Source organism: Phyllobates terribilis, unplaced genomic scaffold (genome assembly GCF_046119375.1).
Source record: "Phyllobates terribilis strain yellow unplaced genomic scaffold, ASM4611937v1 Scaffold_4__5_contigs__length_816908805, whole genome shotgun sequence".
NCBI lineage: Eukaryota > Metazoa > Chordata > Amphibia > Anura > Dendrobatidae > Phyllobates > Phyllobates terribilis.
The window spans coordinates 478,110,033-478,234,923 of NW_027362764.1; the positions used below are offsets into that span (position 1 = coordinate 478,110,033).

General features: G+C 45.9%; 1 protein-coding gene across 5 annotated transcripts; it reads right to left on the bottom strand.

Moving 5' to 3' along the window:
* Positions 1 to 5,500: 5,500 nt before the first annotated feature.
* LOC141264377 (mas-related G-protein coupled receptor member D-like) lies at positions 5,501 to 57,017 on the bottom strand. Of its 5 annotated transcripts, none has more exons than XM_073676665.1 (3): positions 56,886 to 56,995; positions 24,800 to 24,871; positions 5,501 to 6,782 (listed from the first exon to the last, which is right to left on the bottom strand). In XM_073676665.1, the coding sequence occupies exon 3, from the start codon at positions 6,742 to 6,744 to the stop codon at positions 5,770 to 5,772; it is 975 nt and encodes a 324-aa protein (XP_073532766.1). In that variant the 5' UTR covers positions 6,745 to 6,782; positions 24,800 to 24,871; positions 56,886 to 56,995; the 3' UTR covers positions 5,501 to 5,769. The 5 variants fall into 5 exon arrangements, with proteins under 5 accessions (XP_073532766.1, XP_073532769.1, XP_073532768.1 ...); XM_073676668.1 differs by lacking the exon at positions 24,800 to 24,871 and adding an exon at positions 8,745 to 8,810 and having other exon boundaries at positions 56,886 to 56,980; XM_073676667.1 differs by lacking the exons at positions 24,800 to 24,871; positions 56,886 to 56,995 and adding exons at positions 8,745 to 8,810; positions 22,693 to 22,750.
* Positions 57,018 to 124,891: the final 67,874 nt, after the last annotated feature.

Here is a 124,891-nt window from a genome sequence, read left to right on the forward strand (position 1 = left end):
GTAGATTTGGGCCTCTTACCCGGCCAGCTTCAAGCGAGTCAAGAGGAGAACGAGTGTAGTGTTGCCCATATATTGGAGCAGCCACGGTCACACGAAGGCAATGGTGGGAAAGTGCAATTACTGTCGCAAGATGGGGATGATGATGATGAGACACAATTGCCAGAAAGTCAGGAGGAGGACCAGGGTGCGGAAGTAGAAGACAAGGTGGTGGATGATATAGTAACTGACCCAACCTGGCAGGGGGACATACAGAGCGAGGACATCAGCACACAGGGGGAGGGAGGCGTAACACCACAACAGGCAGGAAGAAACAGTGTTGTGGCAGCAGACACAAGGTGGGAAAGCGTTTTTCGTAATGCCAACATGACAGAAGTTGCCAGTACAATTGTTAGGTCTTCCCGAGTCTGGTTGTTTTTTAAAGACTCTGCAGTTAACCCCAAAAAGGTCATTTGCACCACCTTCCAGGCTAGCATCAGCAGGGGTAGCAAAACTAGCAGCTTGACCACCATCAGCATGATCAGGCACATGGCAGCAAAGCACCCGACTAAGTGGGCCGAACCCCAGGGTCCAGAAACAGTGTCTGCGGGTGACACCAATTCTTCTTCCGCTGTTGTGTGTGAAGCCAATCCCCTGTCCATGGCGCATGCCAAGATGCCTCCCGCCCTGCAAGTGTCATTGTACACTCTCAACGAGCAACATCAGCAAGCATGTCCACGTCCTTGTCCCAGCGCAGCATTCAGTTGTCCCTACCCCAGTCCTTGGAATACAAGTGCAAATACGCTGCCAATGCCCCACAGGCCACACTAGTAAATTCACACATTTCATGAATTTTTGCGCTCGAAATGTTGCCTTTTAGTCTCGGAGAGACGGAAGCTTTCCGCAACCTGATGGCGGCGGCTGTCCCTCAGTCCTCGGTCCCCAGCCGCCACTATTTTTCCCGGTGTGCCGTCCCTGCATTACACGAGCACTTGTCCCACTACATTAGCCATGCCCTCATCAGCGCAGTTACTGGGAAAGTCCACCTAACCACGGACGTGTGGACAAGTGCTTGTGGGCAGGGACGGTACATCTCGCTGATGCACACTGGGTTAATATAGTGGAAGCCGGGACCCAGTTAGACCTTGGGACGGAACACGTCCTCCCAACACGGAGGATTGCGGGCCCTGGGTCAATCAGGGTTGCCCCCTCATTCTACAGCTCTTGCACCTCCTCCTCCTCTTCAGCCTCCATCTCCGAAATGACCACATCAGTCGCAAGCTGGAAGCACTGCAGCCCTGCCCTGGCCAAGTGGCAACAGGCTGTGCTGAGAGTAATATGCTTAGGTGACAAACTGCACAATGCTGAAGAGTTGTGGACAGCTCTGAAACAGCAGGCAGATCTGTGCCTGACACCGCTGACCCTGCACCCAGGCATGGTCGTATGTGACAATGAACGGAACCTGGTGGCGGCTCTGAGGCGAGGTGAGCTCACACACATACCATGCCTGGCCCATGTGCTTAACCTTGTGGTTCAGCGGTTTCTCAAAACCTACTCGGATCTAACGGATCTGCTTGTCAAAGTACGCCGCCTGTGTGCCCATTTTAGAAAGTCAGCTACAACTTCCACCACCCTTGCAGTGCTTCAGCAGCATTTGCAACTTCCAGCTCACAGACTGATCTGCGATGTCCCGATGTATTGGAACTCTACATTGTAGATGTTGGGAAGGATTTGTGAGCAGAAGAGGGCAATTGCTGACTACCAGCATCAACAAGGTCGTCGGTATTCAGTTCAGACTCCACACATAAGACCTCAGGAGTGGACATGGATGTCAGACATATGTACCGTCCACCAAAACTTTGAGGACTCCACCAAGATGGTGAGGGGCGATGACGTCATAATTAGCGTCACCATCCCGCTTCTCTATCTTCTGAAATGCTCTCTGCTCACAATTAAAGAGGATGCATTGCAGGCAGAGCATGATGAGATGGAGCAAGGAACCATACAGGGTGATTCCACACAGCCCAGCCTCATCTCATCCCAACGTGGATTGAGTGACAATGAGGAAGAGGAAGAGGAGGAGGAAGAACAGGAGCTAGTTTCTTGCGCTATATACGGTACTACCTGCACAACTGTCATACCGTCTGTTCAGCGTGGATGGCCTGAAAACAGGGAGAAGGAGGAAAAGGAGGAGGATGAGGAGGAGAACATGGTCAGTCGTCCCCTTGATGAGGACACGGAAGTCTTGCCTCTTTGCAGTCTGGTACACATGGCTGAGTTTATGTTATGCTTCCTTTCCTGTGACCCTCGCTTTGTCCAAATTTTGGGTGACAGTTATTACTGGTTGGTGACACTTCTAGACTCACACTACAAGGAGAACTTTCTGTCTCTTATTCCCGCGCAGGACAGGCCTAATAAAATGGGGCAGTACTAGAAAGCCCTTGTTGTGGAATTATTGAAAAAATTCCCATCTGAAAACACTGGCGGCAGAGGTCACAATTCGTTGGACAACCAAGCAGTACAGATGAGAGAGACACAAATGCAAACCAGCAGAGGCAGGGGAACACTGTCAAAGTTCTGGGAGAGTTTTCTCAGCACGTGGGGTACTCTCACAAGGAGGGAAAAGTTTCAGAAGATGGTGAGGGAATACCTTGCCGACCATACCAACGTCCTCTGTGATTCCTCTGTGCCTTATAATTATTGGGTATCCAAGCTGTACACCTGGCATGAACTGGCTCTCTGCGCCTTGGAGGTCCTGGCCTGCCCTGCCGCTAGCGTTTTGTCAGAGCGGGTTTTTAGTGCCGCTGATGGAATTATAACCGATAGGCACATCCGCCTGTCAACTGAAAATGCTGACAGGCTGACTCATAAAAATGAACAAGGGCTGAATTGGGCCAGACTTCTCAACACCATCGCATGATAGAAGCGTAACATAAAGTCAAATACAGTGGTATTTGTTGAGAGGTCTAACTCTATTCCCATGAACCTCTATCTTCACACCCAGACATAGGTATATGCTTCCTGATTTTCTCTATTTGCTCTTGTCCTCCTCCTTCTCCTCATCCTCTTCCTCCACATCCTCCTCCATATCACCACCATATCTACCATATTACCATATCTACGTTTCTTGCAAGGGACATTGGAGTTCTTCCAAATTTTTGGTAGCCTTTGCATTCACTCCACAGGCAAACAGTATGGGAGACCCACTTCCTAATAATGGGAATATTGTTTTCAGGAGGCCCTCCGACCGCTACGTCTCTTGCAAGGGGCATTGGAGTGCCTCCAAATTTTTGGCTGCCGTTGCATTCACTGCATAGGCAAACAGTATGAGAGACCCACTTCCTAATAATGGGAACATTGTTTTCAGGAGGCCCTCCGACCTCTACGTCTCTTGCATGGAGTTGGTAGCCATTGTATTCACTCCATAGGCAAACAGTATGGAAGACCCACTCATTTTTAATGGGAACATGTCATACTCGTTACTGTAGCCCAGCTCCATGTGTCTTTAAATTGTTAGTGGTGTTTTTACAAAATTTTGGCAGCCGTTGGACTCACTGCATACCCTATAACTGGATAGCAGACCCTCTCCTTTCTAATGGGAACATTTTGTTACTGTGACCCAGCTCTATGTGTCTTTAAATTGTTAGTGTTTTTTTTTCTAAATTTTGGCAGCCGTTGGACTCACTGCATACCCTATAACTGGATAGCAGACCCTCTCCTTTCTAATGGGAACATGTTGTTACTGTGGCCCTGCTCTATGTGTCTTTAAATTGTTAGTGGGTTTTTTTTCTAAATTTTGGCAGCCATTGGACTCACTGCATACCCTATAACTGGAGAGCAGACCCTCTCCTTTCTAATGGGAACATGTCGTACTCATTACTGTGGCCCAGCTCTATGCGTCTTTAAATTGTTAGTGGGGTTTTTCCCAAATTTTGTCAGCCCTTGTAGTCACAGCTTGGGCATTATCACTATAGGAGAACCACTCCTTTATAATGGGAACATTTTTTTACTGAGACCCTCCTCTATGGTTCTTCAAAGGGGTATTAGGGTGCGTCCAAATTTTTGGCAGCCCTTACAGTCACTGTATATGCAATAACAGTATAGGAGACCCACTTTTAAATAATGGGAGCAACAAAGCATAGCCAACTGCTGGCCCTTTAAGAATTGTAAGGCTGTAAATATTAGATTAAAGCTTCCTCCATCCCTTCGCATTCCAAACATCTTCCATAAATCCCTATTAAAGGAGGTTGTCCCTTCGGTATTGTCTCCCTCATCCCCGCCTCCTCCAGTGTCAGTCAACGGTGGTTTAGAGTATGAGGTTCAGAGGGTGGTGGATTCTAATAGGGTCCGAAATTCCCTCCAATACCTCATCCACTGGAGGGGATACGGACCAGAGGAGAGATCCTGGGTCCCTGCATGAGATGTGAAGGCCAATCGGTTAGTCAGGGCCTTCCATCTAAAGTTTCCTTACTGTGTCTGGGATGCAGTTACTGACAGCTCAGCTGTCCAATCTTGTACAGGGGCGTTCTGAAGCTGTCGGTACTTTGATTGACAGCTCGGTCATCCAATCTGGTACCGGGATGTACTGAAGCTGTTAGTGTGTTGATTGACAGCTCGGCTGTCCAATCTGAGGAGGCACTGGCTATCTTTAGGTATTCATTATCCCAGGTAACTGCCAGGCTACTTAACTGGGCTGTTTCTCCCAGATTTCTGCCAAACATACATTCAGCTAGTGTGAGGTTTGTTTCTTTGTGCCTACGGGTTCTGTGTATTGATCTACTGTTGCCTGACCTTGGACCTTGTTTTGACCATCCATCTGTTTAACCCCTTCTGCTCTGATCTGCTATCCTCCTGGTATTCTGACCAACAGAACGTTACCTGACTACGCCTTTGCCTCTTCCCTCTGTTTATGACGTACCCTCCTGGCTTTTGACTTCGGACTCCTTGACTATTCTGTCTTACGGCCTGGCAGTGAAAAGTGACTCAGCGTCACAGTGACACTATTTGTCAGGAATTTTTTTCCTGTTCTTAGAAAGAAAGTGTGTATTCAAACATTTTCTAGTTATGCTCCTAACAAGCTCTCTAAAATTGTTACAAAATTATTTTTAATTTTACAATGTACCATATAACTTTAGTCTAAAAAAATATTATTCTCCTTCCTGACCTGAAGATTACCTTTAGTAATTCACAAGCAAAGGAATGATTTAAGAGTATATAAACTTTGAAGAACTTTTTCATATTCTTCATGGGCTTTAATTGCCTGCATATAAGTGGGTCCCGAGACCTTAACCATGCGCTGAATAGACCCTGAACAATGTGCAGTCAATGAGACCCTAGTACACATCTCTGTCTGAGCAGATACACAGAGCTATAACATTAGGAGTACAACAAATGTCATAATTTACCATCCAGACAGTCAAAAGGTGGAGTATATAAATGTACATTGTGGCAATTTTGTGACAAATATAATATAAAATATCTTTTATTGCTTATCATCCTTATTTTAAGAGTGAATAAAGCACATTAATAATAAAGTTTTAGTAAATTTCACAATTTTGCCTTAAAATATAAAAAAACACATTGTATGTAATATATTAAGCCAACTGTTCACGTTAGCATCATCGCTTCTATTTATATTGGGGCCATGACATCTCTACTGGACCCATTTTCTAACAGATATTGACATATTTTGGGAAACGTTTATTTAAACAGTAAAACGTAAAGTGTGATTTGTATACAGCTGGTCTATTATTGTCTATGCAAAATAAGTTAGCCAGCACTTGGAAGGTGAATTTAGCTGGAAGTATTGGTTGTCTGGTTACTTTTTGAGTCGTTATTTTCATCATTTTCTATTCTGAAGGCTCTTTCGAGGGCATCTTGAATGGATTGATTTTTCTTCTGTTTCCATTTTTTCCCAACAAGGAAATAGATATATGGGTCAAGTGCAGAATTAAGCACAGTACTATATAAACTAGCAAAGTGAAAAGCAAGCATATGCATATCTGATGGTAGCAGTCTGAAATAGATTAAAAACCATGCAAAATTGAACGGGATGACAGATGAGATAAATATAACAATTGCAATGATAATGATGATGTAGAACTTCGTTGGATATTGCTGGTTAAAAGTCCTACTTACTTTAATGAGCAAGATAATACTTGAACAAACCATAATAGGTAAGCAGATAACAATAGATAAACCAAAAGTCATGATCTGAACGGCTGTACACTCTGTAGTATGTTCGGAAAAAGCTTTGCTTGTGCATACCAAGTTCTCCGTGAGGGCCTCTGCACATCCAAGGAGCCAAAGTGATACACAGATGATAGTGGACAAGTTCTCAGGACGATGGCACTGGTACCAGAAGGGAACTACAACAGAGAGGCACCTTTCTAAACTGACGGCTGTGAGGATAAACGTTCCTGAATATTGTGCAATGTCATAGAAGATTTCCAAAAATATGTAAAGCGAATTCTTCCCTTGAAAATTTGGTTTTGGATTCATTAGTGTATTAATGTACAACATTAGTACTAATGAACTAAATATCAAAAAGAGGAAATCAGCCACTGACAGATTGATGATGTAAATAGTATACTTGTTCCTCTTTATCTTGAAGCAAAGATACCAAAATACAGTAATATTTCCTATCAAGCCAATAAGACAAAGTACTATGCAAATGGCAGCTGCTATGGTGAAATGAATGTAAGCATAGTCAACTCTTCTCTCCTCTGTGCCATTTTGGTTGATGTTATTTGAAGTTGTATTATTCATGTTTTAGGGAGTTGTAGCAAATAAATCTTCTTTTTAAACTGTTAAGAAGAAAAGATATACTTTATTAATAATTCTCAAATATGAGCAGAATATATTCATATTTTCACTTTACTATTTTAGATACTTGTTATCCTTCTTAAATTAGAATATGAGCCACCTATATTCTATAGCAAGACTTTTTTTAATCTAACATACATAATCTGTGGTAGAACGAGGTTTAAATAATTTATGGGAAGTATTAGCTAAATTAGATGATATTGTTAATACAATGCACTTTCAGATACTGTTATTGGCTGTACTTTGAAATCTAGAAATTCCATGGACAGTCTTTGAACTGCCTGCTCTCGTTAATGGGTCCTAGGAAACTCTTTGGCTTCCACTCTTTCACCGCCGTATAGGGAGCTATCCTTCTCCATGCAGATCCCTGGACTGTGTCAAGGAGTAGCTGCTGGCCATTGGAGCAAGTTGGTCTTAGAATAGTTTTACAGCCATATTAGAATTAAAGAAAATAGGTCAAGAACAAGATCAGCTGATAGGGACTTAGGATAGCAAAACTTAGGCAAAACTAGGAGGACTGAAATAGAGGAAGAATCATCAGTCAAGTAAAGGCTGAAATATGTCCAGAGTTAGGAAGGAGGGACAGTTGGGCTATGAAGCCTAGCTGGATCAGATATCAGAGTCAGGAAACATGTATAGCCCACAAGAGTATGAAAACCAAATTGGAAGGGACTAAGTAAACATGTGAGATTGGTCAATTTGGACACTGAAATCTGTCCTTTAATTTGTTTGCCGACCGTCCCTTTTCACAGACTGGTCAGCAAACCCTTATTTTCAAATACTAAACTATATTCAAATAACTGGGAGGAGATCATGATGCCGTGTAGGAAGATAAAAAACCTACAATAAGCAAAATGAACGAAAAACTCTGCTGTTAATAAATAAAAAGCAAGTGCATTTAAATAAAATAGGGTTCTTAGTAACACCATTCTTAATCAAAAATAGTATAAAAGCTATCCCACCGCAACAAGATGAACCCGTTCGGGATAGTCCTACACTGTCTAATATTAAAAACCCTACCATGTGTCAGGTGCCACGTGTAGGAAGATGCAAAATGTTTGACTGGGTGCAATGTGAACCACTCGGCTCTACTCGCACACCATACTGCACAGAGGTGCTGGTCCGAGCTTCCTCCCTGTAATCAGTACCACTTGCCAATATATAGTGATGCTCTTGACAATGGTAGTAAACAGAGCAAGAATGGGGTTAGGTGAGTATGTCGTAGACATATTTTCAAGACATGTCTGTGAGATGAAATTGGTGGAACTGGTATGTGCACACTGAGAAGTGAAGGAGGCACTTCTCTAAGCTTCTTCTACTCCCAACAGTTTACAGGCTATTTGCCACTGTTTCCCACCACCCATCCACCACAGCGGTGTCTTCTTCCCTTGTTGCCTGTGTTGCTCTCTCTCCCTTGGGGTTAACAGAGCAGTTTCTAGTGATACAGTTCTAACTCAGAGAATTAATTTTCACTTGCTGTACAATATACTGTATATTTTCAATGACTCACAGTGACATGCTGGTTACTGGCTTATGCTCAAGCCTCATCATCTGGTCAATGAGGTGCATTATTAAATAAAGACAATTGGGTTACTTATTTGAGATGCCTGGAGGTGGTTACAAAGTACTGCCTTGTGCCTTACATTATTAACCCCTCATGTAAAGCACAAGTGATGGATAGGGGTTAGTATGGGCACTCTAACTGGTTTGTTGCCATTAAGACTCATAGGCATCAAGCAGTGATGTACTGTACATTCAATACCTTTCTATTATACCTAGGTTCAACTATTTCATCACTTAGTACTACAGTAGGGCTTCTGCAGGATTGGGACAGACAGGCTAGCCTTCACTACATACATGCAATAACATGCCTAGGGTGCTCATAGTCCTGTCTTGATTTTCCTTCCTTACCGTACTTTTGGTAAGTATTAACCACTGCATACCTGGAATAGCCTTGAAAAAAAGATGATGTGGCACAGTGGACAGTGGACTCGCCATCACAATTTTACCTTGGAAAAAGGCATCAAGAAAAGAAAATCACAATTTTTCTTGCTTGAAACACAAAAACGAACTGTTCTTTAACTGCCTAATTATATAATCAATGTTATTTTGACGACATCTATCAGTGATTTTAACCAATTCCTGACATGCAGTGTCCGACTGGGATGCCAAGGGCCCACCAGTAATGTATACTATATTATATATATACATATATATGTATATACATATATATACTGTACATATACAGTATATATATATTGTAAGGTGGCTAATGGTCGCGTAGTTGATGGGAGGTATGTGTCACAGAGATGGCAGGTCTCTGTGATGTAACCCGGAGTGTTTTCTCTAGTGTACATAAGCACTAAGAGGATCGTTTGGTGCACCTGGGACTGGTTTACGAGTAGCTGTGAAGAGTTGGGCCAGTCTAGCTACCCACATACCTCACCTCTGGGTGTGGTTAACAGCCTATTTAATGGAGGCTGTTGTTTGGCACATCGTCTGTGTGTCTGGAGGGAGAAGGCCTCCTGTGTATATTTTGTCTCCAGACCAAGCCAGGATACTGGATGCTACACCAGCCTGAATGACCACAGCGATGGCTAACCAGAGACTTTGCTAAAATGACTGTTTTCTTGGTGTTTTTGCCTGCACTAAAGGCTGTTTGTTTGCATTTTGCTTTTGACCGGTTTATGAAGCCAATAAACCGTGATGGATATTAAAAGGAACATGCATCCTGTTTGCCTGTCATCGCACCTGAGTGAATACAAACCCCACAATATACAGTGGGTCCGGAAAGTATTCAGACCCCTTTACATTTTTCCCTCTTTGTGTCATTGCAGCCATTTGGTAAATTCTAAAAAGTTCATTTTTTTTCTCATTAAAGTACACTCTGCACCCCATCTTGACTGAAAGAAAACAGAAATGTAGAAATTTTTGCAAATTTATTAAAAAAGAATACCAAATGGCTGCAATGAAACAAAGAGTGAAAAATTTAAAGGGGTCTGAATACTTTTCATACCCACTCTAAACTGACCTGCGGTACATTTTTATAAATCTGCAACATATGAATTTCTTTCACTGTGCATATGTAGCACCCTGAGGATTCGGCTGCTACAGGGGTATTGCACCTCAAGCCAGAGGTGTGATATTCCACTCCCGGGTAAGGATGGAGTGTGGAACTGAGCTCAGTAGGCTGCATGCACTACACACATCCCATTTCCGGGGGACAGACCAATGGTACTCCCACTAGAGAAATGTGCAGGTACGACAGTGTCTGTCCCTGGCTGGAGTGGGAGGGGGGTGGAACATCCCAGTAGTGTAGGGGCAGATAGGGGGAGCAGTCTGGGTAAAGCTAGGAGCTCATTGGGTGCTGGTCACCTGAGCTCACACATAGAGGGAGTATATAAGGTGGGAACCATCTTAGATCAGGGTCAGTCTGTCAGAGTTGAGTCAGAGAAGCAGAGCAGCTCAGCCAGCTCCAAGGCCAAGAGACAGAGAGAGGAGAAAGAAGGACCCAGAGGGGGAGAAGAGGGAACTCCAAGAACCCAAAATTAGACCAGAGGGTGAAGAGTTGGCACAAGGGTACCGGATCCCAAGCTGGTGGAGGGCCCTAATCCTTAGCCAGAGACCGGAGGTCATGGGCAGGATCTGCCACGACCACCCACTAAATCCACCCGGAAGGCAAACCGTGAATAGGGTCAGGGAACCCAGAGACAAGGGTTTTACCAACAGGAGGCCCGAGGGAGCCGGACTTAGGTGGATCCCTGGTGGGGAAGGCCAGAGAGAAGGACAAGTCAGAAAGGGAGCTCAGGACCACGCTCCAGAATCACCTGGGGGTTGGCCGAGTCCAGGACCTGGTGGACGCAGCACGGCTCGGGCGGTCACTCAAGGCCGGAGTGACCAGAACAACAGCAGTAAGTAAAGACCCTGAACTGCACAGCCCGACTCTGAGTCTTATTACCACCCTCACTGCACCACCACAACCACCATCCTCTGCAACTGACCCCCTGAGGCTATACCCCTCCCGTTGGGGGTTATACTACCCGAAGCTGCACACACACCACCAGCCTCAGCGGACCCTGCTGCAGCGGCGGCCGTAGTGACCGCAAATCAACGGGTCGCGTAGTCGACACGAAAGAACATCCAGTAACATCTGTAGGACTGCCACACACTGAGCTTGACACCCTGGGCACGGACCGGGTCACCGCCACTCGGAGACTACAACCCCCATCTGATCCGGCTCCGGGTATCCCCCAAACAACACTGGCCCAGGGGGCGCGTCAACTTTGGCGTAGTCGGCAGGATAACGTGCCCGCAACAACCGGGTACTGCGTGCCTGAAGAGAAGTTCACCGTTACCTTAAAAAGAAGTCTCCCGCCGGTTCCGGAGGGTCCCCGCCAACGGACCCCATCACAGGTCGTTTCCCGCCGGTTGTCCGCCATTTGCAGCTTTTTCCCGCCATCCATGGAGTTTCCCGCCACTGGGAGACGATTCCCGCCATTTCCAAAGATTTCCCGCCTTGGAAGAGCGGACGCCATTATGGGCGTGCCAGAGGGTGGCAAGAGGCCACCTCCCATCGTGGGCCAGGTCGAAGAATGGCGCCAAAAGCGGAAACCGCGCCCACCAACAGAGACTGTGATGCTGGAAGTGTCCATCAGCGTGAGAGAACTGCCCCTGGAACTGACAATCACTAAGTTGCCCCGGGACCACCCTCAATGTGGGCGGAGACAGAACAAGAGAGCAAAGATGGGTGTCGCCTGGAGCAGTCTGGAGAGAGCGCACCCGGAGACAAGAAGTCTGGAGAGGAGTCCAGAGAAAGCCTACCCGGAGATGGAGGGAGAGTCAGGCAGCACCAACCCAGTGGTCAGGAGCCTGCTACAAGCCACAACCCCACTAGGCCTAGTGGAGGTCCTGGCACAGCTCCCCCGAGACCGGGAGTGTGCACAGACTGCGCTGGAGGGCCTCGCACGGAGGATGGCCCGGGTGCAGCGAGAGACGTTGGCGGAGTGGAGCCGAGAGATGGCCCAGCGGACCGAAACCCGTCAGCGGAGCACGCCACCCGAGACGAGGAGACAGACCGCCTCTGAGGATGGTGCAGGAGGAGTGAAGGCCGGAGACGGCGCCGAGAAGGGAGCTGAACGAATGGAGGCAGGTAAAGGGGACGTCTCTACCCCGAGCCGGGAAACCGCGTGCCTGCCCCAGCTCCCCGTCGCAGAGCCCGAAATTCCCCCTGCCGTGCCCGTCGCTGCATCGTCACCGCCGCAGACTAGGCCTCAACCGGAAACCGCGGCCGCGACCCCTGTGACGTCACGCGCTTCGACCCTGAGCGCGGCAAAGCAGGAAATACCATCGGCCTGGTCGCAAGGCCTAGTACACCCGGGCGCCGCCATTCCAACAGCGCCCCCTACCTCCGCGGAGCCACCAGCCTGGTCGCAGGGCCGAGTAACCACGGGCGCCGCCGTTCTTACGGTGCCCTTTTCCTTTAGCGTGCCCCAAGCCTGGTCGCAAGGCCTGGTCAACCCGGGCGCCGATACCACCACAGCGCCCATAACACCTAAAGTACCGCACCTGGGTGAGGACCTGTTCGCCCAGCATACGTGCCCGGATGGGCAGCCCTTGGTGTGGCCGCCGGAGTTTCACCATCCCCGACTCCGGAAAGAAAGACCCCTAGATGAGCCCCTGATTCCGGTTCCGAAGCCCGTCAGGAGGACCCAGCCCCCGCTAGAGGAGGCACAGTTTGAGTGGGACCCCACCGGAGGAGACCTCATGGGGTTCACTCAGGAGACTCGGGCGGCCGCAGCGGAGCGTGCAGAGTGCTGCCGCCAGCAGCTCGAGGTCTTCGAGAAGGAGCGGAGAGAGAGGCGGGTCCGGGAACAGCAAGCACAGATAAGGAGCGCGGAGCAGAAGAGCCGGACCAGGAGAGATCCCCGTGCAGCTCATGGTCCCCGTACCACCGGGACTGTGATTAAATTCAACCTGCAGCATGGGTGGGGCTTCATAAGAGACCATCATACCCCCGGCGACGTCTTTGTCACCCGCAGAGACGTAGAAAGCCATCTGCCGGAGGGACACAGAGGTCGTGACCTGTATGTAGGGGACGAGGTCACCTTCACCCGGCACAAGTGTGCCAAAGGACCCTACGCCCTCCATGTGCATCGCCTGACGGAGGAGGAGCTGCGGTGTGAGGAGGAGCAAGAGGACCCGGACGGGTCTGAATCCAAAGAAGGAGCAGGAGGACGCCGTCGTTAAAGTACGGTAAAGAGACTGTAAATAGTTACCCATCGGGGTACAGTGAACTGTTGCTGCTTTAAATATGTCCCCGTTGGGACAAGAGTGAACTGTTAACCCGTGTGTCCCTATTCCCATTACCAGGCCGAGGACTGAGAGCGGCCATATTCCCCTTGTATATAGTTGCGCTTTCTAAGGCGCCCTCTACAGGTTTTATAGGAAAACCGTGTTTCTTTCTTAAAGAGACTGTCGCACTTTACCCGGTCACAAGTTGCACCGTGGCCGGAGGAACAAGAATGTTATTTATATGAAAAGTTTTATTGCTGATAATATATATGATGTTTTCTATGTTTATGTTTATGAAAAAAATTGTATGTTTGTGGATGTTTTTTATATCTTACAGCCCGAGGGCGTGCTGTGATTTACCAGGGGGGAATGTAGCACCCTGAGGATTCGGCTGCTACAGGGGTATTGCACCTCAAGCCAGAGGTGTGATATTCCACTCCCGGGTAAGGATGGAGTGTGGAACTGAGCTCAGTAGGCTGCATGCACTACACACATCCCATTTCCGGGGGACAGACCAATGGTACTCCCACTAGAGAAATGTGCAGGTACGACAGTGTCTGTCCCTGGCTGGAGTGGGAGGGGGGTGGAACATCCCAGTAGTGTAGGGGCAGATAGGGGGAGCAGTCTGGGTAAAGCTAGGAGCTCATTGGGTGCTGGTCACCTGAGCTCACACATAGAGGGAGTATATAAGGTGGGAACCATCTTAGATCAGGGTCAGTCTGTCAGAGTTGAGTCAGAGAAGCAGAGCAGCTCAGCCAGCTCCAAGGCCAAGAGAGAGAGAGAGGAGAAAGAAGGACCCAGAGGGGGAGAAGAGGGAACTCCAAGAACCCAAAATTAGACCAGAGGGTGAAGAGTTGGCACAAGGGTACCGGATCCCAAGCTGGTGGAGGGCCCTAATCCTTAGCCAGAGACCGGAGGTCGTGGGCAGGATCTGCCACGACCACCCACTAAATCCACCCGGAAGGCAAACCGTGAATAGGGTCAGGGAACCCAGAGACAAGGGTTTTACCAACAGGAGGCCCGAGGGAGCCGGACTTAGGTGGATCCCTGGTGGGGAAGGCCAGAGAGAAGGACAAGTCAGAAAGGGAGCTCAGGACCACGCTCCAGAATCACCTGGGGGTTGGCTGAGTCCAGGACCTGGTGGACGCAACACGGCTCGGGCGGTCACTCAAGGCCGGAGTGACCAGAACAACAGCAGTAAGTAAAGACCCTGAACTGCACAGCCCGACTCTGAGTCTTATTACCACCCTCACTGCACCACCACAACCACCATCCTCTGCAACTGACCCCCTGAGGCTATACCCCTCCCGTTGGGGGTTATACTACCCGAAGCTGCACACACACCACCAGCCTCAGCGGACCCTGCTGCAGCGGCGGCCGTAGTGACCGCAAATCAACGGGTGGCGTAGTCGACACGAAAGAACATCCAGTAAGATCTGTAGGACTGCCACACACTGAGCTTGACACCCTGGGCACGGACCGGGTCACCGCCACTCGGAGACTACAACCCCCATCTGATCCGGCTCCGGGTATCCCCCAAACAACACTGGCCCAGGGGGCGCGTCACATATGCATTTTATTTGTGGATTTTCCCCATATACTTCAATGAGATGCCGAAAAACCCCAGGAAAAAGCCATATATACATTTTTAGTGTGTAAACGCAATAATAATAATCTTTATTTTTATATAGCCCCAACTTAGTCCACAGCGCTTTAAAGACATTATCATTGCTGTCCCCATTGGGGCTCACAATCTAGATTCCCTATCAGTATGTCTTTGGAGTGTGGGAGGAAAGTGGATAACCCAGAGGAAACCCATGCAAACACGGGGAGAACATACTAACTCCTTACAGATATTGTCCTTGGTGGGATTTGAACCCAGGACCCCAGCGCTGGTAAGCAACAGTGCTAACCACTGAGTCACCATGCTGCCCTAAAACTAATGTAATTCGCACATGACTTTAACAACAGTCTTAGTAAAGCTAAGTAACTAGTATCCAAAGAAAGCAGTTCTATTTAAAACATGACATACCAAAAAGAGACAAAACCTCAGCAGAAAAAATAAATAAATAAAAACGCATTTTGAAAAAACGCAAGTAACCTAATTTATATAAGTGGTGGAAATTTGCTGCAGGAAATCTGCAATATCAAAAACTCACCAAATACTCATAGTGGAAACGTAGCCTTAAATGATCACATTATGTATCCTAAATGATCATTAAAAAATAAATAAATAAAAACAAAATCACTATTTTGGTCACAGTGCACCCCCCCACACACACACACACAAAAATTAAATAAAAAGCCCTAAATGGTACAAGTAAATTAAAGCTTACTCCGCAAATATAAGTTGTCACACACATCCATCAATGACAAAAAAAAGTTATGTTTCTCCCAATAAAATGTTACAAACCAAATATCTTTTATTTTAGTTGTTTTTTTTAAGTATAAAAAATAAATAAAATTATTTAAACTTTGTATCACCATAATCATATTATTTACCTGATGTTAACTTGGCATTTTTTACAGCACAGTAAACACTGTAAAAATGAAACCCATTCAATAATGTTAGGATTGCTGTATTGTTCTATTCAATACCACGGAATTTATTTTCCTGTTTCGTACTATATTTTATGGTAAATTAAATAGTATCACTCAATTTACAACTTATTCCATAAAATATAACCACTCATATGGCTATGTAGACAAAAAATATGGCTCTTGTAAGAGTGGAATAGGAAAAAAAAAACATAGAACTTAAAGGGAACTTGCCACTGTATTCATGCTGCACAAATCATGGACAGCATGAATCAGAGCCAGGCTGCACAATTGTAATCAGGTATTCTTTAGGCTTCATTTACACATCCGAGTTTAAACAAGTATGTGAAAAAATGGTACCGTGTCATCAGTGTTTTGGGTCAGCATGTCATCCGTGTATGGTCTGTGTGTCTTTACCATCAGTGAGTCATTATTATTTTGGATCAGTATGTTATCTGTGTATGGTCAATGTTTCTGTTTTAACCATCAGTGTCAGTGTTCTGGATCAGTGTGTCATCAGTGTGTGGGTCGTGTGTCCGTTTTTGCTATCAGTGTTTTTCACAGATGGATAAATAAGCACATTACAAAGCTTCTAGTATAGTTTACAAAGCTAAACACAGACAGCAAAGAAATGTCACACGGATGCCATTCTGCATGTATTTTTCATGGACCCATAGACTTGCATGGGTGTTATACTGTGTAGATGATGATAGGCATAGTATTAGATCTGTCTTTGATCAGCTAGTCATCCCCTGGTGTGTTGGCCAGCTGTTAATTTATCCCAAACTAGGTCCCACAATCCCCCTCATCTGATACTATAGTCTGCTCTGTAAATCTAGAAGCATCATAAGGGGTGCATGTGTGTGGGGTGCATTCATGCGTCCTCTTAAGCAAAGTGTACACGTGGCCAAGTGTCCAGCAGTTATTTCAATGGCAGTTAGTCAGTGCACGAGTCAGGTAACCCACTCTTTGTACTCTTCTTTAACTATGTACTTTACTTTTATGTCCATCTTCCTGTTTGCTTTTGTCATTCACATTCACCGCCCCATCCCCCCTTCATCACCACTCATTCACATCTGCCACTCTCTCCTTCCCTCTCCCATGTACAGCTCCCATGCTGATTTCAACTTCCTGCAAAATCTCAGCCCATCTTGTCCAAAGATACTTCACAAGAATCCATGTCACAAATCCAAAAACTATTTGCTCTTTCTCTTTTTACTGCTTCTACTTATTTCAGGGGATGTCTCTCCTAACCCTGGTCTTCCCTTCAACCCCTCTCCCAACTCACATCAAAACCTTGCTAACCTTATTGTTGTACTCCTTCATCTCCATCTTTTAATTGTGCACTTTGGAATCCACTGTTTGTATGCAACAAGCTTCCTTTCCTGCACAACTAATTTCTGACTAACTCTCTCACTCTGCTGGCCCTTACTGAAACCTGGATTCAGGATTCTGACACTGTCTCCCCTGCCACTATTTCTCATTGCAGCTTACATTTTTCCCATTCCCTGAGGCCTCGGAACAGACTTGGTGGTGGAGTAGGCTTACTCCTGTCCCCACAATGCACTTTTCAGATGATCCCCCCAGTTCCATCACTCTCATTCCCTTTTTTTGAGGTCCACACCATCAGGCTCTTCTATCTCCTCTCCATCAGAGTAGCGGTTGTATACCGTCCTATATAGTCACCCACCCAGTTACTTGAACATTTTTCTGCCTGGCTGCCGCATTTCATGTCCTCAGAATTACCAACCTTTATCCTGGAAGACTTCAACATCCCCATAAACAGCCCCACCTCCCCATTTGCATCCCAGCTTCTATCTCTAACCACTTCTCTTGGCATGTCACAGCTTTCAACCTCTGAGACACACAAAGATGGTAACACCCTTGATCTAATCTTTGTCCAGCTCTGTTCAATCTCCTACTTAGATAATCCACATCTTCCCCTCTCTGACCACAACATTCTATCCTTTGCGCTCACAAATCCTCGCCTACCCCAGCACACTCCTACCTATCACACTTTCGAAAATCTACAAGCTATTAACCCTCATACACTTACAGACTTCCTACGCTCATCAATGACAACAAGCTCCTCTTTTTCCTGTCCTGATCAGGCTGTATATTACTATAATGACACTCTCAGAGGCACCCTGGACCAAGTGGCGCCCCTCTCCATCAGAACCTCCAAACACAGAGTAAAAGAGCCCTGGCTCACACCGCAAACTCGATTTCTCCAGTGATGCTCAAGGAGAGCCGAATTCCTATGGAGGAAAACTCGCACACCAGAAAACTTTATCCACTATAAATGTATGCTAAGAACCTATAACTCTGCCCTTCACCTTGCTAAACAGACTTTCTTCACCACCCTGATCGCCTCACTATACAACAACCCAAAACAACTCTTTGACACCTTTCACTCCCTTCTCAGTCCTAAAGAGCAGGACCCTAGCACGATTGTTTGTGCTGATGATCTGGCCTCCTTCTTTACAGAGAAAATAGAAAATATCCATCAGGAAATCAGCTCCCAGCCACCAAGTGCAGTGACTCCCATCCCTTCCCACATGTCTTCTGACTCACTCTCCATATTTGACCCAGTCACAGAAGAAGCAGTCTTCAGGCTCCACTCTTCTTCCCATCCTACTACATGCACTACTGATCCCATTCCCTCACACCTACTCCAGTCTCTCTCTCCAGTCATTACTACTCTCCTAACTAAAATCTTCAATCTCTCGCTCTCTGCTGTTATCCTCCCCTCCACTTTCAAACACTCTATTATTACTCCATTATTAAAAAAAAAACCTCTATTCACCCATCCTGCACAAATAACTACAGACCAGTCTCCACTCTCCCCTTCATCTCTAAATTCTTGGAGCGCCAGGTCTACTCCCACCTTACCTGTTACCTCTCCACTCACTCTCTTTTAGATCCATCACAGTCTGGCTTTCGCCCCTTACATTCTACAGAAACTGCATTCATCAAAGCGACCAATGACCTTTTGACAGCAAAACGTAATGGTGACTACACTCTGCTCATTCTTCTTGACCTCTCTGCAGCTTTCAAGACTGTTGACCACCATCACATACTCTCTATGTGCCACTAAATCGGCATAAAGGACACTGCTCTCTCCTGATTCTCCTCCTATCTTTCTGACCTCTCCTTCAATGTATCGTTCACTGGCTCCACTTCTTAAGCTTGTCCTCTCACTATTGGGGTCCCTCAGGGTTCAGTCCTTGGCCCTCTGCTCTTCTCTATCTACACGGTACCAATTGGACAGACCAACAGCAAATTTGGCTTTCAGTACTATCTTTATACTGATGACACACAACTATACACTTCATCCCCTGACCTTACCTCCACTGTACTAGAGAACACTATTGACTGTCTGTCCACAGTTCCCAACATTATGTCTGCTCTATATCTGAAACTCAACCTTTCCAAAACTGAACTTCTTCTGCTCACACTATCCACTTACCTCTCCTCCTGACATTTCCCTCTCCATACGTGGCACCACCACGCAGGCGCACTGTCTGGGTGTTGCGTTTGACACCAATCTTTCCTTTACCTTCCATATACAATCTCTTGCCTGCTCTTGCTGCTTGCACTTGAAGAATATCTCTAGAACCGCCCCTTTCTCACCATGGAAACAACAAAAACCTTAACTGTTGCCCTGATTCACTCTCGCCTTGACTACTGTAATTCTCACTCGACTTTCCCCTCTCCAGTCCATCCATAACGCAGCAGCCAGGGTCATCTATCTGGCTAATCGTTACTCGGACGCTTCTGCTCTGTGCCAGTCATTGCACTGACTGCCCTTACATTGTAGGATCCAATTTAAGTTGCTTGTTCTCACCCACAAAGCTTTCCACAGTGGATCACCCACCTACATCTCCTCCCTCATATCTGTTTATTGGCCTACCCATTCTCTACGCTCCGCAAACGACTTTCGACTAACATCCGCACTAATCCATACCTCCCACTCCCGGCTCCAAAACTTCTCCCGAGTTGCACCTCTTCTTTGGAATGCTCTACCCCAAGAAATTAGAATGAACTACAACTTGCACAGTTTTAGGCCCTCACTAAAAACACATTTGTTTAGGGCGGCCTATCACGTTCCCTAATTGAAGTCTTCTTATATATAACCCATTCACTATATCTCTGAACATAATTCTCCATCAAACTCCACTGCACCCAAAAGCACATTTTGTGTGACCACCACCTCATTGTAGATTGTAAGCTCTTATGAGCAGGGTCATTGTAATTTTTGCTTTAATTATGGTATTATCTTTAACTATGTTACTTATGACTGTTGCATATGAACCTCTGAATTGTAAAGCGCTGCGGAATATGTTGGCGCTATATACAGTGGGTACGGAAAGTATTCAGACCCCTTTAAATTTTTCACTCTTTGTTTCATTGCAGCGATTTGGTAAATTCTAAAGTAGATTTTTTCTCATTAAAGTACACTCTGCACCCCATATTGACTGAAAAAAACAGAAATGTAGAAAGTTTTGCAAATTTATAAAAAAAACAAAACTGAAATATCATATGGTCATAAGTATTCAGACCCTTTGCTCACATACTCATATTTATGTCACATGCTGTCCATTTCCTTGTGATCCTCACTGAGATAGTTCTACTCCTTCACTGGAGTCCAGCAGTGTTTAATTAAATGGATAGGACTTGATTTGGAAAGGCACACACCTGTCTATATAAGACCTCACAGCTCACAGTGCATGTCAGACCAAATGAGAATCATGAGCTCAAAGGAACTGCCCAAGGAGCTCTGAGACAGAATTGTGGCAAGGCACAGATCTGGCCAGGGTTACAAAAGAATTTCTACATTACTCAAGGTTCCTAAGAGCACAGTGGCTTCCATAATCCTTAAATGGAAGAAGTTTGGAACCATCAGAAGTCTTCCTAGACCTGGCCGTCCAGCCAAACTGAGCAATCGTGGGAGAAAAGCCTTGGTGAGAGAGGTAAAGAAGAACCCCAAGATCATTGTGGCTGAGCGCCAGAGATGCAGTAGAGAGATGGGAGAAAGTTCCACAGTCAACTATCACTGCAGCCCTCCACCAGTCAGCCCTTTAAGGCAGAGTGGCAAGATGGAAGCCTCTCCTCAGTGCAAGACATATGAAAGCCCGCATAGAGTTTGCTCAAAAACATATGAAAGACTCCCAGACTATGAGAAATAAGATTCTCCGCTTTGATGAGACGAAAATAGAACTTTTTGGGGATAATTCTAAGCGGTATGTGTGCCGAAAACCAGGCATTCCTCATCACCTGCCCAATACAATCCCAACAGTGAAACATGGTGGTGGCAGCAGCATGCTATGGGGTGTTTTTCAGCTGCAGGGACAGTACGACTGGTTGCAATAGAAGGAAACATGAATGCGGCCAAGTACAGAGATATCCTAGATGAAAACGTCTTCCAGAGTGCTCTGGACCTCAGACTTGGTCAAAGGTTCACCTTCCAACAAGACAATGACCCTAAGCACAAGGTTAAAATAACAAAGGAGTGGCTTCAGAACAACTCTGTGACCATTCTTGACTGGCCCAGTCAGAGCCCTGACCTAAACCCAATTGAGCATCTCTAGAGAGACCTGAAAATGGCTGTCCACCAACGTTCACCATCCAACCTGACGGAACTGGAGAGGATCTGCAAGGAAGAATGGTACAAGATCCCCAAATCCAGGTGTGAAAAACTTGTTGCATCATTCCCAAGGAGACTCATGGCTGTACTAGCTCAAAAGGGTGCTTCTACTCAATACTGAGCAAAGGGTCTGAATACTTATGACCATGTGATATTTCAGTTTTTCTTTTTTAATAAATTTGCAAAAATTTCTACATTTCTGTTTTTTTCAGTCAAGAAGGGGTGCAGAGTGTACTTTAATGAGAAAAAAAAATTAACTTTTTAGAATTTACCAAATGGCTGCAATGAAACAAAGAGTGAAAAATTTAAAGGGGTACCCACTGTAAATAAAGATTATTATTATTATTGCATTGACACTTTTCATCTGTGATACCAAAAAAAATTGACATGTCCCTGAGAGTGTTGCACGGACGCACAGTCAGTGAAAAAACACACATGTGAATAGCCCCATAGATTATAATGGATACGTGTTGTAGCCATGAAAAAAATGTATACAACATGTACTGTATGAGCAACACGGACGTCTGAAAGAGGCGATAGTCTGTAATTGTCAGACATTTCAGACAAAACATGTGGGACTGTAGAGAGACCTGACTAGCCTGGTCCAATAACGGCCGGCTTCTTCCCAAACCACTCCAGTTGATTGATAAGTCTCTACCTATGTACATACGTCAATCACCTGGAGTGGTGCAGAGCGAAGCATCTGCAAATTAGTTTTTTTGGAAATGCTGCAGCGTTCAGAGTAAAATATACCTGACTATAATTTTGTAGCCAGGATCTGATTCTTGCTGCATGTGGTTTGGGCAGTATGAATAGAGTGAGAGGTTGCCTTTAAGAGGTAGATTTGACTAATAGTGCCATAGACAATGTGGCATTGTAGTGGAGGCAGGGTGATTGATAGAGCTGCATTTCAGATTGCATAACCTGGCATGAAGAAGTTGTATTCTTGCTTTTTAATGTTCTTATATTATGAGACAGAAGCACAGCTTTACCAAAACAATCTCTAGTAACATAACAATTGTATACTAACACATAAGCGAGAAATCAGTGGATACAATATTCATTGACATCTGGAGGTGGTGCATTAGACTGAGCAAATAGTGCACGTTACCAACAGAAGTCATAAAACTGAAATGTGCTTGTAAATATGCATGTAGCATCAAAATGATTGTTTTCTAGCACCATTCTCACTTTAATGTCATGATACATTAATGTATACAACATATGAGACAGCAGCATGCATGATATGATTTCTTACATTATTCTAATAAATTCTACAGCTGATTGCAGAATCATTGCACACAATGAAATGAGGCAGAATAAAGGAGGGCGCCTTAGTTACCAGTATGCAATACTGTACCAAGAAAACAGTCACCGGCTAGAACAATAATATCTGGAAGTGAGATTGGACCAACCTGTAATGTCTCTCTCCTCTTCACTGAGTGGTGGATTATCCAATAAAGTCATTTTATAATTCAGAGGTGAGAATGGCTGTCCCTGCCTTCCTGACAGCCCTAATTATCTGATGCTTTATAGGTGGAGCTACATCACATAATAAAAGCTGCAGGACATGAGCAGTTCCAGCACAGCATAGGATATGCAATAATTACATACATAAAGGAAGTAATAATACATACAGTATATACATATTAATTTCATAATACAATCCTATCAGTAAAATGAAAACAATGTAGCTTCACGTCTACTAATGACAGTCTTAAAATAGGACTGTAACAGATATGAAATGTATTACGTATATGAATGACACTCAGGGGTGGATTAAGAGTAGCAAGGGCCCCGGGCAGTTTAGAAGGCGCGGCCCCCCCCCCACCTGATTTATCATGTGACATGTCACATGATCCCCTGTGATAGATCATGTGATAGTTCATGGGAAATTAATTTGCCACAATATTAATTGTGCTGCCCCATCTGAGAGCAGCAGAATATAGGGGCAGATACCCTGATTCCAGCGATGTGTCACTTTTTCAGCTGCTTGTTGTCATTTTGAGAAAATCACCGTTTTATCTGCTGCAGATCTAGCAGCTCTCTGAATGCTGCGCTCTGTATAGCCCCACCCACACCACTGATTGGCAGATTTCTGCCCATGCTCAGTGTACACAGAAATCTACTGATCAGTGATGGGGGTGGGGTCCTACAGAACTTACTAGTCATCTAGTGATAATTACCTTCTGACAAATCAATGATTTTATCAAAACAACACTAAGCAGCCCAGTAAGTGACACATTACTGGAATCAGTGCCTCTAACCCTACATTATGCTGCTCTCAGATTAGGTGGCAAAAACCTGATGACAGATTCCCTTTAAAGGAGCTGTAAAGACAAAAAAGTTTGTATTAAAAAAATACAAGCCATTTGTGAAATTAACTTTTTTCATTGTTAATTCACATTAGACTGTATCTTCAACACTTTTGTCAGCAGGTCTTATTACAAACTCTGAATAGGGCAGCTCTCTCCCTCTCCCTCAGCAGAAAGTCACAGCATGGTTAAAAAACGGGATCTTTTATGATTTTCTCATAATAAATAAAAACGGACATGCAAGTCCTCCAAACTATTTTCCGTTTCTGTATAGGGGAGGTCCTAAATCTTTCTTGTTCTTTAGTTGATCACATGTCAAAAAGGCAAAGCATTTACTATGAACTCGCCTAAAAAAATATACACTTAGAGAGTAATATCATCATCTGCATGTAAATATTCCTTGACTCTAAGGGCTCGCTCACACTGTCATATAACACGGCCGAATGCTATGTGATGTTTTATCGGATAGGACTCGGCCCTATGTTATACTATGGGACAGTGCAGATCTGCGATTATTGGCATGAGAAAATAATCTCATTCGATATTCAGACCATGTGCACCCATACAAGTCTACGGGTGCACGTAAAACATTGGACTGCACTCGGATGTCATCCAAGTGCAGTCCGATGAACACTCACAGAGACTATGGAGAAGATGGAGAAATTAAGTTCTCCATCTTCTCCATATCTGTGCTGCGAGAGAATCGGATCACACTCAGTTGAAGCTCTGACAGAGTTTGAGCCGAGTGTCATTAGCATAATTGGCCCTATTCTCTTGCATGAGAGAATATATGGCTTAGTGAGTGGACCCTAAAACTGAATAGTAGTGACGGACAGGCACCTCACAAGCGGGATCCATGTAGCTCTCAGATGTCATGTAGGTAGGGCTTCATTCCATGGGGTAGGGCTTAATTTCAAGGTATATAAAAAAAATGGACTTCAAATAAAAATTAAATGAACACAAAAAGCACTAATTGAATTATTTTTTTTGTATTTATGTTTCCAGCCCCTTTAAAAACCCTTTGAGAACCATGGCACATATATGTCCCAGAGTTTTAAACTGGAAAAAAATTTGATTGAATAAAATTTAAGGTCCTCCAAGGTTTAAGTAGGTCATAAATTCATATGAATACTTGCTCATACAATTGCACATGCCAAAAGATGAAGAAGAACAGAATCAAAAATATGACATTAAGTGGAGCACTTACAGGTATTCAAGGTGAAAGAGACCAGCAAAGGCATCGTCTCGAATGACAGTAAATGAGTTAGAATTCAGCAAGCTGAAAATGAAGACAGCAGGTTAGAAGCGAACCAGACTTTATGGTGCTCAGAATTAGTCAAGCAGAATTTATTGACTGCTGTTGCAAAGCACTGAGACTCCCGCAGTGTATAGATGGCGCCGTGCGGCCTCCCGCTGTGTATAGATGGCGCCGTGCGGCCTCCCGCTGTGTATAGATGGCGCCGTGCGGCCTCCCACTGTGTATAGATGGCGCCGTATAGATGGCTACGTGCGGCCTCCTGCTGAGTATAGATGCCACATGGTGCTCCCCCCAGAGACAGCAGGAGGCCGCACAGCACCATCTATACTCAGCGGGAGACCGCACGTAGCCATCTATACACAGCAGGAGGCCATATGGCGACATCTATACTCAGCGGGGGGCCGCACGTAGCCATCTATACACAGCGGGGGGCGCACGTAGCCATCTATACACAGCTGGGGGCTGCACGGTGCCGTCTATACACAGCGGGGGGCCGCACGTAGCCATTTATACACAGCGGGGGGCCGCACGTAGCCATAAATACACAGCGGGAGGCCGCACGGCGCCCCCCCCAGAGACATCAGGAGGCCGCACGGCGCCAACTATACTCAGCAGGAGGCCGCATGCAGTCATACACACACACAAACATATACAGACACGCATAAACACATTTGAAACACAAAAATACATACAAACAGACATCACACAATGACATCTGCCCACACACACACACACAAACAGACAGATATTACACACACACCTGCCCACACACACACACCTGCCCACACACACACACACCTGCCCACACACACATCTGTGTGTGTGTATGTATAGTGTGTGTGTGTATGTATAGTGTGTGTGTCTGTATAGTGTGTGTGTATGTATAGTGTGTGTGCGTGTATAATGTGTGTGTATGTATAGTGTGTATGTATGTATAGTGTGTGTGTGTGTGTATAATTTGTGTGTGTGTATTTTTTTTTTAAGTTAAAAACAAGTAAAATGCATGTGGCATCAATATCAAGACTCCAGATATAAGGGCCTATTCACACTGAATTTTGCAATGCATTCATCTCCTCTTTCCGGGCTTCTATCTAAATGCCTGAAAAATGGCATTCAGATGGGCCTTGACATAGCCATTGATTTGAACAAAGGCAAACCGAGGCTAAAGTCTGAATCTTTAGGCTCCATTTGCTCTGCTTTCAGATGTCTCATTTCAGACAGCACAATCCTGAATTTCAGGGATTCAGTTGTAAGCCTTGTGTAAAGACCTGAATGCAGCGCTGAATGTAGTGTGAATAGGTCCTTACATCCTACACCACCTCAGGGGATTGTTGTTATGGAGTATTGCCCCTGGGTGACCGCAGTTATGACCACCACCAGGGCTCGCGGTCACCCACCCTAGCTTTGGTATTCTGGGGAGCTGGTATAATGAATATCTGAGAAGAGCCCTAGAGAAGCAAGAACATTGGACAACCAAGAGGTGGTGGCCTCAAGTCAGGTGTAGTGTTCAACAGGGCAAGACTTTCTAACCTGCCCACACACACACACACACACACACACACATATACACACACCTGCCCACACAGACACACACACCTGCCCACAAACACACACACACACACCTGCCCACACACACACACCCACACACCTGCCCACACACACACACACACCTGCCCACACACACACACACCTGCCCACACACACACACACACCTGCCCACACACACACACACACACACACACACACACACATATACACACACACCTGCCTACACACACACACCTGCCCACACACACACACCTGCCCACACACACACACACACACACACCTGCCCACACACACCTGCCCACACACACACACCTGCCCACAAACACACACACACCTGCCCACACACGCACACACATATACACACACACACACCTGCCCACAAACACACACACACACCTGCCCACACACACACACCTGCATACACACACACACATACCTGCCCACACAGACACCTGCCCACAAACACACACACCTGCCCACACACACACCTGCCCACACACACACATATACACACACACCTGCCCACACACACACACCTGCCCACACACACACACACACACCTGCCCACACACACACACCTGCCCACACACACCTGCCCACACACACACACCTGCCCACAAACACACACACACCTGCCCACACACGCACACACATATACACACACAGACACCTGCCCACAAACACACACACACCTGCCCACACACACACCTGCCCACACACACACACATATACACACACACACACCTGCCCACACACACCTGCCCACACACACACACACATATACACACACACACATATACACACACACACCTGCCCACACACACACACACACCTGCCCACACAGACACCTGCCCACAAACACACACACACACATATAAACACACACTCACCATCCCCCGGCTCCATTCCTCCTGCCTGCTCTGTCTCTTTTCTGGTGCAGCACTGCAGGCCGGGGCGCACTGCGTGACGTCACAGCTAGGAGACACAGCCGCGAACAGGGCCGTGTCTCCTAGCAGTGACGCGGCCGGGCCAGCACTGGGAAGTTAACTGCTGCAGTGCTGGCCCGGCCGATGAAGAAGTAGCGGCGGCCGCTGCTGGGGGAGCGGTCCGGGCCGCCCCCCCCTCCCGCCACTGCTACCGCTATGTGCCGCGGCGGCCCGCACATATAATGAGGGCAATCCGGCATTAGACACCCCGCCTGGAGCCGCGGGCCCCCTGCCGGCTCGGGGCCCCGGGCGGTCGCCCCGATTTCGCCCTCATTATAATCCGCCTATGATGACACTTTACATACTGCATTATCTTTTCAATCAATAATGAAGTTACTGACAAATACCTTTACAATGAATTATATCCACATATGATGTGTGCAGTGTTAATGTTTCTCAAAAGACTCTGCTAAAGTAAATGGGATTAAAGCAAACATGTCCTTTCTAGTGTTGAGCCACCCCCGTAGTGTTCGAGTTCGGTTCGGTTCGTCGAACACCCGTGTGTTCGCCGAACTGTTCGTCGAACTGTTCGTCGAACACCTTCGAAAACCGTTAAAACCAATGGCAGGCAAACAAAAACACATAGAAACACATAGAAAACACCTTCACAGGTGTCCAAAAGCTATCAAACTGCTCAGAAGACACAACTAACACATGGAAAAGTGACAAGTACATATAGTCATGCGAAAAGAAAAGAGGTGGAGGAGTAAAAGGAGGGGGAGACACAGATATAGGCATGTCATGCCCTTCTAAAATCCAAAAAGTGAGAAGCCGACACGTTCAGTCCGCTCCTGCCCGTGCCACCTCCGTGTCGCCGGGTTTGTGCCAGAGCCGCGGTGAACCCTGACGGCCAGCCCCCCTCTCCCAATACTGGTGCCTGTCCGCTGGTGGGTCGAGCGAGCCCCCCTGTGGTGGAGGCAGCTCTAAGCTTTTTAATTTAAATTGTCTCTCTAATTTGAATGAATACACTTTAAATCCATTTACAAGGATCTATTGGAGGGCAAGTCTCATGCCAGCAGCCGCGTAATTCCAGCTCCTGTAGCGTCCACTAAAGCTGCTGCAGTTAAAAAGCTTTTATAAGGATCGAGCTCGGCTGTCCACCGCAAGGCATCCTACTGCCAGTCCCAGCCCCTATGCCTTGGGGTGCCTCCTGATGCTCTTCACTGAGTATCCCGTGGTCCCGAAGCATTTCCTTTGAAAAAATTAAGTGTCCAAACTACAGGTGGTGTAGCTTGCTTAACAGCCGGGATAATCCGCTGACTAGCAGACACTGCTACTAGGCACAAAGTATTTCCTGGGCTAGATGCAGTTAAAAATTTGTAATTAGATACTCTCGTTGGATGCTGAGAAAGCATTCCATAGAGTCTCCTGGCACGCCATATATGATTCTCTTAAAAAGCTTGGGGTAGGGGTCTAGGGGACCCTTTTATAGCCAAAATCACGGCCCTGTATCACAATACGTCACCTAGGCTGAAGATAAATGGAACTGTAGCACCCTGAGGGCTCGGTTGCTACAGAGGTATTGCACCTCACCCAGAGGTGTGATATCTCACTCTCACGTAAGGATGGAGTGTGGATCAGGACCTGACACCTGCATGCATTACACCACATTGCCGTGGGGCAGGGCGACCAATATGCCTCTGAGATGGGCACGACAGTCCCTGTCCCTGGCTGGAGTGGGGGGGAGGGAACACTGAGGAAGGGGAACCCTGTAGTGCAGGAGCAGGGAGGAAGCAGTTCCTGGGTGCATTGAGAAGGGAGTATAAAAGGTGGGCACCATCTTAGTTCAGTGCAGAGAAGTCTGAGCAGAAGTGGCAGGGAGCAGGGGCTCTGCATGAGCTCTGCTCCGGAGGCGGGCCTAGTAACAGAGGCCCAGGCCTGGAAGAGGGAGAAGGAAGGAAGAGGAGCGGAGAAGGCTCCAGGAACGAGGAATGAAGGGATCCCAGGGGTGCGGACGGGCGAGTCGCCACCGCACGCCCGAATCCACCTGCGTGGAGGGGTCAGGCCACAGGGGGAGACCGGTCCCCGAAACTAGTGGAGGCAGGAAACGACCCTCAGCTAGAAACCGGAGGCTGTGACATTTTATGTGGCGCAGCCCCTCGCTACACCCGCTAGGAAGGCACCACATAGGGTCAGGGAAACTGGCGCCAAGTTTACCAAGAGGAGGCCCGAGGCAGCCGGACAGAAGGGTTGGTAAGAAAGGCCAGACAAAGGACACACAAAGGGGGTCCTGTGAAGCGCTCTAAAGTTATCTGAGAGTTGTCTGAGCCCCTCACCTGGTGAGCACAGTACGACGTGGGCAGCCGTTACCTGCAGACGTGGTCTGGATAATAAGAACTGTGAGTAAAGGCCCTGGACTGCATCACTGACTCCGTGTCGTTACTGCTGCTGCCCTGCACCATCACCCCCATCCTCCGCATACACTGCCCTGAGGCTATACTCCTCCCGTGGGGAGTTATGCTACGCTCTGCTGCACCCACAACACCAGCCTCAGCGGTCTGCCCTGCAACGGCGGTTCACTCTGACCACAATCCACGGGTGGCGTAGTCGGACATTTAAACATCAAAACCACATAAATAGTTCCGCCACTGGTTTGACCACCCTGAGCCACGGAACCGGGTCGCCGCCACGAAGACTACAACCACCAGCATCCACCAAAAAGGGTCCGGCTCCGGGTGTCCCAAGGCCCAGGGGGTGCATCAGAACATTTTCATCACCTTTCACAATCACCAATGGGACAAGGCAGGGATGTCCTCTGTCCCCTCTCTTATACATCCTAGTGACGGAGCACCTGCTCTCATCAATTCGCCATAACCCCAATATTAGGTGGATTGAGGTGGGAGGCACCAAGTACAAGTGCTCTCTATTTGCCGATGATGTCCTAGTATATATCACTCAATCACATATATCCATCCATGCTGTTATGGCTGAAATAGATCACTTTGTTATATGGTCAAATTTTAAAATCAATGCAGCGAAGTCTGAGGCCCTCGATGTCTCCCTCCCCAAATCCATATAGGATTCCATCCAGTCCAACTTTCCCTTTGCCTGGCCCTCACAGGGTATCAAATACTTAGGAATTCCTATTCATAGAGACCTCTCCCATCTATGTTATCTTAATTTTGGGCCCTTTATTGAACAACTCCATACAGACCACGGTTGGCAAGTTAGAACTGTAAGATTCACTACGTGAACCACTGGTGTTTTGTGGAAAAGCACATGTACACTGTGTTCCAAATTATTATGCAAAAAGTGTTTAGGAGTGATAAGGGAAGAATTTGTTTGTTTGTCAGTTAAACTCATTGATGGTGATGTGTGTCAGGGCTCTTTATATCACTGTAAGCAATTGCAGACACCTGTGCTAATTAGTTTGGCAGGTGTGTCCAATGAAAGGCAAGACTACTTAAGAAGGCTGTCTCACATTATTAAGCAGCCTACATTTTCTGCCAAAATGGGAAAGAAAAAGGATGTGTCGGCTGCTGAGAAGCAACAAATTGTGGAGTGTTTAGGTCAAGGCATGACTACAATCAACATTGTGCGATGATCAGGATGAAGTGTCTTGGCAATCAAGAAGTATGTAGCTGATTCACAGTACACACGTGTGCGTGCTGATAAGGACAAATTGAGGACTCTTTCCTACAGGCAATTACGTCAGGTTAAAAGAGCAGCGGCAAAAAAGCCTTGTCATAGCAGCAGACAAGTTTTTGAAGCTGCTGGTGCCTCCAACGTCCCCCGAACAACAAGATGCAGGGTCCTTCAGTGGTTTGCAGCTGTGCATACGCCATCCTGTCGACCTCCTCTATCCACTTCACACAAGCAGAAACGGCTCCAGTGGGCCAAACATTACATGAAGACTGATTTCAAAACTGTTTTGTTCACGGATGAGTGCCGTGCAGAGCTTGATGGTCCAGATGGATGGAGTGGAGGATGGCTGGTTGATGGACACCCCACGCAAACACGGCTACAGCGCCAACAAGGAGGAGGTGGAGTAATGTTTTGGGCTGGAATCATGGGGAGAGAGATTGTCGGCCCCTTTAGGATCCCTGAAGGCGCTAAAGATGAACTCCATAATGTATGTGGATTTTCTCAAACAGCACTTCCTGCCATGGTTCAAGAAGAAGAACCGTGTATTTCACAGCAAGATCATATTTTTGCATGATAATGCACCATCTCATGCTGCACATAAAGCATCTGCATCTCTGGCTGATATGGGCATAAAAGGGGACAAACTTATGGTGTGACCCCCATGCTCCCCTGACCTCTACCCCATTCAGAACCTCTGGAGCATCATCAAAAGGAGTGTCTATGATGGCGGGAGGCAGTTCACATCTAAGCAACAGCTCTGGGAGGGTATTCTGTCCTCATGCAAAACAATTGAAGCAGAAACCATCCAAAACCTGACAAATTCAATGGACGAGAGAGAAGCTCCTTTCGAACAAGGGGTCCTATGTGAAAATGTAACATCACCTAGAATAAAGTTTTGAGTTGAAAACTGTTTGATTTCAGTTTCTAATAACCTGCTAATGCTTATAATTTCAAAAATGACCATTTTTTTGGTCTTTATTAAAATGAAAAGGTTGATCAAAAAGTTTGGGGGATCTAAGAGTGTGGCAACCCAGTAGTCATGATTACTTCGAATTCTGACAATATGAGGGTCATGTTGCAGGTAGTGCAGCAAGAAGGCACTTATGTGTCTTGCGCATCTCGGAGCCCCAAAATTATTTTCCGGGCTAGATGCAGCTAAAAATTATTATTAATTTTAAATCTGGTGGTGCTTAGTATAGATGGCCTAATAGGATCAGTGCTGCACACTGCTACAAAGCCCAAATTATTTTCCAGTCAAGATACAGATAAACATGATTAGTAATTTGAAAGCTTAAAACAGTTGGTAGGGTGATTTTAACCAATCATCAAGCTGTTACTCTCCCCAGGATGACACAGGGGTAGAAAAGTCGTTTCGGATCCATGATTTGTTCATCTTTATGAACGTGAGTCTGTCTACATTATTAGTGGAGAGCCGCGTGCGCTTATCTGTCAGCACACCACCAGCAGCGCTGAACACACGTTCAGACAGAACGCTGGCTGCAAGGCATGACAAGATCTCCAAGGCGTAAGTGGCTAGCTCCGGCCATTTATCCAGATTGGAAGCCCAAAAAGAGCAAGGGTCCAGTGACACAGTCATGGCTTCAATGTTTACTTGGAGATACTCCTGTACCATCGTCTCTAGGCGTTGACTATGTGTCAGACTTCTTGTCTCCTGTGGCCTTGCAAAGGATGGGCTAAAAAAGTGGTGAAATGATTCCGCAAAATTGATGTTACCAGCAGATACTGTGGTTCTGTTACGGTTTGAGTGCTGAACACTTGACGGTCCCACGGTTGGCAAGTTGGAACTGTGAGATTCACTACGTGCACCACTGGTGTTTTGTGGAAAAGCACATGTAAGATTCTGCAACAGTCTCTGCTGATACTCCTGCATGCGTGCATCCCTTTCTATGGCAGGAATAATTTCTGCAAATTTACTTTTGTACCGGGGATCTAACAGTGTGGCAACCCAGTAGTCAGGATTATTTCTAATTCTCACAATTCGAGGGTCATGTTGCAGGTAGTGCAGCAAGAAGGCACTCATGTGTGTTGCGCATCCAGGAGCACCAAGTCCCTGTTGTGTTGGTGGCGAGGTAACAATCATGCTTCCTTCCTCTGTCCTCTCCCCCCAACCTTGCACAACAGAAATGTGATCAAGGTCTCCCTCATCTGATGAGTCTTCCATCAGTTCGTCCTCCACTTCTTCCTGGGCTCCTGCACCTTCCTCACTAGTTTGGCTGCTACCATGCGCCCTGGTAAAACCATCTCCCCCACCCTCACATGCCTGCCGCCTTGGTGCTGCCGACCGTCTGGACCTTGCAGATGTTAGCCCTTCCGCATACAACTCCTCCTCCTCTACTTCCTCCACCTCCTCTTGTGCCACCACCTGACTCCGAATTCTGTTTAACATGTGCTCCAGCATGTAAATCACCGGAATAGTCATGCTGATAATGGCATCGTCAGCACTAAACATCTTCGTCGCCATTTCAAAACTGTGCAGAAGGGTGCATAGGTCCCTGATCTGAGACCACTCCTCCAGCGTGATTTGCCCCACCTCTGGATCTCGTTGGCCCAGGCTATACGTCAGAACGTATTGCACCAGGGCTTGTCGGTGCTGCCACAGTCGCTGCAACATGTGCAGAGTTGAATTCCACCGGGTAGGCACATCGCATTTTAGCCAGTGAAGTGGCAGGCCCAACGACTTCTGTAGAGATGTAAGTCGCTGAGCTGCGGGATGCGAACGGCGGAAGTGAGCACACAGCGACCGTGCCCTCTGCAGAAGGCCATCTAGTCTGGGATAGTGGGCTAAAAATTGCTGGACAACCAGGTTCAACACGTGAGCCATACAAGGCACGTGTGTGACATTGCCCCGGCGAAGGGCCGCACCCAGGTTTGCAGCATTGTCGCACACGGCCTTCCCTGGTTTCAGGTCCAGTGGAGACAACCATTCATGAAATTGGTTCTCCAGAGCTGACCACAACTCCTCAGCTGTGTGACTCACATTTCCCAGACATTTCAAAGTAAAAACCGCCTGATGACGTTGAGCCCTACTGCCAGCATAGTAAGGAGGTGTGCAGGATCCCTTCTGCGCAGTTAGAAAGCTTGTGGCATGACCAGACAGGCTTTGGGTGCAGGTGGAAGACCGAGAGGAGGTTGAGGAGGCAGAAGCAGTGGAGGAAAAATGACATAAAGAGGATTGACGCACAACTCGTGGGGACGGTAAGACTTGGACAGCAGCCCCTTGTCCTGCTGTCACCATAGTTACCCAGTGCCCCGTCAGCGACATGTAACGCCCCTGTCCATGCCTACTCGTCCAAGTGTCTGTGGTGAAATGCACCCTGTCACACACAGAGTTTCTCAAAGAAGCGGTGATGTTGTGTGCGACATGCTGGTGGAGCGCAGGCACACCTTTCTTTGAGAAGTAGTGCCGACTGGGCATCTGGTACTGGGGCACTGCGACGGACATAAGGTCTCGAAAATCCTCTGTGTCCACCAGGCGGAAAGGCAGCATTTCTGTAGCCAAGAGCTTGCAGATGGTGAAATTCAACCTCTTAGCTTTCTCATGGCTAGGAGGAAATGGTCTTTTATTTGTCCACATCTGAGGGACCGAGGGCTGGCTATTGTGCTTAGACGGGGTTGATAAAAACTCACAAACTGCCGGTCTGTGAGGAAGATGCAGGCGGACATGTTAGGTTGCCTTGATCCAAAGGTGGTGCTATCGATGTCGGACAGCGCTCAACACCAGCTGGTGTTACCACCTCCAAAGAAAATGATGACCTGCCAATCACGCTGGCTGTTGCGGGTAAAGAGGTGGCAGGTCTGCGTCCCAAAACAGGTGTGACTGCTGTCCCCCCAGTCACAGAGGATGAAGAGGCCTCGGATGCACAAGATATGGCAGATGGTGGTTGGCCCGGCCGGCTAGGCCGCATTGTAGCACACTGAGCTTCCCACTGCAACTTATGCTTCATGTCCATATGCCGGTTAATGCATGAAGTACTCAAACTATGTATTTTTTGGCCTCTACTTAGCTTTTGCTGACAAATGTTACAGATAACACGAGTTGGGTCATCTTTATCGATCTGAAAAAATGCCCAGGCTATGCAAGGCTTAGCACCCATGCGACCTGAAGAGCCACCACGACTTGTGGTGAGAGGCAGAGTTGTGTTTGAGGATGCAGTTGTTGACGTGCTTCCAGTACTACGTCTCTGTCCAGGAAGGCACAACCTGACCTCGTCGTCACTAGCATCTTCCTCCACCTCCTCTGCTGACCTCATCTCTTGGCTGACTGTGGGTTGACAGTAAGTGGGATCTCCAACCTCATCATCATCACCCTGTGCGTTATCACACCCGTCGTCCTCAGAGCCAACCTGTTCCTGCCCTGACAAAAAACTAAAGTTGTCGCTCCAATCAGGTATTTGAGTCTCATCATCGTCTTCCTCATTGTCTCCACCAACAGGAGTTACAGTTTGGGAATGAGGGTCTACATTATGGTCAGAACCTTCTGCGTCTGGTCCTGGATCCGACTCATAAAGATTCTGGGCATCAGTGCAGATCATTTCCTCGTCTGGATTCACAGAAGCGCTGGAGTCGACCTCTGATTCCCAGGCTATAGTATGAGTAAACAGCTCTGCAGACTCAACCATCTGTTCTACCTCATACTCAGACGGGCAGCTGGAGATTTGGGAGCTGTGAGGAAGCGTGACACCTTTGAGGACTGGAGTATTTGTGATGTTGAAGTTGATGTGGAGGAGAGCCCACTTAAAGGAGCACTTGATATCCGTTGAAGCACCTGCTGTTTTTGTGCCTCATCTGGAATTTGTAGCGATTGGCGTGGCCGTAAGAAAGGGATCTTATCACATTGTCCGCTAAAAGAAGTAGACATTTTAGTTTGGCTGGAAGATGGTTTTTCTTCTGCAGATGTTACTGTTGCTTTAACACCTACCCCACGGACACAACCTTTTTTCCCCTTCCCAACACGCCTATTCCCCTTTCCACCAGGAGCAGGCCTTTTTCCACTCATTTTGGTGGTTAACTAATTCACAACTCTGGAGTTGTTTGCACAAAAAAACAATGGATGGGAACCGAGCAGAGCTGAGTGGCCAAACTGTGGTATTAGGCCAAAACTATTGGCTGGGTTAGATGCAGAAAAAAATTATATTCAATTTGCAACCTGATGGAGGTCAGTATAGATGGACTAATAGAACAAGTCCCACACACAGCTAGAAGCCCAAATATTTTTTCAGAGGTAGATGCAGAAAAAAATTGTATTCAGTTTGCAACCTGATGGAGGTCAGTATAGATGGACTAATAGAACAAGTCCTACACACAGCTAGAAGCCCAAATATTTTTTCAGAGGTAGATGCAGAAAAGAAATATATTCAGTTTGCAACCTGATGGAGGTCAGTATAGATGGACTAATAGAGAAAGTCCCACACACTGCTAGAAGCCCAAATATTTTTTCATTGCTAGATGCAGAAAAAAATTATATTCAGTTTGCAACCTGATGGAGGTCAGTATAGATGGACTAATAGAACAAGTCCCACACACAGCTAGAAGCCCAAATATTTTTTCAGAGGTAGATGCAGAAAAAAATTATATTCAGTTTGCAACCTGATGGAGGTCTGTATAGATGAATTAATAGAACAAGTCCCACACACAGCTAGAAGCCCAATATTTTTTCAGAGGTAGATGCAGAAAAAAAATATATTCAGTTTGCAACCTGATGGAGGTCAGTATAGATGGACTAATAGAGAAAGTCCCACACACTGCTAGAAGCCCAAATATTTTTTCAGAGCTAGATGCAGACAAAAAATTATTTTTAATTTGCAACCTGATGGAGGTCAGTATAGATGGACTAATAGAGAAAGTCCCACACACTGCTAGAAGGCCAAATATTTTTTCAGAGCTAGATGCAGATATAAATTATTTTTAATTTGCAACCTGATGGAGGTCAGTATAGATGGACTAATAGAGAAAGTCCCACACACTGCTAGAAGACCAAATATTTTTTCAGAGCTAGATGCAGAAAAAAATTATATTCAGTTTGCAACCTGATGGAGGTCAGTATAGATGGACTAATAGAACAAGTCCCACACACAGCTAGAAGGCCAAATATTTTTTCAGAGGTAGATGCAGATAAAAATTATTTTTAATTTGCAGCCTGATGGAGGTCAGTATAGATGGACTAATAGAGAAAGTCCCACACACTGCTAGAAGGCCAAATATTTTTTCAGAGCTAGATGCAGACAAAAAATTATTTTGAATTTGCAACCTGGTGGAGGTCAGTATAGATGGACTAATAGAGAAAGTCCCACACACTGCTAGAAGGCCAAATATTTTTTCAGAGCTAGATGCAGACAAAAAATTATTTTTAATTTGCAACCTGATGGAGGTCAGTATAGATGGACTAATAGAGAAAGTCCCACACACTGCTAGAAGGCCAAATATTTTTTCAGAGCTAGATGCAGATAAAAATTATTTTTAATTTGCAACGTGATGGAGGTCAGTATAGATGTACTAATAGAGAAAGTCCCACACACTGCTAGAAGGCCAAATATTTTTTCAGAGCTAGATGCAGAAAAAAATTATATTCAGTTTGCAACCTGATGGAGGTCAGTATAGATGGACTAATAGAACAAGTCCCACACACAGCTAGAAGCCCAAATATTTTTTCAGAGGTAGATGCAGATAAAAATTATTTTTAATTTGCAACCTGATGGAGGTCAGTATAGATGGACTAATAGACCAAGTCCCACACACTGCTAGAAGGCCAAATATTTTTTCAGAGCTAGATGCAGACAAAAAATTATTTTGAATTTGCAGCGTGATGGAGGTCAGTATAGATGGACTAATAGAACAAGTCCCACACACTGCTAGAAGGCCAAATATTTTTTCAGAGCTAGATGCAGAAAAAAATAATATTCAGTTTGCAACCTGATGGAGGTCAGTATAGATGGACTAATAGAACAAGTCTCACACACTGCTAGAAGCCCAAATATTTTTTCAGAGCTAGATGCAGAAAAAAATTATATTCAATTTGCAACCTGATGGAGGTCATTATAGATGGACTAATAGAATGATGCTATGCCCAAAAGATTTTACTTCACTAGGTGCAGTAAAAAAATTGGTATTCTATACACAGGTGGTATATCTTGCAACACAGATAGGCTACTCCACTGACTAACACACTCTGCAATAGGCCAAAAAGGATTAGCTTTGCTAGATTCAGCCAAATACTGTGAAAAAAACTTGCACAGCACTGGCACAGACCTGCCTGGCAAAAACTGATAGGAACTGATGTAACCTAGTCCTGAAAAGGACTGCAATTACAATTAGTCTTTACTCCCACAATCTATCTATTTAAGAGCACAGACCTGCCTGATAAAAGTCGTAGGAAATGCTGTAACCTAGTCCTTAAAAGGACTGCAATCACAACTATTCCCTACTCCCAAGCTATCTGTAGATTTGTGCGAAAATTGGCTTCAAATTAACAAGGTATAGCGCACACAGCAACAGCGGTGCCATCTAACACGCAGCTGCAGCAGTGAGAAAATGGTGGGTGACGGGGAAAATGGCTTGGTCTTATAGGGCAAGGACATGTGACATACACTGCCAATGACACATGCCCTTGCTTGTGTGAAAAAAAGCACTTCGCTCCGTGTGTGCGTTGCTGATAGGCTGACAGATTGCACCTCCCCACTGTAAATGCGGGAAAGAGAAAAAAAAATGGAGATCTTCATTATTCCTGCAGAGATCCATCCCCTGCCCCTCCCCCCACCCCGCTGTACACTCAAACTGCGTATTAACATTAATTTTCATCATTACTGAGAAAAAATCCAGTTATGATTTTGGTGCACGAACAGTTATCGAACATAACCTCGAACAGCCGAATTTTTCTCAAATCGTTCGTGTTCGCCGAACGGCTCGAACACCGCCCAAAACAGCTCGAATTTGAGATTGGCGAACAGTTCGAGTCGAACAACGCTCATCTCTAGTCCTTTCACACAAAACCTGTAGAAAAGTATGATTTGCTTGCTATCATGCCCAACAATGTCAGATTGCATTTGTTGCACAAACCAGTCTAATATGACCAACCATCCATATGCCAGCAATGTAGGGTCTAGAACTTCATTTCCCTTACTTCCATGGCAAATCTTAAACATCACTCTTCTATCATTAAGTTTGTCTTTAGTAGAAATATACAGTGGGGAAAATACGTATTTGATACACTGCCGATTTTGCAAGTTTTCCCACCTACAGAGGATGGAGAGGTCTGTAATTTTTATCGTAGGTACACTTTAACTGTGAGAGACAAAATCTAAAAAAAATCCAGAAAATCATAATTAATTTGCATTTAATTGCATGAAATAAATATTTTATACAATAGAAAAACAGAACTTAATATTTGGTATAGAAACCTTTGTTTGCAATTACAGAGGTCAAATATTTCCTGTAGTTCCAAGTTTGCACACACTGCAGCAGGCATTTTGGCCCACTCCTCCATACAGATCTTATCCAGATCTTTCAGGTTTCGGGACTGTCGCTGGACAACATTAAGTTTTAGCTCCCTCCAAAGATTTTCTATTGGGTACAGGTCTGGAGACTGGCTAGGTCACTCCAGGACCTTGAAATGCTTCTTACGGAGCCACTTCTTAGTTGCCCTGGCTGTGCGTTTTGGGTCATTGTCAAGGTGGAAGACTCAGCGACAACTCATCTTCAATAAGGTGCAGTTGTCCTGTCCCCTTTGCAGTAAAGCACCCCCAAAGTATGATGTTTCTCCCACCATGGTTCACAGTTGGTTGTACTCAACCTTCTTCTTCCTCCAAACACGGCAAGTAGAGTAGATACAGGGCCGGCTCCAGGTTTTTCTGGGCCCCGAGCGAAAGAGTCTCAGTGGGCCCCTTTAACACATACCATGATTCATGATGCACAGATACCGCAGAGAAATATATATATAGTACAATGCAAAGATTTCACTTCTTACATTACATGAGCGATATCTATTGTAAATTCCACAATAGCTCAGAAACCGGCGAATCGCTCCACACAGAATACTGGCCCCCATATAACGCTCCATACGGAATACTGGCCCCCATATAAGGCTCCATACGGAATACTGGCCCCCATATAACACTCCATACCGAATACTGGCCCCCATATAAGGCTCCATACGGAATACTGGCCCCCATATAAGGCTCCATACGGAATACTGGCCCCCATATAAGGCTCCATACGGAATACTGGCCCCCATATAAGGCTCCATACGGAATTCTGGCCCCCATATAAGGCTCCATACGGAATACTGGCCCCCATGTAAGGCTCCATACGGAATACTGGCCTCCATATAAGGCTCCATACGGAATACTGGCCCCCATATAAGGCTCCATACAGAATACTGGCCCCCATATAACGTTCCATACAGGATACTGGTCCCCATATAAAGCTCCATACAGGATACTGCCCCCCATATAACGCTCCATACAGGATACTGGTCCCCTTATAACGCTCCATACAGGATACTGTCCCCCATATAATGCTCCATGCAGGCTGTTACCCCCCACATAATGCCCCATACAGGCTGCCCCCCCCTTATAATGCTCCATGCAGGCTGTTACCCCCCACATAATGCCCCATACAGGCTGTCCCCCCCCCTCATAATGCTCCAGGCAGGCTGTTCCCCCCCTTATAAGGCCCCATGCAGGATGTCACCCCCCCTCTTTATAATGCCCCATGCAGGATGTCACCCCCCTCTCTTTATAATGCCCCATGCAGGATGTCACCCCCTCTCTTTATAATGCCCCATGCAGGATGTCACCCCCTTCTCTTTATAATGCCCCATGCAGGATGTCACCCCCTCTCTTTATAAGGCCCCATGCAGGATGTCACCCCCCCCCATATTATGCCCCATGCAGTATGTCACCCCCCATGTTATGCCCCACGCCTCCATACATTAAAAAAAATCAAATACTCACCTCACTCCTCCTCACCTGCTGCAGCTGCTCGGGTCCGGACTCCAGCGTCACCGGTATCTTCCCGATCTGCGCTCCCTGTGACGGCTCAGGGGAGCGCCCTGTGGAAAGACATCACCGCACCCTCTGACCTGAGACGTCACAGGGAGCGCAGAGCAGGAAGACAGCGGATCTGCGGAGGCATGGTGAGAGGTAAGTATCCGGCTGCCGGGGACCTGAGCAAGCGGGAGAGAAGAGCGGGCGCTGACACCGCTCTCCTCCGCCCATAGCCCGGTGGGGTGCGTGACCGCCAGTGAGCCCCTCTGCGTGCTCAGGGCCCCGGCACTTGCCGGGGTGCACCGGGTGCTGATGCCGGCCCTGAGTAGATACCAAATAGTTCTATTTTGGTCTCATCTGACCACATGACCTTCTCCCATGCCTCCTCTGGATCATCTAGATGGTCATTGGCAAACTTCAAACGGGCCTGGACATGTGCTAGGGTGAGCAGGGGGAGTTTGCGTGCCCTGCAGGATTTTAATCCATGACGGCGTAGTGTGTTACTAACTCTGATGTTTGAGACTGTGGTCCCATCTCTCTCTCCTGTGTAGTTTTGGGCTGATTCCTGAGCTTTCTCAGAATCATCCTTACCCCACGAAGTGAGATCTTGCATGGAGCCCCAGACAGAGGAAGTTTGACAGTCATCTTGTGTTTCTTCCATCCTTTAATAATTGCACCAATAGTTGTTGCCTTCTCAACAAGCTGCTTTCTTATTGTCCTGTAGCCCATCCCAGTGTTATGGAGGTCTACAATTTTGTCCCTGATGTCCTTAGACAGCTCTTTGGTCTTGACTATGGTGGAGAGGTTGAGATGTGGTTGATTGAGTGTGTGGACAGGTGTCAGTTATACAGGTAACAAGTTCAAACATGTGCAATTAATACTTTTTAGATTCTGTCTCTCATAGTTGAAGTGTACCTATGATAAAAATTACAGACCTCTCCATTCTTTGTAGGTGGGAAAACTTGCAAAATTGCAGTCTATCAAATACTTGTTTTCCCGAATGTACAGTACAGACCAAAAGTTTGGACACACCTTCTCATTTAAAGATTTTTCTGTATTTTCATGACTATGAAAATTGTACATTCACACTGATGTCATCAAAACTATGAATTAACACATGTCAAATTATATACTTAACAAAAAAGTGTGAAACAACTGAAAATATGTCTTATATTCTATGTTCTTCAAAGTAGCTACCTTTTGCTTTGATGACTGCTTTGCACACTCTTGGCATTCTCTTGATGAGCTTCAAGAGGTAGTCACCGGAAATGGTTTTCACTTCACAGATGTGCCCTGTCAAGTTTAATAAGTGGGATTTCTTGCATTATAAGTGGGGTTGGGACAATCAGTTGTGTTGTGCAGAAGTCAGGTGGATACACAGCTGATAGTCCTACTGAATAGACTGTTAGAATTTGTATTATGGCAAGAAAAAAGCAGCTAAGTAAAGAAAAACGAGTGGCCATTATTACTTTAAGAAATGAAGGTCAGTCAGTCCGAAAAATTGGGCAAACTTTGAAAGTGTCCCCAAGTGCAGTTGCAAAAACCATTGAGAGCTACAAAGAAACTGTCTCACATGAGGACTACCCCAGGAAAGGAAGACCAAGAGTCACCTCTGCCTTCTGAGGATAAGTTTATCCGAGTCAACAGCCTCAGAAATCGCAGGTTAACAGCAGCTCAGATTAGAGACCAGGTCAATGCCACACAGAGTTCTAGCAGCAGACACATCTCTACAACAACTGTTAAGAGGAGATTTTGTGCAGCAGGCCTTCATGGTAAAATAGCTGCTAGGAAACCACTGCTAAGGACAGGCAACAAGCAGAAGAGACTTGTTTGGGATAAAGAACACAAAGAATGGACATTAGACCAGTGGAAATCTGTGCTTTGGTCTGATGAGTCCAAATTTGAGATCTTTGGTTCCAACCACGATGTCTTTGTGCGACGCAGAAAAGGGGAACGGATGGACTCTACATGCCTGGTTCCCACCGTGAAGCATGGAGGAGGAGGTGTGATGGTGTGGGGGTGCTTTACTGGTGACACTGTTGGGGATTTATTCAAAATTGAAGGCATACTGAACCAGCATGGCTACCACAGCATCTTGCAGCGGCATGCTATTCCATCCGGTTTTCGTTTAGTTGGACCATCATTTATTTTTCAACAGGACAATGACCCCAAACACACCTCCAGGCTGTGTAAGGGCTATTTGACCAAGAAGGTGAGTGATGGGGTGCTACGCCAGATGACCTGGCCTCCACAGTCCCCAGACCTGAACCCAATCGAGATGGTTTGGGGTGAGCTGGACCGCAGAGTGAAGGCAAAAGGGCCAACAAGTGCTAAGCATCTCTGGGAACTCCTTCAAGATTGTTGGAAGACCATTTCCGGTGACTACCTCTTGAAGCTCATCAAGAGAATGCCAAGAGTGTGCAAAGCAGTCATCAAAGCAAAAGGTGGCTACTTTGAAGAACCTAGAATATAAGACATATTTTCAGTTGTTTCACACTTTTTTGTTAAGTATATAATTCCACATGTGTTATTTCATAGTTTTGATGCCTTCAGTGTGAATGTACAATTTTCATAGTCATGAAAATACAGAAAAAAATTTAAATGAGAAGGTGTGTCCAAACTTTTGGTCTGTACTGTATATTATGGCCATACCAAGTCTGTCTATCTGATTCACAATATAACATTTAAAGGAACATGAAATGGAAAGGATAGGTCATTGATTTTGACTATGCTATAGATTTTATTTTTTATTTATTTATTTTTGTATTGGTTCTGAATGATGCTGACTTTTAAAACACATCCAATATCCAATATTTCCAAATGCAATGAATGGAAAAAGCTGGTTAGTATGTGCACTTTTATATGGACATACAGTAGTACAACATTCTCTGGGACCATTCCATGCTACATGGGTACAGTATGGCAGTATATAGTCTCTATTGGAAATTTGTGAGCATGTTTTGCACCACTTATGCAGACATATCTTAAATATGTATGCACTGGTTCTTTTCTTCATTGAATATCAGTATCTAATACTGAGCTGCCAATGTATGTCAATCTCAATAATACATTCCCTTATATTGCATACAATTTGCTTAATCTGAGATTCTGTAAACACCATAGGTGTGACACTCATCACTACTCACTGACAAGCCGCGAGGTTGGGTAATCCAAAGATCCGAGGTCAGAAGCCAGGAGGGTACATGATAGACAGAGGGCTGATACAAAAGAATAGTCAGGTCATGGTCCAGGGTTCAAAAACTAGGAGGGTACGTCATATATAGAGGGGTGAGACAAAAGAATAGTCAGGTCACGGTCCAGGGGTCAAAATACCAAGAAGATAACGGATCAAGCAAAGGGTCAAAGCAAAAGGATGGTCAGAGCGCGGTCCTAGGTCAGGCAGCAGTAGAACAGAGCACAGAAAAACAAGGCAAACATACACCAGTGAGCAAGAAGAAGATTTGGCAATAGTCTGAGACAGAGAGATGGCTAAATATTCAGGTCTTAACAGGAGACACATGGATGACACTCAGGCAACACCCTAACTCTGATTGGACGGGTAAACTGTAATTCGAGATACTGACAGCTCAGCATGCCCTGCTCTAGATTGGATGGCAGACAGTAATTTACTGAATCCAGACACACAGAAAGGTGGAATTGTAACGATAGGGTGTAGTAGCACCTGAGGAAGAATGATTCCCAAGTTGGTGGAAGAATTGCAAATATACACAGCACACAGCTCAACAACAACTTCACTTACAAAGAGGCAACAAGCTTTGCGGTTTCAATCTTACATGAGGCAACATGTTAGGTGGTTTTAATAGTTTTACAAGAGACAAGAGCTTTATTTGAAAGGAAATATATAGCAAGTAATCTCTACAGCAGTGGGATTACACATGTGACACTTCTCTGACACTTGTCACAGCCTACTGACAATCGTTTCAGCATCTCATTCTTCACTTTGGCACTGTGTCATTGATAGTGTTTCTGTGTCACTATTAAGACGCATAGCACACAAATTCCCTACTTTTGGTCATCTTTCTTGGCAGCAGTTCCCAGAAGTAGTTTGTGTCTCAACTTACACACTCATGAAGCCTAATAATACAGTTACAGTATGTCATATGAACGTTTCATCCCTTGTGGCAGGCTAATTCCTGCCAATCTGGAAAATACTGTCCCTAATTGTGAGCCTGGTGTCAGCCAGTCCTGGGGGCATAGCTACAGCCGCCACATTCTATACACTGAGCAGTGACTGAAACCGAGCTGGCACTGCCCCTATGAATGGAAGCCAAATGTTGCCAGGGAGGGGTTAAAGTTCACATTTTCCTGGCAGCGGGGCTCTCAGTGCCAGCGCAACACGATGTCAGAACACTATTACCAAACAGATTAACCCCATATCTGCAGGTTAACAGCATTATTTTACATGACAGGTTGCCTCTAAGTTACAGGTGCAATCAAAATTATTCAACCCCTATTACAAATTAAGTTTATTAGCAAAATTTACAACCATTCTACTGTTTACAATAAACTATTGAAAGAAGAACAATTTAAAAAGATCAACACAACAAACATACCAAGAGGTTTCTAAATTCATGACTAGATGTATTTTAATAACTACAGAATTTTCAGAATTATTCAGCTCCTTTATGACAAGTTTCTTTAGTACTTAGTCAGGCATCTTTTGGCTATTATGACCTACTGCAAACATAATATTTAGGGCCGCATTCCTGAGGAATCTTAGTTGTGTTGAAATATTTATATTCTTCCTATTAATGGTTTATTGCAAACAATAGAATATGGCTGGATGACAGCAATGACTGGGCAGTTAATTTACATGGCTTTAGTTTGTTCATTAATGATCGTATAAGCGAGGGGGAAGGTTTTGTTTATATGTAAAATCTACACTAAAGCATCAGAGAGCAGGTTAACGTTGTTTTGCGTGGCCGAATGGGCTTTTTCATAATGCCCTGCAGCTATGACATCACGAACCAGGTTATCAAGTGGATGAAAAGACCATGTGTGAGCCGGCCAGAAGCAACTAATTGTGCTACTTCCTGGATTGTGGACCTCACTTCTTGGATTGTGGACCTCACTTCCTGGATTGTGGACCTCACTTCTTGGATTATGGACCTCACTTCCTGGATTGTGGACCTCACTTCCTGGATTGTGGACCTCACTTTTTGGATTGCGGACCTCACTTCTTGGATTGTGGACCTCACTTCCTGGATTGTGGACCTCACTTCCTGGATTGTGGACCTCACTTCTTGGATTGTGGACCTCACTTCTTGGATTGTGGACCTCACTTCCTGGATTGTGGACCTCACTTCCTGGATTGTGGACCTCACTTCTTGGATTGTGGACCTCACTTCCTGGATTGTGGACCTCACTTCTTGGATTGTGGACCTCAATTCTTGGATTGTGGACCTCACTGAATCTGCTCAACCATATGTGAGCCTGCTGGAGGCAACTGATGCGACTCCTGGATTGTCTGTGGACCCCATTAATTCTCCTGAAGAATTTTATATCAATAAAGGGAAAATATGTTGAGATGAGTACACTAATCTGAATATGTGTATGCTGTCATTCGGTGGACTTTGATTTTACATTTAAACCCTTCACGCCGAGGCCCTTTTCCGTTTTTGCACTTTCGTTTTTTACTCCTCTTCTTCCCAGAGCCATAACTTTTTTATTTTTTGGTCAATATGGCCATGTAAGGTCTTATTTTTTGTGAGACGAGTTGTACTTTTGAACTACACCATTGATTTTACCATATTGTGTACTGGAAAATGGGAAAAAAAAATTCAAGTGCGATGAAATGGCAAAAAAAATGCAATTTCACAATTGCTTTTTGGGTTTTTATTTTACTACGTTCACTATATGGTAAAACAGACCTGCCAATATGATTTTCCAGGTCATTACAAATTTGTAGATATGAAACATGTATAGGTTCTTTTTTATTTAAGTGGTGAAAAAAATCCAGTTTGTTGAAAAAAAAAAAAGTTGCCATTTTCCGAGACCCATAGAGTTTCCATTTTTTGTGATCTGGTGCTGGGTGGCAGCTTATTTTGTGTGTGATGAGCTAACATTTTTATTGATACCATTTTGGGTTAGGTACTATGTTTTGATCGCCTGTTATTGCATTTTATTGCAATGTTGCGGCGACCAAAAAAGCGTAATTCTGGTGGTTTGATTTTTTTTTTATCGTTCCGCCGTTTACCAATCAGATTAATTATTTTTATATATTGATAGATCAAGCGATTGTGAATGCAGCAATACAAAATATGTGTGAATTTGATTTTTGTTTTATTGTTTAATTTTGAATGGGGCGAAAGGGGGGGTGATTTAAACTTTTATATTTTTTTAATATTTTTTAAAAACATTTTTTTTTTACTTTTTACATGTTTCAATAGTCTCCATGGAACACTAGAAACTGTGATCATCTGATCGCCTCTGCTACACACAGGCAATCATCAGATCCCTGTGTGTAGCAGAAAAGCTCACCTGCTATGAGCGCCGACCGCTGGGCAGCGCTCATAGCATCCCGGCAATGACAACTGCAGGGGTCAGGGGTCTCCTACAGACCCCGGGTTGTCATGCCAACCCATTGGCGACCTGTGGTCATGTGACACGGGCGCTGATGGGCGGGACTATTGACTTCCTTCCGCTGCAGCCATGTTAAATACAGCTGTCAGAGATTGACAGCGGCTTTTAACATGTTAACAGCCACGGGTGGATTGCGATTCCACCTGACAGCTGATCAGATCATTAATCACATGACAGCTGATCAGATGATTAAATTGGTCCTTTAATCATCTCAGTATCTTACCTGAGTGGAGTGTGCTAATCTGAATATATGTATACTGTGATTAGGGCTATCCTGACTCAATATGGGACCTGGTTTCTGTTATACACGCTAGTCATATGTTGGATATGTGGTAATTGAGAGGCCAACAATATACACATGGAGTTATTTATCTATGATAGGTCGGTAGAGCATATTAGAGCTAGCTGGCAGTGAGCGGGGGTGCCATTTGCAATTTATTTTAGAGTGCCAATGTCCGCAGCAAAGCAAACACTAAGATTAGGGAATAATAGGGTATTTTGAGAATTTTACTGCTTTGATATATTGATAAAGCTTACCCTGTGTAATAGCAATAAAAACGACTGACTAATATGGATCTCTGTCCCTATTTACAGTGAGATTGATCAAGGCTTTACCTCTGTGTAATTGACATGTATTCTGATTGGGCATGTTATGGTATAAATTGTGTATAACCAACATAGATACAGATTTCTCATGTCTCCTTAAAGACTTGTGTGACATTTTTTGTTACTGGCACATTTTGCTGATAATTGCAAAACTGTCTAGGGAACACTGATGGTGTCACAAGTTGACCTTCTGATCCCACATTGTAAGGAAACTAGTATATGTCTATAATATTTTGATAGTCATACTTATCCTGGCCTTTATAATACTCCTTTTAGTGTGTGTAGACCATTATTAAATGGTTCCTTTTTAAGGCATATCTAATAAATTTGATTTTATGAGGATAAACATTTCTAGTTGTCGGTGAAATATATGGTCAGTAGATCAGCGGTTCACAGGGTCGTCAGTGATCAGTGGACTGGTAATATGCAAGAATGAGTTGGATTACCTTGCCAGATTCACAGGGTAAACATATTAAATGTATTATTCTTGTATTCTCTCTCCCAATTTCCAGTGCTGAGATCAGCGCAAATTTATTCGCAGCCAATCAAACTTTTGCTGAAAATTCAGCAAAGCTGCAAATCTGAATTTTGAAAGATCCTCTCATTTTCAATCCTAAAGTATGGCGAATAGCCGCTTTTATTTGGTGACAATTTTAATACTGTTTTGGGTGCGAGACTTGAACTAATGCAGAAAAATGCTATCAATAAGCCTCCAAAAATGTTATTTTCTCAATTATTGGAGGAAAATAATTGGTGGGACATGTTGAGATTCACCAATCCCTATGAATAAAAATTTTCCAGTTATAAGAAATCTAGTGAGGTTCTCTTATGAATTGATATGTTTCTGAGAAATTTTAATATATATCATTTGGTTAAAAAGGTATCATATGAAACAAGAGGTCTGATCATTGTCCATTGGCAATAGTCCTGAAGTTGGCAGTTAATCAGTTATATACTTATTTTAGATTTAATTCACACTGGTTAGAATTACGGAATAATTGGGATCAGAACAATGTTTCTTGTCGGAAGTTTTTTTTCTTAGAAACTAGTTTTCAACGTCTCCCCAGATACTCTGGGATACATGTAAAGTCCTTCAGGATTTATTAATGAAGACTGCTGGAGGTTATAAGAGAAATCTATGACTGAATAAAAGTATAATTCAGCAAAAGTTGATTCCTCCAAGACGAGAGTTATACAAGATAAACAGCTATGGTTGGAGACTTCGGAACATTTGAGCATTTTAAGTCATGAGAAGGCCGAGAGAATTAGTTGGACACTGAATTGTCTGGAAATGCCGAATCTGGGAGACTGAGAAACATTTTGTTTTGTGTCATGAAAGTTCGGTATGGAAAGCAGGATAATTTATCCATTAAATATAAATATGGCAATATTTTCTGTCATGAAATATACTGCTCAAAACAATAAAGGGAACACTAAAATACTACATCCTAGATATCACAGAATGAAATATTTCAGTAGCAAATCTTTATTCATTACATAGTGGAATGCATTGAGAACAATAAAACATAAAAATGATCAACGTAAATCAAAATTAATATCCCATGCAGGTCTGGATTTGGAATGATACTCAAAATCAAAGTGTAAAATAAAATTTACAGGCTGATCCAACTTCAGTGGAAATGCCTCAAGACAAAGAAATTATGCTCAGTATTGTGTGTGGCCTCCACGTGCCTGTATGGTCTCCCTACAATGCCTGGGCATGCTCCTGATGAGGCGGCAGATGGTCTCCTGAAGGATCTCCTCCTAAACCTAAATTAAAGCATCAGTCAACTCCTGAACAGTCTGTGGTGCAATGTGGCGTTGGTGGATGGAACGAGACATGATGTCCAAGATGTGCTTGGTTGGATTCAAGTCTAAGGAATGGACAGGCCAGTCCAAAGCAACAATGCCTTCATCATGCATGAACTGCACCTCCCTCCGGGGATCCTGCCACATGCCGACCACCACCATGTTTTGCATTTGAAAATAAACAATTTTTCCATGAAGATTCGGTGAGTGCTGCCTTTACCTATTTTTCTCTACTATTGAACATAAACTTGGCTATTTGCACCACCAGACGAATCTCCGAGCACATGAGCTGAGACAAACACAGGTTTCTGCCGAGAGTGATAAACGGTGTGGTGCCGTAGTAGTTCTCTGACCCTGGACTACATGAGGCTTAGCATTGTCATGCATCAGAAGGAACCCAGGGCCCACTGCACTTGCATATGGTCTCACAATGGGTCTGAGGATCTCATTCCGGTACTTAATGGCAGTCAGGCTACCTCTGGCGAGCACATGGAGGGTTGTGCGGCCCTCCAAAGAAATGCCACCCCACACCATTACTGACCCATTGCAAACTGGTGATGCTGGAGGATGTTGCAGGCAGCAGAATGTTCTCCATGATGTCTTCAGACTCTGTCACGTCTGTCACATGTGCTCAGTGCGAACTTGCTCTCATCCGTGAAGAGCAGTATCTGCTCTATGCTCTGGACACTGTGCTGACATATACAGCTACCCTTCTTGCCACAGCTCTCATTGATGTGCCATCCTGGATGAGCTGCACTACCTGAGCAACTTCTGTGGGTTGTAAACATCGCCTCATGCTATTGTAACTCTAGGGGTGAGAGCAATAATAAAATGCAAAAGTTACCAAAACAACAGCCAAAAAGAATGAGAACAGAGAAATGGTCTGTCGTCACCACCTGCAGAACCACTCCTTTATAGCAGGTGTCTTGCTAATTGCCTATCATTTCTATCTGTTGTCTGTTCCATTTGCACAACAGTAGGAAAAATTTATTCACAATCAGTGTTGCTTTATAACTGGACAGGTTGATTTCACAGAAGCGTGATTCATTTGTAGTTACATTGTGTAGTTTAAGTGTTCCCTTTATTTTTTTGAGCAGTGTACATTAGTTTAATCTTTGTAGAAGGCCTTTAAACGGGTTGTCTGGTCAAAAGTGATAAGTCTGCAGTCAGTCTGTGTGACTGCAGACTTATGACTCCCTCCAGCGCAGGAACTGTGCGTTGTAGGGATTCACCGGAATGAGACCCGGTAACAGAGGGTATGTATGTGTTATACACACCCCGGACAGTGGGCGTGACCTCGCTCTCCATACACCTGTATTGAGTGAGGCCGCGCCTTCTAGTCGGATGCGCCCACCGGCCGTCTACGTCACTAGACAGGGCGTGGCCTCGCTCTATACAAGTGAATGGTGAGAGGCGGTGCTAAATGGCCAGGAGTATGTATAACGTACACATAGCTTCCGGTCCCGGGTCTCGTAGCGGCGAATCCCCACAGCGCACAGTGTCTGCCCTGGGAGGATTTATAAGTTTGCAGTCACACAGAGTGACTGCAGACATCACTTTTGACTGGACAACCCCTTTAAACTTTAAATCATTAATCATTAGCTGCTTAGCTATCATTTAAATTATCATTACATATTAGAGATGAGTGAATCAACTTAATGCAAATAGAATTTGTGTAACACTTTTAGGAAATGGCCAATCTGGTGAATTCAAACATTTTGCAATTTGCTTAACATGAATCACCAAAAATTTTCACCGCCATTTTACACCTTGCAGAAAACTGCATCAGCCAGAAAAGGCTCACATGACCTCAGGCAAGGCCATCAAGTTTCCCCATAATGCCTTGCAGCTGTCACATCACATAGTATAGCACAGTCAATCAGATGGGACTATTACAGCCTGTATAACAGCAGAGACAGGAAATACAGTAGTGTGTATCGTGTGAAAAAAAAAATAATTAAACCAATAATCAATTTATAGGAAGAGATAAGCTGTGCTGCTGCATTTCAGCTATGCATTATTTTTAATTCTTGATGCAGAAGCAGGCCAACAATATTGCTGAAAGAAAAACAATATTTTAACTCAATAATTGCCTCACAAAGTGTGAGAGTCACATACTACTGATTTTACTGCTGACCTCTTATATTAGTCTAATTTAATGTACATAAGTGCCACACCAATAATAAGACCTGCCACTGTTGTTTATTGGCATTCTGTGTACATACTGTAGCAGTTCTTCTTCAGTCCTTTTTGGGAAGGATGGAATTGTGTTAAAATTTACTCTGTTCAAATAAAAACTTGAATGTGTCTAACAATTCTCAAAAGTGAGAGTCCTCAGTGGAGGAGTGTTTTCAAAATTCTCAAAATTGCCCAATAAAAAGACTTAAATAGTCTTGAAAACGTACTGTTTGTTATCTCTTCTGGGGGAGCATATAACAGGATGGGGGACCAGGATGGCGGAGCATGGACCAGGATGGTGACCATATACCAATAAAAATACTCGCCACTCGGGTGTAGAACGGATTCAATAGCTAGTGATCTATATTGCAGCTAGATCATACCACATGGACTCATTAAAATCTATTATTTAAAAATGATGGTACATGGGAATTGGATTGGATAATATGTAATAATTAACATAAATTGATCCAATTGCTGATGCTTACACCTTGGTGGAGTGGTCAGACATACTACGGCAATGTGCAGTTTGATGATCATGGTAGAGTTCTCTCTTTGTTTAGATGTGCCCTTAGTGGTGACCAGTGCTTCATGTTCTTAGTAAGCTTGTGCCTGTGTACATGCACACTGTATGCCTCTCTCTTGGCCAAATTCCAAATGTCAGGAGCATGCTAGATGTGACATCCCCAGTCAGGTCAATAGTTCTGTATACTATAAAAAGAAACTGTGTGGAGTGCACCCGTCTAATACTCCCTGATGAAGCTGTGAAATGCACATCCAGGAAATTCCACTTTCTGCTTTATTGCTTTGTCATGGGCTAACAGATGAAAGCCTTATGGTTGTATTTTACTTTCCTTAGTAATGCCCCTAAAAACTAATTTCAACCTATATTGGGTTAATTGCAATTGGATCTGCATTATGATCTTACATCTGTGCATTATAATGGCAGCATAAGTTCTATTTTTTTGTACTTGAACAAAATTCATAAATGATATTAATTTTTTCAATGCCACCATGTATCTGTATTGATGGTTTTTGATACCTGATAGTGTGTTTATATTATAGAAACTTGATCGGAGTGTGTCTCAAATATATTTGACTTATCTAAATTAAACATTCGCATTTTGGCATTTATTGTGCTATTACTGCGTTACACCCTTATTATCTTGCCTCTGGGTATTACAACATCGGATTTACTCATACTTCATTGGATTTGAATTTAATTATTTTATTATATGCACTTATTCTAAAATATGCATAGGTGCATATATGCTTTTTTGATAGCCAATTGTGTGTCTACATCACATAACAGTTTTTAGGATTATATCTCAGACTTATCCTGTGCATTGTGCTATTATTTCATCACACACTACAGTCTATATGTTGCAACACTTTATATGACTATTTTTCTATTTATATAAATCCCCATGGGGCTGGATTTATAATATATCTTGGCTTAAGTTTGTTCCATTGGTATTGGCATCCATATGAATATACCTAGTGTTACGCACACGCCCGGACTGACTGGCGTGAGCGTGGTTAGTGATCCCACTAGACCATGAACCGAAGAGTGCCTGGAGGGGCGTGACTAAGTATCAACTCGGTCCGACCAAGGTCGCACGGCGGCTCAATCGACTCCGTGAACCAGGGAGGAACCGAGCAGAGGGACCAGGTGCTAATCCTGGTCAGACCGCAGTCACAGCTGTTGACCCACACCGGGGAATGCAGGAACAGGCAGGTTAGGCTGGCATACTGACAGATGGGTACTAGCAGGCACGGCTGGTATGCAGACAGGTGGGTACTGACAGGCACAGCTGGTATGCAGACAGGTGGATACTGGCAGGCACAGCTGGTATACAGACAGGTGGGTACTGGCAGGCAGGAACGCAGGCAGGATAGGGACCAGTACAGACTGGGATACAGGAACAGAGCCGCAAGTGAGGCAGACAAGCAGAGCAAAGCAAAACCCGCAGGTGTGGTAGACAAGCAAAGCAGAGCAAAACCCGCAGGTGCGGTAGACAAGCAGAGCAGAGCAAAACCCGCAGGTGCGGTAGACAAGCTGAGCAGAGCAAAACCCGCAGGTGCGGTAGACAAGCAGAGCAAAACCCGCAGATGCGGTAGACAAGCAGAGCAGAGTAAAACCAGCAGGTGCGGTAGACAAGCAGAGCAAAACCTGCAGGTGTGGTAGACAAGCAGAGCAGAGCAAAACACGCAAGTGCGGTAGACAAGCAGAGCAGAGCAAAACCGGCAGGTGCGGTAAACAAGCAGAGCAGAGCAAAACCCGCAGGTGCGGTAGACAAGCACAGCAGAGCAAAACCGGCAGGTGCGGTAGACAAGCAGAGCAGAGCAAACCCGCAGGTGCGGTAGACAAGCAGAGCAGATACACACAAGGTACTTACAATGAAGTAGCGAGTGGACACTAAACTCACAAACAGAAGTACAGAGACAACGAGTTGGAGTTAGGTGCAGGTTCAGACACTGCAGGAAAAGGAAAGATATGAACATAGAGACAAACAAGTAATGGGCTAGGACACTGTTCAGACAGGAACTGAACCAGGAACAAGATACAGGAACGAGCCTGGGAACTCAGCCCCCAGGGTGGCGGAACAGACTAGAAGTCACAGATACAGGTAACAGGCCGGGTACTCAGCCCCCATGGTGGCGGAAACAGACAAGATACAGAACAGGACCTGCAACTCAGTTGCACAGAACACACTGAAAGAAAGTGTTGCTCAGGCACCTCCTACTGGGTGGAGGGGGTTTAAGTATCCAGTGACTCATAACAATAGGCTGGGGACGCATTAGGAGTGCACACGCAGTAACTATAAGAATCAGGCAGTAACCGCGCCGCCGCCCTAAGCAATCAGACAAGAGACATGCACACAGCAGGTTCTGGAGCAAAGTCTACAGCCTGGACTGATAGGTAAGATGGCGGTCTTGCATGGTGGGAGGTGGTAAACCATGCCAGCACGCCGCCAGGGATGTTACACCTTGTACATTGCTTTATACCTGTTTACTTTATCTTATAATGGTGTGGGCACACTGTTCCTACATGTTTTGATCACTTTTATTCTAAAATGATTATATTTGAGTCTTTCTGAATCTATTAGTAAAGCTTTTGTCTTTTTTTTAAAGAAAAAAATAAAACCACATTTTTTTGGTTTGCAGGCTGATATTATCAGAAGGCATGTCTAGTTGATGATTTTTGAAGATTTATGCAAGTTGGTCTGTAGGCTTTTGTTAGTTGATCTTGCAGTCAAAATACTTTGTGGTCACAGAGATAAATAGGTCTTGATAGGCACTATAGACACAAAATGGCTATCTTGTAGCAAAAAAATGTACAAAGTTTCTGAATTATCTTTTTTTTTACTCAGATGTAATGTAGAATTTAAAAGAAAATGGTTGAAAGTCCTTGTCCTTCAAACTAAATAACGTCTACAATCAATTCCATATGTTTGTCTCTTTCCTTTCCTTTTTTTGGTAAAAGAGTTGAGGAAAAAGAATATTGCCAAAGACCAGTGTAAAGGCTAGAACACTCATTTTGCAGTACAGTATTTTGCAGCTAGATCATGTCTCTTGGACCCATTAAAAATCCATTCTTTAAAATAATGGTAGAAGAAAATTCAATACTAGGTTATAAGCATAAATGGATCCAGTAGCTAAGTTAAAGATAAACACAATTTAAACAAACACAATGGGGAAGATTTACAAAAGTTTTACAAAATCCCTCAAACTGCTTCTCTAGAGCCATCATTCTGCTGCTCCCTCATGAAGGAATTGATGATCCTGTGCCTGTCCACCAATCCACATTCCTCTGGCTAAATTCTGAAGAGCTAACATTAGAGCTACAATGCTTCTTTCACATGCAAAATTTAATCCTCACAATTTTTTGAGCATTTTTAAAAGGTTGTAAAGCACTTTTCATGATTTTTTTTAAAGTTTATATTTTATAACATTTTTGTACACATATTTTCCTGCCATTTTTCAAGTCCCATGGAGAGACATCTGAAAAAAATACAAGGAAACAAACCTACTCAGTGATCATTAGAACAGTGCCAAAATGCAACACATTCATCATTGCTTTTGCAACCTTTTTTTCCTAGAGTAAAAATGGTTCTGAAAGGGACTTTTATTTTGGCGCCTTATTTATTATTGAATTATCACCATTTTTAAAGTTACATTTACTTGGTTTTGGGTGTGTTTTTTTTTGTTAGACACAATAAGCACAGTACATTTTTTAGCTTAATTCATCATTTGAAAAGTTTCAAAATGTTGCAAATATTTACTCCTGTACCCTGCCTATTTTAGTTTTGTTTTGCGTAGTCAAAGACTAACGTGATATTTTAAACCATCCTGCTACTTTTTGCTCTAAAAAGGCATAAAAAAGTAAAAGACAAGAAAAAAAGAGAACAATTGATTTTTTTTAAAAAATGTATCAACCTACTACGGCTATTTGAAATAATTTGGTGTAAAATAACTGCAATAAATAGCACAAGACAGAAAAAGAAAAGTCACTTAAAAAACACATTTGATGGAATGGGCCACAGTCTTTAGTGCATTTTATATTTTAATACAGAACAAAAAGTATCATCTGGACACAGTGTCTTTGGCAATGTACGTATAAAATCAACCTTGAAAAGTTTAAAAATGCATGTGCGTTGAAAGTAATTGGAAGACTATGGATAAATACAATAGATAAAATAAGAGACTAAAGCTAACCTGTAAAGTCTTCTTTTACTTCATTCAGGGATAGCTTTGCCATTTGTTCTATTCTGGGGCTTTGAGTACAAATAAACCACCTGTGTCTTCTCAATAGAATAAGTAGAGTATTTAATCACAGGTAGGTGGAGTAGCCAGAAAAGGCGGAGTAGCCAGAAAATATAACCTGCATGGGAAGTTCCAATATTTAGAAACAAGTATACCACTTGTATGAAACATGTCCCTGCTTGATAAATGTACTAGCTCCTTACTTACTAATACGTATTACAGTTCACAAAAACATCTTTGAAACTAGGTCATTTCCAGGGTGTCATAAGATGACAGTTGCTATAAATGTTATATAGGATATTTATACATTATGGAAAATAAGTATTTGATACACTGCCAACTTTGCAAGTTTTCCCACCTACAAAGAATGGAGAGGTCTGTAATTTTTATCATAGGTACTGTACATTTCAACTGCGAGAGACAGAATGTAAAAAAAAAATCGAGAAAATCACATTGTATGATTTTTACATAATTAATTTGCATTTTATTGCATGAAATAAGTATTTGATGCAATAGAAAAACAGAACTTAACATTTGGTACAGAAACCTTTGTTTGCAATTACAGAGGTCAGACGTTTCCTGTAGTTCTTGACATAGTTTGCACACTCTGCGGCAGGGATTTTGGCCCACTCCTCCATCCAGATCTTCTCCAGATCTTTCAGGTTTTGCCATCAATAAGAAAAAAAGTTTTTATCTCCCCCAAGGTGCAGTTCACACTATCAGGTCATTTATCAACTGTGGCTCTGATCACATAGTGTATTGCATTGAATGTAGAACTATTATAAAAATAAAGAAAAGAATTGCTGAACATATAGCAAACATAAAAAATAACAGCACATATCCAAGTGCTGTGAAGCATTTTATTTAAACGCACAAAGGTGATTTATCACATTTTTCTTTCTTTGAAATTGAGAGGGTTAAATGCCCAAACCGGGGAGGGAATTGGCAAAAAAGCTTTAGAACAAAGAGAGGCATATTTATTTCCCAAAAGGCATGAATTATAAAAATGATTTATTTTACATTTATTAATCAACATCACAGGTCATTATTCACTAATATTCAGTATACATTTCAGTGTTAGCCTTTCCAGTTTACTCTTCCCCCCTATACCTTCCCATATGTTTGGCAGGAATTAACATATTCATGTGGTTTGTGATTGCTCAGCCTTCGTCTACATAATTCAATTAACTTAGATCAATTGCGATTGGTTTCTTTGTATATGTAGTATATATAACATTGTTGTTTTATATCCTATGACTAAGGGCACACTTCGGTGCCAGAAACGCGTAAAGAAGATTGATTGTAACTTGTTTTTAATGGTATACAAATAAAGAATCATTTTTTATCTGGACGGTGATGCTGGATTACCTTTTCCCCCTCAGAAGAGGACACTATGACTTTCTACTGCATCCGCTCTGGGCTGTGTGTATGCTCTCATATCTCCTGAGTTGCACTCTTCTAGTCTTTGTTTAGAGATTAGTGGGGGTCTCAGAACTAGCTTCCCCATCAATCTGGTCAGAATGGGCCTAAAACATCTAAAATAATCTACCGTATATTCCGGCGTATAAGACGACCTGGTGTATAAGACGACCCCCCTACTTTCCTGTTAAAATATAGAGTTTAGGATATATTCACCGTATAAGACTACCCCTTTTCCAACGCATACCAAACACCGGTAAAAATTAAAAAAAAACAGATTTGAATTTAACATGGTCCTTTTTTAATTTAAATTCTTATGACATGCAGGTATATAGCAGGAAAACTGTCACTCATAAACATATTAAATTAGGGGGGACCCCACGTCATTTTTTGGGGGGGTCCCCCATTCTAATAGCTAGTAAAGGCTAGGTATTCAGCTGCGGGCTGATATTAGTAGCCTGGGAAGCTCCGTGGGTATTACCCCCTTCCCAGACTTCAAACATCTGCCCCAGCCGTCTGCTTAACCTCCGCTAGAGACTATAATGATGGGGGATCCCACGCCAATTTTCTTTTTAAAAAATCCTTTATTTTAACACTAAATGACAATTGAGGGGTTAATAAAGATGCAGTCCCTAAATTATTATTAATTTTGTAATTAATTTTTCCCAAAAATGTTGACGTGGGCTTCGCCATATTTTTGTGTCCAGCCAGGTACAGCAGGCAGGAACGGGCTGCCCCCAACCACCAGCTGCCTATTTGTACCTGGCCGGACACAACAATATAGGGAAGCCCTTTTTTTTTTTTATTATTTCATGAAATAATTAAAAAAAAAAAGGCGTGGGGCTTCGCCCTATTTTTGTGTCCAGCCAGGTACAACTAGGCAGCTGGGGGCTGGAATCTGCAGCGCAGGGAGGCCCAAGCTTTCTGGGCCCCACCCGCTGCAAATTGCAGTCCGCAGCCACCCCAGAAAATGGCGCGTTCATAGAAGCGCCATCTTCTGGCGCTGTACCCAACTCATCCAGGGCCCTGGTGCGGTGGCTCACTGGGTAATAAAGGGGTTAGGGCCAGCTTGGCATTATCAGCTGGCCCTAAGCCTGAAATTCATGGGGTCACGCCAATATTAGACATGACCGCCATGAATTTCTAGTAAAGTAATTAAAAAAAACACAACACCCAGAAAAAAGTCCTTTAATTGAAATAAACACACAATTTTTTAATGTTCTAAATTAAACCATACTTACCATCACGCCCATTCCAGCTGAAGCCAACGATCTCCTGCAATAAAAGTAAAATAATAAAGCAACCTCATCCTTACCTTCCCATGGTTCCCAGGACCGGTCCAGCTCTGCTACATCGAGATGACAGGCTGGACCGCAGCAGAACGCTGCCATCCAGCCTGTCATCCCGCAGACACTGAGAAGCGCAGGCATGCTTGTGCTCCTCAGTGTCTGACTGTGACGGCATCCAGATGAGCCGACAATGAACTCGGCTCACCTCATGCACGTCACTGACAGCGTGGGAAAATTCTCCTGCTCCCCGCATGCGCAGTAGAAGTTTCCCACGCTGTCAGTGACGGACGTCCAGGAGGTGAGCTGAGTTCATTGTCGGCTCATCTGGATGCCGTCACAGTGAGACACTGAGGAGCGCAAGCATGCCTGCGCTTCTCAGTGTCTGCGGGATGACAGGCTGGATGGCAGCGTTCTGCTGCGGTCCAGCCTGTCATCTCGATGTAGCAGAGCTGGAGCTGTCCTGGGAACCATGGAAAGGTAAGGATGAGGTTGCTTTATTATTTTACTTTTATTGCAGGAGATCGTTGGCTTCAGCTGGAATGGGCGTGATGGTAAGTATGGTTTAATTTAGAACAATAAAGAATTGTGTGTTTATTTCAATTAAAGGACTTTATTCTGGGTGTTTGTGTTTTCTTTTAACTTTGACTATGGGGTTAGTAATGGGGGTGTCTTATAGACGCCTCTCCATTACTAACCTGGGCTTGATGTCAGCTGGCATTATAAGCTGACATCAACCCCAACCCTATTACCCCCTGCCACCGCACCAGGGCAGCGTGGAAGAGCGAGGCTAAGTGCCAGAATTGGCGCATCCTATGGATGCGCCATTTCTGGGGCGGCTGACGGCTGGTGTTTCTAGCCTGGGAGGGGGCCAATATTCATGGCACCCTTCCTGGGCTACTAATATCAGCCTCCAGCTGTCTGCCTAGCCTTTGCTAGCTATTAAAATAGGGGGGACCCCACGTCATTTTTTTGGGGGGGGTCCCCCATTTTAATAGCTAGTAAAGGATAGGTATTCAGCGGGGGCTGATATTAGTAGCCTGGGAAGCTCCGTGGGTATTACCCCCTTCCCAGGCTTCAAACATCTGCCCCAGCTGTCTGCTTAACCTCCGCTAGAGACTAAAATTAAGGGGAACCCCACGCCAATTTTTTTTTAAATAAATCCGTTATTTTAACACTAGATGACAAGTACAGTAACCAACACTATCACTGTACTTCATATATATGTGACTGACATGTTTCTATCTATCTAATCTATGTGTGAAGCTCTATTCTGTCTGTTATAAATTGTCGGGTACCGCTGCTGAATTGCCGGCCGGCTTTTTTAAAGAGACAGTGCATGGAAACACTAATATTTGTTTTAATAAATCCTTTACACTAAATGACAAGTACAGTAAGCAACACTGTCACTGTACTTCATATATATGTGACTGACATGTTTCTATCTATCTAATCTATGTGTGAAGCTCTATTCTTTCTATTCTAAATTGTCGGGTGCCGGCTTATGCCGCTGCTGAATTGCCGGCTTTTCATATATTGTCACAGAAGCGATGCGAACTTCCCTGCTCCGGACACAGCGCAGCGCTTCTGTGACAAGTGAAAGCTGTCGGCACAGAAGCCCTGCGCTGTGTCCGGAGCTGGGAATACGCAGCGATGTGTCAGTTTCAGCACAGAAGCGCTGACCGTCTGGACCTACCGCCGCCGTATTTTAACTCCCTCCACCTTATATTAACTCCGACATGGCAGGGATACGGCCACGGCAGCTTATTAACACCCCCAGAGTATCCCCGCATGTCAATTTCTGAAAGTTCAAAAGCATTACCGGCGTATAAGACGACCCCAGACTAGACAGAAGATTTTTCAGTCTTCAAAAGTCGTCTTATACGCCGGAATATACGGTAATAGTTTAGATAGTCTCTAAAACAGTTGTGTCAAGTTTGAAAGTTATCCCCTATCCTTGGGATAGGTGAAAACGTTCCAACCGCTGTGGCCCCCACTGATCCTGAAAATAAGGACTCTGAAGAGCCATAGCTGACTGAAGCGGAGGTCAATCATCCACACTGACGCTCTATTAATTGTAATGGCAGTACTGCACTCAGCAATCTCCATTTAATCTCCATTAAGAATGAATGGAGCAGCAGTGCAGATGATCGATCTCTGCTCCACTTCTAGGGATCGCTGGAGGTCATGGCAGTTAGAACCCCAGTGATCGGAAAGTTATCCCCTATCCTGAGTAAAGGGGAATACTTTCATACTTGAGACAACCCATTTAAAGTGCTTTCATACTGAGGTTGTTTAGATAAACAGTATCTAAATAGACTGTCAATCATGTAATGCACAAGCAAAAGGTTCATTTATCAGGTGAAATGACTTTTAAACTTGCTGAAAGGGAGTCTGTCACTCCCAAAATGACAATTAGACTGCATAAACATTTACGTAGCGCATATAAAAATAATACCAGGCATATACAGTTTAGCTTACTATTTGCTGAAAAATCAACTTATTTAATGTGCACTTACCTGATCCAGGATCTGGCTTCTCCTCCTCTGCGGCACTCTGCAGTGACTTCTACAGCATGATGAGGTGACATCATTGGATTGCCGCAACCTCAGCAGCGTAAGCGCGCTGGTGCATGTCTGAGCAGGGAGCTTATTGAAGCTTCTCTGACACCAGAAGTGCCGGCGCACTCAGGTGTTCATTTGTAGTCGTGTCTTAAAGACACTAATACAAATTAATGCAAGGACACCAACTCCTCCAAAATAATCTGGTTTTATTAAAGGTTCTGAGGGAGAGAAGGAAGATTAAAAAATATATATATTTTTTACTCTTGATCCAGGTGCTGCCACATGAAATCAGCTGCCCTAGGCACCTGACCACCGATGCCTAGTGTCAATTACAGGCCTGCCATCACTAGTCAAAAGGTCATGGCTTCTTACATGTATTCCACGTGTGTATAAACACCAGAAAGGCAGGTATCTGTATCAAAACCTGTATAATATTTTAAGTATATTACAAATTAAAAAGCCTAAACAATCCGTGCAATGTGTTGTTGAACAGGCTGTTGTTTATCACAAGTTAAAATTCATTCAACCATGACCACATATGTTGAGATCACTTTCATGCTATATTTGCAGGGTTTTAATTCAGAACTAGGAGAATTTCGATAGTTACTGTAGCATCGGCGTCTCTGCCCCCTGCCAGGCAGAGACGCCGTCCCACTCACCTCCTCGCTCCCCGCTCTGCGTTCTCCAGCGCTCCTCTTCCTGCTGCCGACACGCGCAGCTCCCCAGGCACCGTGCTTAGGGCGCGCGCGCTCCCTTCCTCTCAAAGGGGCCAAGCGCGCCGTCCTAAGGAGTCCTCGGCCAATAGCCGAGGGTCCTCCCATATATAAGGCACCTCCTCCAAAATGGAGGTGCCCGAGCAATGTTGTTGCACAGTGTTTCTTACCCCTGCTTCAGCCCTCAGGTCCCGCTGCTAGCCTGACTACCAGCCGTGCCCGCCAGCCCGCTCACCTGGGAGCACTTGCCTGTTGCCTGCCTGTTACCTGCCGTGCCTGCCAGCCCGCTCACCTGGGAGCACTTGCCTGTTGCCTGCCTGTTACCTGCCGTGCCTGCCAGCCCGCTCACCTGGGAGCACTTGGCTGTTGCCCACCTGTTACCTGCCAAGCCTGCCAGCCCGCTCACCTGGGAGCACTTGCCTGTTGCCTGCCTGTTACCTGCCGTGCCTGCCAGCCTGCTCACCTGGGAGCACTTGCATGTTGCCTGCCTGTTACCTGCCGAGCCTGCCAGCCCGCTCACCTGGGAGCACTTGCCTGTTACCTGTCTGATACTCGCTTGTTACCTGCCGTGCCTACCCGGAGGCTCCTGCCGTCACTTGCCATGACCACCTGCCAGCCTTCCTAGAGACTCCTACCGTCACTTGCCGTGTCTACCTGATAGCTTACCCGGAGGCTTCTGCTCGCCAGCCTGTCTGCTGTGCCCATCTGCAATTCCGGTCAGTCACTGTCATCTGTACCGTGGGAGTCACCTGCTCCCTTACAAGGTCGTCCCCAGAGTAGCACCTGGTCCCTCTGCTCGGTCCCTCCCTGGTCACAGAGTCGATAGCCGCTGTACGACCAGGGTCAGTTCGAGTTGATACCTAGTTACGCCCCTCTGGGTCCTTCCTTGCACCGTAGCACAGAGGTTCCACCTCCCGGATCCATAACAGTTTGCTCGGGCCATGGAACCCGGTGGCCCCCAAGCCCCCTCGCTCTCTGACCTGTACCAGGAGGTTTCTCATCAGAGATCCCAACAGGAAACCATCCTGAACTTCCTGCGGAGTGTCAACTCCCGCCTGGACACACTGACTGTTCCACCTGTGTCTGCCTCGAGTCGTGCGACTCCCGCTCCGGCAGCGCCGCTGCCCACCAATACCACTGCATCCAACCCAGGTCCCCGGCTTTCTGCACCTCCTCATTTTGGAGACGACCCCGCTCTAGCTCGGGGTTTAATAAACCAGTGCACCCTGCACTTTGAACTTTTGGCACATCAGTTTCCCTCCGACCGGGCCAAGGTGGCGTTCATCATGTCTCACCTCACTGGGGAAGCACTGGCATGGTTAAATCCCCTCTGGGAGAGAGGGGATCCCCTGGTGTCCGATCTTTCGTCTTTCCTCGCTGATTTCCGGAAAGTCTTCGACGAACCAGGACGAAAATTCTCTACTGCCTCCTCTCTGCTTCGTATCCGCCAAGGGAGTCTCACCGTGGGCCAATATGCCATACGGTTCCGCACCCTCGCTTCTGAGCTTGCCTGGCACAACGAGGCCCTGGTGTCCATCTTCAGGGAGGGCCTTTCCGGCCGGATTAAGGATGAGTTAGCCGGCCGGGACATTCCTACCACCCTGGATGACATGGTGTCGCTAGCTACCCGGATCGACATCCGTTTCCTGGAACGTGCTAAAGAGACTACCCGGGAGCGAAGATTTCCTCGTCTTGCTCCTACTTTCCAAAGACCTGTCTCTCAACTAGCAACTCCCCGGGCACACTCGCCCGAACCCATGCAGGTCGACCAGACCAAGATGGTCAAATCTCGCCAAGAGTCACGCCGAGCCGAGGGAAGCTGTTTCTATTGTGGCAGTAAGGAGAACTTCATCCGTTCCTGCCCGGAGAGGCCGGGAAACTCCAGTGTCTAGGACCGCTCGGAGAGGTCGTCCTGGGCAAAAGTAAACCCTCTCCGTCCCTGATCTTGTCTGTCTCTATCTCCTGGGGAGAGAACCGTTACTTTGAAATGGCTCACCTGGATTCTGGAGCTGCTGGAAACCTCATTTCCCAGTCCCTGATAGAGAGATACCGGATTCCCACCAAACCTCTGGCTGAACCATTGTCAGTAGCCTCCGTGGATGGAAGACTCCTTCCGGTGACCATCCTGCTCGTCACTGAACCCATAACCCTGCAGGTGGGAATGCAGCACTCTGAGAATATCTCCTTCCATGTGCTGTCTGGACTCTCTCACTCCCTATTGCTAGGTCTACCCTGGCTCCAGAGACATGAACCCGTACTGAACTGGCAATCCGGTGAAGTACTCCGGTGGGGGCAGGATTGCCATAGGACCTGCCTGGTTCCCGTTCGCCCGGCTCGTCCTCCACCTACCCCGGCTAATTTACCCGGTCTACCGGCACATTACTGGTCCTATGCAGATGTCTTCGATAAAAAGGAAGCAGAGACACTGCCACCTCATAGGCCATATGATTGCCCGATCGACCTGGTACCCGGCGCCACTCCAACCTGTGGGCGTATTTACCCGTTGTCGTCGACCGAAACCCGGGCCATGTCGGAGTACATCGAGGAGAATGTGGCCAGGGGATTCATCCGGAAATCTACCTCCCCGGCTGGAGCCGGATTCTTCTTCGTCAAGAAGAAAGATGGTTCATTACGCCCCTGTATTGACTATAGAGAACTCAACCAAATCACGGTAAAAAACAAATACCCCCTGCCACTCATCTCCAAGTTGTTTGACCGTCTTAAGGGAGCTAGGATCTTTACCAAGCTAGATCTACGTGGGGCGTATAACCTGGTCCGAATCCGTCAAGGAGACGAGTGGAAGACGGCATTCAATACCCGGGACGGTCACTATGAATACCGGGTGATGCCTTTTGGTCTCTTCAATGCTCCCGCCGTCTTCCAAGAATTGGTCAATGACATCTTCCATGATCTTCTTTACTTTTGCGTGGTGGTATACCTGGACGATATCTTGGTCTTCTCTCCGGATCTTCCCAAACACCGGAGGGATGTTCATCAGGTCCTGCTTAGGCTCAGGCAGAATCACCTCTATGCAAAATTCGAGAAGTGCCTCTTCGAGCAGACCTCTCTTCCATTCCTGGGCTATGCAATCTCCCAGACAGGCCTACGAATGGATCCCGAGAAGCTCTCTGCTGTCCTAAAGTGGCCCCGTCCGGAGGAGTTGAAGGCGATTCAGCGATTCCTGGGCTTCGCCAATTACTATCGTCTCTTCATCTCGCACTTCTCTTCCTGGACTGCTGCCATATCTGCGCTCAGCCGTAAGGGAGCAAATCCCAAGGAATGGTCGCCCGAAGCTGAGGAGGCCTTCCTTTCCTTAAAGCAAGCCTTCTCCTCTGGCCCAGTGCTGCACCGTCCGGACTGCAACAAACAGTTCTACCTGGAGGTTGATGCTTCCTCCTCCGGAGCCGGAGCGGTGCTCACCCAAAAGTCTTCATCCGGGAGAATGGTAACCTGCGGCTTCTTCTCCAAACTCTTCTCCTCGTCTGAGCGCAACTACTCCTTAGGAGACCGAGAACTGTTAGCCGTTAAATTGGCACTGGAGGAGTGGCGTTACCTGCTTGAGGGGGCTCTATATCCGGTAATCATCTATACGGATCACAAAAACCTGGCATATCCCCAGAATGCCCAAAGACTCAATCCGCGTCAGAACCGGTGGTTTTTGTTCTTCGCCCGCTTCAACTTCGTCCTGCATTTCCGCCCGGCGGACAAGAATGTCAAAGCCGACGCCTTGTCCCGATCCTTCCTGTCCTCCGATCAAGAGGAGGAGCCTATACACATCATCGACTCCTCCAAAGTGATGGCCCCCTTGGATCTGACTCGTCTTCCACCCGATAAGACGTTTATAGCGGTACCAGATCGTGAGAAGGTTCTTCACTGGGGTCATTCATCTAAACTAGCCAAAAGAAGACCTTCCTGCTCATTACCCGGCATTACTGGTGGCCTACCCTTCACAAGGATGTGGTAGACTTCGTCTCGGCCTGTTCGTCCTGTGCCCGCAACAAAGCTCCCAGACATCTTCCAGCCGGTCGCCTCCTGCCTCTTCCCGTACCCGCTGCCCTGTGGCAGCACATTGCCATGGACTTTATTACTGATCTCCCTGTTTCTGCCAGTTGTACAGTCATTTGGGTGGTCGCCGACCGCTTCTCTAAAAGGCCCACTTCATTCCTCTGCCTGGTCTCCCGTCTGCATCGGAGCTGGCCATGGATTTCTTCCGTCATATCTTCCGTCTCCATGGCCTACCCCTCCACATTGTGTCAGATCGAGGGGTTCAGTTCACCTCACGCTTCTGGAGAGCTACCTGTAAACTACTGGATGCCACCCAGGATTTCTCCTCCGCCTACCATCCACAGTCCAATGGCCAAGTGGAGCGTATCAACCAAATCCTTACCAGCAACCTCCGGCACTTTGTTAACGCTCACCATACCGATTGGGTGGAGCTCCTACAACAACCATGAGAGCGAATCTACTTCTAAATCCCCGTTCTTCGTGGTCTACGGTCAACTTCCCTGGATTACGTTTCCCATCTCCACCTCGGTGGACAACCCTGCCACGGAGGCTCTTGTCAGCGAGTTATCCACCATGTAGGGAAAATACTAGGTCCGCACTTCTTCAGTCCTCCGAGCGGATGAAGAAACAGGCTGACAAGAGACGTCTGGATCCGCCTCAATTCCACCCGGGAGATAAAGTCTGGATCTCTTCCAAACATGTCCGACTCAAAATACCCTGCTATAAGTTGGGTCCTCGGTTCATCGGTCCATTTGAAGTTCTCAAACAAATCAACCCAGTGGCCTACAAGTTAAAACTCCCGGCCACCTTACGGATTTCCAACTCCTTCCATGTATCTCTCCTCAAACCAGTTGTGTTTAACTCTTTATCCAACAATTCATGTACTCCCCCTGCTCCGGTTTCCGCTGAGGACGTTTTTGAGGTAGAGAACATTCTGGCCACTAAGAGGGTAAGAGGAAAGACCATTTTTCTAGTGGATTGGAAGGGGTTTGGCCTAGAGGAGAGAATTTGGGAACCCAGGGAGAACATTCATGCCCCGCTTCTCCTTGAAAAATTCCTTTCTGGCCTAAAATAGAGGGGGGCGTAAAGGGGGGGGGTACTGTAGCATTGGCGTCTCTGCCCCCTGCCAGGCAGAGATGCCGTCCCACTCACCTCCTCGCTCCCTGCGCTCCCCGCTCTGCGTTCTCCAGTGCTCCTCTTCCTGCTGCCGGCGCGCGCAGCTTCCCGGGCACTGTGCTTAGGGCGCGCGCGCTCCCTCCCTCTTAAAGGGGCCGCGCACGCCGTCCTAAGGAGTCCCCGGCCAATAGCCGAGGGTCTTCCCATATATAAGACACCTCCTCCAAAATCAAAGTGCCCGAGAAATGTTGTTGCACAGTGTTTCTTACCTCTGCTTCCGCCCTCAGGTCCCTCTGCTAGCCTGACTACCAGCCGTGCCCGCCAGCCCGCTCACGTGGGAGCACTTGCCTGTTGCCTGCCTGTTACCTGCCGTGCCTGCCAGCCCGCTCACCTGGGAGCACTTGCCTGCTGCCCGCCTATTACCTGCCAAGCCTGCCAGCTCGCTCACCTGGGAGCCCTTGCCTGTTGCCTGCCTTTTACCTGCCGTGCTTGCCAGCCCGCTCACCTGGGAGCACTTGCATGTTGCCTGCCTGTTACCTGCCGAGCCTGCCAGTCCACTCACCTGGGAGCACTTGCCTGTTACCTGCCTGATACTCGCTTGTTACCTGTCATGTCTACCCGGAGGCTCCTGCCGTCACTTGCCATGACCACCTGCCAGCCTTCCTAGAGACTCCTACCGTCACTTGCCGTGTCTACCTGATAGCCTACCCGGAGGCTTCTGCTCGCCAGCCTGTCTGCTGTGCCCATCTGCAAGTCCGGTCAGTCCCTGTCATCTGTACCGTGGGAGTCACCTGCTCCCTTACAAAGTCGGCCCCAGAGTAGCACCTGGTCCCTCTGCTCGGTCCCTCCCTGGTCACGGAGTCGTTAGCCACCGTACGACCAGGGTCAGTCCGAGTTGATACTTAGTTATGCCCCTCTGGGTCCCTCCTTGCACCGTAGCACAGAGGTTCCACCTCCCGGATCCGTAACAGTTACACATCTTTTCCAAACAATTAAAAACCTTGCAGTGCTTGCCAATTAAGGCAAATCGATGTCACTGCAATTTTTTTTTCTATTTTGACAAACCTGGCGAATTCAAATTTCAAAATATCTCCACTTATTTACCATCTTTTCATTATTTCATTGTTTAGAAAATGCATGATCCAACAGGGTTTGAACATTTCATTAGTTCTCCAGTGAACAAATAATCTGTCTGATCACAGAAAAGACTTAGACCTTTTTTATTGTAAAAACCATAAAAAGTTTGTCAGTGAATTATGTTACTAAACAGTAACTACCGTATTTTTCGGACTATAAGACGCACAGGACCATAAGATGAACATAGGTTTTAGAGGAGAAAAAATAGAAAAAAATGTAAGCAAAAAATGTGGTTACGATGCACTGGTCTGCTGCTGACACTGGTATAGGGGTAATGTCCCCCAATTCTGATAATATCCCCCATCCTGGTATATATGCCCCCCCTTCCTATTATACGTGGCCCCCATCCCCAATCTGGTATGCATGGTACCCCTCCATCCTGATATGCATGGCACCCCTCATCCTTATCCTGGTATGCATGGCACCCCTCATTCTTATCCTAGTATGCATGGTACCCCTCATCCCTATCCTGGTATGCATGGCACCCCTCATCCCTATCCTGGTAGGCATGGCACCCCTCATCCTTATCCTGGTATGCATGGCACCCCTCCATCCTGATATGCATGGCACCCCTCATCCTTATCCTAGTATGCATGGCACCCCTCATCCCTATCCTGTTATGCATGGCCCCCTCATCCTTATCCTGGTATTCATGGCCCCCTCATCCTTATCCTGGTATGCATGGCCCCCTCATCCTTATCATGATATGCATGGCCCCCTCATCCTTATACTGGTATGGGTGATGCCCCTCATCCTTATACTGATATGTGTGATCCCCCTCATCCTTATACTGGTATGTATGGCCCCCTCATCCTTATCCTGGTATGTATGGCCCCCTCATCCTTATCCTAGTATGTATGCCCCCCTCATCCTTATCCTGGTATGTATTGCCCCCTCATCCTTACCCTGGTATGTATGGCCCCCTCATCCCCATCACACTGCACATAAAAAATAAACACTCCTACACACCTCTCTTCTCTCTCCTCCAGTGCTGCGTCCTGTCTGCCCGCACTGATCTCTCCATGTGAGCTGCGCATGGTGTCACTGCCATGCGTGGCTCACAAGGAGAGATCAGCTGCCGGAAGTCACTGCTTCCCACAAGGGGACTGTGTGTGGGGGGAGCAGTGACTTCATGCTCCTTAATAGCCGGCACACAGCGTAGCCGCAGTGCGGCTCCTGCTGCTGCCGGGCGATTGCGTGTGCCCGCTGTTAAAGGGCATGAATATTCACCCCTCCCCACTCCCATAGGCGTGGAGAGGGGGTGAATATTCATGCCCTTTAATAGCGGACACACGCGATCGCCCGGCAGCAGCAGGAGCCGCGCTGCTGATACACTGTGTGCCGCTATTAAGGAGCATGAATATTCAGTGCTCCCCATGCCTATGGGCGTGGGGAGCAGTGAATATTAATTTTCTTTAGCAACTGGGACAGTGTAGGCTGCAGTGGGAGGCTGCTGCCTCCTGTGCCCCTCTCCTCCGCGGCAACCGCTCCCCCACACAGTATATACATATATACCCCCTCCAGCAACATTCAGACTATAAGACGCACCCCCCATTTTCCTCCAAAATTTTGGAGGAAAAAAGTGTGTCTTATAGTCCGAAAAATACGGTATTTATTACCCTTGACTGCCTATTTAACCATAGCCATATAGGTTGAGGACACTCAATTTGCAATTGTTAAGGCTGTGATGGTGTTTTAGAGCTTGATTGGAATTTGGATACAGTTTGGTAAACCTCGGTGTTGTACACATATTTTCAGGGCATTTGGAAGTTTGGACTACTTTCCATCGATGGCAGCTCAAGTCACAGCATGTCATTTTTTTCAGAAAAATTCTGAAAACAGTCAAATTTGAATTTCAGAAGATTCGCTGATCTCTAATTAGTGGATGCACAAATAAACAAAATTCTGACAATTGACTTCAGCAGCTTTGAACTGGGCTGACATGTAGGTTTAGATGAGGTTGCTTTAGATTATTTGTTCAAACATAATGTAAATGTCAAAATGATTTGTACAGGTAGATAAGGCTCTATTCACAAAATGAATATTATATATGTCATAAAGGATTATATATGGATAAAAGTGAATTGCTTCTAACAAAAAGAAAAAGTGTCAAACTTAAAAATCTGCTTTGCTGAAACACATAGTCAATGTGCAAGTATAAGGCAACAATGAAGATCAGATCAGCAATTGTAAACAAAATATTTTGGAAGAAGACACATAAATGTTTAGAAAAAATGTGATGGCTATTATAATTTAAGAAAAGTAGCTATAAACAAAAAGATTTGATGCACATTGCTCATTTTCAACAAACAAGGAAACCCGAAGATCTTTCTCATCATCTAAAACACAGGCCCAAAAGACTCCATTTTTTGGAATCAACAAAAAACAGGGATCCAGCAACAGACATCCAAATGAGAATCTGAATGTGTGTTAAAACTTCATGTTTATTAGAATTCCTTTAAAATCATGCTGTTAAAATTGTAGATCCAGAGACAAGTCCTGAAAGAAGTGATAGAGGTCTGTATCGGATGAAGAAGAAAGGCAAAGATGAAAAACTTCACATAGGGAAATCACTGGTAAGTCACTCTATTACCTGTACACATATACTATATACAGAGCTCCTGTCTATAATGTCACTGGTGATCCCTCTATTACCTGTACATTATACACTATATAGTACAGTTATATGAAAAAGTTTGGGTACCCCTATTAATCTTAAGCTTAATGTTTTATAAAAATTGGTGTTTTTGCAACAGCTATTTCAGTTTGATATATGTAATAACTGTTGGACACAGTAATGTTTCTGCCTTGAAATGAGGTTTATTGTACTAACAGAAAATGTGCAATCTGCATTCAAACAAAATTTGACAGGTGCATAAGTATGGGAACCCTTATCATTTTCTTGTTTTAAATACTCCTACCTACTTTTTACTGACTTACTAAAGCACTTTTTTTGGTTTTGTAACCTCATTGAGCTTTGAACTTCATAGCCAGGTGTATGCAATCATGAGAAAAGCTACTTAAAGTGGCCACTTGCAAGTTGTTCTCCTGTTTGAATCTCCTCTGAAGAGTGGCATCATGGGCTCCTCAAAACAACTGTCAAATGATCTGAAAACAAAGATTATTCAACATAGTTGTTTAGGGGAAGGATACAAAAAGCTGTCTCAGAGATTTAACCTGTCAGTTTCCACTGTGAGGAACATAGTAAGGAAATGGAAGAACACAGGGACAGTTCTTGCTAAGGCCAGAAGTGGCAGGCCAAGAAAATCATCAGAAAGGCAGAGAAGAAGAATGGTGAGATCAGTCAAGGACAATCCTCAGACCACCTCCAGAGAGCTGCAGCATCAACTTGCTGCAGATGGTGTCACTGTGCATCGGTCAACTATACAACGCACTTTGCACAAGGAGAAGCTGTATGGGAGAGTGATGCGAAAGAAGCCGTTTCTGCAAGCACGCCACAAACAGAGTCGGCTGAGGTATGCAAAAGCACATTTGGAGAAGCCAATTTCTTTTTGGAAGAAGGTCCTGTGGACTGATGAAAACAAGATTGAGTTGTTTGGTCATATAAAAAAGCGTTATGCATGGCGGCAAAAAAACACAGCATTCCAAGAAAAACACTTGCTACCCACAGTAAAATTTGGTGGAGGTTCCATCATGCTTTGGGGCTGTGTGGCCAATGCCGGCACCGGGAATCTTGTTAAAGTTGAGGGACGCATGGATTCCACTCAGTATCAGCAGATTTTTGACAATAATGTTCAAGAATCAGTGACAAAGTTGAAGTTACGCAGGGGATGGATCTTTCAGCAAGACAATGATCCAAAACACCGCTCCAAATCTACTCAGGCATTCATGCAGAGGAACAATTACAATGTTCTGGAATGGCCATCCCAGTCCCCAGACCTGAATATCATTGAACATCTGTGGGATCATTTGAAGAGGGCTGTCCATGCTCGGCAACCATCAATCTTAACTGAACTGGAATTGTTTTGTAAAGAGGAATGGTCAAAAATGCCTTCATCCAGGATCCAGGAAATCATTAAAAGCTACAGGAAGCAACTAGAGGCTATTATTTTCGCAAAAGGAGGATCTACTAAATATTAATGTCACTTTTCTGGTGAGGTGCCCATACTTATGCACCTGTCAAATTTTGTTTGAATGCAGATTGCACATTTTCTGTTAGTACAATAAACCTCATTTCAAGGCAGAAACATTACTGTGTCCAACAGTTATTACATATATCAAACTGAAATAGCTGTTGCAAAAACACCAATTTTTATAAAACATTAAGCTTAAGATTAATAGGGGTGCCCAAACTTTTTCATATAACTGTATATACAGAGCTCCTCTGTATAATGTCATTGCTGATATTAACTTTTTAATACTTCACATCATACTAAGAAGTAACTGCCAGTTTGACTGGGACAGAATATGCTTGACAGGAGGCAATGAAACTATCAAAGAAGGTATACAGTGGTGGCCAAACGTATTGACACCCCTGCAATTCTGTCAGATAATACTCAGTTTCTTCCAGAAAATGATTGCTATCTCAAATTCTTTGGTATTATTATCTTCATTTAATTTGCTTGCAAGGAAAAAACACAAAAGAGTATGAAGCAAAAATCAAATCATTGATCATTTCACACAAAACTCCAAAAATGGGCCAGACAAAAGTATTGGCACCCTCAGCCTAATACTTGGTTGCACAACCTTTAGCCAAAATAACTGCGAACAACCGCTTCCGGTAACCATCAATGAGTTTCTTACAATGCTGTGCTGGAATTGTAGACCATTCTTCTTTGGCAAACTGCTCCAGGTCCCTGATATTTGAAGGGTGCCTTCTCCAAACTGCCATTTTGAGATCTCTCCACAGGTGTTCTATGGGATTCAGGTCTGGACTCATTGCTGGCCACCTTAGAAGTCTCCAGTGCTTTCTCTCAAACCATTTTATAGTGCTTTTGGAAATGTGTTTTGGGTCATTGTCCTGCTGGAAGACCCATGACCTCTGAGGGAGACCCAGCTTTCTCACACTGGGCCCTACATTATGCTGCAAAATTTGTTGGTAGTCTTCAGACTTCATAATGCCATGCACATGGGCAAGCAGTCCAGTGCCAGAGGCAGCAAAGCAACCCCAAAGCATCAGGGAACCTCCGCCATGTTTGACTGTAGGGACCGTGTTCTTTTCTTTGAATGCCTCTTTTTTTTTCCTGTACACTTTATGTTGATGCTTTTAACCAAAAAGCTCTACTTTTGTCTCATCTGACCAGAGAACATTCTTCCAAAACGTTTTAGGCTTTCTCAGGTAAGTTTTGGAAAACTCCAGCCTGGCTTTTTTATGTCTCAGGGTAAGAAGTGGGGTCTTCCTGGGTATCCTACCATACAGTCCCTTTTCATTCAGACGCCGACGGATAGTACGAGTTGACACTGTTGTACCCCTGGACTGCAGGGCAGCTTGAACTTGTTTGGATGTTAGTCGAGGTTCTTTATCCACCATCCTCACAATCTTGCGTTGAAATCTCTCGTCAATTTTTCTTTTCCGTCCACATCTAGGGAGTGCCATGGGCTTTAACCATCCGTCACATACAATATCGGTTCTAACGAGTTCACATACAATGTGACTGTCAGGCGCAGGCTAGAAAAATACCTATAATATCTAATGTTTGCAATTTCAGTGCTCTAAAAGTGATCAGTGACATTCATAGGGATGTAATAAAAGAGACTACACATAATCAGGTGCAAAAAATACCATTTACTTAACATAAAACTAATAACTCTGAAATACAAACATTTCAAAACTCCCGCCAAATAGTCCCCAGTTCGACTCTGTCAAAAAACTCTACAAAGAAAATTTATGGAAACAAACTTAATTTTAAGGTACCTTAAGTACTATTAAACACATATTCAATCAGAATTAGATCCTGAAATTTCCCCAGAAAAAGTACACTTGCAGAGCAAAGAGCAAGAATTACACATCATTTTTGCATGTGTCAGGCAGATTGCATTATGACATTTGTGACATTCATAATTAGAAAGCCTTCTGGTTCCGCTTTCCGTGGTGCAGGTGGTGCATCTCCTTCTTTTGGGAGGTGGTGCAGGAGGTGAATTTTCACTATCATCTTCTGGGCGGAATCTTTTGAGCTGAACTTGAAGGCGAGAGGGGATACCGATTGTTTTCATACTTCTCCTGCGTAGCTCTCCAAGCACTAGTTCATGGGCCAATTTTTTCAGATAGAATCGTCTACGGAGTGATTCAAGCTTGTTTTCAAGTAAATGACTTGTGAATTTATACCACCCAAATTCAACATAGCAAAAAATATGACCATTGGCCAGCGTTTGGTATTTCTGCTGACGTTGAAAGTTGAGCACATCTGATCAGCTGTATCAACACCCCCTTTGGTTGCATTATAAAATGTAATTATCTCCGGGGTTTTTTGTGCCTCAGTCCCAGGATCGATGGCATCATCATCATGAAGTGTTGATAGAAGAAGTACAATTTTTTTTGCTTGTGGTACATAGGAAACCAAAACCTTTCCATTATGGAATGCAAACATACTGCTGTACTGTTGTCTCCCTTTCACACTTACAAACTGTGTAGGCAATTCTTTTTTATTTTTTCTTACAGTTCCGACATATGAAAGCTTCTGCATTTTCAGATAATCAATCAGATCACAATTTGAAAACCAATTGTCAGCTGTTATATTGCGACCCGATCCAAATAAGGGCTCAGCCAGTGTTTTTACAACATCACTGGGTTTGTTGCTGACACAGTAAGGACCTTCTGGTTGTTTTCCTGCATAAACTTCCAGGTTGTAAGTGTAGGTCTTACTGGCATCAACAAGGGCATACATTTTTATTCCATATTTGTTAGGCTTTGATGGAATATATTGACGAAAGGCACATTTACCACGAAAACCAGGGAGCATTTCGTCAATAGTGAGATTCTCCCCAGGGCAATAGCTTTTTTTACAGTTTACAACAAATTTTTGGAATATATCACGAATTCGAGCAAGTCGGTCATGTGTTTTACGTTCGGTTCGGGTAGTTCTGTCGTCAAACCGAAGGCAACGAATTAGAAGCTTGAATCTCTTTATGGACATAACAAGGCCAAATTTTTCAACTCCATCCCCATCTTTACTCCAAACTTTGTCTATTTGCCCTATAAGCTCCTGCAAGGTATAATAATCCAAAAAAAGCACGCAGTTCTATTTCATCTGTGGCCTTGATGGTTCTGTTGCAGATGAACTTGTCCTTTACAATGTCAATATATTGGTTGGTATATGTGACAATAGAGTCCAGAATGTCATCTGTGAATAAACTATTCCAGCATTCAACTGCAGTTTTTGCATTACTTGCAGTTCCTATAACTGCAGGAAGGTGAGTAATAATGTTTTGAGGTTCCCTACGTTTTTTCTGGAGTGGCTTCTTGTTCCATTGGTTTTTTTTATCTTTTCCCATATAATAAGATTCTACATCTTCATCCTCATCACTGTCACCATCTTGCTCTGTTTCAGAATCCACTTCACATACTTCCACCTCATCATGAGAATCAATCTCACTTTCCTCTCCTAAATCCTCATTCAGTGTGGGGTCTACATCATCTAACAGCATGTTTGTTACTTCCTCAACATCAAGGTTTTTTGATAAATTGTACATTTTCCTCTCCATTTCAGCAGATAATCTGAAGCAAGAGAAGGAATATGTGTTAGGGAACTACTGTATATGCCTGAGCAGCACACTTTCTTTTTTAATCTGCCTTATTTCTATGAAATATCCTCACACTTTGTGCTAAACATTCATAAAACAAGCTAAATAAACAATTGTGATGAATAAAAACATAAAATACCAACCTTATTGAGTGTGACGTGTTCACATACAATGAGCCTGAGAGATTAGCGCAGTTATATCTGTCCTCCTGAAGCTCTGCAATCCAACTGTGGTATAAGGTTTCACAGAGCTGCTAGAGACAGGAGACTACCTGGAGGGAGGGGATTTCCTCACAATCTGGTGAGGAAGGAGAAATGAAAGTAAAAGAGATGTGCCTGTCAGGCCTATTGTATGTGACGGAGGGTTAAACTTCTTGATGACACTGTGCACGGAAGACACAGGAACATTCAGGTCATTGGAGATGGACTTGTAGCCTTGAGATTGCTCATGCTTCCTCACAATTTGGTTTCTCAAGTCCTCAGACAGTTCTTTGGTCTTCTTTCTTTTCTCCATGCTCAATGTGGTACACACAAGGACACAGGACAGAGGTTGGGTCAACTTTAATCCATGTTAACTGGCTGCAAGTGTGATTTAGTTATTGCCAACACCTGTTAGGTGCCACAGGTAAGTTACAGGTGCTGTTAATTACATGAATTAGAGAAGCATCACATGATTTTTCAAACAGTGCCAATACTTTTGTCCACCCCCTTTTTTAGGTTTGGTGTGGAATTATATCCAATTTGGCTTTAGGACAATTCTTTTTGTGTTTTTTCATTGAAGACAAATTAAATGAAGATAATAATACCAAAGAATTTGTGATTGCAATCATTTTCAGGAAGAAACTGAGTATTATCTGACAGAATTGCAGGGGTGCCAATACTTTTGGCCACCACTGTAAGTAGGGTAAGAAGGGTAAAGTGCTTTTAAGGCTGGGTGCCCACGATGCGTTTTTCAAGCGTTTATGCTGCGGAATTTCCGCAGCATAAATGCTTAAAAAACGCATGATAATCCGCCCCCCATGGTCCCCAATGACAAGCCGCACTGTCAATGCCCATGCTGCGGATTTTTCCGCAGCATTTATGCTGCGCTCAAAAATCCGCAGCATGTCCATTAATTTTGCGGAAGCGCAGCATAATCGCCGCCATTGACTTGCATTGAGACGCATATAATCCGTGTCAGTACATTTGTACTCACGGATTATATGCGTTTCAATGTGCGGATGGTACCCAAGTCTGGAGGAGAGGAGACTCTCATCCAGACCTAGGTACCATTGTACCTGTAAAAAAAAGAATAAAATAAAAAAAAAAGATTATATTCACCTTCTGACGGCCCCCAGTCTCCTTCCCTGTGCTTGTGGGCAGGACTGAAGGACCTGCAGTGATGTCACAGTCATGTGACCGCAGGCCCTTCAGTGCAGTGTCCCGCGATCAGCTGGCAGCCAGGAACGAGCGCAGCTACACACCCCGGGCCATCGGAAGGTAAGTATAGGTTTATTTTTTTATTTTTAAACATTCTTACGGTCACACTATATAAATCCATGCTGTTTGCATGGATTTATATAGTGTGACCTAGTTGTCAAGCACTTTCCAAGTGATGCTAAAATCGCCTGGAAAGTGCTTGTCAATCCGCATGCAGAAACGCATGTGAATAAGCTTCAAATCCGCATGTATTTGGCAGGAAAAACGCATGCACACTCTGCATGCATTTTTTCTGCCAGGGAGATGCAGAAATACTGCAGAAATTTTCTGCATCGTGGGCACATAGCCTAATTCTAGCTACCATTACTTGTATTTTGTGTTTTAGGAGAGTGTGCGTGTGTGAAAATTGGTGTGACTATAAAAAATGGGAGTGGTTTTTAAATGGGTGTTGTTTCATAACACAAACAGGGAACCTGTTGCAGCAAAAGTTGGTTCCTCAAAATATTGACTCTGGGGGAACTGAATACAAATGCATGTCACAATTTTTTCAGATTTTTTATAAGTATTTAGAAAACCATGTATAATTTCCTTTACACTTCACAAATACTTGCTACTTTGTGTTGGTATATCACATCAAATCCAAATAAAAAATATTTAAGTTTCTGGGTGCAATGTGAAAAAATGTATACTACTGTGGAAAACTGCTCCAAAGTAAGAATTGTTACAAAAGTAGAAGTGTTAATAGTTATTTTTATCAATTAACAAAGTGAAAAGTGAATGACAAAAAAAAGAAACCTAAATTAAATCAATATTTAGGGTGACCACCCTTTGCCTTAAAAACAGCATCAATTCTACTAGATACACTTGCACACTGTTTTTGAATGTACTTAGCAGAAAAGTTGTTGTGGAGAACAAACCACAAATTATCTGTGCATGTAGGCTTGTGCATATCCATCTGTCTCTTCATGTAGTCTCACACAGACTTGATGTTGAGATGCTCTCTTGTGGTCAGTGTCAGTCTGGGGTGCCAAAGGCCCACCAGTGAAAATTCAAGGGCCCCACTTTTCAGCTACATGCAAAAGTGATATTATCCTCAATCACAAATTTATATAACAATGAACTGGGTAGATTGCTAATTGAATAAGATGCTGCCTTTGTTTGTACATAGTGATTCAAGCATTTTGTGCCAAGTACTGCTCATATAAGAGGGTGGTGGCCCACTCTTGCACAGGGGCCCACCGGAGGATTCTCCTGTTCTTCCGTGGGCCCAGTCAAAGCCTACTTGTGGTCATATAATCATTTCCAGGACTCTTTTTTCTTCTTTATGCTGAAAATAGTTTTAAAAACATTGGCTGTATATTTGGGGGGTTGTCCTGCTGCAGGACAAATTTAGAGCTAATCAGACCCCTGACTGATGGAACTGCATGATAGCTAAGTATCTGCCTGTACTTCTGATCACTAAGGACACCATTAATTTTGATCAAATTCCCAACTCCATTTGCTGAAATACAGGCCCAAACTTGCAAGCTCCCCCATAATTAACTGTTTCCTGCAGAAAGTCATTACTGTACTGCTCTCCAGCGCTTTAGTAAACAAATTGCCTTCTGTTACAGTGAATATTTCAAATTTGAACCCAAAGTTTAGTTGTTTGTCCTTGTTTCAATGCTGTAGGTATGGTTTTGGCCCAATTCTTCAATGAAGGCTAATTCTTGCCATACTTTTCCGAACAGTAGATGTGCATAGGTGGGTCACACTGGTTACTACCAGTTCTGAGTTGATGGTACTGCTGGATATCTTCCAATTTTGAAGGAAAATAAGCATGATGTGTCTTTCATCTACTGCACAAAGTTTCCTTGACCGACCACTGCATCTATAGTCTTCAATGTCATCAATGCTATGAAATACAGACAGATACTTAACCATCATGCAATACCATCAGGGAGGCATTTGATTGGCCCCAAATTTATTGTGCAGCAGGACAATAGTCGCAAAGGTGCAGCCAATATCATTAACTATTTTGAATGTCGAACCAAAGAAGAAAAAAAGATTTTCTGGCACTTCGATACATAAAATTAATCTTTTTTATTAAAAATTGATTTAAAAACAGGAGGATCCATCATTAGATAAAAACTTACATGTGTGGTGTACACACCTTGAGCCAAAACATTGTGTACCTTTAGCATGGAATACATTTTTTTAATGTTTTCTTGCTATGCTTGGAGTGCGACCTCTCTTTTGCCTATATTTCATCATTATCCATTTGGAGGACCACACCCACATTTTTCAAGACTGGTGCAGCTCCACTTTCTTCTTTCTTTTATACAGTTGTAGGGGTTTGGTACTCACTCAGCCGCTTTTGAGGTAGTCACAGGAGTCAGTTTCTTTAAAATGTCCAAGGCAGTTTTATTCGGACTTCATAAACCGCACTTTCAAAGTAAATGAAGCATAGTCTTGTCTGGCACAAAGTAACAAAACACAGCCTTTTCTGGCACAAAATAACAAAACAGGAAAATAAACAGTCCATACAGTGTTGCGGGTTCACCCGCTCAGAGTCAGTGTCCTGTAGCACAGAAACGCTGGAGGTCTCCAGACCTTCAGCCACAGACACTGAAAGAGACACTTGGTCTCCATTTTATACACACGCCCGGGGTGAGGATATGTGAGCAGCCAATCCCACCTGTCTCTTATGACTGCTCGTAAAAACCGGCCCTGATACGCCCAATTAACCCTCTCAGCACTACTTGTGCTGGAGCATGCTTTCCTGGTTTTACATCACTGAAGCTACCAACCTCAGCGATACGTATCTCCCTTCAAGGACATGTCCGGTGGCCATCTTACACAGTGATATATATATATATTTATATATATGTATATATATATATATATATGTATATGTGTGTGTGTTGTGGTAGGATGACTCGCTCGGCCACTTCAGGATGTAGACTCAGGAACCTGGGTTTTCTTTGCAGGCTTTATTAATAAATACATATTAATAGCATAAAGCCCTGCAACTCCAGCAAAATAAACACAGCCTTACTTGGCAAAACAACAAAACAAAAGATAAACTGTAGCAGAGTCCATATATGTGTGTGCGGTTTGCCCACACAGGTTGTGTCCAGCCTTCAGCTCCCTCCTGAGCTATGGCTGTCCAGTCTGGAGACCTTGCCTCTCCAGACACAACACAGAGGAAAAAACACAGGACTGAACATTTAAACGTTGCTCAGCCACACCCGGAGGTGAAAGTATGGGGAATGACGTCCCTCCCATCACTATGTCATTCCCCTAAAACCACGCCCTTTAAGTGAGTTAACCCACCAGCATATAACATGCTAGCAGAAAGTCCATTGGTTTCAGTTCACACAGACTAGGAATCTGTGCGACACATACCTACCCTCATAAATCCTACCAGTGACTCTGTCACATATTCCCCCCTTCTGCCCAAAGTCGGGGGTTTAGGCACCTTCCGATACCAGACAGGGAATTCTAGAAAGGGCATCAGCGTTCCCGTGTAACCTCCCGGGCCTATGCTCTACATGAAAGTTGAAGTCCTGACGAGTTAGGAACCATCTAGTTACCCTGGCATTTTCACCCCTCTTTTCCCTCAACCATCTCAATGGGGCATGGTCTGACACCAACTTGAACTTCCGGCCTAGCAGGTAGTATCTTAGTGTATCTACGGCCCACTTTATGGCTAAACACTCTTTTTCTACTATTGCATAGATTTTCTCACAGGACAAAAGCTTTCGGCTTAGATAGAGAATGGGATGCTCTTCCCCATTTATCTCTTGAGAGAGTACGGCTCCTAGACCAACCTCTGAAACGTCTGTCTGGACCACAAACTTTTTCTTGAAGTCTGGTGCAACCAGGACCGGCTGTTTACACAGTGCTGACTTCAACTGTTGAAACGTAGTCTCTGTTTCCTCCGTCCACTTCACCATGGTTGATCTGATGCCTTTTAGGAGATCCGTCAGTGGCGCGGCCATCATGGCAAAATTTGGGATAAACCGCCGGTAATATCCCACCATTCCCAGGAACGCTCTCACTTGCTTCTTGGAGAGCGGTTTCGGCCAGGTCTGGATTGCCTCCACTTTACTAACTTGCGGCTTTATTTCGCCTCTCCCGACGACATAGCCCAAGTACTTGACCTCCTCTTTTCCGACGTCACATTTTTTCGGATTTATAGTAAATCCCGCCTCCCTTAGGCCATCCAGAACAGCTTGAAGCTTAGGTAGATGACTAGCCCAGTCTGGGCTAAAGACTACAATGTCATCACGATAGGCAGCAGCATACTTCTTATGTGGGGCTAGGATCCGATCCATAGCCCTCTGGAAGGTGGCTGGGGCCCCCTGTAGTCCGAACGGCATCCGAATATATTGAAACCACCCATCAGGTGTCGAAAAAGCTGTCTGGGACATGGGGATCTGCCAGTAGCCCTTCGTCAGGTCAAGAGTGGTGATGTACCTCGCCGGTCCAAGCCTCTCGATGAGTTCGTCGACGCGGGGCATCGGGTACGCGTCACACTTGGATACCTCATTCAGCCGGCCTCCATTCTCCATTGGGTTTTGGCAAGAGGACGATTGGGCTCGACCACCCACTCGTTGACTCCTCTATTACCCCGAGGTCTAACATCCTCTTTACCTCGTCAGAGATCACCTTCCGGCGTGCTTCCGGAATCCGGTACGGCTTCAGATTCACTCGTACATGTGGCTCTGTAAGTACGTCATGCTCTGCCACCTGAATATGCCCCAGCAATTCTGAGAACAACTCCCAATTTCGCTGTAGTAGTTCTCAACATCGTTGCTTCTGGGCCGGCGATAGAGTCTCTGCTATAGTGACATCTTCCACTTTGCCTTCAGGAGCGGCTCCCAGGCAAAGAGTTTCCACCAGTTCCCGGTCCCTCCACGGCTTGAGCAAGTTTACATAGTATACTTGGCGCTGCTTTTTTCGGCCAGGCTGGTGGACTCGGTAGTTCACTTCACTGAGTTTCTCCACCACCTCATACGGGCCTTGCCACTTGGCCAAGCATTTACTTTCGACAGTGGGAGTGAGAACCAGAATGCGATCCCCAGGCTGGAACTGTCTCAGCCTTGCCGACCGGTTATACACCCTCGTCTGGGCTTCCTGCGCCTGTAGGAGATCTTCCTTCACGATGGGCATCACCTTCGCCATTCTCTCCTGTAACTGGGCGACATGTTCGATGATGCTCCAGTGGGGGGTGACTTCGGCCTCCCAGGTTTCCTTGGCGATATCTAGGAGACCCCTTGGATGCTAGCCATACAGAAGCTCAAACGGAGAGAAGCCAGTGGAGGCTTGGGGAACTTCCCTGATGGAAAACAGTAGAAACGGAAGCAGGAAGTCCCAGTCTCGACTGTTATGATCTGCAACATGAACTAAGGAAAGCTGTCTCTACTGTAAGACTAAGCTGAATCCCTACGATGTACCGGGCTGCTTGCTCCTAGCGAACAGACCCGCCTTAGTCCTCGGTTAGTCTGAACGAAGACCTATAGCATTAAGGGAGGGGTCCCTAAAAGAACTAAGGACTGGGACAAAAATGGGACACCTCCAAAACACAAAAAGACAAACTGACAAAAAGTACTAGAGGTCCCAGAAGGACCAAGCGAACTGACAGAGAAAGGCACAGAAGCACCTGGCTAGCGAAACAGTCAAACACTGAAGTCCAGCACAGCTAAAAGGGGGGAGCTGGAATATAAAGGCAGATGGTCACGTGACCGCAAAACACAAGATGGAGAAAACAAACAGGAGAGTTCTAACATCGACCATCCTTCTCGATGACCTTTTTGAGCATTGCTTTCAGAGTCTTATTAAAGCGCTCCACCAGGCCATCGGTCTGCGGATGGTAAAAGGAGGTTTGCAACTGGGTAATTCGAAGCACTTTACACAGCTCCTTCATCACCTTGCTCTTGAATGGGATTCCTTGGTCCGTCAGGATTTCCTTTGGCAGGCCGGTCCTGGCAAAGATGTGAACAAGTTCCCGAGCTATTCTCCTACTGGACAAGTTCCTTAAGGGTCGCATAGTCCATGATGACCAAGATATATGGGTGGCCCCGGGCCAATTTTACTAAGGGGCCCACGAGGTCCATGGCAATCCTCTCAAAGGGAACTGCTATCACAGGTAGGGGTACTAAGGGGCTACAGAAGTGGGAGGTGGGTGTAGTTATCTGGCAGGTGGGGCAGGACCTACAATAGTTTAAGATCTCCTGGTAACATCCTGGCCAATAAAACCTCCTTACTATTCTCTCCTGAGTTTTTTCCACCCCTAGGTGTCCCCCCAGAATATGTGAGTGTGCCATATCTAGTACCCTCTGTCGGTATGGTCCTGGCACTAACAGCTGTTCCACTGTCTCACCGCCCCTTAATTTAGCCACCCGATATAGCAACTCCCCCTGAACTGCAAAGTGGGGGAACCTGGTATCGGCCCCTGGCTCTTGGGCAACCGCATTACATACGGCAACCTGGTCAAACGCCCCCTTTAAGGTCAGGTCCCGAACTTGCGCAGTCCCAAAGTTTTCTCCAGACACATCTAACTCAGGGAGGTCGGCCTCCTCGGTCACCGTCTCGCATTCATCGCCGGCAAGGGCACACAGTGGGAACTCATCCACTTGAGACTTCATCAGGGGTTCTTCTCCAGGGACCTGGCTTTTCCCCATGCTACTTAGTCCAGTTCCCTTTCCCCACAAGTCCCAAAATAAAGAAAAATCATGGCCCTCTTTGACGGGATGTATCAGGTCCTTAACCACACCAACCTCGTGGGACTGGGCACCACAGTCTGTTCCCACTGTCACTGCAGCAACGGGATAGTCCTTGGTGTCACCATGAATGCACCAAACGCCCACAGTTTTGGAAGGGATCAACTGGTGGGGAAGGGTAGCTCTGATTAAGGTCATCAGATTCCCAGAGTCCAACAGTCCAAGCACCTTTACTATATTAATGGATACGGCACATGCCTGCAGCCCCTCGCCGGGTCGACAGTCCACACTGCAGTCTGGATAAGCATAATAGGAACCCCGTCTTCCTAGGCTGCAGTCCATGGGCTCAGGCGACATATGACACCAAGCGGCTACGTGTCAAGGGTTGTGACACCGCCAACAGACTATATCTTTAACAACAGTTCTTGTGGCACCTTCAGTGGCAGTGGGATGCCCCCCAGTGGTGGCTCTAGACCCCTTCTGTGGTGAACCCGCCCCTTTTTGGGTATCCCAGTACAGAGAAGTGACTATATCCGGTTTCCCGAGGGATTTCTCAACCACCTGATACCTCTCTACCAGGCCGATGAAGTCATCTGCGTTCTGGGGATCGCCCTGGGCAACCCAAGTCTGTACCTACTTGGGAAAGGAGTGCACGAATCTATCAATCACCACCTGAAACCATCTGGGCTGGAGTGGAGGACTCTGGCTGCAACCACTTCTGAATGGGATGCAGTAGGTCAAACATCTGCGAGGGAGGAGGTTTGTCGCTGACATACGCCTAGTGGTGGACTCGTTGGGCTCTCACTGCCGTATTCACTCCCAGGTGTGCTAAGATCTCTGTCTTTAGCTTGGCGTATTCCTTGGCATCCTGCAGTGCCAAGTCGTAATATGCCTTTTGGGGTTCACCTGACAAATATGGCGAAGGAACCTCTGCCCACTGTTCTGGTGGAAGTCTCTCCCGATCAGCCACCCTCTCAAAGACAGTCAGAAATGCTTCTACATCATCCCCAGGGGTCATTTTCTGCATGGCCCGTCTTACCGCCTTCCTGACATGGGAGTCATCAGTCGGCCATGGGGGTGGGGCGATTGCTCTGCCCTGGATGGCGTCTGCCAGAAGCTGTATCTGCTGTTGCTGCTCCTGCTGGTGCTTTTGTTGCTCCTGCTGATACTGCTGCTGCGAATTTTGCTGCAACTGGATCTGTTGCATCAACAGCTGGATTGTCTCCTGATGCTGCTGCTGGCTCTGCTGCAAGCCCTACTGGCTCTTTGTTGGCTCTGCACCAGGTGCTTAATGAGCTCCTCCATGCTGCCGGACTTCTCTGGTTGGCTGGCGGCCTTCACCCAGGACATCCACCCGTCTCTGTGGCAGGTACACGTGTTCCTGGAATCTTGACAGCACTCTCACACCAACTGTGGTAGGACGACTCACTTGATCACTTCCAAAAGTAGACTCAGGAACCCGGCAGGCTTTATTAATAGCATACAGCCCTGCAACTCCAGCAAAATAAACACAGCCTTACTTGGGAAAACAACAAAACAAAAGATAAACTGTAGCAGAGTCCATATATGTGTGTGCGGTTCGCCCACAAAGGTTATGTCCAGCCTTCAGCTCCCTCCTGAGCTATGGCTGTCCAGTCTGGAGACCTTGCCTCTCCAGACACAGCACAGAGAAAAAAAACAGGACTGAACATTTAAACGTTGCTCAGCCACACCCGGAGGTGGAGGTATGGGGAATGACGTCCCTCCCATCACTATGTCATTCCCCTAAAACCACACCCTTTAAGTGAGTTAACCCACCAGCATATAACATGCTGGCAGAAAGTCCATTGGTTTCAGTTCACACAGGCTAGCAACCTGTGCGAGGCATACCTCCCCTCATAAATCCTACCAGTGACTTTGTCACAGCGTATATATATACAGTATATATATATATATATATATATATATATATATATATATATATATACAGGGTGGACCAAAAGTAGGTGGACAGAAAGTGTAATAAGGTTATGAAGGGGGAGATTTATCAAACATGGTGTAAAGTGAAACTGGTTCAGTTGCCCTTAGCAACCAATCAGATTCCACTTTTCATTCCTCACAGACTCTTTGGAAAATGAAAGGTGGAATCTGATTGGTTGCTAAGGTCAACTGAGCCAGTTTCACAGATCTAGTTTTCACAGATAGATCTCCCCCAAATCTGTTTTCTTTTCAGATAATTCAGATAACACATGATGGCAAATAATTTAAATACAGATCAAAGAAAATGGATTTTAACAGAGTATCGGAAATCTCACAATGCTGAAACCGTTAGAGCAAATTGGGTTGAAACATTTTGTACTCAAGCCCCAAAGAGACAAACCATTTAACGCATTCGTGACAAATTCTATGCCACTGGCTCAATCCTTAATGCTCCAAAAACTGGTCGACCCAAAACAGTCTGTACAGAAGATAATAAACAACTTGTTGCTGAAACATTTGTTCAGAGTCCAAAAAAGTCCATCAGAAGAGCCTCTTTGGAATTGGGAATTTCACGAGCTTCTATCATGCGAATCCTGAAATCTATTGGGTGGAAAGCTTATCGTCCACGTCTAATTCATGGTTTATTGGAGGATGATCCAGACAGGTGGCTGCAATTTAGTGTTTGATAAATCTCCCCCTTCATAACCTTATTACACTTTCTGTCCACCTACTTTTGGACCACCCTGTATATATACATTGGGGAAAATAAGTATTTGATACACTGCTGATTTTGCAAGTTTTCCCACCTACAAAGAATGGAGAGGTCTATAATTTTTATCGTAGGTACACTTCAGACAGAATCTAAAAATAAAAACCAGAAAATCACATTGTATGATTTATACACAATTAAATTGCATTTTATTGCATGAAATAGGTATTTGATCACCTACCAACCAGCAAGGATTCTGGCTCCCATAGACCTGTTAGTTTTTCTTCAAGAAGTCCTCCTACTCTGCACTCATTACCTGTATTAATTGCACCTGTTTGAACTTGTTACCTGTGTAAAAGATACCTGTCCACACACTCAATCACACTCCAATCTCTCCACCATGGCCAAGACCAAAGAGCTGTCTAAGGACACTAGGGACAAAATTGTAGACCTGCACAAGGCTGTGATGGGCTACAGGACAATAGGCAAGCAGCTTGGTGAGTAGGCGGCAACTGTTGGCACAATTATTAGAAAATGGAAGAAACACAAGATGACTGTCAATCTTCCTCAGTCTGGAGTTTCATGCAAGATCTCACCTTGTGGGGTAAGGATGATTCTGGGAAAGGTCAGAAATCATCCCAGAACTACATGGGAGGACCTGGTCAATAATCTGAAGAAAGTTGGGACCACAGTCTCAAACATTACCATTAGTTACACACTACGCCATCTGCTCACGCCAGCACATGTCCAGGCCCGTTTGAAGTTCATCAATGACCATCTGGATGATCCAGAGGAGGCATGAGAGAAGGTCATGTGGTCAGGAGGAGTTTTGGTATTAACTGCATTCACCGTGTTTGGAGGAAGAAGGATGAGTACAACCCCAAGAACACCGTTCCAACCATGAAGCATGGTGGGGGGGAACATCATACCTTGGGGTGCTTTTCTGCAAAGGGGACAGGCCAACAGCACTGTATTGATGGGAGGATGAATGAGGTCATGTATCGCGAGATTTTGGCAAACAACCTCCTTCCCTCAGTAAGAGCATTGAAGATGGGTCGTGGCTGGGTCTTCCGGCATGACATTGACCTGAAACACACAGCCAGGGCAACTAAGCAGTGGCTCCATAAGAGGCATTTCAAGGTCTTGGAGTGGCCTAGTTAGTCTTCAGACCTGATCCCAATAGAAAATGTTTGGAGGGAGCTGAAATTCAATGTTGCCCAGTGACAGCCCGGAAACCTGAAAAAAACTGAAAGATCTGGAGATGATCTGTATGGAGGAGTGGGCCAAAATCCCTGCTGCAGTGTGTGCAAACTTGATCAAGAACTACAGGAAACGTTGACCTTTGTAATTGACCTCTGTAATTGCAAACAAAGGTTTCTGTACCAAATATTAAGTTCTGTTTTTCTATTGTATCAAATACTTATTTCATGCAATAAAATGCTAATTAATTATGTAAAAATCATAAAATGTGATTTTCTGGTTTTTATTTTTAGATTCTGTCTCTCACAGTTGAACTGTTATTACAATAAAAATTACAGACCTCTCCATTCTTTGTAGGTGGGAAAGCTTGCAAAATCTTGCAAAATCGGCAGTGTATCAAATACTTGTTTTCCCCACTGTATACAATGGCAAATGTTTTGCATTTTTTTAAATTGTGATTACTTCAGTCTGGTTGTTGTGATGCCATTTCCCTGGTGATGAGTTGAAAGTGCATGAAGTTGTCATCATGCAAGACCTTAATTTTAACCAAAATGCTTTTGAATATAGGTATGGTCATTTAACTAAAGAAAACTGACTGCCAAAAGTTTTGCATATACTATTTATTGATCACAACATAGAGAGTAATTAATTGTTTACAATGCCATAACTTAGTATTTTGTAGCATAACCTCTTGCTTTAATTACTGCATTACATTGATGGGACATTGAAGCCACTAGGGTATTGAAGACATCTTGAGGGATCTTCCTCCATTCCATATGCAAATCTGCAATCAATTCATCTTTATTACTTTGGGTACGGGCTCCAACTCATCACCCTAACTCATCCCAAAGGTGCTCTATAGGGTTTAAATCAGGTGATTGGATTGGCCATTGCAACAGGCGAACATTTTTTACTAAATTGGATGTGTGCTTAGGGTCATTGTCTTGCTGAAATTCCCATACCCGGTCTACTTTGGTTTTACCATGTGGCAGCATTACATTCTCCAGTATATCCTTGTACATGGTAGCTTTCATATTTCCATCAATTCTACGCAGAGGGCCACTGGCAGATGCAGAAAAGCAGCCCCAAACCATGACATTGCCACCACCATGTCTCACTGTAGGTGTTTGGCACCTATCATCATTACGTTTTCCAATTGGGCGGTATATATAGTGCTTGCCATCACTACCAAAGAGATTGAACTTGGATTCATCCGACAACAACACCTTAGACCAACCTGTCTCTTTCCACTGGCTGTTTTCTTTGGTAAACTCAAGTCGGACCTTCATTTTCTTTGCAGAGATGAAAGGCTTCTTGACTGGAATTCCTGCATTCAACCCTACTGCTCTTAGCCATCGCACCACAGTTTTGTGACTCACTTTGACCCCATATTCTTCGTTCATTTTGTGCGAAATCTGTGCAGCACTTTTATGGACATCAGATACTGACTTTTTCTTAATAATGTGATCAACTCTGGAGGAAGTTTTCCGTGGTCGTCCACTTCTATGTTTGTCAGTTTTTCCATAACCTTCTTTTTCTTTATTTAATATACGTGCCACTAGACTCTGAGAACAGTTGAATTCCATAGCTACCTCTTTTTGGCTTTTGCCTGACTTCACGCTCTGAATAATAAGCTTCCTGACATCTTGTGATAAATTTGACTTTGTCTTTGCCATGTTTTAACCTAAAAACACACATAAAACAAATAATAACATTTTAGCCAAAATTTGACTACTCATGACAAAATGTGCAAAACATTTGGCCCAGCAAATGTTCACAACTAACACATAAAGGGATAAAACAATGTCAAACACAATTTTCGTCCATATAGCTGCCAACCATTTGCTTACGGTTTACTAAAATGACCAGGGAAATGGCATCACAACAACCAGACAGAAGTAATCACACTTTTAAAAAAAAAAGCAAAACTTTTGGTCGCCACTGTATTTATATGTAAAAACACGGTATATGGATATCATAAGGAGGCAGGAAGTTTACGTCAAAAAGGAAACTTGTGGCATTAAGCTTCATCCTCCCGGACAAAACAGTCTGAGTTAATGTTAATATCTAAAATATATCTATGCTAAAATATATCATAAACGTTTTAGAAGAGTATATACCTTCGATGCATGAGAGCATAGTGTTCTTATGGTCTGTGAAACATAACACATAGTCTATCCAATATCTAATGGATGGAGTGTGGAGGCACCTACAAAAATTATAATCGTTATCTAGAAAAGTCACTCTAATAATAAATAATAACTCATTTGCAGAGTTATGCAGCTACAGAAGTCCAAGTGGGTGCTGCCACTGAAAACCACAGGGGGTTTTCATAATCTCATTTTTCATTCTTAAATCTCTGACACTAAGGGTCTTTAATACAACAAATGTTATCTTTGTAGTAATTCTATTTGGCCATTAGATGTCCTCACAATTCTTGTTTACAGATGAACACAGAAGATGGATAGAAAGAATTATAGATTAATAAAAAGTATAAAATTTCAGCTACTACATTAAAGATATCCTTCACACGTCAGTGATTTTTCTTGTACACAAATACTGGTTCAGGTTTCATCAGTCTTTTTTGGTAAAAATGTCATAAGAGTTTGGTCAGTATCAGTTTTTAACATCAGAATTTGGTCAGAGTTTCAACAATTTCATCAGGTTTTCTCGGATAAAAAAAAGATCAAGGTTTCTCAAGCTTCTCCTATCAAATGTTCTGTGAAAAATACACAGCACATGGACGTCATCTGATTAGAGATGACCTGATCAGACAATTCAAATTTGCCTGATCACTTGGATTTTAATGGGAAATTCGATTAACAGAGAAGTTGTTCTCTGTAAATTAAATGTCCCTTATATGCTCTGTAAAAAAAAAAAATATTATACCCACCCTCCACTCCCCTCTTCGGTTGCTCCTGCCCTTCCTGCCTGCTGTCCAGTCCTGTTTATAGGATTGGGGCTTCCAATCGTGGGTATAAAGATGACCACGCCACCACTGTAAAATGGTGCACAAGTAAGATCCAATCCCCTTCAATGAAACATAAGAAAACTTGGCACTCAAACTAGATGAAAATAAATAAACGATCTAATATGCAATTCAACGTTTCGGTCTACATTACACCTTCCTCAGTGGTCCTATTGTCCAAACTGAAAAGATATCAGATTGTGTTTTATCTCCTGGGTCACTGGGAAGCTCTGAACTCAGTGTCCATCGCTGGTTCAAACCGCGTTAAACGCTTCCTAGTGACCCAGGGGATAAAACGCAATCTGTTAACTTTTTTAGGCACACTGAGGAAGGTCTAATGTAGACCGAAATGTTTGCGAACCTTTATTGTTGGATTTCATATTAAATCATTTATTTAATTTCATCTACTTTGCGTGCCAAGTTTTCTTACGTATCCAACCGGGGGTAGGCCCCAGAGCACACTCAGTGATCTCCAGGAAATGTTCACAGCCTGAAGCCTTGGTGAAGAGTGAACACAAGACCAAAGATGGGACACAATGGAGGCACAAGGGACCGGACAGCAGGCAAGGAGCAGCAGGAGTGGTTAGAGAGGTGAGCATTGTCGTGTATGTTTTTTTTCTCCTTTTAGCCTTTTGCCGCCCCTCTGCTGTTCAGCAATATGGATACCACAGCTGACCACCATTTTTACCAAATTCACGTAGAGCAAAAATTCCAAAAATTCTGTATTCTACAGAATGATGATTTTTGGAAAATTAGAGTAGAATTCAATTTCTCTCTAATAAATTTGCCTAACTCTACAACCAACTGCTGTTGAATTTTTTAGTGGACTTATAGACTTGCATTGACAAGTTTGAATAAAGATTTGAACTATCCCATATACTATCATAGGCCCTAGTTATATGACTGTTATACAGTCGTTGCCGAAAGTGTTGGCAGTGGCACTCTTGAAATTGTTCCAGAAAATGGAGTATTTCTCCCAGAAAATTATTGCAATTACACATGTTTTGTTATACACATGTTTATTTCCTTTGTGTGTATTGGAGTAACACAAAAAAAAACAGAGAAAAAAAGGTAAATTGGAAATAATTTCACACAAAACCCCAAAAATGGGCCAGACAAAATTGTTGGTACCTTTCCAAAATTGTGGGTAAACAACTTTGTTTCAAGCATGTGATGCTCGTTCAAACTCACCTGTGGCAAGTAACAGGTGTGGAAATATGAAAATCATACCTGAAACCAGATAAAAAGGGGAGAAGTTTAATTATTTTTATAGCGCCATTAATTCCACAGCCCTTTACAGACATCATCATCATCGTCCCCATTTGGGGCTCACAATCTAAATTCCCTATCAGTGTGTCTTTGGAGAGTGGGAGGAAACCCACACAAACATGGGGAGAACATACAGCCTCCTTGCAGATGTTGCCCTTGGTGAGATTTGAACCCAGAACACAAGTGCTGCAAAGCAACAGTGCTAATGTGGCGCCCCTGAGGGTTCGACCGCCACAAGGATGCTGCACTTCTTTAATGGAATGTAGTGTTCCTCCTCTGAGGTAAGAACAGTGTGATAGTCGTGACCCAAACTTTGCATCTGACGTGCCCCTGGGCCTGTGTCGCGCTGCGTTGCGCATGCGGGAGCTTACCCGGAGCCGGATCTCTTGAGGGTTGTAGTCTCGTGGCGGTGATCCGGTCCGTGCCCAGGGAGTCAGACTAAGTGGCGCTGTATTAGCGGTAGATGTTGGACGACTACGCCACCCGTTGAGTACAGCTAAGGAGCTGCTGCTGCAGGGCAGACCGCTGAGGCCGGTGGTAGGATTGTGCAGCGTGATAGTATAACCCCCAACGGGAGGGGTATGGCCTCAGGGCAGCCGACGTGGATGATGGGGGTAGCAGGAACCACTCAGAGACGGTACGGTGTAGTTCAGGGTCTTTACTGGTGACAACGATAGACCCTCCCGGAGTACTGGCTAGCGATTGGGGCCTGGTCAGTCCTTGAGCAGATGGGATCTCCCCTGGCCAGGCGGAGTTGTAGGCCTCCCAAACTAACGATACTCTTCTGGCTACCTTGCTAGAAGCGGGTATAAGTTGCCCACGTCCCTGAGTGTACCGTGTGGTGCTCACCCGTATGGCCGGTGACTCGGGGCCTTCTAGTAGCTTCCGCTCCACGACGGCAGTGCTGGTCCCACGCGTGTGACCGTGCCTTCGGGTTTCTGGGCCAGAGGACCTGCAATCCCCTGCCGGTCGGTTTCTGCTGCTGGATAGGAGTTAGTCCCCACAGCCTCGGACTCCGGGTCCGGTGATAACTTCTCAGTCAGGGCGAGCTCTGCAGCTGCCAGCCCCTGACTCCTTGTAGCACTGCTCCCACAGAGCTCCTGATGTTCTTTCCTATATCTGCTTCTCTTCTCTGTCTCTACTTCTTCTCTACTCACTAACCCTGCCTCAGCCCTAGGTTTATATAGGAGAAGTTCTTCCCCTCCCAGGACTGGGCAGGAGGTGTGGCATGCACAGGATCCCTGACCAAGAGACCTCCCACCTGCTCTCAGACATAACATTGCCGTTACTGTGGAAACCAGACCCCTGGGGTGCCACATTCCCCCCTAGTGAAATTTAGTACTCCGGGACTAAACATATTTTTAGAAAAACATAACAAGGTATAAACAATAATAATACAATAAGAAAAACACATAAAGATGGTTACGGCGTGTCCGCAACCGGGTGCAGTCTTTGAAGAAAAGCAAGGTGTCCATTTCACCAAAACAGGGAGACGTAACCAGGTAGGGGTCTGTCCTGCCCCGAGTCCTTAACAGTCTTTAGTCCGTCCTGGGTTACGCTCCAACTATACACAAAGGATTCCCGGTAAATCCACCAAGGACTCCTATAAATAACTAGAAACACATAATTATACACAAGCAACAAGAAAAACAGGTAACCACAAATAAAACAATTTATACACTTCAAATCCTCCAACGTGCGGGTAACTGGCCTCTAGTGGCCCTAGTGGACCTACGGAGCTGACTGTCTAGCCCTGAACTACAGGGTGTAGGAGCTGTCAAGGGTAAACTGGGCAGCTGTCTACCGGCTCTTTGACTCACTAGGGGTACGGCAGGCTCACTATAAGCAGAGGGTTGATCCTCCTGTTCTGCTTGTGTGGAGTCTTCTGCCTCCTGGACCGGCTGCTCTTCCAGCTCTACCTGTTGCTCCGTAGGCACTTGGGATGCTGGTTGGAGGAACGTGAGGACGGGTACCACAACTGCACCATTGACTTGAGTCCAGGACCGAGGGAAGTCTCCGAGCACAGTACTAACCATATCTTCCCTTTCCTCTACGGGTCGATGGTCTTCTTGTTCCTCTTCAGGGTTCCGTAGCTGTTCAGGACACTTCTTCAGGTGATCCCGGGATACAATGGCTATGGTCTCCCCTCCGTCTTTACTGATGGTACAGACTTTCGGGTTCTCGTGGCTTGAGGGCAGTACGGTGTACGGGTCCTTCTCCCACTGGTCGTCCAACTTGTGGAGCCGTCTTTTCCTCTTCAAGACCTGCTCTCCGGGTACCAGGGGAACAGCGGGAGCATACTGGTTGTAAGTTTTCTCTTGTCTTTCCCTAGCCTGACAGAGACTTCGCTCCACGCTCTCCTGTACTTTCCGGTACTGCTGCTGCCTCTCTGTGTCCCAGTCTGCTTCTGGTGAAGTGTCCTCGGGTGTCAGGACTCCCATTTCCAGGTCAACAGGTAACTTACCAGGTCTCGCCCTCATTAGGTAAGCCGGGGTACAGTTGGTGGAACCTACCGGGATGTGGTTGTATAGGTCCACTAGATCGGGCAGCTTCTCAGGCCACAGACTGCGTTCTTCCAGGGGCAACGTTTTCAGGAGATCCATTACCACCTGGTTCATTTTCTCACAAAGTCCATTAGTTTGCGGATGATAGGGTGTCGTCCTTATCTTCCGGCAGCCATACAGATTGCAGAATTCCCGGAAGACCTCCGCTTCAAAGGCAGGTCCCTGGTCCGTCAGCACTTGGTCCGGGTACCCGTGTGGACGGCAGAAGTGCTGCTGGAAGGCTCTAGCTGCTGTTTGAGCCGTTAAGTCCTTAACGGGGATGACAACCAAGAACCGGGAGTAATGATCCACAATGGTTAACGCGTAGACGTAGCCACTTCTGCTTGGGGTCAGTTTTACATGATCCAAGGCTACCAGTTCCAACGGCTGCCGGGTGACGATGGACTGCAGGGGAGTCTTCTGGCTGGCACGGTCCTTCCTTCTTAGGTTGCACGGGCCACAGTCTCTGCACCACCTCTCGATGGTTCCCCTCATGCCTACCCAGTGGAACCGCCCACGCAGCAGGAACTCCAGCTTCTTCCATCCGAAGTGTCCAGCCCCGTCGTGGTATGCTTCCATCACCATGGCTGCGTCTCTCCGTGGCACCACTACTTGCCAGATTAGTTCATGCGTCCGGGAGTTAACCATTCTGCGGCACAACTTCCCCTTGTAAAGGAACAGTCGACTCTTCTCAGCCCACAGTTGCTTGGCTTCCTCCGGAGCGTCTGGGTCAAGGCGAGCCTCTGGCCGAGTCAGCATCTCCTTCACCAGCCGGACGGCAGGGTCACTGTCTTGCGTTTCCTCCCAGTTGTAGTGAGGCAAGGGGTTAAACGTAGCAGCTTGCTTACTCCTTACCCGATGGGAATACTGGATAGTCCCATGACGGTGGAACGCGGGGAGTTCGACTTCTTCCAGTCCCTCTGGATCTTCTCCTACGTCCGGTAGGTTTGGCATCCTGGACAGGGCGTCCGCGTTGGTATTGGAGCGTCCTGCCCGGTATTTGATTGTGAACTCGTAGTTGGACAGACGGGCCATCCATCTCTGCTCTAGGGCACCGAGTCTTGCAGTGTCCAGGTGTGTCAATGGGTTGTTATCCGTGTACACGGTGAACCGGGAAGAAGCGAGGTAGTGCTTAAAGCGTTCGGTGACTGCCCACACCACTGCCAGGAACTCTAGCTTAAATGAGCTATAATTCTCAGGGTTTCTTTCGGTGGGTCGCAGTTTTCGGCTGGCGTAAGCGATTACTCGTTCTTTCCCCTGCTGGATCTGGGACAGCACGGCTCCTAGCCCGATGTTACTTGCGTCGGTGTAGAGGATAAAGGGCTGGCTGTAATCAGGGTACGCCAGGATTTCATCCCCCGTGAGGGCCATCTTCAGCTGGCGGAAGGACTCTTCTTCTAACTTCTCCCATCTGAAGGGTGGCTTCTGGTTCTTGGCCTTCCGGGACTGGCCTATCAGGAGGTCCTGCATAGGAGCTGCCTTTTTGGTGAAACCGGGGATGAATCTGCGGTAATAGCCTACCAACCCGAGGAACTGCCGCACTTCCTTTACACTGGAGGGACTTGGCCATTCCTTAATTGCGGTGATCTTATCAGGGTCGGGAGCCACTCCATCAGCGCTCACCACGTGTCCCAGGTACTGCACCTTTGGTTTCAGGAGGTGACACTTGGAGGGTTTCACCTTTAGGCCGTAGCTTGCCAGAGCTTCGAACACTTCCGCCAGGTGTTTCAGGTGGTCCTCATACGTCTTGGAATATACGATGACATCGTCCTGGTACAACAGGACCGTCTCAAAGTTTCTGTGGCCCAGACAACACTCCATTAATCGTTGGAAGGTTCCTGGTGCATTGCAGAGTCCGAACGGCATGCAGGTAAACTCGCTAAGTCCCATCGGGGTGGTGAATGCGGTCTTCTCCCGGTCCGCCTCTGCTACAGGAACCTGCCAGTACCCACTAGTGAGATCCAAGGTAGAGAAGAAGTTAGCAGATCTTAAAGCAGCCAAAGACTCCTCTATCCTTGGTAAGGGGTACGCATCCTTGTGTGTGATACGGTTGATTTTCCGGTAATCTACACACATCCTCATGGTGTTGTCTTTCTTTTTGACTAAGACTAGTGGAGCTGCCCAGGGGCTACAGCTATCCCTGATCACCCCAGCCTCCTTCATGTCTCTAAGCATCCCCTTGGCGTGTTGGTAGTGTGCAGGGGGTACGGGTCGATACCTCTCTTTTATGGGAGGATGGTCTCCCGTGGGGATGTGGTGTTCTACCCCCTTGACTCGCCCGAAGTCTAACGGGTGTTTACTAAACACTCTCTCGTACTCTTGCACCACCCGATAGACTCCCTGTTTCTGGTGTGAGGGAGTGGAGTCAGTACCCAAATGTAGTTGCTGACACCAGTCCTCCATTGTTTTCTGAGAGCCGTTACCTTCCTCCGGGGAAGATGGAGGCAAGGGTTCTACGGACTGTATGGAATCTTGATTGATGGTATACAATTTGGCTAGCGTGGCATACCGGGGCAGGTACACTTCCCTCTTCCCGATATTTATTATGCGAACGGGCACCCTCCCATGGCGTACAGTGACCACCCCCCGTGCTGTCAAAATGGTGGGCCTACTGTCTGAGTAAACTGGTTCTACCATTGCCTGGTAATCTCTACCTCTCAGACCAATAGCTGCCCGGCACCAAATCATCATTTCACTTTTCGGGGGCATGGCAATAGGGAAAGGGTCACACATTCGCACGCTACCAATCTCACCACCGGAGAGTTCTAGCTGTTGCCGTCGCATCAGTGCCCGGATCTCTTTCTGGAGCACTCGCTGCTGGCCGGAGCTGGCGTTCTTGGCAACCTGCTGTAAAAGGAAAATCACCTCTGCAAGACAATTTTCAATTACATTAGTTCCTAGAGTTATCTTTGGGTGACTCTCGTGTTTGTCAATGTCTACAATGATCAGTCCCTGTGCTGCCAGTTCGACTCTACCGATTTTAATGGTCACCTCTTTAAATCCAATCTGTGGCACGGGCTGACCATTGCTGGCGATGATACTCAAGTCGCCGTCAGGGTAGCGGGTGATATCCGAGTCATTCCAGTACTGCTTGAAGAGCACGTACGGGATGGTGGTGACCTGTGACCCGGTGTCCAGTAGGGCACTCATAGGAATGCCATCCAGTACCACGGGTAAGACTGGACGTCCTCCCACATATTTGTCGCGCCAGTTCGATGGGCCTGGTGATCTTTTTCCTGGGGGTTGGCCCTCTACCCCAGGTTGTGCCAGTTTAAAGGACAGTACCTTGCCATATGTCCGGGTTGATTGCAGCGGCGGCAGATGGGTCGTCCGTCCTCATTGTATCGGTCGCTGGGTCTTCCTCTGGCCGGTGGGGTCCTCCTTGGTCGACGCCACGGGATGTCCTCCGGTCCGGATGCCAGCTGGATCTTCCCTGGAGTGGAAACCTGTAAAGACTGCACAGTTCGGGTTAGCGCAGCAACGCTTTTAGCTAGCTCTTGGACCTGATGGTGCAGGTCTGGAGCCGGGTCATTGTTCAAAGCCTGCGCATCAGCTCCCACAGGCCCTGCCGACAAGGGCGCCGCCTCCTGGTGGTAAGTGGTAGTGGGGCGTCTGTGGGTCACAACGCCACCTGGTGCCGGTTCTCGAAGCACCCGGATGGCTCTGTCCTTGAACTGTGCAAATCCCAGATGAGGGTCCTGTAAGGCCATTGCCCGCAACTGGGTTCGGTGGGCATTGCAATATAAACCCTCTATAAATTGTTCAGTCAACAGCCTGTCCTCGTCTCCCACGCCGTCAGGGTCGGTCTGCTTAATGGCTCTCAGGGCCTCTTGTAGGTTCAGGGCATAGTCCCTTATACTCTCATGTGCCCGCTGTTTGCACCCGTAGAATCTAAGCTTGATCTCGGCTGAGGTGCGGGTATCAAAGGTGTCCCTCAGCCGAGTTAGTATCCCTGCGACAGTCCTCCCCCCAGGTGGCCAGGACTTTACCTCCCTTTGGGCTGCTCCGGTTAATTGGGCCACCAGGATGCTCACTTTTTGCTCCTCTGTGAGGGGGTACACCTGGAAGAGGCTATCCAGCTTTTCTCTAAAGTCATGCAGGGTATGTGACTCCCCTGAGTACTGGGGTAGCCAGGCTGCCCCCGGGATATAGGGCATGGTGAAAGGCATGACCGCAACAGCGGTGGCGCTGGCGGGGATTGAAGCGGTGAAGCTCTCCTCCGTATCCGACATCCTTCTCCCCCCTAGTGGACCGTGGCCTACCTTGCGATGATCCTCTTCCGTAGGCCGCGGCTCCGCAGTGGATCGTCAGGGTTGAGGACCTTCCGTCGCGCTCCTGTGACGTCGGCGTCTGCTGGGCTCCTTCCAGGACCTTACGCAACGTCCAGACGTGAGGCGGGGCTTCAGTTCTCGCGCGCTTTCGGAGTCCACGCCCCTCTTCTTCCCGCGCGGCGTCCTCAAGATGGCGTCCAATGGCGGGAAAACTCCACGTATGGCGGGAAGAAGGCCGAAGATGGCGCCGGATGGCGGGAAAACTCCACCGATGGCGGGAAGGAAGCGGAAGATGGCGCCGGATGGCGGGAATCTTCACCACAGGTAAGTTTGAACAGTCTTTTTCAGGCACGCAGTACCCGGTGGTTGCGGGCACGAAATCCTGCCGACTACGCCAAAAGTTGACGCGCCCCTGGGCCTGTGTCGCGCTGCGTTGCGCATGCGGGAGCTTACCCGGAGCTGGATCTCTTGAGGGTTGTAGTCTCGTGGCGGTGATCCGGTCCGTGTCCAGGGAGTCAGACTAAGTGGCGCTGTATTAGCGGTAGATGTTGGACGACTACGCCACCCGTTGAGTACAGCTAAGGAGCTGCTGCTGCAGGGCAGACCGCTGAGGCCGGTGGTAGGATTGTGCAGCGTGATAGTATAACCCCCAACGGGAGGGGTATGGCCTCAGGGCAGCCGACGTGGATGATGGGGGTAGCAGGAACCACTCAGAGACGGTACGGTGTAGTTCAGGGTCTTTACTGGTGACAACGATAGACCCTCCCGGAGTACTGGCTAGCGATTGGGGCCTGGTCAGTCCTTGAGCAGATGGGATCTCCCCTGGCCAGGCGGAGTTGTAGGCCTCCCAAACTAACGATACTCTTCTGGCTACCTTGCTAGAAGCGGGTATAAGTAGCCCACGTCCCTGAGTGTACCGTGTGGTGCTCACCCGTATGGCCGGTGACTCGGGGCCTTCTAGTAGCTTCCGCTCCACGACGGCGGTGCTGGTCCCACGCGTGTGACCGTGCCTTCGGGTTTCTGGGCCAGAGGACCTGCAATCCCCTGCCGGTCGGTTTCTGCTGCTGGATAGGAGTTAGTCCCCACAGCCTCGGACTCCGGGTCCGGTGATAACTTCTCAGTCAGGGCGAGCTCTGCAGCTGCCAGCCCCTGACTCCTTGTAGCACTGCTCCCACAGAGCTCCTGATGTTCTTTCCTATATCTGCTTCTCTTCTCTGTCTCTACTTCTTCTCTACTCACTAACCCTGCCTCAGCCCTAGGTTTATATAGGGGAAGTTCTTCCCCTCCCAGGACTGGGCAGGAGGTGTGGCATGCACAGGATCCCTGACCAAGAGACCTCCCACCTGCTCTCAGACATAACATTGCCGTTACTGTGGAAACCAGACCCCTGGGGTGCCACACATCCAACACCACATTTCTCCACCAGAGGGAGCTAGTATGCACTAGGTGCTGCTCCCCTGGTTACAGGGAGACTGGGTAACCAAGAGTTAGGGGAACCAGTTAGTGGGTGAGGGTGGAGGACTTACAAGTTAGTTACACTTTAAATTTCATATTTAATAAAAAGCCATCTTTGGTCTTGGTCTTTCGGCTGTCGTTCTGTGCTGTCATAGACTGTGTGTAAATGTGACCTCCCTCCCGGAGCACAGATCCTGTGTGGGCCTGCACCGTCAAGGGACACAGCCCTCGTACCTTAGCCTCGGGACGAAAAATTCGCTGATCAGGACTGTGGCCTAGAAGTTAGGTTGTGGCAACGTTGAGAGAAAACAGATAAGCTGCAGAGCCCAGGAGTAGACTACAAAGGAAGGATACAGTGGGAGTGAAAAGGCTTCTTACTGTGAAGGAAACATGTTTATGACTGTGTACCCGTTATCCCTTGTACATAACCCTTATCAAGTTCAGTAAAGTCAACAAATACATAATGATAGACTGCATTTGTAGTTTCCAGGCTTTTCAGTGGATTTAATTAGCGATGAGTGCGCATACTCGATCGAGCATTGGGGTGCTCGGGTACTCTCGTTACTCCATCAATTATTGCGGGTGCTCGAGAGCCATGCTTGAGTCCCTGCCCAGCATGTTTCGCGGCTGTTAGACAGCCAATAAACATTCGGGAATTGCCTGCCATACACAGTAATGCCCTAGCCATGATGGCTACTGGCATTACTGTGATTGCTTCATTGGGTCTTATATAAGATCCAGTGACGCGTTGCTCGGCACCCTCTCCTCTTGAAGAAGTTCAGGGAGAGTTGATCTAGGAGAGAGAGCTTAGATTAGAGCAGGCATATAGGCAATGTTTAATTGCTATTGCAGTACTTGTATACCGCTGCTGCACCATTAAAACAAAAGTCCTTTTCAAGGCTATATACTGTCCTTTCTCTAGTAAAACCGCGGTTACATGCATTCAGTGTAGGGATAGCTAGTGCAGTTGGGATAGTTTTGGATTAGAGGCCTCTAGACAGTGTTTATTGCCTTACAGTCCTTCTATAGGTGTACTGCTGCTGCAACCTAAAAACAAAAGTTTTTTCAGGGCTACATATTTTCTTTTCCCTATTAATACAGGAAAGTTTGCAGGCATATAATATATACCTCATTTAAAATGCGCAAGGCGTGCGGTAAGTGATGCATTGTGGCAAATGTTCCTTTTTTTCTGGTGTTTTCCCATGCACCCCTTCCTATCCAAAAATGGGTATATGGTTCATGGTTTCTTCTTTTTCTTGTCCTCCTACTCCACTATATCAACAGGATCATCATGGGGCCCTCATTCCAAATTTTTAGAGGGTAAACAGGTGGCTCTCGCTCATAATTTTTAGAGGGTCATCATGCGACTCTTGCTCTTCAATTTTCCAGGGTGTGCATGTTGCCTAAATTCTGGTGTTTTGATTTTTTTGCTCGATATGCCATTTACCGATCAGATTCATTCTTTTTCTATATTGATAGATCGGGCGATTCTGAACGCGGAGATACCAATTATGTGTATATTTGATTTTTTTTTTGTGCTCACTTGCTGGGCGACGCTCACAGCATCCCAGCAATGACAACCACAGGGGTCTCCTGACCGCGGCATTTAACATGTTAACAGCAGCGGGTGAATCGTGCTCCCACCCGCGGTTGCTAAGGGCACATAACAGCTGATCAGATCAAGATGAGGGCTCAGCGCCGGAGCCCGCATCAAAGGGAGAGACATGCCATGCGCCGTACATAAATAGCGCATGTCATGAAGGGGTTAAAGGGAACCTATCACATGAGAAAATGCTTTTAATCTACATATATGGGGTTAATCTGAAGGTTAATAGCGTTCTGAACCTGACTGGCGCTGATTCTTACTGGCTTAGACATTTGTGTGGCATTGTAATTTGGGTAGTGTGAATGAAATAATTCTATTCACGGTTTCATATGCCAGAGGAGTCACGTGCTTGCCTTTTTAATTACTTTTCTTATAATGTGAGACAGAGATACTACTGTAAAACTTTTTTTGGATAGACTAAAGGTACATTTACACTTTGCCATGTTCAAACAACCACCGACTCAACATGTTGCTGATCAGCATTCTTTTAATAGTCTGTTACATAGGCAAACCCCAATTCAGATGTGCACTGAGTTACTAGTATTAGATTATTCAGTGCACATAGGCTGCCATTGTTCTTGTCAGCACAGACAGTTTACAAGATGATGTTTTGTGCAAACCAAAAGACCATTTCTGATGACATATGGGTATTTTGCTCATTTCCCAGATGATTGGCAGTCTCTATACACTCCACAATTATAGCAAAATGTGCATTCCACTGATTCCTGATAATTGTGCATTTTAACACTAAGACCAGTGGAGAATTAGATTATGCAAATATTTATTTAACTTACATAGCACTATTACATTCCACAGTGTAATGCAGCGACTTGCGGCATTACGGTAATGGTCCAGGATGTGTTTTGGCTGACCATGTACCTCCCCCTCAGGTGACTGGTCACATGACTGTGACATAGCACAGGTCCTGTGCACACAGAATGTCTGGTCACATGAATGTGACATAGCGCAGATCCTGTGCACACAGAATGTCTGGTCACATGAATGTGACATAGCGCAGATCCTGTGCACACAGAATGTCTGATCACATGACTGTGACATCAGCACAGGTCCTGTGTGTGTGTACTACAGGATATATAAACCCTGGTAGTCTTGAGACAGGTGTGAGGCCTGTTCCCGTGTGGGACACCGCTAGAGTGTGAGGCCTAGTGAGGCCTAGTGAGGCCTAGTGAGGCCTAGTGAGGCCTAGTGAGGCCTAGTGAAGCCTGGTGAAGCCTGAAAGGCAGAGGCTGGATCCTTAGGTGTAAGTGATCCCAGTAGCCTTGGAGGGCCAGAGGCTTGGAAGGCAAGAGTCCTGGAAGGCAAAGGCTGGATGTGAGGTGAGACCACATACCAGTAGCCTTTGAAGGAACGAGGGCTGGAGACCCCCATCTGGGAAGCCGTAAAGCCACAGTGGTGGCAGAATAAGTCTGAAGCAGCTAAAACCCAGCAAAGGTAAAAACACTGATTGATGTGGACATTTCTATAAATGACTTTGCTGGGGGCTGCAACTGGAGCCAAGTGGGCCTGTCTGCAACTTGAAAGGCTCCTGGACATTATATGTAATATGTCGGCGAGCCACTGAGTTGGACTCGGTTATAGCAGTTATGATGTATAATAAACTGCTGGAGTGTGAAAACTGGAAAAACGTGGCTGGTGTGCTTTAATTGACCCGGTGCAGCGAGTATCCCCCAGTATGATGACTAGCGCTTCCTTACAACAGACATTTTCATCCCTATCCCCATAAAATAAATTCCCTATCCGTTTGTCTTTGGAGTGTGGGAGGAAACCAGAGTACCCAGAGAAAACCCACAAAAACATGAGGAGAACTTACAAACTCCTTGCAGATGTTGTCCTTGGTGGGATTTGAATCCAAGACCCCAGCGCTGCAAAGCAGCTGTGCTAACCACTGAGCCACCATCATGCTGCCCACAAACAGATGTATGTTTCCAACAGATGTTGTAAAATTTGAATATAATTTTAAATATGCATGCATCCTCTTTTTTTATCTAACACCATTGTCATTTTAAGTTGTAAAGCTTATTGCATAATCATTGCACAATATGATGTGAGGCATACATAGGGATGAACAGAATAAAGGACGCCTTAGTTACCAGAGTGCAATAATATATCAGACAAACACTCACTGACTAGAGCAATAGTATCTGAAAGTGAGAGTGGAGCAACCTGTAATGTCTCTTTCATCTTCACTGAGTGGTGGCTTTTCTGACCAAGTCATTTTGTAATTCTGACACGGGAATACCTGTACCAGCCTTTATGACAGCTAAGTATGTGACAATGAAAGCTACAGTAAATGGGAAGTTCCAGCACAGCATAATATGTGCTATAATTACATATATATTAAGTAATACGTATTACTTCATACAGTACCAGTCAAAAATTTGGACACACCTATTGATGCAATGGTTTTCCTAGTTCTTACTGGAATGTGAATATGCAAATAGCTCATTGCAAGAGGAAGAGTATTTCAACTGTAGTGCCACCTATTGTAGGTAGCAACCCAAAAAGTTAACCCTTTAACGAGCCTTGCCACATGACTTACTGTAGGATAAGAACAGGGCCGGCGTCAGCACCCGGCGCACCCGGGCAAGTGCCGGGGCCCTGAGCAGGCAGAGGGGCCCACTGGCGGTCGCGCACCCCGCTGGGCTATGGGCAGAGGAGAGCGGTGTCAGCGCCCGCCCTTCCCCCCGCTTGCTCAGGGCCCCGGCAGCCGGATACTTACCTCTCCCCGTGCCTCTGCAGATCCGCTGTCTTCCTGCTGTGCGCTCCCTGTGATGTCTCAGGTCAGAGGGTGCGGTGACGTCTTTACACCGCGCCCTCCCCTGAGCCGTCACAGGGAGCGCTGAGCGGAAAGACACCGACAACGCTGGAGTCAGGACTCAAGCAGCGGGCAGCAGGTAGCAGGTGAGGAGGAGGGAGGTGAGTATTTGATTTTTTTTTTTAATGTATGGAGGCATGGGGCATTATAAAGAGGGTGGGTGGGGGGTGGCATCCTGCATGGGGCATTATAAAGAGGGGGGGTGGCATCCTGCATGGGTCATTATAAAGAGGGGGGGGTGGCATCCTGCATGGGGCATTATAAAGAAGGGGGGTGGCATCCTGCATGGGGCAGTATAAAGAGAAGGGGGGCATCCTGCATGGGGCATTATAAAGAGAGGGGGGGTGGCATCCTGCATGGGGCATTATAAAGAGAGGGGGGGTGGCATCCTGCATGGGGCATTATAAAGAGGGGGGGTGACATCCTGCATGGGGCATTATGAAGAAAGGGGGTGACATCCTGCATGGGGCATTATAAGGTGGGGAAAAGCCTGTATGGGGCATTATAAAGGGGGGGGGAGCCTGCATAGTGCATTATGTGGGGGGGAACAGCCTGCATGGAGCATTATAAAGAGAGGGGGTGACATCTTGCATGGGGCATTATAAAGAGGGGGGGTGACATCCTGCATGGGGCATTATAAAGATAGGGGGTGACATCCTGCATGGGGCATTATAAAGAGAGGGGGTGACATCCTGCATGGGGCATTATAAGGTGGGGAACAGCCTGAATGGGGCATTATAAAGATAGGGGGTGACATCCTGCATGGGGCATTATAGAGTGAGGGGGTGACAGCTTGCATGGGGCATTATAAGGGGCGGTGACAGCCTGCATAGTGCATTATGTGGGGGTAACAGCCTGCATGGGGCATTATGTGGGGGGTAACAGCCTGCATGGAGCATTAAAAGGGGGGGACAGCCTGTATGGAGCATTATGTGGGGGGTAACAGCCTGCATGGAGCATTATAAGAGGGGGGCAGCCTGTATTGGGCATTATGTGGGGGGTAACAGCCTGCATGCAGCATTATATGGGGGCCAGTATCCTGTATGGAGCGTTATAAGGGGACCGGTATCCTGTATGGAGCGTTATATGGGGGCCAGTATCCTGTATGGAGTTTTATAAGGGGACCAGTATCCTGTATGGAGCGTTATATGGGGGCCAGTATCCTGTATGGAGCTTTATAAGGGGACCAGTATCCTGTATGGAGCGTTATATGGGGGCCAGTATTCTGTATGGAGCCTTATATGGGGGCCAGTATTCCGTATGGAGTCTTATATGGAGGCCAGTATTCCGTATGGAGCCTTATATGGAGGCCAGTATTCCGTATGGAGCCTTATATGGGGGCCAGTATTCCTTATGCAGCCTTATATGGGGGCCAGTATTCCGTATGGAGCCTTATATGGGGGCCAGTATTCCGTATGGAGCCTTATATGGGGGCCAGTATTCCGTATGGAGCCTTATATGGGGGCCAGTATTCCATATGGGGCCTTATATGGGGGCCAGTATTCCTTATGGGGCCTTATATGGGGGCCAGTATTCCGTATGGGGCCTTATATGGGGGCCAGTATTCCGTATGAAGCGTTATATGGGGGCCAGTATTCCGTATGCAGCCTTATATGGGGGCCAGTATTCTGTGTGGAGCGATTCACCGGTTTCTGAGGTATTGTGAAATTTAAAATAGATATCACTCATGTAATGTAAGAAGTGAAATCTTTGCATTGTACTATATATATATATATATATATATATATATATATATATTTCTCCGCCGTATCTCTGCATCATGAATCGTGGTATGTGTTAAAGGGGCCCACTGAGACTCTTTCGCCCGGGGCCCAGAAAAACCTGGAGCCGGCCCTGGATAAGAAGCCAATCCAGACAGTCCATTTGCAGACACATTTTGGGGTGTTTACCCTTGGTTAGTGCAAAGCAGGAGATCCGATTTGACTAGCTGACAGTCCCTTGACAGGTGGTCTAAGAGGGAACTTTTCTCCTAGTGGAAAGTGCACAATGTAGATATTTAGGAAACACAATCAAAAAGGCACACATGTGAAACAAACCAGTCTTTGCGATAATCTTTGGATGAGGCCCTCACAGCCCCTTATACACTGTATTATGGCCCCCACAGCCCCATTTATACTGTATTATCGCCCCCACATCCCCATATATACTATATTATGGCCCCCATAGCCCTTTATACACTGTAGTATGCCCCCCACAGTCCCATATACAGTCATGGCTGAAAGTGTTTGCACCCTTGAAATTGTTCCAGGAAATGAAGTATTTCTCCCAGAAAATTATTGAATTACACATGTTTTATTATACACGTGTTTATTTCGTTTGTGTGTATTGGTACAACATAAAAATACTGAGAAAAGAAGGAAAATTGGACATAATTTCAAACAAAACCCCAATATTTCCTGTGTAGAATATGGGGGGATTTAATGGCAGCTTACAATCCTCCTCCAGCATGTGTAGCTGTAACAGGACACCTGGCTCAGCAGGTGGTCCAGCCCCACCAGCTAGTATCCAGGCTCAAACAGGATGACCCCCTGTGGAGTCCATGCTGTGTAACTTCTTCATCCTGTCAGATAGAATTCAATAAGGAGATTTAAGGAGAATAAGCAGTTATCATACTTCATAGCCACACACCAGTTACATTTTTGAGGTCTCTGGAATGGGCCAAACGCCTTCTAGGGTCTCAGTCCTTTCTAGCACCCCAGGGTGGGGAGATACACAGAACGGCTAGTAGAAGCCAGGTAGGGAAGCTGTGTTTGGTCTCCAAGTGTAACGGGGTCCAGGCCGGATCTGATGGCGTCAGAACCGTCACCCGATGACCTTCTGTTGGGAAGTTATGATCCTTCATAGGTTTTGGGAGTTTTAGCTACAAACACTCAGGGGAGGGGGATAAGGACCATCCAGGGGGCGGAAAAAGGAGTGACCAACCAAGGGGATAGAGGCTTGCGTAAGGCCATGTGCTCTCTCTCTCTCTTTGTCACGCTTGCTGTTCACTTCTAAAGGGGGAGCCACGTCGAGTAACGTGCTGGAAGGAACTGGAGCCAGCTTTAACCGCATGCCCCCATGTGGCATTGTATATGTATAACCATTGTGTATATTCTGTTTTGTCTAGTGTGCCCTTAAGGTGATTAAATATATAATTTAACCTTGGGTTGCTCTTTTATCTCGATCCACAAATCTACACGCCCATGTTCTCAGTATTAACTTCACATGCTACCGGGGATGGTTTCTGGCCAGATATAATCCCGTTAACGGACCAGGCTTATATCTAACAAAGAACTGCTGGCAGTTCTACCAGGCTTGCAGGGCTCTTTTTCATCAGTGCTAGTGAAAGGGGCCTCTCAGCCTGTCAGTGTTGTGAGCGAGTGTGGTGCTACATCAGCGGCTGCATCTGCCACATTCTCTCACTCCCCTTGCCCCCCTTGGCCCATGTGGAAAGAGGGTGTCTGTGTAAAACTGTGCCAAGCTGACCTTCTGCTTCCCCAGAGGGTGCGAAATGTGTTGGTGCAAGTGGGGAGACCGTACCGCGTGAGACCTCCGACATAATAGTGACGTTAGGCAGGGTGTTGAGGTGCGGGTTCATCACACTTCATTTTCTGGAAAAATTTCAAGGGTGCCAATATTTTCGGCCAGTACTGTATATACTGTAATATGACACCCATAGCTTCATATATACTTATTATGGCCCCACAGCCTTATATACATATACTGTATTATGGCCCCAACAGTCCCTTATACACTATAGTATGGCCTCCACGGACCCTTATACACTGTATTATGGCCATCACAGCCTGTTAAACACTGTACTATGGCACCCAACAGACCCATATATACTGTATTAAGGCCCCCACAGCCACATATACTGTAATATGTCCCCACAGTCCCATTTACGGTCACATCTATTGCTAGAAGCTGCAAGATATAGTGTTGTGCTTTTCTGGTTCAATCCTGCCTGTTAGCTCGTTATTGTTTTCATTGCTCTTTGTTTTGACTTTGGCTTACGTTTTCTGAGTATTCCAATGGATTTTTTGCTTTACACGACTTCTTGCTAGGCAACTCTTCCTGCATCTGGTTCGCACTTCCGGATGGCAGTACTTCTATAGGTAGCAATCCACTGGAATTCGTTGTAAGTCCAGATCTCTGGTATAGGGGTTTTTCTGGAATCTGCTAGATGGAGTGGCTTGTGCCAAATCTGTTCGAGGTAGCCTTTTTGAGCCTGTGGCCTCAGATAGACATTACATTTATATTGTATTATGGCCCCACCGCCATACATATACTGTATTATGGACGCCACAGCCCCTTATAGACTATGTTATGACACCCACACCCTGTTATACTCTGTATTATGGTGCCTACAGCCCCATATATACTGTATTATGGCCACCACAGGTTCCTATGTACTGAATTATGACCCCTACAGTCAACTACATACTGTATTATGGCCCCTACAGCCCCTTATAGAGTGTATTATGACCCCCAGAGCATGTTATATACTGTATTATGGCACCCACAGCCCCATATATACTGTATTATTGCTACCAAAGCTCCCTATATACTGAATAAGGACCCATACAGCCAACTATATACTGTATTATGGCCCCCACAGCTCTTTATTCACTGTATTATGGCCTCCACATCTCCACTGATACTTTAATAGGACATCCACAGTTCCCTATACACTGCGTTATGGCCCCCATAGCTTCCTATATACTGTATTATGGCCCCTTCACCACCTTATACACTGCATTATGGATGCAACAGCCCTGTATATATTGTATTATGGCCCCCACAGCCTCCTTTGTACAGTATTATTATCCCTAAGCCCTTTATACATAATATTATGGATGCCACAATATTTATACTGTATTATGGTCTCCACAGAACCACATATACAGTATTATGGCACACACAAACCCATTTATATTTTATTACGCCCCCCCACAACTCCGTATACACTGTATTATGTCCCCCACAGCTCCATATATACTGTATTATGGCCTCTACAGCCCCTTATATATTGTCTTATAACCCTCACTGCCCCCTTATACAGTGTAGTATGGCCCCCACAACCCCTTATACACTGTATTATGCACCCACAACCCCTTAAACACTGTATAATGGCTGTCACAGCCCCATTTATACCATATTATGGCCCACACAGTCCCATATATACTGTATTATGGCCCCCATAGCCCATTATATATGGTAATATGGCTCTCACAGCCCCTTATACACTGTAACATGGCCCCCACAGCTTGTTATACATTGCATTATGGCACCCACAGTCCCGTTTATAATGTATCCCTGTACAGGGATACAGGGAGGAAATGGTTGAGGAGGTAAAGGTGGCTGGGACCCTAGGAGGCAGCGATCATGCTATTATAGAATTTTGGATAACTAGAGGAGGAAGACATGTGAAGACTCAAACTTCAAGGTTAGATTTTAGAAAGGCAGATTTTAAGAGACTCAGAAAGAGAATAGGAGGGATCCAATGGCTGGATGTCCTTAAGGACAAAAATGTCCAGGAAGGATGGGAAATTTTTAAAAATGAGATTCTCAAAGCACAATCGTTAACAATCCCGAAAAGTAGGAAAAATGGGAAGCATTTAAGGAAATCAGGATGGATGAACACAGAACTTAAACACATGCTAAAAAGAAAGAAAGAAATGTTTATTAAATGGAAAGAGGGAGGCATATCTAAAGAAGATTATAATGCAGTCTGCAGATCCTGTAGGGCACGTATCAGGTTAGCTAAAGCTGACAATGAATTAAGGCTTGCAAGAGATGTCAAAAGCAATAAAAAAGGATTTTGGGGGTATGTCAAAAGTAAAAGAAAAGTCAAAGATGCTATAGGATTTTTACAGGATGAAAATGGAGAAATGGTAAGAGAGGATGTTGAGAAGGCCGAACTTTTTAATTCCTATTTTGCATCTGTTTTCTCTCAGAAAGAAAATGTAACATCAACTGATCTTCACTGTCCTTTTAAAGGAATAGAGGAATCCAAGTTATCAGTAAACAGAGAGATTGTGAGGGAATATTTAGCTAACATAAATGAGTTCAAGTCTCCAGGTCCAGATGAATTACACCCCAGAGTACTGAAGGAGATTGTAGAAGAAATTTTAGAACCACTCTCCATAATCTTTGAAAATTCTTGGAGAACAGGAGAAGTCCCAGAAGACTGGAGAAGAGCAAATGTTGTTCCTATCTTCAAAAAGGGGAAGAAGGTGGACCCAGGGAACTATAGGCCGGTGAGTCTGACTTCTATACCAGGAAAGATCTTTGAACAAATTATTAAACAACATGTATGTAAGTACATGGATAAGAATGAAGTGATTAACCAGAGTCAGCATGGGTTTGTAACTAACAAGTCATGTCAGACTAACTTAATTTCCTTCTATGACAGAATCACTGACTGGGTGGATCAGGGAAATGCTGTAGATATAGTATATCTTGACTTCAGCAAAGCATTTGACAAAGTATCTCACATCATCCTTATTGAAAAAATGACCAAGTATGCAATGGACCAGGCAACTGTTAGGTGGATTCATAACTGGCTTAGTGATCGGACTCAAAGGGTGGTTGTAAATGGCTTCACATCCAGCTGGATGAATGTCTCAAGTGGGGTACCACAGGGCTCCGTCCTGGGACCTGTATTGTTCAACATCTTTATCAATGATTTAGATGAAGGAATTGAGGGTAAACTGATTAAATTTGCTGATGACACAAAGCTAGGAGGGATAGCTAATACTAGAGAAGAGAGAGAGAGGATTCAAAAGGACCTAAATAAACTGGAGCAGTGGGCAGCAACCAACAGAATGGTTTTTAACAGGGAAAAATGCAAAGTACTACATCTGGGCAATAAAAATGAAAAAAGCATATACAGAATGGGAGGAATAGAGCTAAGCAACAGTACATGTGAAAAAGACTTAGGTATACTAATAGATCAAAGACTCAACATGAGTCAACAGTGTGATGCAGCAGCAAAAAAGGCAAATACAATTCTGGGATGTATTAACAGAAGCATACAGTCTAGATCACGTGAAGTCATTATCGGTCTTTACTCCTCTTTGGTCAGACCTCATCTGGAATACTGTGTACAGTTTTGGGCACCACATTTTAAAAAAGACATAGACAAACTGGAGCAAGTTCAGAGAAGAGCGACCAGAATGGTGACTGGTCTGCAAACCATGTCCTATGAGGAACGGTTGCAGGATTTGGGAATGTTTAGCTTGCAAAAAAGAAGACTGAGAGGAGACTTAATAGCTGTCTACAAATATGTCAAGGGCTGTCACATTGTAGAAGGATCATCTTTATTCTCATTTGCACAAGGAAAGACTAGAAGCAATGGGATGAAACTAAATGGGAGGAGACACAGATTAGATATTAGAAAAAACTTTTTGACAGTTAGGGTGATTAATGAGTGGAACAGGCTGCCACGAGAGGTGGTGAGTTCCCCTTCAATGGACGTCTTCAAACAGAGGCTGGACAGACATCTGTCTGAGATGATCTAGTGAATCCTGCTTTGAGCAGGGGGTTGGACCAGATGACCCAGGAGGTCCCTTCCAACTCTACCATTCTATGATTCAGTGGCACCCTGTACACTGTATTATGACTCCGACAGTTCTCTATATACTGTATTATTGCCCCCATAGCACTTTATACACTATAATATTGCCCCACAGACCCATTTATATTTTATTATGACCCCACGGCTCTCTATATACTGTATTATGTTCCTCACAGCTCCTTATAATGTATTATGGCCTCCACAGCCTCTTATAAACTGTTTTATGCCCAACAGCCCCTTATACACTGTATTATGGTTACCACAGCCCCGTGTCATCTTCTGACTTCTACAGTGGGCCTGCAGTGGCAGCATGATGAAATGACATCATTGCACCGCCTGCCTGAGTACACCGACATCTTCTAAGCTGCAGGCCTACAGTCTTCTGCTGCTGATGACACAGAAAGTGAACGATCGGGGAGCTTGTAGCTCGGTACTCTATCACGGGATTGAACTGTACTGGAGTCATTTCGACGCTATCACCCTATTTGTGCCGCCATTCTGCAACTGATCTGAGATTAACATCCTCCATAATCCGAATCTCGCACCTCCATATCCAAGAATTCTCTAGTGCTATGCCCGTGTTCTGGAATGCACTACCCCAAACAATCCGACTAATATTTAGCCCCCATGTTTTTAAGCGTGCTTTAAAAACACATCTCTTTAGACAAGTCTATCACATCATCTCACTAACCTATCTCTCCCCTGTTCCTTCCTTCTAAATGTTAATCATAATCTGCTCACCCCTATTCATCTGTCAAAGCACCCAATTGCACATGGCAACTGCACTAAGGCCACGGCTCCACTATCAGTATTTGGTCAGTATTCAGTCAGTATTTTTTCTCAAGAGTGGGAGTTAAAATCAGGAGTGGGTGAGAAATGCAGAATTGGTGCACTTTTTTCTGTTATACCTTTTCTCTGATTGTTCCTCACCTGGTTTTGTCTCCCACGCCTGAGAAAAAATACTGACCGAATAGTGACCAAATACTGATAGTGGGGCCGTGGCCTTAGACAGATACTGGCTGATGATCGGATCATGCAGCTTTATATGAAAACCCCTATTTATTATAATGATGACAGGACCGTATATAACAAGCACGTTGTATCTATGCGTCCCCCCTATTTCCTTATAGACTGTAAGCTTGTGAGCAGGGCTCCACTCCAGTAACTGTTGAACTATGTGTTACTTTGTATTGTCTTTATGTACGTGTCACAGCTTAATTGTAAAGTGCTGTGCAATTTGTTGGCGCCATATAAATAAAATTATTATTGCTTATTACTATGTGCCAAAAAGGTGAACCAAAATTTTGGTGCATTTTTGTGCAATGTGTTCCATATTATGTCACGCCTATTTTCATTAGAGATTTGCCTCTTTGTGGAGTAATCTATAAGGCCAGGATCACACGATTGTGTGGCGCCCCTGCTGCGCATTGGTGCCACAGAACCTAGAAGGGTGCATGGCTGGATTTCTCCACAAGAGGCCCTCACTACATTCAAACACCTCCACCTTCCACCTCATACCAGCAGAGGGAGCCCTGATAGGGATATATAAAGGGAAGGTGGAGCCAGGCAGCTCAGATTAGTGTTGCAGTGTGTAGAGCAGCATATGGCTGCTGTGAGAGGCAAGTTAGGCCTCCAGCAGCTCTGAAGCCAGACAGAGAGCGTGCCGACGCTGATAGAGTGGTGAAGACGCAGCATGCCAGCTGCCTTGTAGTGAAGGCCCCGAGAGTGGCTGATGGCGAGGAGAGAAGGAGTGATAAAGGGGGCAGAGGAGCATACCAGGCTCACCCCAGTATATTTACCGGACACCGGGTCCAAGCCTACAGGGACCCTTCACACCCAGTAGGGTTTACCGGAATCCCAGGAGGACTACAAGTCCCTGACAGACCTGAAGCTAGACTCACAGGACCAGGTACCACGAAGGCCCAACGTCCAGGGAAAGTGGTCACCAACCGGAGGTCCTACTTCAGAGCAACAGGTGGAATAGAAAAAGCAAGACACATAAGCTAGGCACAGTTGCAGGCTGGCCAGGAGCTTACACAGAGACAGACACGGAACAGGAGGACTTATACCTGCTCACTGGGGAGAAGTCCAAAAGTGCGCCCTTCATCTAGAGTACCCTGGACCATATCTACCAGCTGTACCAGTAAAGGTAACGAAGCAAAACCCCCTGTATCTGTCCATTACTCCGGCTGCGCCATCATTCCCTACCTGCACCACAACGCCCAGCGCACCCACCTCCATTCATCCTACACTGCCCTGAGGCCTGCTCCACTTGTGGGGAGCCGTCCCATCAAAGCTGCCCCTAGCATCAGCCTCAGTGGACTGTCGCAGCGCTGGTAACCTCTTACCAGAATCCACAGGTGGCGTCACAAACTTTTATTTTTCATTTTTTATTAAAACCCCCTTTTTGGCGCGCTGTCCGCCCTGGGCCAGCCACCGTGATATACATATATACTGCCCCAGACAGTAAGGCCCCACCGGGGGTGAGACAGCTTGTTTCTGGCGTCACGAACAGGATTGCGTGCCCGTTGCCACTGGGTACTGTGCTCCTTAAGAAACTGTAAAACTCACTGTGGTGAAGCTTTTCCCGACATTTTCTGGAGCTTCCCGCCACTAGCCGCCATTTTCCGGATGCCGCGCGGGAAGAAGAGGGGCGTAACCGCTGGAAATGCGCGAAGTCGAGGACACGCCCCGCCCCTGACGTCGAACCAGGAAGCGTCAGGTCCTGGAAGGAGCCAGAGGACACTCTGACGTCAGGGCCGTGCGACGCAAGGTCCTGAAAGAAGACCGTCACCTGCAGAGCTGCAGCCTACTGGAAGAAATGTAAAGAAGGTAGGCCGCGGTTCACTAGGGGAGCGCAACAATGTCCGAGGTCCAGCAGAGCGCCAGAATACCGGTTAACGGCCCCGATGCCCCACGTGTGCCCGGCGCTGAGCAGGCTGAAGCGGCCGCTCCACCAGCAGTGCCTGTAACCCCTGTTATACCTATGGCCCTACCGTATATCCCGGGGGCGAAGTGGTTCCCCCAGTATAACGGCAAACCGGACACACTGTCCAGATTCAAGAGGAAGATATGCGGCATACTGGACATGTACTCTATGACAGGCAAACAGAGAGCCGCTGTAGTGTTAGGACAATTGACTGGTGCCGCTGAGCGAGAAGTTGAAACCTGGCCAGCCGCAGACCAAGAATCAGTGTCCTCTATCTTTAAAAGACTGCAAGCAGCGTTTGAAAACCGCACTGAGACAGATCTCCGGATGAGGTTCTACCATTGCGTCCAAAAGCCCGAGGACAGTATCCAGGACTATGCCTGGCACTTACAGGAGGCCCTGCGGTCCCTGAAACAGGTTAGCCCAGCCAGCATCCATGATAAAAATAAAATGCTGATGGAACAGTTCATCTGGTGGTTGAAGTCCCAGGAAGAGAGCAGAACTGTACGGTGGTGGGCTCTAGACCATCCAGATGCCACCTTTGACACCCTTAAGGACATGGCTATAAAGGGACTGCAGCCCCTGGAAACCACAGATCCTGCTAGCCGACAGCCCTGAGGATGTCCCCTGGATGAGGAGAAGAAGAAGGACAACGCCACCCCGTAGGAGGACAACACCACCCCGGAGGAGGACAACGCCACCCCGTGGGAGGACCAACGACCAACGACGCCCTCCAGAAGACTTCATCTGCTACTGCTGCCATAAAGCAGGCCACACCACTCGGGCCTGTCCATTAAACGAGAAAACCCTGGGGCTGAGGGCCAACACCCAGGAGTAGAGCAACCAGGCCCATAAAACTGGTACCGCCGGTTCGTAGGAGGAAGACCTTTCCTGTTCATTGTGCTGGACGGCATCGCGACCCCTGCCCTGCTGGACACAGGATCTCAGGTAACCATTATACATGATGTCCTCTACAAAAACCTTTCCGTGTATGCCTCTAATGGCCTCCCCCTTAACCTAGTCGGGGTTAAGGATGTGGTTGTAAAGGTGGGAAGAGTGGAACTGAAGGACCATGGACTAATTGTAGTAGAGACTAATCCTGGTGATACAGACTTGCATATGGTACTTGGCACGAATATTGTTGGTAATTGTTTGGGAGAAGTGCTGTTCTTGCTCCAACAGATGGCTGACACCGCCAGACCAGGGCAGAGGAGGGTGCTCCAGAAAGAGATCTGAGCCCTTATGTACCAGAAACAGGTAAGGCTATCAGGTGGTGAAATTGGTAATGTACGGGTAACAGACCCAATACCCATTGTGATCCCCCCAATGAGTGAGATGCTGATTTGGTGTAGAGCAGCAATAGGTCTCAAAGGACGGAGCTACCAGGCGGTAGTAGAGCCCCTTATCTCGGAACATAGGCCTACACTCTTGACTGCCAGAGGGGTAGTGGATGTACGCAATGGGAGGGTGCCCGTACGCCTCCTAAACTATGGGGAGGACGAGGTTAGATTACCATGCTATGCCACTGTTGCTAAACTGTACACAGTATATACAACTCCATACACACGGCGGAGTCCTTAACCTCACCAGATGAAGTGGAGGATAATGACCCGGGAACACAGGTGGAGAATTGGTGTCAACAGCTCCATGTTGGGACAGACACCACTCCTGCCCATCAGAAGCAGAGAGTACACCGAGTGGTTCAGGAATACAAACAGGTGTTCAGTAAACACCCACTGGACTTTGGGAGGATTAAAGGGGTACAACACCATATCCCCACAGGTGACCATCCACCCATCAAAGAACGTTAGAGGCCTATACCACCAGCACACTACCAGAAGGCAAAAGAGATGTTGCACGACATGAAGAAGGCAGGGGTAATAAGGGATAGTTGTAGTCCCTGGGCGGCTCCCCTAGTTCTAGTCAGGAAAAAGGACGGAAGCATGAGAATGTGTGTAGATTACAGACAAGTAAATCACATTACACATAAAGATGCATACCCTTTACCACGTATAGAGGAATCCCTGGCTGCCTTAAAGTCTGAAAATTACTTCTCCACCCTTGACCTCACTAGTGGGTACTGGCAAGTAGCTGTTGCTGAGGAGGATCGGGAGAAGACGGCCTTTACCACCCCGATGGAACTCTGTGAGTTCAATAGTATGCCGTTTGGACTCTGCAACGCCCCCGGAACGTTCCAGAGATTGATGGAGTGCTGCCTGGGACACCGCAACTTCGAGACTGTACTACTATACCTGGATGACGTGATAGTGTACTCCAAAACGTATGATGACCACTTGAAGCACCTGGCAGAGATATTTGAATCACTGTCCCGGTACGGGATGAAACTGAAACCCTCCAAGTGTCACCTGCTCAAGAGAAAGGTACAGTACCTGGGGCACATCGTCAGTATGGAAGGAGTAGCACCGGACCCGGAGAAGGTCACTTGCATCCAGAAATGGCCAGAGCCGAAGAGCCTCAAGGAGGTACGTCAGTTCCTGCGACTAGTCGGGTATTACCGGAGGTTTGTGCAGGACTACACCAAGAAGTCGGCGCCTTTGCAAGATCTCCTGGTAGGACAGTCCGGGAGAGGCAGAAACCCCCCGTTCCAGTGGGGTAAGGAGCAAGCCGAATCCTTTAAGGTGATGAAGGAGATCCTGACCAGCGAAGAGATCCTAGCCTACCCTGACTACAGCCAACCGTTTCTGCTGTACACGGATGCCAGCAATGAGGGGTTAGGAACTGTGCTAAGTCAGAAGCAGAATGGCCAAGAAAAAGTAATCGCCTATGCAAGCAGGAAGCTCTGCCCGACCGAGAGGAACCCAGAGAACTATAGCAGCTTTAAGCTGGAATTCCTGGCCCTGGTCTGGGCCATCACCGAGCGGTTCAAACACTATCTAGCCTCCAATAAGTTCACTGCCTACACGGATAAAAACCCCTTGAGTCATCTGGAAACAGCCAAGCTAGGAGCCATGGAACAATGATGGATGGCTCGTCTGTAAAACTACCAATTCATTATTAAGTACCGGGCAGGCCGCAAGAACGCCAACGCCGATGCCCTGTCCAGGATGCCTCACCAGTCGGACACTGAAGAAGAAGTGGATGACTTGGAAGAGATTGAGCTACCTGCCTTTCACCGTAATGGAATGGTCCACGAGCAACGAGCCTCCAGGAGGCATTGCGGTAAGAAGCTAAACCCTTTGCCTCACCACAGCTGGAAAGAGACCCAGGACAGCGACCCGGTTGTCAGCCGTATCAAAGAACTGATAACCCAGGAAGGTTCCTCCCTGGAGAAGGAAGCATCTCTACAAGCTAAGCAACTGTTGGGTGAGAGAAACCGGCTGTTCATCTATAGAGAGAAGCTGTGCCGAAGGTACGTCAACCCGAGGACCCATGAGATGGTGTGGCAGATCGTAGTGTCCAGGACGGACATCCAGATGGTGTTGGAGGCCTACCACGATCAAGCGGGGCATTTTGGCTGGAAGAAGCTAGAAACCCTGCTGAAAGGTCGGTTTTATTGGGTAGGAATGCGCAGTTCCATTGAGAGGTGGTGCCGAGACTGCGGACCCTGTAGCCTCAGAAGAAAAGACTACAGCAGCCAGAAGGTACCCCTGAAACCCATCAAGACGACTCGTCCCCTGGAGATTGTGGCCCTGGATCATGTCAAGCTATCACCCAGCAGGTCAGGATACTCCTATGCCCTGACCATGGTGGATCACTACTCCAGATTCCTGGTGGTCGCACCCGTCAAGGATCTGACAGCAGAAACTGCGGCGAAGACGTTTCTGGCGTACTTCTGCAGGCCCCATGGATACCCGGAGCAGGTGCTGACAGATCAAGGCTCAGCCTTTGAGGCCGAACTGTTCAAGGAGTTCTGCCATCTGTACGGGTGTAAAAAGATTAGGACTACACCGTACCACCCCCAAACCAACGGACTCTGCGAAAAGATGAATAACTTCATCATCGACCTGCTGAAGACCTTACCTCTGGAAGAGAGAAATCAGTGGCCAGACCTACTACCTGACCTGATAGATCTCTACAACCACATACCTGTGAGTTTCACCAATTGTACTCCAGCATATCTCATGCGAGCAAGACCCAGGAAGTTGCCCATGGACCTGGAGCTTGGTGTAGTAGAACCAGAAGCAGATATGTCCACAGAGGACTGGGACACGACCAGACAGGAGCAGTACAGAAGAGTGCAGGCCTGTGTCGAAGACAGTCTGAATAGGGTGAGGGACAGGCAGGAAGCCCACTACAATAAAAGTGCACCCGCAGAACCCTTCACACCAGGAGAAGTGGTGTTAAAAAGAAAAAGGCGAAAACACAAACTTGATGACCAGTGGGAGAGAGAACCCTACACTGTGTTAAACTCAAGGTTTGATAACAGGAAGACTTGTTTAATTACAAAGGACGGAGGAAGAATGACTGCAACAGTATCCAGGGACCATCTGAAGTTGTGTCCAGGTCTGCTAAAACCCCAGGAGGAAGTGCCTCTCACCATACCAGAGTAGCCTAAAGAAGCAGTAATACACACTGAACTAGGAGATTTCCCGGCAGATTGGCCCCAACTAGGAGGAGCAGTAATCATACCTGTAATCACCTTCTATCCACAGCAAGAAGAACCTGTAGGTGCCCCAGAAGAGCCTGCTCAAGAAGAATTCCAGGAAGAAGAATACCTGGCTGGAGCAGAGCAAGAAGGCCCAGTTAATGGTACACTTGCCAGTCCCGCAGAGAGGTCAAGGCAGTCTTGTAGCCCCTCCACACCTAGTACTGACAGAATGGGAAGTAGTGCGAATACCAGTACCACACGCATTCCAGTACCACTCAGGTCCACACGTCGTACCAAAGGTCAGACCCCTGTCAGATATAGAGAGTGAAAGAGAAGGAAACTCTGACAGTATAAATAGTTACCCCTGGGGTATGTTATTGTTGTAAAATTGTCATGTATTTAATCATTGTTTGTTTTGCCTTGCAAATGGACAATTTGAGTGATATGGACACTTAACCTTATCTCTAGTTACCGTAAGGGAACATAAAGAACTCTGAGGCTGAGGACTGTGAGCAGCCCAAAAACTGTTCCATATAAATAATTGCACTCCCTGGAGTGCCTTGTCGTTGACCACTGAACAAAAACCCGTTTGGCGTGGCAGAAGACGTGGTCCATCACCTGGATCACTTATGCCCTGCAGCCACGCCCAGGGCCTACGTGGAGGGTTTGGGGACGGGTCCCTCAAGCTACCATATACTCTTGGTGAAAAGGACACCATTTACTTGAAAAACTCTAAGTATTGTACATATATTTATTGTTATTAATGTTTTCCTATGTAACACTCAAGCAAGTGCTTCCCGTAAAGGGAAGAGTTATTACACTGTGTGCAGAATTATTAGACAAATGAATATTTTGATCACATGATACTTTTTATACATGTTGCCCTACTCCAAGCTGCATAGGCTTGAGAGCCAACTACCAATTAAGTAATTCTGGTGATGTGCATCTCTGTAATGAGGAGGGGTGTTGACTAATGACATCAACACCCTATATAAGGTGTGCTTAATTATTAGGCAACTTCCTTTCCTTTGGCAAAATGGGTCAGAAGAGAGATTTGACGGGCTCTGAAAAGTCCAAAATTGGGAGATGTCTTGCAGAGGGATGCAGCAGTCTTGAAATTTCCAAACTTTTGAAGCGTGATCGCTGAACAATCAAGCATTTCATGGCAAATAGCCAACAGGGTCGCAAGAAGCGTGTTGGCCAAAAAAGGCGCAAAATAACTGCCCATGAATTGAGGAAAATCAAGCATGAAGCTGCCAAGATGCCATTCGCCACCAGTTTTGCCATATTTCAGAGCGGCAACGTTACTGGAGTATCAAAAAGCACAAGGTGTGCGATGCTCAGGGACATGGCCAAGATAAGGAAGGCTGAAAAACTACCACCTTTGAACAAGAAACATAAGATAAAACATCAAGAATGGGCCAAGAAATATCTTAAGACTGATTTTTCAAAGGTTTTATAGACTGATGAAATGAGAGTGACTCTTGATGGGCCAGATGGATGGGCTAGAGGCTGGATCAATAAAGGGCAGAGAGCTCCACTCCGACTCAGACACCAGCAAGGTGGAGGTGGGGTAATGGTATGGGCTGGTATCATCAAAGATGAACTTGTGGGACCTTTTAGGGTTGAGGATGGAGTGAAGCTCAACCCCTAGACCTACTGCCAGTTTCTGGAAGACAACTTCTTCAAGCAGTGGTACAGGAAGAAGTCGGTATCGTTCAAGAAAAGCATGATTTTCATGCAGGACAATGCTCCATCACATGCATCCAACTACTCCACAGCATGGCTGGCCAGTAAAGGTCTAAAAGAAGAAAAAATAATGACATGGCCCCCTTGTTCACCTGATCTGAACCCCATAGAGAACCTGTGGTCCATCATAAAATGTGAGATCTACAGGGAGGGAAAACAGTGCACCTCTCGGAACAGTGTCTGGGAGGCTGTGGTGGCTGCTGCACGCAATGTTGATCGAAAACAGATCAAGCAACAGACAGAATCTATGGATGGAAGGCTGTTGAGTGTCATCATAAAGAAAGATGGCTATATTGATAACTCATGTTTTGGGTTTTTTCTTTTGCATGTCAGAAATGTTTATTTCTAAATTTTGTGCACTGATATTGGTTTACCTGGTGAAAATAAACAAGTGAGATGGGATTATATTTGGTTTTTATTAAGTAGCCTAATAATTCTGCACAGTAATAGTTACCTGCGCAAACAGATATCCTCCTAAGATAGCCAAATCTAAAAAAAAAACCACTCCAACTTCCAAAAATATTAAGCTTGGATATTTCTGAGTCTTTTGGTTTGATTGAGAACATAGTTGTTGAGCAATAATAAAAATAATCCTCTAAAATACAACTTGCCTAATAATTCTGCACACGGTGTATTTTTAACCTGTTTTTGCAAAAAGTTGCTTCAGTCCAGGAGTACTGAGTTTTGCTAGGGGGGAATGTGGCGCATTGGTGCCACAGAACCTAGAAGGGTGCATGGCTGGATTTCTCCACAAGAGGCCCTCACTACATTCAAACACCTCCACCTTCCACCTCATACCAGCAGAGGGAGCCCTGATAGGGATATATAAAGGGAAGGTGGAGCCAGGCAGCTCAGATTAGTGTTGCAGTGTGCAGAGCAGCATACGGCTGCTGTGAGAGGCAAGTTAGGCCTCCAGCAGCTATGAAGCCAGACAGAGAGCGTGCCGACACTCAGAGAGCGGTGAAGACGCAGCACGCCAGCTGCCTTGTAGTGAAGGCCCCGAGCGTGGCTGACTGAGAGGAGAGAAGGAGTGATAAAGGGGGCAGAGGAGCATACAAGGCTCACCCCAGTATATTTACCGGACACCGGGTCCGAACTTACAGGAACCCTTCACACCCAGTAGGGTTTACTGGAATCCCAGGAGGACTACAAGTCCCTGGCAGACCTGAAGCTAGACTCACAGGCCCAGGTACCACGAAGGCCCCAACATCTCAGGAAAGTGGTCACCAACCGGAGGTCCTACTTCAGAGCAACAGGTGGAATAGAAAAAGCAAGACACATAAGCTAGGCACAGTTGCAGGCTGGCCAGGAGCTTACACAGAGACAGACACGGAACAGGAGGCCTTATACCCGCTCACTGGGGAGAAGTCCAAAAGTGCGCCCTTCACCTAGAGTACCCTGGACCATATCTACCAGCTGTACCAGTAAAGGTAACGAAGCAAAACCCCCTGTCTCTGTCCGTTACTTCGGCTGCGCCATCGTTCCCTACCTGCACCACAACGCCCAGCGCACCCACCTCCATTCATCCTACACTGCCCTGAGGCCTGCTCCACCTGTGGGGAGCCGTCCCATCAAAGCTGCCCCTAACATCAGCCTCAGTGGACTGTAGCAGCGCTGGTAACCTCTTACCAGAATCCACAGGTGGCGTCACGAACTTTTATTTTTCATTTTTATTAAAACCCCCTTTTTGGCTCGCTGTCCGCCCTGGGCCAGCCACCGTGATATACATATATCCTGCCCCAGACAATAAGGCCCCACCGGGGGTGAGACAATTGTAGAATCTCTCATGGGAAAGGATCGGGCCGAATATGCTAATGACACTTGGCTCAAACTCTGATCAGAATTTGATCCGAGTGTCATCTTAGTGTGATCCAATTCTCTTGCATGCAAGAATCGGAACACAGTTACAGAAAAGATAGAGAACTTAATTTCTCCATTTTCTGAGTCCATGGTTGTCGGACTACATTCGGATGAAATCCGACTACAGTGTAATGTTTCACCCGCACCCATAGTCTTGTATGGGTGCGTGTGACCCGAATTCTGGATCCACTCGCTGCATGCTGCGATTTTTTCCACAGCCCTATTTGGTCTGTAAAAAAATTGCAGATCTCAACTGCCCCATAGTATAACATTGGTCCTAATGCTATCCGATAAAACATGTGAACGATCCCTTAACCCCTTTACAACCCAAAGTGGTTTGCACGTTAATGACCAGGCCAATTTTTACAATTCTAACCACTGTCAATTTATGAGGTAATTACTCTGCA

Bases quoted from the DNA above. Each gene is read 5' to 3' on its own strand.
- LOC141264377 (XM_073676665.1), bottom strand. From the start codon at position 6,744: ATGAATAATACAACTTCAAATAACATCAACCAAAATGGCACAGAGGAG.